The 144,179-nt window shown below is 38.7% G+C and overlaps 3 protein-coding genes across 10 annotated transcripts in view; 2 read left to right on the plus strand and 1 right to left on the minus strand.

Moving 5' to 3' along the window:
* The first annotated feature begins 20,652 nt into the window (after window positions 1–20,652).
* On the plus strand, window positions 20,653–77,089 carry NAA60 (N-alpha-acetyltransferase 60, NatF catalytic subunit). 7 transcript variants are annotated; one of them, XR_008913566.1, is made up of 8 exons: window positions 20,663–20,792; window positions 26,093–26,167; window positions 44,202–44,317; window positions 52,930–53,059; window positions 56,305–56,401; window positions 69,295–69,529; window positions 72,461–72,840; window positions 75,187–77,089. XR_008913566.1 is itself a non-coding variant. In XM_001370212.4 (7 exons), exons 2-6 carry the CDS (start codon window positions 44,208–44,210, stop codon window positions 72,615–72,617), a joined length of 729 nt encoding a protein of 242 aa, XP_001370249.1. In that variant the 5' UTR covers window positions 20,653–20,792; window positions 44,202–44,207; the 3' UTR covers window positions 72,618–72,652; window positions 75,187–77,089. The 7 variants fall into 7 exon arrangements, 1 of the variants encoding a protein (XP_001370249.1); XR_008913567.1 differs by having other exon boundaries at window positions 20,664–20,792; window positions 26,090–26,167; XR_001623565.2 differs by lacking the exon at window positions 26,093–26,167 and having other exon boundaries at window positions 20,653–20,792; window positions 72,461–72,877.
* Window positions 77,090–91,870: 14,781 nt separating this feature from the next.
* C7H16orf90 (chromosome 7 C16orf90 homolog) lies at window positions 91,871–94,987 on the minus strand. 2 transcript variants are annotated; one of them, XM_001363852.4, is made up of 3 exons: window positions 94,832–94,987; window positions 93,767–94,126; window positions 91,871–92,417 (listed from the first exon to the last, which is right to left on the minus strand). In XM_001363852.4, the coding sequence occupies exons 1-3, from the start codon at window positions 94,875–94,877 to the stop codon at window positions 92,260–92,262; spliced, it is 564 nt and encodes a 187-aa protein (XP_001363889.1). In that variant the 5' UTR covers window positions 94,878–94,987; the 3' UTR covers window positions 91,871–92,259. The 2 variants fall into 2 exon arrangements, with proteins under 2 accessions (XP_001363889.1, XP_056661788.1); XM_056805810.1 differs by having other exon boundaries at window positions 93,767–94,148; window positions 94,832–94,960.
* A 19,797-nt stretch (window positions 94,988–114,784) lies between these two features.
* Window positions 114,785–144,179, plus strand: part of CLUAP1 (clusterin associated protein 1) — a 48,351-nt gene continuing 18,956 nt past the window's right edge. The window contains exons 1-8 of the mRNA XM_001363761.4: window positions 114,785–114,981; window positions 123,070–123,181; window positions 123,955–124,039; window positions 125,856–126,035; window positions 127,813–127,908; window positions 134,792–134,875; window positions 137,736–137,869; window positions 140,575–140,716. Of these exons, the coding sequence (XP_001363798.1) occupies window positions 114,960–114,981; window positions 123,070–123,181; window positions 123,955–124,039; window positions 125,856–126,035; window positions 127,813–127,908; window positions 134,792–134,875; window positions 137,736–137,869; window positions 140,575–140,716 (855 nt within the window). The 5' untranslated portion in view covers window positions 114,785–114,959. The remainder of the gene's footprint in view (window positions 114,982–123,069; window positions 123,182–123,954; window positions 124,040–125,855; window positions 126,036–127,812; window positions 127,909–134,791; window positions 134,876–137,735; window positions 137,870–140,574; window positions 140,717–144,179) is intronic.

Consider the following 144,179-nt stretch of genomic DNA (forward strand, 5'->3'; position numbering starts at 1 on the left):
TTAAGCATAGGTCAAAGCCCTTTCCATTGTTCAGCAAAAGGTTTCTGTCCTAAGGTAATCTTAAGAAGGGAGGAGGAGGAACCTCCCATGCCAATGGGGTTCACATTCCAATAGAGTTCCCACTCTCAATAGGAAATTTTTCAAGTTGAAATTTCCCAATGGTGAAATTTCCAACGTTTATAAGTCTAAGAAATTTTAAGGTTTACAGCCTCCCTCTCTCTGTCTGAGGGAAAGATCTGAAGTTCAGTGTTTTCCTTTCCCAACTTGGGAAATACTATTGAATATCTATTGTGGTTTTTATAAATTGTTTAACTCTCAGAAGACCAAAGAAAAACCTGGTCTTTGGTTGAGACTCTGAGTCTTAACAGACTCACAGTTCTAACTGGATTCTTCTTGAGACTCAACCAGCTAGCCTTTACTGTTTTATAATTTGAAGGCAGTTAAGATTTATAAGCATAATAGCAGTAGTTTTTATTTAGCTTCTTATAAAATTTTCTCCTTAGCTTGGAAGCTCTTGAATTTGGCAATTATATTCCTGGGAGTTTTCTTTTGCGGATTTAGTGTATAGGGTCTTCTATGAACTCTTTCAATGTCTATTTTCCCCCCTTGTTCAAGAACATCAGGGTAGTTTTCTTGGATAATTTCTTGTAGTATGATGTTAATATTTCTGTCTCTTTCTGGGTTTTCAGGTAGACCAATGATTCTCAAATTGTCTCTTTGTGGTCTGTTTTCCTGATCTGTCATCTTGTCAGTGAGATATTTTATGTTTTCTTCTATTTTGTCAGTCTTTTGACTTTGCTTTATTAATTCTTGCTGTTTTTCAAGATTATTGGATTTCAATTGCCTAATTCTGGTCTTTAAGGACTGGTTTTCCTTTTCAGTTTGGTCTATCCTGCTTTTCATGGCTTCTAGCTGTTTCTCCAATTAGGAGTTTTTGTCCTTTAAACTATTATTTTCTTTTTGAACTATTTTCATTTTTCTTGCCAGAAAGCTTCCATTTTTTTTTTTGATAAGTTCCAATTTAAATTCTTCAAAAGCTTGTGGACAATTTCCATTTTTTGGAAGGTTTTAGTGCATTTATTTGTATTTCCTCTTCTATTTTCTCTGTAGCCTGGGGTTTTCCTTCATAAAAATTATCCAGGGTCAACCCCTTCTTCTTGTTTTTCTTGGTCTTGGGAAATTGTTGATCCTGGGCACTCTTTGCCATCACTGTGGTAGTTTTTCCTTCCCTTTCCAGTTAGAAATCTGAGTGAGATGGACAGGCTCTCTGTGTATAGAGCTAAGGAGCAGGGATTTTGGCTGAGACCAGCTCTTGAGTCTCTGCAGCTTCCACTATTTGGTGCCCCTCTCTGTGCTATCTCCCCACTGGTGCCCATGGTCTGGGCTCCTCAGCCTGCTGGGGCCTCAGATCTAGATGCTCTCAGGGGTAGGTCTTCGGTGGTCTCAGTCAGCTACCAAGGACCCAGAGGTGCCCCTCACTCACTCCAGAGGTGCCCCTCACTCACTCATTCTAGCATACTGGCTCTGACTCTGGCTCTGTAGGTGGGGTGGGGGAGGGTGGATCAACTCAAATTTTGGTGGAAACTTTTTCACCCCCTTATGTTGTGGAAATGCCCAAATCCCATGTACCTTCAATGCTGAACCCTACTGTAGAGTCTCTTCATTCATATGAATTTGGGGTTTTTTTTGGCTTTTTGAGGTTGTATCGGTAGGTGGTGAGGAGAGTCCTATGTCTAGACTGCTGCCATGTTTACCCAGAAGTCCTTTTGGTAGTTTTGATTTAAATAGTATAAATTTGGGTTAGTCAGATGAGGGAGGAGTAGTATAGCCTGTGAATCATAGGAGAAGCAATTGCTTGTGGAACCTGGGAATTTATTTGGGTTGATTTAGAATCCCTTAAAATTAGAAATCTTTCATTTATCCTTATATGTTTCAATAATACTTTATTTTTATAATAAGAGTCTCTTTAGCATCCTAGCTCTTGGCCCTGAAGGGAAGTTCACATTTGAGTTTCACTTCATCCCTGAGTATACTTTTGATTACTTCTATCAAAAGTATCTGAACAGTTTGAACCTGATTGGTGAGCTAAATAGTTTGGGAACAATTTTTCCATCTAAATATTTTAAAGCTCGCAAATTTATTTTACACAACACTGCTGGCAGAGTTGTGAATCGATTCAACCATTCTGGAAGGCAATTTGGAATTATGCGCAAAGGGCTTTAAAAGAATGCATCCCTTTGATCCAGCAATACCACTATTGGGTTTCTATCCCAAAGAGATAATAAAGAAAAATATCTGTATGAAAATATTCATAGTTGTGCTCTTTGTAGTGACAAAAAATTGGAAAATGAGAGGGTGTCCCTCAAGTGGGGAATTGCTGAACAAATTGTGGTATCTGATAGTGATGGAAGACTATTTTGCCATAAGGGATGATAAACTGCTTGATTTCCATAGGAGCTGGAAAGACAAATTGATGCAGAATGTGTTACAAGGGAATCACTTTAAAAGACTGATATATATTAATTTAAGGTCGCCAAGGAATCAGCTATGTAATTCCTAAATGAAAAACTCAAGTCAGCCGTCAGCCTTTTTTGGAGTTTAATTACAATAGGAGCAAGAAAGGAATTAGAGATATATAGAGAGAGAGAAAGGGGAGAGAAGGGAATAGGGCTTAAATACCCCTTCTGTTTAGGCTGGGCCAAAAGGCCCAAGCCCTTAGATAGCTGGGGCAAAGAAAAGAGATCAGTCCCTATTCACTCACGTGTCCAAAATGGAGAAACAGTCTCAGAGGCCCCCACCTTCAGCTTCCTTCAGAGCAAGCTTCCTCAGAGCCCAGGAACCACACCGACCAAAAACTCAATCCCTCCCCCCGAGTCTCCAGACCCTCCTATCTTTAAGGACACCATCCAAGTTGCCTCCCCTCAGTCCTCACATCTACCAATCACTCTTCATCAATTTCACTGTCAATGGAGGCTCTCGCTTAACCCAGGACCGCCCAGAGGTTTCTGGCTTTTGCACATGTCTGTTGAAGGTCATATTTTCAAATGATTAAATCTATACTCCTTTGCTACAGCCCTTTCTAAATCCTGTTAACTTGAGTATGGTAGAGATTGGAATAATTAAATTTTGATCTAGGCTGCAGCCCTTACTCAATCCTATTAGGACTGAATAGGGTGGAGATTTATTCCAAGTATCTCCATTGTATCAATTCTAAAATCAATCAAGACTCAAAGAAATTCCTGTTCTATGCTCAAGCATAGGTCAAAGTCCTTTCCATTGTTCAGCAAAAGGTTTTCTGTCCTAAAGTAATCTTAAGAAGGGAAGAGAAGGAACCTCCCATGCCAATGGAGTTCCCATTCCAATAGACTATCAGTAAGAAATTTTCCAAGTATGAAATATCCCAATGGTGAAATTTTCAACAATTATAAGTCTAAGGAAATTTGAGGTTTACAATCCCCCCTGATGATCATTGGGAGACTAGTCTCCCCATTGATCATTTAACATAATCATTTTGTAGTTCTAAATTCACTTCTAACTAAAGATATACACAATATTCAATTTTCTAAGAGAAATTAGAATAGTGAGAGAGGAAATAGAAAAGAAAAGAAAGCAAAACCAATGTTTGCTAGGCGCATTGACAGAAAGCCAAATTAGGGGCAGTCCCTTTTGGCATAAATGTTACAATAAATGTTCAATCAAAAGTTCAGTCCAATCAATCACATCCAAAGTTCATTCTTGATCTTCTTGATGAAGTGTAGGTTTTTGGCATCTTTCTGCAACAGTTCATTCTCTGGATATAAAAGTTTCAAGCTTCTTTCTTGAAGATCTTTTCTTGAACAAAATCAAAATCTTTGAATTTTTTATAAAAGTAAAATCTTAAACAAAAGTCTTGGATTTTTATAAAAATAAAATCTCAAACAAAAAAAATTCAAAAATTCTTAGATTTTAAATTAAAATACAATCCCCCCTGAAGTAAGTATTAAAAAAAAAATATCAAGTTTAGCTCAGAATGCAATGTTCAGTTATGGGGTTGTATGTGTCAATTATCAAAAGAATAGAAAAAATAATCAAAAACATAAGAAAAACTCAAAATAGACCTTGTATAGGTCCAGTTTAAAGTAATTTCTATCCCACAAGTATGTAGGACAGAATGCAGTAATATTTCACTTAGCCATTTGTAGCCAAGACTACAGGAAGTTGCCATAATATAAGAAGAAAAGAATTAGAATTCTATTTTGATGGGGAAATGTCATTCCCTTGTCTGATTTTTTTTCCTTCAGAGATATAGGGAGCCAGCATGATAGTCAAGCTTTTTACTTGTTTGAGTACTTCAAAAAGAGTGTAGATACAAGGAAGTCCTACGACTTAAACATAAGTTAAGCGTCGCAACCTCGAGTCTCACTTTAATATTTCTAGTGTGCTCTATTGGCACTATTCAGGTTTAGTCTGTGCTCCTTGTTTTTATCCCTTTTCCTGGAATCAGACACAAACATTAATCACAGTCCTATAATATTTTATCAATAAATGGCAGGTTCCCATAGTTTAAAGCTTTTAGGCATATGTTGATATTATAGCAAGAGTATATATATTAACTTGTATTACTGCAGGGAAAAAAATATTAATATTAATTATGTGTACCTTCAGTACAAAAATGAAAAAAAAATCAAATATTCTGATAAAAAAAATAAAGAAATAAGAAAAAATAAGGAAAAAAAAATCAGTAATTCAATATATTCTTGAAAAAAAAACATCCATTTGTCTATGGATTATTATCTCCAATTCATATGATAAGATAGAGTCACAATTCATATGATAGGATAGAGTCAATCAGTCTCAGCAGAAGATGCTTTCTTCACATGTGAGCAGTGAATCCAAGAGTCTCTTTCTCCAATCTTTATAGATGTTGGAGTAGTTAATAATATTTGGAATGGTCCTTCCCATGAAGGTTGAGTTGCTCCAGTTCGCTTGAAATTCTTGATATAAACTTTATCTCCTGGGTTCAGGTCATGCAGAGAAAAGTCTAATGGTCCAGCTTGTACTGCAGCTCCGGATTCATGAAGTTCACATAGTTTGTGCTGTAACTCCTGTATATAGGAAGCAATAGTAATATCTCCCCCTAATAGCGATGTATAAGCCGGGGAGAAAGGCTTAGCCTGTATAGGCGGATGTCCAAAAAGCATCTCAAATGGTGAAATATGTAAGTCTCCTCTAGGCCTGCTTCTAAGATAAAATAGGGCCAGAGGGAGAATTTCAGGCCATTTTAAATGGGTCTCAGTGCATAATTTGCCAATCATAGTCTTAAGTTCTTTATTCATCCTCTCCACTTGGCCTGAGCTCTGGGGGTGATATGGAACATGGAATTTTGGAGTTATCCCCAAGCAAGAATATATTTGATTTAAGACAGAATCGGTAAAATGACTCCCTCTATCGGAGTCAATACGTGCTGGTAGGCCAAAACGAGGAATAATTTCTTTTAAAAGTATCTTTGCAACAAAATCTGCTGTGGCTCGGGTCGTAGGAAATGTTTCTGGCCATCTGGTTAGTTGATCTACAATTACTAGACAAAATTTATAACGTCCAGCCTTTGGCATTGTTATGAAATCTATCTGTAGATGTTCAAAAGGTGTGTAAGCCAGAGGACGTCCCCCAAAGGCTTTTCCACGATATGCATGTTGGTTATATGCCTGGCAAATAGGGCAGGCTGAACATACTTTAGAGGCTACAGTAGTTATACCAGGGGCTATCCATACTCTCTTGACAGAGTCCACAATGCCCTGGGTGCCAAAATGACCATTTTTATGAATAGATTGGCAAATTTGGTTATAGAAACTTCTAGGGAGCAGGGGTTTTCCTTCAGGTGACACCCATACTCCATTAATTTGTTTTGCTTTAAATTTTTGTTTCCATTTTTCCACTTCCTTTTCATTATAGGAGAGTGATAAATTTAAATTATCAGTGGTTGTTAATGTTAAAATTAATCCAGGTCCTTCTATGGCTGCTAGTTTTGCAGCGGCATCTGCTCGGTCATTTCCTCTAGAGACAGGGTCAGAGCCACCTGTATGGGCAGAGCAATGAACTACAGCTAGGGCTTTAGGCAGTTTGAGAGCAGAAAGAACTTCATTAATAATTTCTGCATTAGCTATGGATTTTCCAGCTGAGGTTAAAAATCCTCTTTGGAGCCATAGCATCCCGACTGAGTGACAAATGCCAAAAGCATATCTAGAATCCGTATAAATTGTTGCCTTTTTATCCTTGGCAATTATACAGGCATGTTTCAGAGCTATGAGCTCTGCTCCTTGAGCGCTAATGTTAGAAGGTAGTGAAGCTGACCATTCAGTGGCAAATTCTGAGACTACGGCAGCTCCAGTGTAACGTATGCCATCCCTCATAAAAGAGGAACCATCGGTAAATAAAATCAGATCTGCATTGTCTAAGGGAGTGTCCAAGAGATTATCTCGAGGCTTTTCTGCCATGGACACTAATGTTTCACAGTTATGTAGTGGTTCTCCTGAAGTGGGTAAATCTGGAAGCAAGGTGGCAGGGTTAAGAGTTGAACAGCGTTTCAAGGTAATATTTTCACTATTTAATAAGGTTATTTCATACCTTGTAATTCTCTGATCCGAGAATGCCTGTGTTCTATGTTTTACCAATAATGCTTCAATCTCATGTGGGCACATTATTGTTAATGGACATCCCAATACTAAATCAACGGTTTTTGTTACTAGTAAGGCTGTAGCAGCTACTCCTCTAAGGCATGGTGGTGCTCCTGCTGCTACTGGGTCTAGTTGGGCAGAATAATAAGCAATTGGGCGCTGAGAAGGTCCCAAAGTCTGAGTTAACACACCAGAGGCTACTCCTCTTCGCTCATGCACATATAAAGTAAATGGCTTGTTGTAATCTGGGATGCCTAGAGCAGGGGCAGACATGATAGCCTTTTTCAGATCTGTTAGAGCTGACAAGTGTTCAGGCTCTAATTTGAGGGGTTCAGGAACCGAATCCTTTGTTAATGCTATAAGGGGTTTAGTGATTTCCCCATAGCATGGAATCCATTGTCTACAAAACCCTGTTGCTCCTAAAATTGCTCTCAGCTGTTTCTTAGTGGTAGGAGCACTCAATTTTTGAATGTTCTCAATTCGTTTTGGAGAAATATAACGAGCACCCGCAGTCAAGATGAATCCCAAATATTCTACTTTTTGGAGACACCATTGAACTTTATCCTTAGAGATTTTATGTCCTCTTTTGTGCAATTCCAAAAGAAGGTGTTTGCTATCTTCTTGACATGTTTCTGCATCTGTTGAAGCCAAGAGTAGATCATCTACATATTTGATTAATTTGCTATTTTTAAATGTTATATTGTCTGTGTCTTGGCTCAAAATTTGCTCAAATAAGCTCGGACTTTCGACATAACCCTGTGGCAGCCGACACCAGGTATATTGTGAGTCCTTCCAGGTGAAAGCAAAAATATGCCTGGAGTTTTCATGTATTGGTATGGAAAAGAAAGCTGAACACAAGTCTACTACTGTAAAGTATGTAGCTGTGCTAGGAATAGATGAAATAATAGTATGTATGTTAGAAACTACGGAGTGTCTCTTTATAACGTGATTATTCACTGCCCTTAGATCCTGTACGAATCTATAGATGTGTTTGCCATCGGGTCCTTTTTTTGGTTTTTTAATTGGCAGGATGGGCGTGTTGTATTCAGATTTGCAAGGGATTATTATTCCCTGTTCTATTAATGAGTTAATAACTGGTGTAATACCCTCAATTGCCTCCTTTGAGAGGGGATACTGAGGGATAGAAGGAGGTGGGCTAGATTTAGTTTTTATCTGCACAGGAACAGCAGATTTAAGTAAGCCTACATCAGAAGAAGATGTGGCCCAAAGAGACTCTGGTATATCTTTAGGTATTTCAAAAATGGAAGGTTCTTTTGCCTCCTGGTTTTCCGAGAGAAGTACAGGGAGTAAATTTAAAGATTCCTCTGGTACTTCTAATGATAATGAGCCATCTGGGGAGCAGGTTATTGTGGCTCTGAGTTTGCATAGAAGGTCCCTCCCCAGCAAATTTAAAGGGGAGTCAGGCATCAAAAGGAAGGAGTGTTGTACCTCTAGGGGTCCTACAGACACCATTCTAGGAGGAAGTCTTTTAACTCTTTGGGTTATTCCTGATACTCCCATTACATTCTCTGAGCCAATAGAATAACATTGTAAATCAGGTGTTCTCTTTAATACAGACCAGGAAGCTCCGGTGTCTAATAGACAATCATAATAGGTGTTACCCACTTTTAAGGTAACATGGGGTTCATTAGTATGGGGAGGGCAGTGGATAGGGACAACGGGTAGTAGGACATCAGGGTCTGGGAAATCAAAGGTTGTATCCTCTGATTCCTGTGCCCCAGCCCCCCCCGGGCACCATCATTGTGTTTGGGATATTCCTTGGGCACCCCCCTGAAGGGCACCTCTCTGAGGGTCATTAGTACCTCGAGTAATTTTTGGACGAGCGCCATTTCTCATATATTGTTGAGTATTATCATTAAAATTTTCTTCAATTTGAGCATTGTCATTAAATTCCCAATTCCTATTTCTATAATTCTGGTTTCTAAAGTTCTTATTTCTATATTCATTATAGTTATTTCCATAGTCATTATTATAATTTCTAGAATTCTGGTTTCTATAACCATTATCATAATTTCTATAGTTATTATTTCTAAAACCATTATTAAACTGTGTATTCCTTCCAAACATCTTAAGAAAGGTTCTACATTCCATCATTTTGTGGCCCTTCTTCTCACAGAAGTGGCAAGTAATGGATTGATAATTGGATTTCTGGAGAGGGGCAATTGTCGTTGGTTCATTATCATGCCCACTTTCTAATTTAGTTATCCTATCTATTACACATCTCATTTTTTTCTTCATTTCCTCCATGTCATCATTATTCTCTTTCTCCTTTTCTTCGTTTCCCTTAAAAACATATATAGCTGTTTTTCGCAATTCTTCAAGGTCCATATCTGACCATCTTGGGCATTGTGTTTTAAAATAATTTTTAATTACTTTGCAAGAATTGTTTACAAATATTCTTCTAACTTGTCTTAAACTATTCTCTTTATTTAAGTCCCAATCTAAGTATCTGTCCCCAAACTCGATAATTCTGTCCATAAATCTGGAGGGTGTTTCGTTTTCCTTTTGCTTAATTTTTTCCAGTTCCATCCACTTATCTGTACTGTCCGCACATTCCTTCATGGCCGTGAGGATGGCCTCTCTACAACGGTATAGTTGTAGATAGTCCTCAGGATTATTATAGTCCCATTCGGGATCCTGAGATGGCCAATGTGCTGCATTACGCCCCCGGGTTTTGTTGACATGAGCAATTATTTTATTTTTTTCACGTTCACTTAAAAAGGCCTGTAGTAAGCTCTCAACGTCCTTGTAAGACGGATTATATTGAAAAAATATGTCTCCCATCTTTTTTGTTACTAGAAAAGGATCTTGTTCATATGTGGGGATATTTCGTGTAAATTCATTTATTTCTTGGGGAGTAAACGGTATCCTATGTCTTAAAGTCACCACATCCCCATTTCGTCCTATTTCAGGTACTTCTCTTAGAGGAAACAGGCCTCTAGTTGAATTTTGCACCTGTGGGTCAGTTTGACAAGGACAGGTTTCTCTAGGAGGACAAGATCTCCCTTGCATTGGAATTTGGTTTTCTGTAGGAGAAGGAACATGAGAAGCTGGGATTGCAGGGGAAGGGTTTTGGGGATTAAATTCAGACAAAATTTGCACTGCACAAGAGAAGCAGTCTGTTAACTGGGCTATAGGGAAGGTGTTTTCCATCTCTATTTCAGGGAAGGAAATTTCCTCATTCAAAGGTTCAGAAACAGGTCTGTTTCTGGTAGAGTGGGTGTTTGCCCATTGATCCTGTAAGAAACATTTTAGATCTTCTAATTGGGCTTGCATTTTTTCCTCAATTTTTCCTATTTTATCTTCCATATCTCCCATTTTATCCTCAATATTTCCTATTTTATTCTCAATATTTCCTATTTTATCCTCAAGTTTTTCTATTTTATTCTCAATATTTCCTATTTTATCCTCAATTTTTTCTATTGTATCCTCAATTTTTTCTATTGTATCCTCAATATTTTCTATTTTTTCATCTCTAAATATAGTATTGAGGAGTACAAAAATGACAGTACCTATTAATATAAAAATTTGGAGGTATCCTTCATTCCTCAATGCCCCTACTTCTTCAGCTGCCATATAATTGTCAAAGAATGTAGTACTCATTTTTATATGTATATTTTGTAATTTCACAAAACACGTGGGGAGCAGGGCAAAGCAACAAACTTTTCACAGGGTTTTTTTTTTCCTAATCCAGGAAGTTGTTCCTTAAGGGAAAGGATATTTAGAAACAGTTCTTCCAGCCAGGACTTTAGAGTCCTGTTGCTGAGATTTAAAAACAGCTGTTTTCTGTCTATCAGAGTCACACAGCTGGGAAGTATCTGAGGTCCGATTTGAACCCAGGACCTTCTGCCTCTAGGGCTGGCTCTCAATCCGCTGAGCTACCCAGCTGTCCCTTAAAATTAAAGGGAAGAAAAAGAAAAAACTGCTGATTCCAATTTAACTTAAGGAGAAAAGAGAAAAAGTTTTTTATACTCACGTGTTCTAGCAGCTGTGTCTTTAAGCCAAGTTTTTTTGTTAAAAAAAAAAGAACTAAGTGGTGAAACAGTATAGTAAAAAGGCAAGGAAAAAGTTTTATTGAGAGGATTCTTTAGACTCCCGTGTGGTCAGCCACAATGTTACAAGGGAATCACTTTAAAAGACTGATATATATTAATTTAAGGTCGCCAAGGAATCAGCTATGTAATTCCTAAATGAAAAACTCAAGTCAGCCGTCAGCCTTTTTTGGAGTTTAATTACAATAGGAGCAAGAAAGGAATTAGAGATATATATAGAGAGAGAAAGGGGAGAGAAGGGAATAGGGCTTAAATACCCCTTCTGTTTAGGCTGGGCCAAAGGGCCCAAGCCCTTAGATAGCTGGGGCAAAGAAAAGAGATCAGTCCCTATTCACTCACGTGTCCAAAATGGAGAAACAGTCTCAGAGGCCCCCACCTTCAGCTTCCTTCAGAGCAAGCTTCCTCAGAGCCCAGGAACCACACCGACCAAAAACTCAATCCCTCCCCCCGAGTCTCCAGACCCTCCTATCTTTAAGGACACCATCCAAGTTGCCTCCCCTCAGTCCTCACATCTACCAATCACTCTTCATCAATTTCACTGTCAATGGAGGCTCTCGCTTAACCCAGGACCGCCCAGAGGTTTCTGGCTTTTGCACATGTCTGTTGAAGGTCATATTTTCAAATGATTAAATCTATACTCCTTTGCTACAGCCCTTTCTAAATCCTGTTAACTTGAGTATGGTAGAGATTGGAATAATTAAATTTTGATCTAGGCTGCAGCCCTTACTCAATCCTATTAGGACTGAATAGGGTGGAGATTTATTCCAAGTATCTCCATTGTATCAATTCTAAAATCAATCAAGACTCAAAGAAATTCCTGTCTATGCTCAAGCATAGGTCAAAGTCCTTTCCATTGTTCAGCAAAAGGTTTTCTGTCCTAAAGTAATCTTAAGAAGGGAAGAGAAGGAACCTCCCATGCCAATGGAGTTCCCATTCCAATAGACTATCAGTAAGAAATTTTCCAAGTATGAAATATCCCAATGGTGAAATTTTCAACAATTATAAGTCTAAGGAAATTTGAGGTTTACAAATGAAATGAGCAGAACCAGGACAACACTGTACCTAGAGACTGAAACAGTGTGATACGATCATATGTAATTGACTGCTACTAATAGCAGGGGTGTATGGGGTGTTCTGGGAGGGGTAGTATCTCTGGTATGGAAGGCTTGTCATGCCCTCCTAAAGCAGCTCTCCAGCCTCTGACCCCTCAACTGACACCCAGCTCTCACTTGTGGCTCCCAGTAGCTGCTGGCATGTGGCAGCGGCCACACCCCGGGCAACGGTTTCGACAGGCCAGCCAAACCTTGTGAGGGTAGCCATCGGGTCGTTGACCCCTGGTGAACCAGGGCCTTGCTCACCCAGCATGTGAAGACTTCTTCGGAGGAACAGGCTGAAGAAACCAATAAGAAGGTTCAACGGCTGAGATGGCGACGCAGCAAAGTACTGTGGAGTGCTTAGGGCGTGTTGGAGCACAAAAGACAACACGGCCATCCAATGCAGCTGAGGAAGTCTCCAGATGTAACGACTGTTCGTGCCACTGGACCCAGGCTTCCAACTCCGAGAGAGTGGGACTGTCTCTGTGCATCAACTTTTCCACTTCAATTTCCTTCACGCACAAGTATCTTTGTGCACACTCATCTATCCTAACCCCGTCCACCCTCTTCAAGACCTGCAGCGATGGGGGAGTGGTGACGCAACAGGTGGAGGTGACCACTGGCAGTTGTAGTCACGATCCTGCACATAGGTGGACCATGGATCAGTGGTCGCTCAGCCCTGTAGGGCAGCAGGGACATTCGGTAGCATCCTGGGTGACTTTGCAGCCCTCTCTAGGATAGCACTGCTCACCCTAATCAAGGGAGGGGACTAGAAAAGGTGTCCCAAACATTGCCTGCCCTACAAACACCCGGTCAGCACACCACGGCTGGCGGGTCATCCCTTTAAGTGGTCGAAATCAAAGAAAAAATACAAAGAAACTCTTACTAGGAGCATGGAACATTAGGACATTACTTGACAGAGAGACCTGAGAGAAGAACAGCTCTAATCGGTAAAGAACTGGCCCGATATAACATGGACATCGCAGCCCTAAGCGAAACACGCTTACCAGAAGAGGGATCACTCAGAGAACCCACCACTGGATACACCTTCTTCTGGAAAGGTAGAGCATCAAATGAAGACAGAATCCACGGTGTTGGCCTGGCTATCAAGACCAGTTTGCTCAAACAGCTGCCAGACTTGCCTGTGGGCATCAGCGAGAGGCTTATGAAGATCCATTTACCTCTCAGCAAAGACCGGTATGCCACAATCATCAGCGCATATGCCCCAACACTGACCAGCACAGAGGAGATCATCGAGCAGTTCTACTCTGACCTGAGTGCCGTCCTGCACTCAGTGTCCACAAATGACAAGCTGATACTACTGGGAGACTTCAACGCCCGCGTTGGACAGGACCATGAAAGATGGAAAGGAGTGCTCGGCAAACAAGGTGTGGGCAAAATGAACAACAACGGCCTACTGCTACTCAGCAAATGCTCAGAGTTCGAACTCACCATCACGAACACTGTGTTCAGAATGGCGAACAAATATAAAACAACGTGGATGCACCCACGATCAAAACAATGGCATCTCATTGACTACATCATTGTATGCTGGCGAGACATCCAGGATGTACAGATCACCAGAGCCATGAGAGGAGCTGAATGCTGGACAGACCACCGATTGATTAGAGCAACTCTACAAATGCGCATTGCACCTCGCCATCCAAAACGCACCCAGACAGTTTGCGCATTTTACAAGTGAGTCGTCTTAGAGATCCATTTTATTTGCAAACATTCCAGTCCTGCCTGGATGACAAGCTGTCTGTCAAGGGACCACTCACTGGAAGCTCAACCGAGAAATGGAACCAGTTCAGAGACGCAGTGAAGGAAACATCAAAGGCAGTCCTAGGCCCCAAACAACGCAACCACCAGGACTGGTTTGACGAGAACAACACTGCTATTGAAGACCCATTGAGCAAAAAGAACCAAAGCCTTTATGGAGTGGCAAAATAACCCAAATTCTGCTCCTAAAAAGGAGAGATTCAAGTCTCTCCAAGCCACGGCACAGTGTGAGATCAGGAAGATGCAAGACCGATGGTGGGAAAAAAAGGCAGAAGAAATCCAGCGCTTTGCTGATACGAAAAACTACAAACAATTTTTCAGTGCCCTCAAGACTGTCTATGGGCCATTAAAACCCACCACCACTCCCTTGCTATCTTCTGACGGTGACACTCTCATAAAAGATAAAAAAGGCATCAGCAACAGGTGGAAAGAACACTTCAGTCAGCTTCTCAACTGATCCTCTTCAGTCGACCAAAGCTCCCTTGACCAGATCCCCCAAAACCACACCATTGAACAACTTGATGTCCTCCTTCAATAGAGGAAGTCCAAAAAGCCATTAAACAAATGAGTGCAGGCAAGGCACCCGGTAAAGATGGGATCCCAACCGAGGTGAACAAGGCCTTAAATGGAAAGATGCTCCAGGCATTCCACATAGTGCTGACCAGCATATGGGAAGAGGAAGACATGCCCCCAGAACTCAGAGATGCCTCCATCGTAGCCCTATACAAGAACAAAGGCTCACGAGCAGCCTGTGACAACTACAGAGGCATCTCACTACTCTCCACTGCTGGAAAGATCCTCGCCCGTGTTATACTCAACAGACTCCTGCCATCTGTTTCAGAGGAGAACCTGCCTGAATCACAATGTGGCTTCTGACCAGATCGCAGCACCATCGACATGGTCTGGTGAGGCAAATGCAGGAAAAATGCCTTGAGCAGAACCTGAGTCTCTACATTGTCTTCATAGACCTGACAAAGGCGTTCGACACAGTGAACAGGGATGCATTGTGGGTGATCCTCAGCAAGCTCGGTTGCCCAGCAAAATTTGTCAAACTGATCCAGCTCTTTCATGTCGACATGACAGGGGAAGTCCTATCTGGTGGAGAGACTTCTGATCACTTCAACATCTCCAATGGCGTGAAACAAGGCTGTGTCCTCACTCCGGTACTATTCAACCTATTTTTCACCCAAGTATTATGACATGCTGTGATGGATCTAGACCTGGGCATCTACATCAAATACCAACTGGATGGCTCACTATTTGACCTTCACCGCCTGACTGCAAAAACAAAGACAACAGAGAGACTCATCCTGGAAGCTCTCTTCGCAGATGACTGTGCTCTCATGGCCCACCAAGAAAATCATCTCCAAACCATTGTGGACAGGTTCTCTACCACAACAAAACTGTTTGGCCTGACCATTAGCCTCAGCAAAACAGAGGTGCTGTTCCAACCTGCACCAGGGAGGCCAACAAACCAGCCGTGCATTACAATCGATGGCACGCAGCTTTCTAACATCAACACTTTCAAGTACCTGGGCAGCATCATCGCCAACGATGGGTCCCTAGACCACGAGATTAATGCCAGGATCCAAAAGGCTAGCCAGGCACTCGGGTGGCTGCGCTCCAAAGTCCTCCAACACAGAGGTGTAAGCACTGTGACGAAGCTCAAAGTGTATAACGCGGTGGTCCTCAGCTTGCTCCTGTACGGTTGTGAAACATGGACATTGTACCGGAAGCACATGAAACAGCTGGAGCAATTCCACCAATGCTCCCTCCGGTCAATCATGAGTATCCGATAGCAGGACCGAATCACCAACCAGGAAGTCCTCGACAGAGCCAACACCACCAGCATCGAAGTCATGGTCCTCAAAACCCAGCTACGATGGTCTGGACATGTCATCCGCATGGACCCACAGCGAATACCAAGACAGGTATTCTATGGTGAACTGTCAGCTGGACTCAGGAAACAAGGCCGACCAAAGAAAAGATTCAAGGATCAGCTAAAGTCAAACTTGAAGTGGGCTGGCATTACACCAAAGAAACTAGAACTCGCTGCCTCTGACAGAAGCAGCTGGAGAACCCACATTAACCATGCCGCCATCACCTTTGAAGATGAGCGACGTCGACATCTTGCCGCTGCGCGTGAACGCTGACACCAGGCCACAACCGCACTTCCCATAACAACTGGCGTCCCATGCCCCATGTGCCACAAAATTTGCACCTCAGCCTTTGGACTCCAAAGCCACATGAGGGTACACCGTAGATGAAACTGCACAAAGACAATAGTCATTCTCAATCACTGAGAGACTACTATACTATGGAATTGACATGATTATTATTCCCCCTAGTCTCAGAAGGAATAATGCAAGAGCAAAATATCTGTACCCTAATTCCCCCAAACATCACCAAAAGATCAGACCCTCAAAACCAACTCCAAAAGACTCAACTTTTACTTAGGTACATAATTCCCAGAAAAACAAACCAAGCCCAGAACTTTACCACTCACAGAAAGTTATTCGCATGAAGCCAGCACACAAATCAAAAATAAAGGCCCATACAAAATGTAGAGGTACACCAAGCTTCATCATGCCTCAGTGACTTGATTCTTCCCCTTAAGAAACTCGCTAGTAAACCCTGAAAAATGATCAGTCTAATATTAAATCTGAATTGTGTTCCCAGTACCTCTTAACCTCAATGATATGATTGTTGAATTGTTTTTGAGAATTTTTGATTGATTATTTCCTTTTATTAAAAGTAATAAGTAATTTTCCTTGATTGTTTGTAATTCAAAACTTCTCACAGGGTAATGAGAAAATTAAGCCACCTGTGACAAAATCATTTATCTTGTGTGAAACCTTTATGCTGTCAAGAATCTGTAATCACAATACAATATGGAATGTTAATCAAGTGATTTGTTAAAAGTTAATGTATCACTTTTCCAATTATCTCTACTTAGACATGTGTGTTAGGTAATGTATCTGTGTGCCAAGAAGATGGGTATAAAAATAAACATCAAGCCTGCAGATGGCAGAGCAGCTATCAGATGCAAAGCATGCCCATGGCTGTAAATATACAGCTGTCTTCCATTTGTTATTTTCTTGACTGATTATTCGCCACCTGTTGGCAGACCCCGCTGTCTTGTAAATTTCTGCTGGGATAGAATTAGTATCAGGTATTTTGCCACATAAGAGGAACCTAATGGCATCTAAAACCTTCCCTTCAACTGGAAGCTCTGATAGAGAGGGAATGACTTCAACTGAAGTATATGGTCAATAGCTTTAGCATTGATTGATGACTTCTGTTGAGAACACTATGAAGTGTTCAGCATATCTCTCAAGGATCTTATCATCAGTAAGTGTGTCTCCATCAGTGCTGAGTAGATGAGATAGGTCTTTGACCCATAAATGGCCTTTAGGGCAACTTAGAAGCACTTTAGGTTGTTACTGTCAGTATAAAATTAAATTTCATCTGCCTTGAAACTGAATCAGGAATCCTACATCTCTCTAAGTTTTGTTTGTACTTCCCTTTTGATGGAATTGGATGCCACCTTTTAAATTTTTTTTAATTTTAATAACAAATTTCCATATAAGTTTTCCAAAAGTCATATGATCCATATTATTTCCCCCCCTTCTTCCCTACCTTGCTCCCAGAACTGACAAGCAATTCAATCTGGGTTATATATTGTGATAGAGGCAAGCCAAAAAGAGAGAACTTCAGGCTTGCAAACCAAGCTGGGGACCTGATCTGCAAAATCAAGAAGGTTCCAAATGGAATGTTCCCAGGAGGAGGAGGCAGTTGAAGCTGGAGGGGACTTGGATTCTGTCTCTCTCTCTCTGGGGTGGACTGACCAAGAAAGGAGGCAAGCCTGGCTGAAGAGGGAAGAAGCTGAGAACTAATATTATTAGTTTCTGTCCCGTGCTGAAGGACCTTGAGGGGGCGCTTCTGAAATTAGGCTGTGAGACCTTGGTGGCTTTGTGAAGAAGAAAAGAATAACAGTTGTCCTCCATCTCTCTGACTGTCCCCCTGTCACAGTTGTGACTGGACTGATTTCCCAATCCCTCAAATTCTTCTTATAGTTTAGGGAAACCCTCATCCCTCTTCCCTCAGTTCTCTATCCTGTTGTTTCCAAATAAACCCCTTACCTGAGAAAGAAAACAAGAGTATCCTCATAGTCTACTCAGGGAGGAGGGGAGAAGCCACAAGCTTCAAGAAGAAACTGGGAGGGAGAAGCTGGGAGAAGGGGGGGGGGGTGAGGGAGTGTGTGGGATTTGGGAGTGAAGGGAGGAGGAGGTTAGGAAATAGATTGACCTATCAGCTATCAATAGAGATTATAGGCAAACCCCAGAGCATTCCCCTGTGGCAGCACCTATCTCTCAAGCAGTGTCTTTCATCTATCCCCATTATAATTAGGCAGCCCTCAAGTGTCCCTTTACCAGCAACTCTCTCTAGTCAAGCCAGAGTACACTCCAGTCACTGCAGCAACAAGAGATAGTTTCCACACAAATTATCATTTTTATTACAATATGTATTATCATGCAAAGCATATTTCTGTATTATAAGTGAATAATCTTATAAAACCAAAACCCCAAATCATATACCCAAATAAAAAAGTGATGAATCATGTGTTTTAATCTGCATTCCTCTTCCAACAGTTCTTTCTCTGGAGGTGGATAGCATTCTTTTTCATAAATCCTCAGAATTATCCTGGATCACTGTATTGCTCTCAGTAGCAAAGTCTATCACATTTGATCATTTCACAATATTGTGGTTATTGTGTTCTCCTAGTTGTACTTATTTTACTCTGCATCAGTTCACATAGGTCTTTCCAGTTCTTTCTGAAATCATCCTGTTCATCATTCCTCATAGCACAAAAGTATTCTATCTCCATCATATACCACAATTTGTCCAGTCATTCCTCAATTGAGAGACATCTGTTTGGTTTCTAATTCTTTGCCACCACAAAAAGTACAGCTATGAGCATTTTTGTACAAACAGGTCCTTTCCCATTTTTTCCCCATCTCTTTGGGATTCACATTCGGTAGTGGTATTACTAGATCAAAAGGCATACAATCTTTTATTAGCATATTGGGCATAATTCCAAATTGCCCTCCAGAATGGTTGGATCAGTTCACAACTCCCCCCGCAATTGAAATGCCACCTTAAGATACAGATGAACTACCCTGCTGGTAAACCCTGTGGAGTTCTCATTTTTCACTTGGTAGCTTCTGAATTTTCCCATAATTTTCATCAACCCAATCCTGATGTTTGTGAACATTCTAGTCCAGATGAATAAATGCAGCACTTTATACCAAATTTCTAAAAGCTGTTTTTTTTACTGATGCCAACCTTATGTTAATTCAGCTTTCCCCTCCAGGTCAGCAACAAACTGTTCTACAGGGGAAAGTACTTTAATCTGTTGACATTAAATCTTCTGGTACTCTAGCCCTTGGGGCTTCTGCTTTTGATGAATGTAAACATTTAGCCTGAAAGGATAAGTCTATGATTGATCCAGCACTCTGTGCCACAGATCAACTTTGCACCCTCACATCCAAACTGTCTCTTCTCCTTAGTTACATAGTCTTTACAATAACCATTAACAATAAGCATATATGTTATGAATAAAATTGATCTTAGAGACTTTATACAAAATTTATTAGTAAAGAGACAGAAAGATAGAAATAAGGTTTCCAGCCTAACTCAAAAAGTCCTCAGCAGAGACAGCAAATTTTAGTTCCTGGATTCAGGGCCTGCTCCTCCACTTGTCAGAGATGGCTTACATTGATAAGCGCCAGCTTGCCAGTGAGAAGAGATCCTTTCAGAAGTCCAAAAAATGGCACAGATAAAGTCCGCTTCACATGCTTGCTTTTTAAATCCAGTCTAAACCCACTCCTAAAATATTTTAATTGACCAGGGTTACATTTTAGACCCTTCATGTAATATTCCTTAACTACCAGGGGTTAGGAATCTCACCTACAGAACTGGCAAATTGAAACACATAACTATGACCCCTATAATGTCAGACTTGTGGGACCTAGTTGGCGTTTGGGGGTTCTCTCCCTTAACATTCAATCCACACATATGAAAGGACATCTTATTTATCTTTCATCTACAAATCAAGAATAATCATAATCTGGAATTTCACACATATAATGAATACTTTCAAAACCTCAGAAAAATGTTAGCTACCTCTTTTAGTCCACATAGCTTGGGATCTCTTCAAACCATTTCAGTGAATCCCCCTAACAAAGTCATTAAGGGGCAGGATGACACAGTTCCCCTTTCCATTATGCAAGTATCTTCCTATGTCATATAGGAAGCTTAGAGAACTTGGCATTCTCCAAGTTGGTAAGCAAATTAATCTGGGGATAGAAATGAAGTTGTTAGGAGAAACTATCAATCTTTATTTTCTGCCCATTTTTCTTAATTCCTGACTTTACTAAATATACCTACCAGCAACAAAATCATAGGTCTTTGCTTAGAATTCTACTCTCAAAAACCTTGGCCTAGTAACTGTTTCCGGTGGAGTAAAACGAGAACTTAAGAAACATCAGCAAACTAAAAATGTCCAGATCCTTAAGGAATAATCACTATAATAAAACAGTGTCATCTCACTACCCCCAAGCCTGAAGGTGCTCATGAATTCAAAATAGTCATCAGCCTCCTGTGGTTACTCAACCAATACAGAGTGAAGCAGGGTTTGAACATACTACGTAAAAAGAGCTTGCCTAATAAGCAGAACAGCCAACGTAAGAGAAATTAGAGGGACACGGACCACTTATCCCATCGGTAATGGAGGGGCCAGGCTGATCAATTACGAGGATTCCCCCTCCCAGACCATCCCCCACCGCCATCGGGTTTCCAATCTTGCTCACACTTGGCCCTAACAAGAGGTCAATTTCTCTGGAGGTCTTTCCCACTTCCAAAATGGCGGCGGTGGTGACTGGGGGGCGGGATCTGGGCGGGACCGAGGCCACATCACGCGCGCCTGCTCAGTAGCCTATGGGCTTTGTCCGCTGCGCCGTCGGGCGCGGGAGGCGGAAGTGTTAATTGCTCGCCGGCTTCGTCGGCTGAAGCTCCTGCCGGTTATATAACAACGCACGCACCGGCTGTAGCTGCTTTCTCTGAGACGCTCGGACGCCCCCAGGATGCTCTAGAAGAACCCCCTTCCCGGCCACCGGCTCCTCAACTAGGTGAGATCCGCCAATATAACGCAGACGGCGGGGGAGGGGGCCCGGAATGGGGTGTTGGGGAGAGGAGGGCCGGAAGCCACTTCGGCTGGGGTGGGGGTTGGGATTGGGGATGGAGGACTGCCTGGGGGAGGCGACGAGGAGGAAGAGGGTTGGGGGAGGCTGTAGGGAAGAAGGAAAAGGGGGACTCTTGAAGAATTTGCAGGAAGTGGAAGCGGACTTCAAAGAAGGGCCGGAGGGAGGGGACATCGTCGTGGGGCGGGGGTGGCCGGGGAGTCCGAGTTGTGAAATGGGGGATGGAGGCTGGGAGCCTGGCTTAAAGGGGAGCCAGCTATCACTTGAGAGGAGTAAGGATCATCTTACCAGCAGGTCTATGATAACCTTTCACCTCTCTCACCTCATAAAGCACTTTGCACCTTTTTGCGTTTATCCCATGGGATTTCATGTTATAGTTATTTGTGTGCTAGACATGAACTCATTTAGAGAATATAATTGCCTTAATCTAAAATGGTATTTTCTCTAGTGCCTAGCTCAGGGTTCTGCATACAGTAGGAACTTAATAAACATCTGTTGAATAGAACTGATTAAATGATATGATTATTTGGTTTGGGGTCGGGCGCCGGAAGGATAAGGAGAGAAGTATGTGAAAGAATTGTAAATGGATAGAAGTAATTTGGAGAGCCTCAGAGCCACGAGATCCTATCTCTAGTTAAATCCCTGGGCTCAAAGGGCTAAAGGTGGAAAGTTTGAAGTGCAAAGCAAAGGTGATAACAAGCTAGGGAGAGTTTTTGTTTCTGTTATGAAAGTTGGGGTCTCTTTTGGAGAAAGTAAATTGTTAGAATGAATTTAGGAGGAGCCAGTTTACTACCATTGCAGTTTAATGCCAGTCCAGAATCTTGTTTTATGGTCTTTCTAATGAATAGAGACTGTACTTCTGTAATTGGGATGTTACAGGAGGATAGGATACTGTACAAGTAAATGAAAAATTTAACTTTTTTGTCTAGGTGAGATTATGTTATGAAAAGAAAGATTCCTTACTAAAACTACGGTTTTAAGAACCCAATATAGAAGCAGTAGAATTGTTTGTGAAATTTAAAACTAGATAGAACTCAAAACCCTCTAGATTAAAGTCCTGCTGTAGTCTTCTATCTGACATGGGTCTGTTTCACTAGGTAATTTGTAAGCATTGCAAAATGAAGTCTATTTTCTGGTGAGGACAAACCATGGTCAGAGGGTGTGCAAAGAACAAGAAAATGCTATCTTTTTAGCTCAGTATATATTTCTGCCTTTGGAAACGGAATTGATGTCTTTTGTTTTTTGCATAATAGTAGTTTCTCAAAATACTCACCCTTTTACACCCGGTTCAGATTGAACTTTTAACATGTAGCAAGAAAAAAATTACACAAAAGCATTCTACTAGAGTGAACAAGATTTCTCAGCATTCTACCCTACTAACTTGTCTTATGCCCTTTTCCCCTTCACTTAATGTTTCTTTATTCTCTCAGACTTTTTTTTTTAGTAAACTCAGTTTGTCTTTTCAGTAATCTTTTAAATTAATATTGTTATAGTTATTATATACATTATTTTTGCCTAAATTTGTGATTTTCTGGAAGGGCTTGACCAATTCCCAGAGTTCTAGGTCCTTCCTGGTAGAGACTGTTAAAACTATTTCTAAGGGAATAGAGAGAAGCTTGAAATTCATCAGAAGTTTTCTTTGCCAGCACTTGTAAAAAGATCTCAAGGAGAGGCATCTGGTAGAAAGCAAAGGAGGGTTGAAATTTATATCTCAAATGAAAGTATCATGGAAAAAATATGGGAGTCAATCCACTGTTCTAGGTCTAGTCCTAACAAGATATTTGCTGTTGGGTAAATATTTTATCTGTGTGAATCTCTGAGTTTCCTCCCCTGAAAAAACAAGGGGATAGAACTAGACTGTATTTGGAGAGACCCATGTTTTCAGGCACATAATTTACTTGCCTTTTAGATAACTTTTCCCCACCATAAATGGACTGTCATATTAGACTTGTTTCCTCTGCCAGGTTCTTAGGCAATATTATTTCATGAATTTTTTGTTCTTTTGGCTTATACGAGATATAAAAGAGTAGGTTCATTCATTGTAATGGTATTTAATCTGATATTTGCAGAGAAACTGGAGTGTCAGATGATACTGCAAATCGAAAATATATCTATTAAGAACGGTTCGTTTATTCAAAGTAGTAGAGACAGAAAGCCTCTCTGCTTTGATTCTTAATAGAATGTGCAAGAGAAACAAATGTGACTCCAAAAGATAGTCTGTAGAAATAGTGCAACTAATGGGACATTGTTTCTAATAGAGGCATATGAGTACTAGAAGTATTGAGTCTTTTGAGTAGCATCAATCTAAAAGGAATTTGAAAGGAAACAGTACATAAAGGAAAAATAAAAATGTTTTAATAACATTGAACTCATTTTGAAAATACAGAGCCAACAATGGTAACTGACATTTGTGTGGCACCTCATATATATTATGTTTACCCACATAGCTAGTGTTAACTGGGAAAAAAACCAGAACTCTTAAATAGTTAGAAAAACCACTCTTTAATTAAGAAAAAGGGTTGGTTCAGTGCTGTTAACATGGAATCTAGAAACCCCAACCTTGTAGCCTGTAAAATCTGATGAATCCCAAGTTTTAGGACTAGTTAATAAGCTGGAGACTCCAAAGCTTGTGCTGGTTCCCTGTTCCCATGAGAATCCACCCTGAAGGGAATCTCAGACTAGCAGTTTCAGACTGAATAATGGACCCTAAGGTAAATGACAATCCCAGTTAGGTGGGGATAAGCAAAGTGCCTCTTTTTGCTTCTAGAAACTTTTCCCATTGTACCACAGCCTCAGGATCCTCAGTTTAGGAGACTGAAATTATAGAATTCTGGAAACTATTTGCAATTCTAATTATTATGAACTGTGAAACCGATATATGCACTTCCCTTTCTGTAACCCTTCACAAAAGAATTCTTTATAATAACCCTATGAGATAACTATTGTGAACATGATATTGTTCTTTATTATAATTCAGGAAATTAAACCTCAGAGAAGCCAAGTGAAATGTCCAGGGTCACTTAGAGTTATAGTAAGTATCAGAGTTGGCAATCAAACCAGGGCTTCTGTTTCAGACAGAATCCAGGGACTTTTTCCCATCATACCAAACTAAATCTGTCTATTCTATCAAATGAGGGATATTAAACTCAATAATCCTTATAAATAAACAGGTCTGTTCCCAATAAAATAGAATTCAGAGCTGGAAGGAAATTTAATACGTCTGTTTTATCCCCCTTCATTTACAAACATACAAATTGAGGCACAGGGAAGTTAAGAGAATTGTCTGAAGTTATTACTGGTAGTAGTAACTAAGCTAAGATTTGAACTCAGACTCTGAATTCAAATCTAATACTTTTCCCACTGCGTTATTCTGCTGAAAAGTTACTCCTCTCTATTACTCTCTTCTCAGTATGTTTGTTGTACCCTGCCCTGGGATTTTGTATTAGCTGCAGTTAAAGCAAAGATATATTCCCTAAGAAAAGTAGTCCAACCTTGAAATATCTCATCAAGGGTCTCAAACAAACTGACTAGCATCATTTTTCAATAACATAATTAATATATGATGACCAAATCCAACTGATTTGAAATTTTGCAATAGCATCATTTAGCCAGTTGCCAAGATGCAAGTCAGATTCAGTTTGAGGGAGTGCTTGAGCCCCAGTAGTGTGAGCATCCGTCTGTTAAAAGTTTCCTATATGTGTACTCTTATCTCCATTGTTGTCCAGTGTTGTTTTACCAAACATCATGTTTTTATGAAGCCAATTTAAAAGTTTGCTTTTGAACCTTTATAGGCAGGTAACAAGGTTAGATGATAATCTAGTTTTAATATCCCTTCTACCTTGTCTTAATTCTGAGGCCAGGGATTTACATCTTAATTGTTTTTGCTAGATATTGGGAGAAATACACAGTGGTCTGCAAATAGAAGGTGCTTAATAAAGGGCTTACTGAGTGTTTTTTCAGAATTTGTCCTTTTTTAAAAAAAATCCAGATTAAAGATTTTTGGTCTGTGCCAACTATTACTTGACATGAATTTGGCGCAGCATTTATTTTTGATACAGCTCCTATGCAGAAGATAGTAAATAGCGGTTCATGGTGGCATCTTTGGCTATGAAAAATAAAAGCTGCTTAGCAACAGTATGTTTATGACTAGATGTGAAAAATTCTCAAATGTGTAATGAGAACTTATGGCAAAATATATTCATGCTTAAATTAGAATTTGACTAAACTACAAAGGATTAATCTGTTCTTGTTGAGTATCTAATTGATCTGCATTAATGATATTAACTTTACTGCATCTTTATATATCTCAGGATAAATCTGTGCATGTAATAGTCAAAACAATTTATGTGACATTTCCCACAAAATTTCTCATATAATTTGGTGATCTCTGATATCTGTTTTCAGTCCGTTGTTCTTTCTGTGCTATCTGTGTGCAAAAGGAAATATGCAATCAATAATTATGTTTGTATTATGAAAATTTTGTCTTGGATTCTTGAGCTGTAATAGAGCAAGTTGTTGGGCTTTTAGGAGACAGAATCTTGAGCATTTGGAAGGAGGAAAACCACATTTTTGGAAAACAAAAGGAAGCTCCAAATAGTGGCCTGAGATTTGGAGTGGGAGGCTACAAAGAATATATAAAGGATGGTAAATAATAAGTTTCTTAGACTTTATTAGAGTATATGAGTAAGGAGTGTGGTATGCCACTAAAGGGCAGGTAAAGTAATGGCAGGGATTAGTGGGGAGCCATTGAAGGTTTTTAGCATGTTAGAGCTGAAGCTGATCTTAAATGTCATCTAATCCAGTCCTCTCATGTTCCAGGTAAAAAGACTAGAAACCCAGAGAAATCATTTGCTCATCATCACATAGCTAGGAAGTACAAGACTGGTATAGAGCAGGTTTTGTGACCCAAAGTTCAGTATTCTTTTCACTAAGACACTCTTCCAGTGACACGCAATTCTTGTGAAATGTGGTGTTGATGTGAAATCTAGAAACCCCCAAACTTGTAGCCTAGTAAGATCTGACTAACCCCCAGTTTAATCAGCTTGAAAGATGGAGACCCCAAAGCTTGTCCCTGTTCCTGGGAGAATCCACCCTCAAGGGAGTCTAGTAGATTGCTAGTAGACTAGCAGTTTCAGACTGAACTATAGTCCTTAAGATATTTAATGGATTTAGCTAGGTAGAGTTAACAGATTTTAATCAAATTCTAAAATATCCTTTTGTCCCAGTAGTTTCTTCCATTGTATCAGAGACCCTTTCCCAAGAAGATACACACCTGGGCAGGGACCATCCTTTTAGGATCCATTGTAAGTAGCCCTTTCTCTTACACCCTAGCCTCTAGCTGTAATGCCTTTCCCAAGCTTGATTGTATCCTGTCTGTGTAGTTTGAACCCTCCCATTTCCTTGTAGCTATAGTAATGTGAATCTCAATCATCTTTCCCTGTCCCTGTATCTCCCAAATAGTATATAGGTCCCCCAAATTATTTTGTGTCTTGGAGCTGTCATCTAGTAGGGTGGCATTCCCGGGAGTACTGTGCTGAACTCCTATCCATGATTAAAGAGTGGTTTTCTTGACTAATAGTTCTGTATTTTTTCCAGTTTAACAGTGGTATATTAATCATCGTGGTAGTAGTACATTTACAAGGATTATATACGTGGCAATTTGATTCAGAGATAGGAGAAACTGGAACAAGAAAACCACTTAAGAGGCTCTTACTAATATAGTTTAGCTAAAAAATGAGGGCCTGAACTCGTGCTTAACACAGTGCCTAACACAGTGCCAGACACGTAAGCATAAGAGAAAAATGCAAGAGATGTTTCAGATGTAGAATACAATTGTTTGGGAGTGGATGTTAAAAACAGTTATAACCCTAAGAGTTTTCTTTTCTAGAAAAATGGATAAGTTAAGGGAAAGGGGGGAGGCAGAGAGAGAGAGACAAGAGACAGACAGAGGAGCAGATATGGGAGGGGAGAGATGGTATCAAGAAAAAAAGGAATTACTAGTGCAAACATCAACAACGTGGAAATGGGTTCAAGGACACAAGTGGAATTGCGCCTCAACTACAGGAAGGGGAGGGGAGGGAGGGAAAGAATATGATTCTTGCAACCAAGGAATAATGTTCTAAATTGACTAAATAAAATTTAAAAAAGAAAGAAAAAAGGGATTAAAAAAAGAGGAAGGGACAGGTTCATACTTCTAAGAGTTCAGAATAAAAACCATTGAAACCTTGGAAAGGATACTTTTAGTAGTACATGCCAAGTCAGGGCACTGACTGGAAAAACATCTAACCACGCTACTCATTTTGCAGTTGAGGGTACTGGGGAACGTGACCTGCCCAAAGTTAGTAATTTGCAAAACAGATTTAAATGCAGGTTTTCTGACTTCCAATTCAGCATTCTTTCTGGCACACTTAAGATTTCTATTAAAAAAAAATTAATCTCTTTCACTTATTCTGTTCTATATGTATAGTTCTAGTCACTAAAAATCAAATATCATCCCTTTGCTTTGTATTCTATAGCTTAGGTTGTTTGGGAAAGCATTGAGATGGAGAACATGAATTATCATGACCACACTTGTCAGAAATACAATTTTCACCTTGTAAAAGGTTTAGCATGTACCCTGTTGTCCTGAAAAGAATTCGTTTCACTGAGAATCTAAATAGCACACAATCACTATTTCATGCCAGTGACATTTAACTTTAATTGGTCAGTGGCTACTTTCTTTAAATTACCTTGTTAGTCCAAATAGAATCCATACTTAGTCTATTTTGTAGCCTATAATCTAATTTGCTTTTCAGTGGCTTTTGAGAGCTTGTTTTAGGGAGATAGCCTTTATTTAGTGGTGGCCTATATATACTCTGATTGGTATGATAATTTCAGTTTTTAGAAAAATCCTTCTCTTCTGTCTTAGAATCAATACAGAGTGGTATGGACTAGGCAGTTAGGGTTAGATAACTTGCCCAGAGTCCCACAGCCTCTAAGGTCAAATTTGAACTCAGGACGAAGTTTGAACCAAGACCAGGCTCTTTTATCCACTGAGCCACCTAAGCTGCTCAATGGTAATTTCATTTTGAGAAAGAAACTTAATAGCTTAACCTAGCAAATCACTTATGACAAGTAAAATGCTGTGTTAATTTGTCAGGAATATAAAGATGGAAAACAACAGTGTTGTGTTTATACATTTACATTTCTTTTCTAATGTGATCAGAATATTTATAGCCAAATGTATGTTTGATTGAAGGGTGCATTTGGGCCAGGTCTTAGGACCTCAGTTTTCTCATTTCATAAAATGAAAGGTTTGAACTAGATACTATCTCTAAAGTTTCCTCTTTAAATATGAAATCTAAAAATTTTATGTCTAAAGTTTATTTGCATTCTGCCCCTAAACGTTACTTTTTAATAGTTAAGCAAAGAACCACTGAATGTGTCACAAGACTCACCTTTTGGGGAATTTAGCTTTTGAATATGGAGCGCGTGTTTAGCTTTTGATCATATAGTATCATGTTCAATTAGATAACAGTGGACATTAATTTAGGGGTGCTGTTTGTTTCCTGGGGAAAATCTTTAAGCATAGTCTACCCCAAATTGCCTTGACCATTATTGTTCTGTACTTTTAACTGTTGTTTAGTCAAGTCTGACTTTTTGTGACCCACTAGTACTGCCCAGGGGGATTTTCTTTGTCAAGAAGCAGTTTGCTATTTTCTTCTGGCAAACAGCAGTTAAGTGACTTATCAAGGTCACTCAGCTAAGTCTGAGACTTAATTCAAATTCAGGACTTCTTGACTCTAGGCCTGGATCTCTGGACTGAGCCAACTAACTGCCACCATATCTTTAATACATTATAACTAACCCATGTTGATGGTCAGGTGATCCTTGCAGCCTCTCTGGCTCTCTTCAGGCCAACCCTGGTACTTTGTTTCCTTTTCAGGTTTTCAGGTCTCTGAAGGGATTCATTTAAAAGTTTCATGGTACTCCCAGAAATGTATCTACCACTTTTAACACTGTTTTGAGCTGTCCTCCTGTAACATTGTTTTTGCCAACTTTGTGTTTTGGTGAAACCAGCTGGTGGAAACATTGGAGCGCAGTGCCTGTGAAAGCCCCTGTGTGGGTCTGAAAGTAGAATAATAGATGGTCCTTTTATGATACATATTTATACTTAAGGTCTCTAATGTGATTTCTTCCCTGAAGTTCTGAGAGGACAGTAGGGCAGATACTGGGGACCAACAAAATAAAGTGATATGACCAGGATCACAAAGCTGTGATTTGAACCCAGATCCTCTAGCTCTAAGCCTAGCAGCTATTCCTGCCATAACACATCTCCTCATGACTTGCTTTGAAAGTAATAAAGACAAACAGGTATATTTTGAAATGTAATACTGATATTAGGCCATTTTTGAGGGGAAGTTTGGCCTATACTTGGTCCAATGTGGTCATTCTGCTTATAATTTGAGAAATAACATCTAGTCTATGAAGAATTTTAAAAAGACATTTGTACAGGGGCAGCTGGGTGGCTCATTAGATAGAGAGCCAAGCCTGGAGATAGAAGGGTTCAAATATGGCCTCAGAAACTTTCTAGCTCTATGGGCTAGTCACTTATCTATCCCACAGTTTCCTAGCTCTTACTGTTCTTACTGTTCTTCTACCTTGGAACCTTATACTTAGTATTGATTCTAAGGTAGAATGTAAGGGTTTAAGGGGGGTGGGCATTTGTACAAATACATACTCCTGGACTGATTGTTGTTATTATTTTTAAAATCCTTAACCTTTGGTCTCAGAATCAATACTTTGTATTTGTATTGTTCCAAGGCAGAAGGGGGAATGGGGTAAGGGCTAGGCAATGGGGTCAAGTGACTTGCCCAGGGTCACACAGCTAGGAAGTGTCTGGGGTCAGATTTGAACCCAGGACCTCCCATCTCTAGGCCTGGCTCTCAATCTATTGAGCCATCTAGCTGCCCTCTTGTTATTTTTTTAAAAGAACACTTTTGATCTTAATGTTTACCTAAAGATAAGTGTAATTTGTAGTACATATTCCTACTAAATATTTATGTAGCTCTTAGGGAGCATATACTATAACCAAAAGTTACCTTAGATAAACACAGATGAACATGGCCAAGTAAGTTTGAGGAGGAAGAAAGAGGAAGACCCTACTCTGCTATTTCTTTGACTCTTAAGTGTATGCCGGGGTTGGGGGTGGGAGTTAGAAAGGATTTTCAGAAGCATGAGTCTACTGTTGCCAGACTTCTTCCGTTCAAATCAGCAACTAGCTGTAGGTTTAATTTCACTCTATATAATGGCCAGGCTCACAACCAGTAGCAGTAGGATGCCTAAAATTATTTAAACAATTGGTCCAAGATGGAAGAGGTCTTAGATAATTTTTAGATGACATTATAATTCCTGCAAACTTTTTCCATAAGGGAAAGTATTATCATTTCCATTTTATGGATATGAAGATTCCAACTCCAAATCTCCATGGTTTGTTTTCTTCATTATTAACCTTGCAGAAAACTACTTGTCCTGGAACCAAGAATATGGGTGACATTTTTATTTTTCTACTTTTAGGCATTTAATGGAGGGAGGAGAATTTATGGTCTGTGCTTTAAAAACATTTTTTTTTAAATAAGAGAACTTTGAACCACTCATTCTTGATTAAGATCCTTTTTGAAAGTCTTGTATTGTGGGATCTGCGGTGGTAGAACATTCCTTCAGAGACCCCTTACCTAACTGCCAAGTGTTACATATTCTTTACTATAAGGGTATTATTATGTCAGAAATTTGTGTATGTGGCCCACTTAAATCAATTTGCCAATTTTCTGTGGGTCTTTGCATTATTTTGACTTGATCCAAAGAACTCTCACCCTTGCTTTTTTCTTCCTACCCCTCACTTGCTGCAGCCCAGAGAGGGAAGCCAGGCCAACCCAGTGCTCCAGTTCTCTTCAGGAAGGTGCTATCTCATTGAGATGGTGTATGAGTAACTTCTTCCCTGAGAATTAAGAGGATATTAATGGCTGATTGCTTTCATGGTATATGTTTTGAGGGCTATTGAGACACATCCCCATTCTCCACCTAGAAGTATCTGAGGTACTGGATGGTACAGGAGAACTTGCTTTTAACTTTACTCCTTTCTTTGAGGTAGCATGGTATAGTAGAAAAAGTTCTGGGAATGGCTTATAATCTGGATTCTTGTCTTGTCACTTGCTATCTGGGTCAGTGGGAAGCACTGTGGAATCAGCCCAAGAGTAAGACTTGGGGTGGGGTATGGTCAAGGACAGAATGGAGAAATGATCCGTTCATTTTACAATGAAGGAAACTAAGGTCTAATTCATATTTGACCCTGGCACAAACTCTATTCTGACTTAAAACTGGACTGCTTGTGGCATGCCCTTTGAGCATTTACCCAAGCTTTCCTACTTCTGGGAGTTCTCTTATGCTTTTTCTTATGCCTGATAGTCCTTCCTTTCTTTTTGTTGAATTCCTACTTATCCTTTGTAGGTGTATTCATGCCATTTTCCCACCCTTGAAGTCTTCCCTGATCTAATGCATCTATCAGGTGTTTTGTGTTATCATTATTTGTGTAAATAAATTTCCTGAGGCTGTGACTTAATTTCTTATTTAAACTCTTCTTTAAATTTTATTATTTTTTAATTACATGTAGAAACAATTTTTGACAGTTATTTTCTGACATTTTAAAATTCAGATTCTCTCCCTTACTCCTATTACATAAAGACAGGAAATATATGATACAGGTTATAGCAGTGCTTTCATGGAATACATATTTCTGTATTCCCCATGTCGTGACCAAAGACATATTACACATACAATAAAAAATGCATAAAGTGAAAGATCGTGTGCTTTGATATTCAATTCCAATAGTTCCTTCTTTGACTGTGGATAGCATTTTTTATCATGAGTACTTTAGTGTTATCTTGAGACCTTGTTTTGCAGATAATAGTTTAGTCCTTTGCAGTTGATCATTGTACAATATTTGTTACTGTATATGCTATTTTCCTGCTCACTTTCCTTTGTATCAGTTCATATAAGTCTTTCCAAATTTTCTGAACTCATCCTGTTCATTATTTCTTATAGTGCAATAATATTCCATTACAAAACATTTAGTGTTCTTTATAAAATGGATGTTATTTAAATGTTTGAACTGAATGACTGGGAGGATTTTAGTAGGTGTTAAAGGCAGTGAGGATTTCAGGCAAATGTGAGCAAGAGCAGGAAAGCGTGACGGTGTTAAGGAAATTTGTCCAAATCTTAAGTTTGTGTAGGGGTGCTTTTGTCAGCCACCTTCATGGCCATTGAAATGAATTGTTCTCATCTGCTCATTCTGCTGAGGCCTGGGTCTGGGTTTTCATCATCCTTAAGTAGATATCCCTTCTAACTGACTGATGGGTTTGAGACCTGTCATTTACTTGGTTTAGTCTATTTGCCAAGGTGGTGTTACCGGTGTGTGCCAGCTGCTCATGCTTCAGCTTCTTGGAGCCACAGGTGAGAATTGGGTAAAAAGTGGACACGAGAGGTAGATGAGCAGCCCTGAAAAGGGCTCAGCAAGCCTCCACACCAGATGTGCTAGTCTTCTCTGAGCTTTGGGTAGAGTTCAGAAAGAGAGTGAGTTAAAAAATAGGTTGGGGCTTGTCCTTAGCCATGCCTGATATATTCAAGAGTTCTATTAAAGACATTAAGTCAACAAGTCAAGGTAACAAGTATTTATTAAGCATTTACTTTTGTGCCAAGGCCTGTGCTAAGTGCTAGGAAAAAAATAGAAGCAAAAAGAAAGTTAGTCTCTGCCCTCCAAGAGCTTATATTTTAAGGAGGGAAGACATTATATAAAAGAGAACTGAAAAGGGAAGGAAAGAAGATATTTGTGAGGGATATGGAGATCTGGAGAGTTAAGAGCAGAGCTGGGAGAAGTAAAGAAGTGAGCCTGGCTCACCTGGGGACTTCCTCAAGTCACCTTTCTCCTTCCCTGTATGTTGACACCTATTCAGCATATAGCTATCTTAGGACTGAATATTTCTAGTCCTTCAAAATAGTTTCTCATGAAAATCTCCGGAGCCTTACCCCCCAAACTAGCTCTCTCTCCCATTCCTGGGTACATCTCATAGAATATACTGACATATTGCCTTCTGAAAGACATAGTGCCTGTTTATTTCTCTTCCCCTTGTAATGGAATCTTTTCCAGACTTCTGAACCTTGAAACTGATCATTTATCTAAACCCTTAGGTTAGAGCTGATTTTTAAAAATCCCAGCTCCCTTCTAAGACCCATCTTTGCTCAGTGGGATTTTGAGCTCGATTTTCTGAATTGTCTGCTAGTGGGATATTAGAATCATAAATGGCTAAATCCTGACTATTTTGTGGAGATCATAAAGATAAGGACAAGTGAGCCAAGAGAGCTTAACTTGCCTAAAGCCCTACGCTGGGTATATTAACAGAGCTGGAATTAGAACCCTGCTCTTCCTATTCCTAATTCAGTACTCTGTGTACTAGACCCTCTGGCTCTCTTTCCTCACATCTCATTCTGTCAATCTTTCCCATACTCTTAATTTTCAGTAAGTAATAACTAGTCATCAGAAGTTCATGAGCATTTTTTTTTACCAAGTTTGGAATTGTTAACAGACTGGGCACTTCAAACCTACTGCTTTTTTTGTCATCTTGACTAGCCCTTGGTAAAATGTAGCATTTTTCTATTTTTAAATGTTCAAAGACAGGTGTCTAAATAAAGAATTGGTCTCTGAAAATGTAATCTTTTAATAGGGATAAGAAAGATGATCCACAAATAACTTTTTATTTTTTTAAGCCCATGGCTTTTCTTGCATATTGAACTTGGAACAGTTACTATTCCTTTAGGTCAAGAGAGCTTGTCCCGAAGGATGCAGTAAATGTTTTTATTTAGAAAGGCTAGAAAATAGGACATGCTGACCTATTACCAAGTGATAGTGAACATTACCACTGCAACTCTTTAAGACTTTATTTACATAGAATGTGCTCTCCTGAAACAATCTGCTTGGAGCCTGCTTACCCATTTTGTGAATATTCTAAGATGCTGATTATCTTTTTTGACTGCTGCCTGACATTAGACTGTTTGCCTATTTGCTTTTATCTTCGCCCAAGAATAGATGCAGGGTCATAGCATGCACTGTTTTTTTTTAAGTTTTGGAAATTTTTATTTAATTAATTTAGAATATTTTTTCCATGGGGGGGGGCAGCTGGGTAGCTCAGTGGATTGAGAGCCAGGCCTAGAGATGGGAGGTCCTAGGTTCAAATATGACCTTAGACACTTCCCAGCTGTGTGACCCTGGGCAAGTCACTTAACCCTCATTGCCTAGCCCTTGCCACTCTTCTGCCTTGGAGCCAAAACACAGTATTGACTTCAAGATGGAAGGTGAGGGTTTAAAAAAAAAAGAATATTTTTCCATGGTTACAAGATTCTTGTTCTTTCCCTCCCCTACCCTCACCTCCCTCCCATAGCTGATGCACAATTCCCCTGGGTTTTACATGTGTCATTGATCAAGACCTATTTCCATATTATTGATATTTATACTAACGTGATCATTTAGAGCCTATATCCCCCAATCCTATCTCCATCAATCCATGTGATCAAGGAGTTGTTTTTCTTCTGTGTTTCTATTCCCACAATTCTTCCTCTGGATGTGGATAGTGCTCTTTTTCATAAGTCCCTCAGAATTGTCCTGGATCATTGCATTACTGCTAGTAGACAAGTTCATTGCATTTGATTGTACCACAGTGTATCAGTCTCTGTGTACAATGTTCTGGTTCTGCTCCTTTTACTCTGCATCACTTCCTGGAGGTTGTTCCAGTCTCCATGGAATTCCTCCAGTTTATTATTCCTTTGAGCACAATAGTATTCCATCACCAACATGTACCATAATTTGTTCAGCCATTCCCCAATTGAAGGGCATCCCATCATTTTCCAATTTTTTGCCATCACAGCACAGCTATGAATATTTTGGTACAAGTCTTTTTCCTTATGATCTTTTTGGGGTACAAGCCCAGCAACATAGCATGCACTGTTAATTCTGTGAAGGTCATCAATGTCCTTCCAGGTACCTAGGTTCTCAGGCTCCAAGGCATCCTCAGCCATTCACTCTTCCTCACTCCACATTTCCTCAGTTTGACCATATCTTATCATTTTGCTTTCACATTATCTCATTCATCTTCTCTCTATTCACAATTGTCACCCTAGTTCAAGCTCTTATCACCTCTTACCTGAATTATAGCAGTGATGTAATTGGTCTCCATGCTTTGAGATTCTTGCTTTAGTCCTTCTACCCAACAGCTGAAGTGATTTCCCTAACATGCTTTTCCAACATGTCACTAACAATGCTCCTCCCTTTTGCCATGTCATTAGGATCAAATATAAACTTTAACCTGACCCTAGCCAACTTTTCCAGCCTTATACTATATTACATGTTTTTAGACTGACCTCCTGGCTGTTCTTTATATGGAGTGCTTCTCCATTCCTTTGCATTGGGCTCCTCTCATATGTGGTTTGCAGTTCTTCCTCAAGTCTTCCTTTTAGAATTGTCTTTGTATTTCCATTTCCTAACACAGTGCTTGGCATATAGAAAAGCACTTCTAACAGAGAGTTATGAGGAAGCCTAGGAGTCATCTGAACAGAATTCTACCCAGATTATAAATCTGCAGACTATATCTGTAGATTTGGGTTGAATGCTAAACATCAATGACTAGCCCAGGCACTCTGTAGTAGTAGGATGTGTTCTTTTCTTTCTTTCATTTTTTTTAACCCTTACCTTTTATCTAAGAATCAATACTAGGTATTGATTCTAAGGCAGAAATAAGGGCTAGGCAATGGGGGTTGAGTGACTTGTCCAGGGTTACCCAACTGGGAAGTATGAGGCCAGATTTGAACCTGGGATCTTCCCTCTCTTGGCCTGACTCTCAATCCACCTAGCTGCCCCTGAAAATGTGCTTTTAAATAGTAATAGCTTTAAGGTTTGCAAATTGACTTTTTATGTTATCTCATTTGATCATTATGACACCTCTGTGAAGTAGGTGCTATTATATTAAAGCAATTTGAAAGAGTGAAAACAAGTTTAGGGAGATTGATAACTTTGTCTAGGGTCATGCAGAGTGAGTCAGGAAGCCTTAGGTTAGGTAAGCATGAATATACATTCTGGTATCAGAGAAGTTATTGTAGGGAAGATATATATGGAAAGCATACATATCCAGGAATGAGAAAGAGGGATGGTCTTTGGGCTTAAATTCAAACAGCATTCATGACTGAGACAACTTTGAAAGACTAGAGATGCTTAATCCTAAATTAGATGCCTTGAAGACCTTTTCTGCTTGGCTCCAAAAGGCAGAATGAGAACTAAGTTCTGTAATGAATATAGAATTATAACTGATATTGAGGTGGATATTGAATGACTCCTTTTCAGGAATGAAGCCAAAGGGCTGTATCCATTGACACCCCCCCCCCCCCCCCAAGCCCTTGCAACTCTCAAATTCTATGATTACTTCACAACCTGAAAAAGTGTAACTATTAGTAGTAGGAAAAGATAATCTATTAGGATTTACTCTGAGCTAGATAGAAGTATTCCTTGAGCCCCATAACTACTCCTAGTCAAAGAAAATTTGTTTTTAACAAGATCGTTCAACATGGGAAGAGAGGGCCCCAGTCAGATGACATTTATATTAAACCTTAGGTATAACCATCCCTCTAGAGAAATTACATTATTTTTTTTAACTGGCATTCTTGTTTACAAATCAGTCTCCCAGGAACTGGCTGACCAGTTGGCAAGACTTGATCATTCTTGTTGTAATGAATAAAAAATTGTTTCTTTAACCTTTAATATTCATTAAGCCCCTATTTTGTGGATAACATGTACATACATAAGAGGAGTATAACATAACACTCAAGTCTGATTAGGAAAATACTTATTTTTAGTTTGGGTTCATGGTGGGGAGAGTCAAGGAAGACTTTCTGAAAGATGACATTTAAACTGGCTTGTACTAATTTATTAAAGTTTGAGAAGGTTGTTAAGAGTTGGAGGTAATGGGCCTGAGAGGAAAAGAGCAATTCTAGGTGTAGGGAATAGCATGAAAAAGTCTTGGTGGCAGCAAGAAAGTTCAGGACACTGTTAAAGAGAAGAGCAACTAAGCCAACAGAACTGAGTGAGCAGACCCTGTTACAGAGTGGGGCCATCCCACTTCTTATTGCAGAGTGTGCAGTTGAACCATATCAAGACCAGAGATTTGAAATGTGCCCCTTTCTCCTGCTAGGCACAAATCTCTGGGTTTCAGTTTCAACTAAGTTGATGACTAAAGAAATATATCACCAGTGAAGGATAAAGTTCCTGGAGTTAATGTGAACAGCCTGCTGAGAGAGCTAGGCCTGGAGAATAGTGCACTGGGCTGTGGTTAGAATTGGAAAGTACTGGAACATTATGAATTTAAGAAGGCCTCTAGCTCAGCACATCTTTGACCTTCTTGTGTTACTTTTTCAAGATAAAAAATAAGCTCAGGTTTTGATCTCTTTTTCCTTCTTTCCCAATTTCTTTCCTTGGATATTTTCCTCTTGAGTTGTTCTTTCAGAAAACTAGACTACATCTTACCTCCTTTCCCCTCCCCTCAAGTAATTCCATTTTTTATTTAAGTATGTCAGGGTAGTATGATACATAATGGAGCAAAGGATTTGAAGTCAAAAGATCTGCCTAGGTTGAGCCAATGTCTGGAGCAAAATACTTAGTGTGTTAGATTAGATATCTTACTCTATCCTCTTTCACATTTCCTTTACTTTCACTCTCTCTCCTTTTGTAAATAACTACCATAAAAAGTCATTCTGACTAGAGTAATTAATTTTGGCGGCTACATTTCTCATGTAGTTTAGTCCAAACTTTAATTTTTAACCCTTACAATGGAAGTGGTAATTTGGGCCCAGAATATGGAGGGCTTTGAATGCCAAGATAAGGCATTTATTTATACTTTATAGAAATAGGAACTGACTGCAAGTTTTTTTCCTAAAAAAGTAATGTCATCAGAATAGAAACAGAAAACGCTTGCAGCTTGGGGTGGGGAAATGGATGGATAGAGAGAAAATGAAAGGCAAGGAGACTAGAGACAAGGCCCTATTCATAGTCTGGGCAAGAATAGATGAGAGCCCAAATGAAAGAAGGTGACTGCAATGAAAGGAGGAGAGATTCAAGGGAAATTATGAGAGGTATAATTATAAAAATAACTAACATTTATGTAGTACTTTAAGATATGCATTTGATTCTTCACATGACTTGAAGTCATACAGGATTTTTTATGATCCCTGCTTTAAAGACTAGGAAACTGAGGGCTGTCAGTGTTTAAGGATTTGCCCATGGGTCAGATGATAGGTTGGCAATCAGACCATAAACAAAACATTTATTTAGCAACTACTATGTGCCATGCCCTGTGTTAAACTCTGGGGATACAAATATGGAAAGAAAAAGTCTCTGCCCTTAAGGAAATGAAAATTTAATGGGGGAAGACAACACAAAAAAAGAGAGAAAGTATCTGGTAGGAGGGCATGATGCAGATGGGTGAGAAGTGAAGAGATGGCAGGCCTGGATGTGCTCTCACCATAAACTAAGGTCTGGGAGTTCTTTGCCCTGCCCTTCAGAGAGGCAGAGGGTACTGATGAAATATGAATACCTAAGCTGGTGAGTTCTTGCAGGATGATAAGGTTCCTGTGGGTATGTTAGAATTCCAAGGAGAACAGCTAGGTGGGTAAAGAAGGGTTAGAAGATCCTAAGTCTCTCCAGCCTTTCCTTTCTCTTCCTGGTATGGGTTATGCAACCTTTTGGAATAAATAGGATTAGATAACAGATATGTGGTGAAAGATAAGATTCTGAGGTTATGAGCCTAGCAGTTATGCAATCAGATCTTATTCTGCTTTATGAAGCATAGATTGGGCTGGGAGAGGGGCAGGAGGTGATCCTGGAAGCAAGGAGATGTTAGGAGGTTATAGCTTGAGTTAATAATATTATAGGACAGGACCTACCTCCTTTGGTTATAGTTATACTCACATGTTGGTCTTGAGGAGGAGGCCAGCACCTTAGCTAAATTTTATAACAAGATGAATGTTTTAATCATATAATGGGAGGAGGACTGGATTTGGAATTATAGTACCAGAGTATAGACCTTCCTACTTCACAGGGGGTATTAAATAATCAAGTGAGAGGGAATGCTTGGTAAGCACTAGAACCACGGCACTGGAGGGAGATTTGAGTCTATAATATCAAATGAGATCAAAGAAAAAATAATTGTAAAGCACCTAACACAATAGCTGGCATATAGTGTTATAGAAATGTTAGCAGTTATTATTATTATTATGCTCAAGGAAGTCTTGCCCTTTCTTCTGAAGGCAGCCCAAGTTGTTGTCAAAAAGCTTTCCCTTCTATTGAGGCTAAATTTGCCCCTTTTTCCTATTACATTTTCATATGATGTGACAGTAAACTTTTTCATCCTTATTGTCCTCCCTTGGACACTGTCTAACTTGTCAATATCCCTCTAAAATGTGTGGTCCACAACTAACTATGGTATTCCAGATGTACTGTGGACAATGGAATTATTGCCTTCTGGCCAGTGGAGTGGTGTGCCCCAGGAATAGATCCTGCATTGTTCTGTTTCACTACTATCAGTATTTTGGACAAAAGCATAAGTGGCATATTTAGGAGAGGTAGCTAGCATGGCAGATGACAGAGTCAGGATTGAAACCATTCTCAACATGTTAAAATGGTGAGCTGACTACAATAAAATTAAATTTAATAGGGATACAATAAAATTTAAAAGTCTGCTATTTTGGGTTCAAAAGATCAACTGCCCAAATAGAAGATTTGATGTGTGGCTAGATGGTGAGGGAAATTTGAGGATTTTTAGTAGATTAAAAGACCAGTATGAATCAACAGTGGCTGTGGCAGCCAAAGAAACCCTGCTTTAAGAGAAGCATAGTGTACAGGATTAGGGACTTAAGCCAGCTGGGGTCCAGTTTTGTTTGTTTGTTTTTAACTGACCTAGTAGACCACTTGTGAGCTTTGAGAACCAAAACAAGGCCAAAGGATTTATGGTGAGGCTCACTGGTGGCTGAATGGTACTAAAGAATAACTGTTGGCTTCTATAAATCAGGCTTGCAGAAACAGCTTTCTGAAAACTTAGCCTTAATTAACTTTAGAATCTTTTTGTGGCCTTTTAGACTGTGATAACTCCAAGTCATAATAACATGAGCAGCTTCTAGAGGGAATTCATTTGAATGATGGCAGTTACTTTTCATCTTCATAAAACTTTGTAAATTACCAAATCAATTATTGAAAGGCCTGTGGTCTTTAAACATAGCAATTATGGGAACCTGAAAGGGTTTTAGGCTTTACACTAAATGTATCTGAGCTAATGGAATATCTTGATTAGAGGCAGTGAAATTAATAGAGGGAAAAGATGAAACCTTATGATGTTGGCATATGAGGGTGGGCCAGCTGTTAAGGATGAGGGATTTATTGGTCATCTTTTGAATGATGATGATGATGATGATGATGATGTAAAGTGAGAGAAAAGAAAAGTCACAAAAAGGGTTTTCCAGGATGGTAGTGGAGATAGAGTCCCAGCATCAATGTAGTACTTTGATTTGCAAAGCATTTCACATGTTTTATCTTTGAGTGCAGGTGGTATTATTGTCATTTTATGGATAAGGAAATGGAGACTCAGCAACTGAGTAGTCTTTCATCTGTCCAAGGTCACATAACTTGAAAGTAGCAGAACCTGAATTCAAACCTCAGTCTTTCACACATATTCCCTCCCCAGATCTAGATAGTTTCCCACCTCCAGCAAGTGAAGGAGAAGCCTTGATTTACCCCCTGGGGTTAAGTACAGAGCTGAAAGAGTCAAACACAGTTGCCCATTTTAGTTCCCAAATGTTTCCTATTATGAAGCTTGTTAGATACTTTGCTATCCATTCAGCAAACATTGAAGAAAAGTTCATGGAATGAAAATATTTTACTCACGTTGGGCTCCACGACTCTTTCCTTTGTGCCTTTGCAGCTTAACTCTGTTTTTTAAACCCTTACCTTCTGTCTTAGGATCAACACTGTGTATTGGTTCCAAGGCAGAAGAGTGTTAAAGACTAGGCAATGGAAGTATCTGAGGCCACATTTGAATTCAGGACCTTCTGTCTCTAAGCCTGGCTCTCAATCCATTGAGCCTCCTAACTGCTCCTCATCTTAGCACTTTGTAGGGAAATGGAAGAATTGGTGGGGTTGGATTGATGGCATTATGAAACAGTGGGTCATTTCTCCCTTGCTACTTATTCTAGTTTTATTTTGTTCACATATTCAGTATTGTAGTGACATTGGCCTTTTGCTGTTCCCCACACAAAACATTCAGTCTCTCCTCGTCTGTATTTCCTATCTTCTGCAAAACTTTCCAGTCCCCCTTAATGTTTGTGCCATCCTCTGAGATTATCTCTAATTCATTTTGCACATATCTTATTTGTACCTAGGTGTTTGTGTGTTGTCTCACCCCATTAAACAGTAAATTCCTTTAGAGCACTAATTTGTTTTATCATTTTTATATCCCCATTGCTTATCACGGTGCCTGGCACATAGTAGGAGCTTAATGAATGCTTGTTGACTTGATTTGTTTGTTGGTGGTAATGGCTCTTCTCTTAATTGGAGTGACATTCCTGGCAGTGAGATTGAGTACATATGTCAAATGGCTTGTCTATTTTGGTACGTATCATAATTTCTGAAGTGGTGTGGCTTGGTGGAAAGATCATTGGACTTGAAGTCAGAAGACCCGACTTCAAGTCTTGCTCCTGTTGTTGTTCAGTCATGTCCAATTCTTCCTTAAACCCTAAGACCATGGCTATATTGGTGAGGATATGAGATTGGTTTCCCATTTCCTTCTCCAAATGTACCTCGTGCAGCAATGGGGAACCTTTAGAGATCAAGTACTGTGCCCTGCTCCTTTGCCCCCCCCCCTTTTACCCCACACAGGGGAGGGAGGAAGAGCTTCCATTGGGCTGCTGGGGGGAGGGAAGCAGCTCTGCTCTTCCTTTCTAGTTACAAACTGGGGGGGGGGTGCCCACAGAGAGTGCTCCGTATGCCCTCTGGCACCTGTGCCATAGGTTCACCATCACTGATCTGTCAGTTCTAACAGAGGTTAAGTGACTTGCTGAAGATCACACAGCTAAGGAGTGTCTGAAACTGGATTTGAGTTTAGGTGTTCCTGACTCCAAGCTCAGTACTCTCTCCACTGAAACACTATCCCAAGGCTACACCTCTAGATTTGAACTCATGTCTCCCTGACTACAGGCTCCAGTCTGTGCTCCCTTCCTCATCCCTCATCTCTGCCCTCTAACATGCTGCATCCCAATCTGTTCCTCACAACTCTCATGGGGTTGGAGGTACAAGAATTTGCCTCCCTATTATACAGAGGAAATGGAGGCTCAGAAATAAGTGACTTGCCTGGAGTTAAACAGCTAGTAACTGTTAGAAATCTTTACTGTTAGGGGCCACTGTGGCTCAGTGGTTGAGAGCACTGAGCCTGAAATCAGGAAGACCTGAGGTGAAATCCAGTCTCAGACACTTCCTAGCTATGTGACCTTCAGTGAGTCACTTAACCTTTGTATACTGAGGAGGCAGGTAGGTGGCTGAGTGGATTGAGTGCTTGCATTGAGGGGTGTGGTTTAATGGGAAATACTGCCTGAGTTGAAATTCCTGGCTCTCTCATTTATTAGCTTTATGGCTTTGGGCACAAGTATCCCACCCTACCCTTTCCCTGGGATAGCACTGGATGAGAATGGGGAATAGAAAGTTAGCCAAGTTGGTTGAAATGGACCTTCTTTGAAGCAGAAGTCATCTGAGAGAAGATTGGACAGGCAGATTGAAAGCAGGTTGAGGAGGGCCTTGAATGACAGTCAAGAATTTTAATTTTATTTCATATGTAATGGGGAGTCAAAAAGGGTTTCTGTGAGAGAATGTTTTCTGTAAATTTACTGTCTTTAGCGTCCTTCACTACTTTCTTACCTTGTCTCATCTCTTAAAAAGGAAGCAGGACCCCTATTCTAACTTCGATTAGAATGACACTGTATTCTGCTTTATGTAAGGAAATGGGGAGAGGGGGGCGCTACATGCCTGACCTAGATGATGTGAACTTCACTGATTGAAAACATATGGTGTTAATTTGGGAAAGTGGTCTAGTGTTTATTTCCCTGGAAAATTTTAATCAGGGGTCCTCACCTCCTAGTTGTCCAGTTGAGATCTTGGGACCTAAAAAACAAACAAACAAAAAGAAAACTCTGACTTCCTGGATAGAAATCAGTCTTTTCAAATATAAACTTAGCTCAAATTCACTTGGAGATCCAGCAAGTCCTGTCCCTCTTTCCTGCCCTGGGGTTGTTCTGGCTTTGAAGTTGCTGTTTGCCTGAGCCTGAGAACTGCCTGGTTCTCTTCCCAGCAATCACTGTTCTCAGGGGCTTGGAAAAGATTCCATGTTCTTCAGAACCTGGCAGGCTTCTGGGCTTGCGTGGTTACTTCTTCTTGTTGTTTTTTTACCTTTTTGTAAAATAGAACTAGATTAGAGGTGAAGCTAGAGGTGACTAAACTCATCTGTCCTTATGTATTCTACAACAGAAGAAACTACAGGCACACCATGTGGATGTTGGTGACTAAAAGCCACACCCTCAAAGGGAGAGCCCTGTGAAAGGGAAAAAATATTTAGGCAAATCCTTAAAAGTGTATTCTTTGGATTTGGAATTTAAAAACCTGGTTTTGAATCCAGGGTTTGCCATATTGGAGTGTATGTGTATGTCCACATGTGTGTACAATAGTCCATAGTCAGTAAACATTTATTAAGTGCCTACTACGTGCCAGGCATTGTGTATGTGTGTGTGTGTACAAATTCTAGGGCACACTCGGGTTTTAAAAACCAGTGGGGGGGGGGGTGAGATATAACCTTTATTTACACTAGTATGCCATCTAAAAATATGAGCTAAAGCTAACCAAGGTGCTTTTGTTTAGGATAAAGAAAGTTACTAGAAAAAATGAGATGATTGTATTGTGACCATTGTTCCCCAACCCCCAACACAGAGCCAGGCCCTAGGAGGCAGGAGACATGGATTCTAATTTGAACACTATCACCAACTGGCTTTGTGACTCTGGGCAGTTTTACTGTCCAAAGCCTCAGACACAATATGTAGCCTTTCTCAGGGTAATTGAAAGAAGTAAGTAGATATGAAGCTATTTAGAAAGTCTAAAGAAAAGAGGTGGGGAAGAGTCAAATAGTGGTAATATGGACTAGATTCTCCCCTTCCTAATGCATTGCCCTTTAATTCCAGGCGTGAATGACAGAGGAAGTGCCCTCCAGTGCACTTAGTGAGGTCAACCTACGTCTTCTTTGCCACGATGACATAGACACAGTGAAGCAGCTCTGTGGTGACTGGTTCCCAATTGAGTAAGTAAAATCTGAATTTAAAAACCCTGTTCTTTGGGTCTACAAATTAGAAGGCATTTAGGGGACACACAGAAACTAGAATGGACCTTAGACTCTAAAGCTCTAATGTCAGGGCCAAAAGGGACCTTAGAGAACATCTAGTCCAGAAATTCTTAGCCTTTTGGGAGGCCTGGGCTACTTGGCAGTCTAGTGGACAGAAACCTATGGACTCTTTTTCAGAATGATGTTTTAAAATGAAAAAAAAAAAGTGAAATTACAAAGGAAACCTATCTAGTTGTCAGGATATTTTTTTAAGAAGCAAAAACAAGTTCACAGACTCCAGGTTAAGAACTCCTGGTCTAATCTAACCCTTCTTAGAGAAAACAGTTCTGGAGAATTGATTTATTCCTAGTCCCATGACTAGTTAGTGACAGAGCTGATACTTAAACTCACTTTCCTAACTCCCAGGCCACTCTTTTGAAATAATATTTGTAAAGCACTTTTAGCACAGTGCTGGCACATAGGTGCTTCATGAATGTTTATCTTCTCCTTTGTTCCCCTTTTTACTGCTCTCTCTCTATCCCTTTAAAAGACTCTTTAAGATAGATACTTCCTCCCCAGATTATACTGCCAAGATCCCTGACTAAAGCCAGATAGTGCCGGTTCTTCAGGAATTGGGAAAGGAAGGCTTTGTGGAGGAGGAAGAGAAGGTCCAGTGAACTGAGTCTTGGGGGTATGGAAGATTCACAAGCTAAGATTGGGGTATGTGGTTGGGGAAGCAAGGACATTCCAGGTGTAGGAAATGGTATACACAAAGGGCTGGAGGTGGAAGAGTTCAAGGTGCACTGAATGAGTATGTCACATAAGTTAGTTTGTAGCGTAGTTGTGTAATGCCAAGTGTAAGTAGCATTTGAATCATCTCTTTCCATTTACTTTTCTTATTTCTTTGACTCACTCTCTATGGGGTGCCCCACCTGTACTCCCCTCTGCCTAAAGATGACATATAACAACCCAGTGCCAGCTAAACTCTCCATTTTGCTGCTTAACTTCTTCAATTCTGGGCTGTCTTGATATGGCCCTTTTACAGTGTCCTCTAAAGATGCAGTAAGCCTTTAAAGCTCTCATAACTCATTAGCTGAAGGAAAAGCTGCTTTTTGCTTCTCATACCCACTTCCCCCATCCCTACCTGGTGGTGTTGCTGCTGCTGTCCTAGGATGTAACTTCCTGAAGCAAGGTGATACAACTGAGTGGGACATGAACCCATGTCCTCTGAGTCAAGATCTGAGACTTCTCCCTGTGCAGTGTTGCCTACAAGTAAATTAGACCCTATTATTAGGGAAGATTCAGAGACTAATGGTTGTAGTCAGATATCTGGCCTTTAATTTATGTCTGTTTATTCAGCAGTAAATTTATCCAACAAAATTGAGCATTTGTTAAGTACCTGTCACCTGTTTTGTAAGAGGGCATATTCTTTGGGGAAGGAAAAAAAAATATCTAAGCTTGCATTTTTTTAATCTGAGTTCTCCTATACCTTTGGTACAAGGGCAGATTCTTTAGAGATAATTGTAGTAGTATAACTTCGGTGTGGAGGGCGTGACCAAGCACAGTAGCAGTCTAATTAAACAGGACCTGATATAGCAGTAAAGGCCGGCGGTGATAGAATGGCATGTTCCCTATTAAATCTAAGAACAGCCATTTATTAAGTGCCCGCTGTAGAGAAAGCACCATATTAGTACCTGGGGAAATAGGAAGCATAGATGACATACTATTCCTGGCCTCATGGAGTTTATATTTTGATAAAGGAGATTGGACACAAATATATGATTATGAGATAGACTAATAGAAGATGTGAGTAAAGTGGTAAGATTTGACTGTTTGAATTGGAACTTGAACAATGAATAGACTTTCAGTAGACAAAGTTAGGGGAGGGAGGGTGTTCTAGGTATTAGGAATTGAGAGACAAGAAAGTGTGTTTGTGTACAGGTGGATGACAGTAAAGAAACTACAGTTTGGAAGTTCAAAGTATTGTGAGATATACTGGAAAGGCAGTGTGCCAGCACTTTAGGGGGGACCATGAATACCTGGCTAAGGAGTTTGGGTTGTGTCAGTAGGCGAGAAGGCTAAAAAGTTCTGATCAATGAGGTGACATTCACAGCCATGCCAGATTAATCTGGCACCTTTATGAAGGATAGTTTGGAGAGTAATGGATATCCCAGACATACCTGAACTGTTGCATTAAAGAACACCTTAAGGGACTGATAGGTGACTCAGTGGATTGAAAGCCAGACCTAGGGACAGAAGGTCCTGGGTTCAAATATGATCTCAGATTCTTCCTTATTGTGTGATCCTTGGCCAGTCACTTAATCCCCATTGCCTATTAAAAAAAAATACCACCACTGCCTATGAACCAAAATCTGCTCTTACACAGTTGACTTTGAGAATACAAGATTCTATCATGCTGATTTCTTCTTATTAATGTTCTCCCCCTTCCCGCCATGTGCTTCTTTGTGTTAAGGGTAAATTTTTGGGTTGAGACTAAATATATTATTTAGTGGTCACAAGGGATTTAAATTCTAAATCCCAATGAAATACTCAAGTCAGAATGGAATTTTATGGTGGTTTATTTACAATAGAATGAAGAAATTGAGAAGGAGAAAGAGGGATGTAACCATGAAAATATGGTTTGCCAAGACTGTGAATTGCCAAAACTGTAAAGGTTTTGGCCAAACTGTAAAGATAATTTTTAGTGTCTTGATTTATATTAAAAATAAGTGGTCACCATGGGAAAATTCCCAAATATGAAAATACCCAAGTCAACTGGGTTTTATGGAGATTTTAATTAATACAAATGAAGGAATTAGGGAGGGAGATAGGGGGAGGGGGGGACAGAGAGATAGAGACAGAGAGAGAGGGAGAAAGACACAGAGAGAGAGGGACAGAGAGAGAGAGAGAGATATCAGTATCAATCACCACAAGATCCAAGCAAGCGCTAGTCCTTCACTGAAATCCTCATCTCCTGAATTAAGTTCAGAGACTCTCCTCTGAACCCCTGAACTGAGTTTCGAGCTCCAATTCAACTTCCAAACTGAACTCATATTTTAGCTGAATTCAATTGCCTTAATTTGTTCCTTCGCTTCCTTTTAAAGATATTTGTTCTCATCTTTGGTTCTCACCTTCTATGGTTAGGAAAAAAACCTCTTGAGTATTTCACACCTCTTGTTAAGCTTGCCGTTTGTAAGTTGCTTGACCTTTTAGTGACTAATTTAGCCTTTATAGGTACTTAGCACCCTTTTGTATTAGATCTAAAAATAAACCACCTAGCTTAAGATTTTTGCTTTACTATAAGTATGTTAGGGACTTTCATTGTTCAATCAGGAGTTTACAACTTTTATCTTCCCCTAAGGCACTGTCTGAACAGGGTGGAGTAATTTTAAAAGTTCTCAATACATTCCTGATCAAATACCTCCATTGTTAAAAATGGGGAATAGCTAGACAAAATCTTCTAAGGTACAGTCTGAGTAGTTTTAAGATTCACAGAGAAAGGGGTAAAGATCTATACCAGCCTGGCCTGAGCCAGGGGGAGTTCAGAGGCCTCTCAGCCAAGGGGCCTTCCCAGAAGATTAAATCTAGTTCAGCTTCCAGGTAGGAGGCCTCCTTCAAGATGAGGGACTTCTTGAAGGCTGGAACCTTCAGAAGAGTCAAGGGAAAGGGAAGTCAGCCTTAACACACATGTTACCATGTAGTCGCCTAAGGGAAGCACCCACACTTCAGAGCTCACCCAAGGTCTTTACATCACTTCCTGTGTCTCACATGTAGCCAGGGGGTCAGTCAGCCATCTCTGATTTGTCACTTGCTAGCACATGCCAGTCATAGGCCTTCCTCTTCCACACTCAATCCTTAAGTGGGGGTGTATACATTCCTGGTTGCTAGAATTCTAAAGACTAATAAGCAGGGTGGGGTAAAACCATTTGTGACATGAATTTACTCCATTTTGTTTCTTTTCCCATTTCTCTTAGTATTAACCTCTTTTTTTATCTCCAGTTTTATATATATGTATATATATTTATGCATACATATATCTATATACTTATTTGTGTCTTGGCATTTCATCCTATACAGTTTGTCACTGTTCCCTCTAAGTATAATTCTTCTAGCTACCCAGGTGATAATAACAATTTTTAAGAGTTGCCAATATCCTCTTTTCTTGTAGGGATATATATCATTTTAACTTATTGGGTCCCTTAAAAAAAAAGTTTTGTTGTTGTTTTTTTCCCCTTAATTACCTTTTGGTGATTCTTTTGAGTTCTGTGTTTGGGCATCAAATTTTCTGTTCCAGTTTGGTCTTTTCTTTACAAATGCTTGGAAGTCTTCTATTTTATTAAATGACTATACTTTTCCCCCTGCAAGAATATAGTCAGTTTTGCTGGGTAGTTGATTCTTGGTTGTAGACCTAATTGCCCTGCTTTCTGGAATATCATATTCCATCCCTTTCGGTCCTTCAGTGTAGATGCAGCCAAATTTTTTCATTCTTTTGATTTTGTTTTATAGTTTTGTGCTGCCTTGTGAAGTTGCTTGCTTCTAATTGTTGTATTCTGTTTTTTAAAGACTGAATTTCATCCCTAGCTTTTTGGTCATCCTCTTTCTGGTCTGATTTTCTTTGGAAGTCATTTTTCATCTCCTTTGTCTCATTTTCAAGCTGATTAATTTTGTCTTTCAAGACACTATTTTCTCATTTTAGTTCAAGTGCCTCTGTTTCCAGATAACTTATCTTGCTTTTTAAGTTCTTTTCCCAGTTGTCTTCAGCCTCTCCTAATTGTGTTTTGAATTGTATTTTGAGTTCTTCCAAAGACTCTGTCCAATTCACTGGAGTTTCTGTTTTTTTGTTTGTTTGTTTGTTTGTGGTTTTTTTTTGCTTGCTGTTCCTTCATCCTTCTTTGTTCCATTTGCTCTTTGTTCATTGCCTGGATAGAAGCTGTCAATTGTAATTTCTTTTTTCTTTTTCTGTTGTTTGCTCATATTTGCCCATTCTTTTACCCCTGTAGTTGCCCATAGTCTTGCTCCTCTCATTATGTCCTGGATCTGTGGGGTTGGGCTTTTCTGTCAGCCTTCACCCTTGGAGTTTAGTCAGCAAAGCTCTCAGAGCAGTCTGTGGGGGAGGGGTGTTGGAGCTTGAGCTTCCCTGCCCTCTGAAGGCTTGGTAAGATTAAGCTGTGGATCTTGCAGAGCTGGATGTGCCCTGAGGCCAAAACCTTGGGAAGGGGGGGCAATATGGAGTGTACCAGCTGCTATTAGGCTGCCTCCTCTATGATTCTCCTCCAGCTGCCTCCCAGCCACCTGTGTTCAAAGCCCTGAGCCTGGCATAGCTCTGCCCTCAAGGTACTCCCTCCAGACTAGCGCCCTTGCCCACCCAGGGATTCTAGCCACTGCTGGAGGCTCGGTACTGTAGGTGGGGGAGGGGTCCTGGGACCTTCCTTCTTCCTTCCCCTTAAACCCAACTGTTCTCAAATTCAGGCTTTTGGGAGGGGGTGTCCCTTTTAAGTTGAGTCCAGAAGGAGGGTTCCTTAGCTCTGTCCTGTTGTTAGATTTGGTTTTCAGTCCCCTAGGGGCATTTTGTTTTTAATTGGCAAGGAAGGGTTTTCAGAGGCCTGAACTTTCGCTGCCTATACACTGCCTCTACACCTCCATCCTGACTCCTCCTACTGTTTATTATTATTATTATTTTTTTAAACCCTTACCTTCTGTCTTGGAGTCAATACTGTGTATTGGCTCCAAGGCAGAAGAGTGGTAAGGGTTAGGCAATGGGGGTCAAGTGACTTGCCCAGGGTCACACAGCTGGGAAGTGTCTAAGGTCATATTTGAACCTAGGACCTCCCATCTCTAGGCCTGGCTCTCAATCCACTGAGCCACCCAGCTGCCCCCTCTACTGTTTATTATTTAAAAAGCATTTGATTTAATAAAGTAACATGCCACTTTAAAGGCTTTCCAACTAGATGTATTCTGTGCTTATATCAAAATTATTCAAGACTATGTGAAGGCTATAGTAAGAGAGAACCCCTCTGATCCTGAAAATCAGGGGGGCCAAAGGTGTCCTCTGCTATTAGTCATGGAGGAGACATAGCTCAGAGTCCAAGTGGATGAGAGATTCCTTATGGATGGTGAGGACTTCCAGATGCTTCTGTTTGTAGATATTGTGCTAGTTGCACCAGGCCCTAAAACACATTATGATCAAGATATACAGTTGGATAGACAGCCTATAGAGCTTGTACATTGGGATTGGAGTTGGAGGGGTAGCAGAGGTGTTCCATGTAGGTGTTGGATATACGTTGTTTGTGTTTTCTGTTATGTGTGGGTATACCTTGAACAGACAGTGCCAATGGGCAATGAATTAGGTCCATATTTAAATAAGAGGAGGAAATAGGTTAGATTGCTTTTAGGAAGTTGCAAAAATTCTTTAATGATAATAAATTACTCCAAGAAATAAAGTCCTACTTTTTAAAAAATGTTTTATTATATATTTACTAATATAATCCATCCTAACTCTACTCTCTGTAGAGTCATCCCTTACTATAAAGAATTAAAAAGAAGGGAAAAAGGCAGCTCAGCAAAACTAACCAACATATCATCTGAGTCTGATAATCTATGCACCCCTACATCCCTACTTCTTCAAAGAGGTATATTTTCTCATCTCTTCTTCAGGACTAAGCTCAATCAGTTTAGCTTTCAGTTTTGTTGTTCTTGTTCTGTCATTTATACTATGGTCATCATGTATATTGTTTTCCTGGTATTTTTTTCATTCTGTATCAGTTCCATAGAACTCTTCCTATGTTTCTCTGAATCTTTCATGGACAAAGTTTCTTGCAGCTCAGTAATATTCCATTATATTCATGTAACACTGGTGGTATATGGGTGCCAGTCATGTTATAGAATCCAAAGAAGAAAAATGAGTCTCACTCACAGAATGCAGTAGAGAAGCACACCGTAGAGTGAGCAAGCTGTGATATATATAACAAATAAGAAACTTCAGAGAAAAACTGGAGTAAGAATGTCACTCAAAAAAATGTGATGAAAAAAATGGGCTGGGCATATGCTTTTGAAAGTGAGGAATAATGGTGAATTTAAAAAATGGATAAAAATTAATCTCAGAGACTTTATACTAAATGTATAAGTATTTATTAGTAAAGATAAAGATAGTGAGAAATAAGGTTTCCAGCCTTTCTAACCTAAAGTCTCTAGCCTAGTTAATTTTGCCCCATCAGGTCCTACATTCTCTATGTGTCCTGGTTTGTTTCATAAGTGGGGGGCCAGTACCCACATGGTCCAGCCAGACAAATTAAGGATCCTTCATTTGACCTAAGATTTCACCTCAGTCGCCATATGTCATTCCCTGACTTCTGCCAATCAGGAATCTTGCCTGCCACTCTGGCAAATTAAGTCATATGACTCTATGACTCCTATAGCTACTTAATTATGATGAGTCTCCTGGGATTGGACTAGGTTGCAGGTCCCTCGGATATTTGACTCACATAGTGGATAGTCCCAGAGCTCCACTGGTGGCCTCATTACATGAGTAGAGTTATAGAAGATTATGGACAAAAGTCACACATGATGAATAGGTGTGGATGAGTGTTGGCGGGAGTAGCCAAATCAGTGGGATCACAAATCCATTCAAATATTTGAGTATGGGGCCTGGTAACACCAGGAGTTGAAAGGAAGGATTTCAGTAGATATTGAACTAATATTCAGAGAGCTTTAAGAGCTAGATTATTGACTAGGCAACTGATGTGGGATGTCTTAAGTACAGAGTAAGTGAAAGGCACAGAAAAATATTTAATCATCTAATTGAACAAGACCAAATAAATCAGTATAACCCCTTAAAAGTAGAAAGGAGAAGTTAGTATGTTTTCTTAATGAAACTAGTGTATATTATCTTAAAATACATATACTAGTCACCATTTATTAAGCATCTGCTATGTGCCAGGCACTGTGCTAAACCCTGGGAATATGAAGAGAAGCAAAAAATAGTCCTTGTCCTCAAGAAGCTCACAGTCTGATGGGGGGAGGAAGCATGCAAACTGTATAAATATAATCTTTGAGATAAATTGGAAATAATCTGACGAAAAGCACGAGCATTAAGGGGGATTAGGAAGGACTTCATTTAGAAGATGGGTTTTGACTGAGATTTGAAGGAAACTAGGGAAACCAAAAATCAGATTAAGGAGGGAAAAAATTCCAGGCATGAGAGAGAATGTGTGAAAATGCCTGAAGCAGAGTGATGGCATGTCTTGTGTGATGAATAGCAAGGAGGCCACTATCACTACATTACAGAGAAGATGAATGTAAAGTGTAAGAAGACTGGAAAAAGAAGGGGAGAGAGACAAGATACAAAGGACTCTGAAAGTCTAACGGGATTTCATATTGATTCTGGAGCTTATCAGGAGCCCTGGAGTTTATTGACTGGGACAGGGGGGAACCTGTATTTTAGGAAGATCACTTTAGCAGCTAAGTGAGGATGGACTGGAGTGGGGAGACAATTGTGGCAGGCAGATCCACCAGCAAGTTCTTAGTAGTAGTCCAGGCGGGAGGTGCCACCCTGTACACACACCACTGATCTCTTTGTTTGTTTCTCTTTGTAGGTACCCTGACTCATGGTATCGTGACATCACTTCCAATAAGAAATTTTTTTCTCTTGCTGCAACTTACAGAGGAGCCATTGTGGGTATGATAGTTGCTGAAATAAAAAGTAGGACAAAGGTACATAAAGAGGTAAGTAGAAGAGTACCTTTGATCCTTCAGAAAATCCATATATTTTGTTTTGTCCAGCAGTAGGGGAGAGCGGAGTTGGGAGGGAAGAACATCTCTTCCATTCTCTCAATAAAAGTAATTCATCGTGAGCTGCTATGGTAAGCAATACTTCAATCTTGGCACTTACGTGACTTGACCCTTAGATAACAGATATACCATCAGCCCATATGTGAAACCTTTCCAGTTTGATAGGTCCTACTAGCTTTAGGACTTTTGTTTCAGAAGATTAGAGTACTGAGCTCACCTTCACACACATTGAGGCATAGAAAAAAAGACTTTAGTTAAAGACAGATATGTCAGAAGGAAAAATAATGATTTTTCCCTATGTCAGAAGGAAAAATAATGATTTTTCCCTTTCTTCTTTTCTATAGTCAGGGTCAGTAGAGATTCCAGCAGAATTGTTATTTGCATCTTTGATTGTTTGCATTTGACTTTTTGTGGTCAGAGAATCAGATTAGAACTTGTAGAATTTGTTATGACATTTTTCCCTTTTTTAGATTGAGTAGATGTTATTGATCCTTTTGGGGAAGGGGGTTTTTCTTGATGCCAGGGTGTTGAGGAATCAGGATGTGCTAGAAACAATAGGTAGTATTAACATTTTCAAGACATGAAATTTTGGGAGATCTTGCCTCTTGCATTAAATTCTCTTCTCCTATCTACCATATTAACCCATCTCTGTTCTCTGATAACATCAAATATCAAAGCCTAGGTCCTCCAGGAAGATTTCCTTTATTGTTCTTATTTCTTTTTAAATTTTTTTCATTTTAAAATTACATTTCATTCTGACTTGAAACAAACACTAAATAATATTTTCCTATTTATTTCATGTCCCAATAGTAAGGGCTCTCATACAGTTAAAAAGCATCTGAGGTCATATTTGAACCCAAGATCTCCTGTCTCTAGGCCTGCCTTTCAATCCACTGAACTATCTAGTTTCTCCCCTCAATATTTACTTTTGTAATTATTGTATTTCTATGTTGGTTATTTGTTTATTTCATTTCTTTTTTTAAATAATTCAGATCTTTAAGACAAAAACCATAATTTTGTCTTTACTATAGAAAATAGTTGGCTCAAAGACATACTATTAATATCTTTTGGCTTTTGTATAGTGCTTTATGGTATATAAAGTATTTCCTTATGATAATCTTGTTATAAGGAATCATACCTTGCCAGTATCATTATTTCCATTGTATATGTGGGAAATTGAGACTTGGTGTGGTTAGGTGAAAGGGGTGGAACTGGAAGTCTTCCTATTACAGATCCAAGATCTCTCACCTTCTAACCTCTGTAATTCCTATAGGCACCCAAGCGATACTCATGCATTGTGACTCAAACCTTTATAATTTACAAGTGTAAGACACTGAAGAAATATGAATATCAATGGAGCATTCTGTTCCCTCCAGATGGTCTCCTTATAGGTTTGAATGCAGAATAGTTTTGAATTACAAGATGGATTCATAAACAAAACCAATATCTATCTAAATTATTTGCAACCTAAAGCAACTAGCTGGTGGTTTGTTTTTTTTTTCTGTCCACTTTTTTTCTATTTACAAAGAAAGAGGAAAGGTAGCTAGGTGGCTGAGTGGATTAAGAACCAGACCTGGGGATGGAAGGTCCTGTTTTCAAATGTGACCTCAGACACTTACTAGCTGTGTGACCCTGGGCAAGTCATTTAACCCCAGTTGTATAGCCCTTTACTACGTGTCTGCCTTGGAACCAATACTTAGTATCAATTCTAATACAAAAAGTAGGAGGTTTTTAAAAAATAAATTTTTAATTAAAAAAAGGAAGAGGAAAAGTCTTTTTTTTCCCCTAGAAAACCCAAGGATTGCTCTAGTGGGTTATCATCTTGGTTGGCCCAACCTGATGTCTGATTTCTAAACTGTGGCCTCAAGAGACCTCTTGTGTAAGAGCATAGTTAGTTCTTCTTGAAATTATAGCATGGTGAAAGGTAGTGTGATATAGTGGTGGGAACACTGGGTATGGAGTCAGGAGAGAGAACTGGGTTCATATCCTGCCACTGGTATTTACTAGTACTTCCTAGGCCTGCCAGAGTTCCTTACTAGAAAGCCAGAGGTACTTGGTTTAGAGCTGTTGCCCTCCCCATCTCCATGTGTCTGAGGCATTCCTCACTTCCTCTGTCCAGCAGCCAGTGGCAGCGCTTCCTCCCCTGTCTGGGGTAAGGCTTGGGTGGGATGGGAAGGAATCACATGCTACATGAGGGAGCTGTGAGGAAGCTGTGCAGATGGCAGTCTGTGAAGTCTGTGGTAAAGGTGATTCTTGTGATGGGGTTGGGTTGAACTGGATGTGTGGGGAGAATCGCTCACAGAATGGTGCAGAGCTGGAGGGGAGGGGAGTGCTGGGGCTGCTCTCCTCCCCTTCACATGTTCCTCTCATCATCTACCCTTCTGCCCAGGAACCCAGTGGGAGCTCATCCTCCCTCTTATCTGGAGTAAGGGGGGGGGTGCATCACAGGCTGAGGGGCGAGGCTTGGCACTTAGTCTGGGGATTTGGGGGGACAGGGTCTGGTACTCCGTCTCTAATAGGTTCACCATCACTGGCCTAGGAACTCCAGAAGTCACTATACTCTTGGAGGTGAAGTTTCCCATTGTAAAAAGAGGACGATACTGTGTGTATTACCTATTTCATAGACTTATTGTAAAGACAAGACTTTATTTATCTATTTATTTATTCATTCATTTATTTATTTTTTGAATAACCTGTAACTTCTGTCTTAGAATCAATACTATGTATTGGTTCTAAGGCAGAAGAGTGGTAAGGGCTAGGCAAAGGAGGTCAAGTGACTTGCCCAGGGTCAAATAACAGGGAAGTGTCTGAGGCCAAATTTGAACCCAGGATCTCCTGTCTCTTGGCCTGGCTCTCAATCCACTGAGCCACCCAGCTGCCACCAAAACCTTAAGGCACCAAAGAAATGTGAATCAGAACTGTCATAGTAGAGCTCTTTACAATTTAAAAGGCACTATCTTCCAAACACACCTTTAAGGTAGGTAGTGCAAATATCAATATTCATTTTATAGATGAGAAAACTGAAGTCTAAAAAGTGAAATGCTTTACCCAGAGTTTCCTAGATAGTATCAGAACCAGGATCTGAATCCAGATCTTTTCTTATTCAGTGTGCAGTTCCCATTATATGAATGTCTGCCTCCAATATTAACCTAACTGTTTTTTCTTTAAATTCTCTACAGGATGGAGATATTCTAGCCTCAAACTTCTCTGTTGATACACAAGTCGCATACATCTTAAGTCTAGGAGTGGTAAAAGAGTTCAGAAAGCATGGAATAGGTAAGACTGGTCAGAGTGCCCTCTCTGGGTGAGTGGGCAATATGCTGAGATTCCTTGTTTGGATTTTTCTCTTGCTTTGAGTTTCATGAATGTGGAAATGACAGATTTAGAAATTGAATGTTAGCACTAGGAAACAAATGTGGATCTAATTGCTCATATTTCTCTTGTGCTTTAAAGTTTACAAAATATTGACAATAATCTCATACAGTGGGTAGTGTAAATATTCTCATTTCACAAATGAAGGAAATGAAGCACCTGCTATTGTGACTAAGGGCTTTTAACCAAGGTTCTTCTGACTCCAATCTAATTGTCTTTCCATTCTGTCCCATTGGATCTCCCTGAGGAAATGGAATAAAGTATGGGAGTTGTTCTATTACACTGCACTTCTTTGTTACATAGAATGTGAAGAACAAAAAGGGACTTTTGGGATTGGTGAAGATATCACAGAATCCTAGAGCTAGAGGTGGAAGGCACCTTGGAGACTGAGTTTTACCCCTTTTGTTTTACAAATGAGGAAACTGAGGCGCCCAGGGAGGCGAAGTAACTTGCTAATGGTTATAGGTAGTGTTAGAGATAGCATTTGAACCCATGTCTTCTGGCTTCAAAGCCAGTATACTCTTTCCATCATACCATATTGCTGTTAGAAAGTGACCTGTTTAAATGTCTTTTTTTTTCTTTTTTAATCCTTCCTTCTGTTGTTAGAATCAGTACTGTGTATCTGTTCAAAGGCAGAAGAGTGGTAAGGACTAGTCAGTGGGACTTAAGTGACTTGCCCAGGGTCATTAAAATCTTTTTAAAAGGCTTACTGATACCTTTTGTTTTTCCATCCCAGTAATTTCAGAATATTTTCCCTCCACCCCATCCCACCAATCATCAAGTGGCCTCTTTTTTTTTTAATAGCAAAGATAAAGAAAAAGAAACTAGAGGTTAGCAAAACCAGCCAATGTATTAACCAGATCTGACAGCAGGTACCACATTCCACACCTCTCAGAAGAAAAATGGTTGTGCTTAGGAGCTTAGCCTTAGACATTACAATTCTATAGCAGCCATTTAAATTTTATTATTCCTTCCATTTACACTGTGCAGTCACTTTACTCTTCATCATTATTTGTCTTCCCAGGTTTCTCTGAATTCTTCAGCTTCAGTATTTCCTCAATCTATGAAGACTTTTATTCTAATTATTACCATAAAAAGTTGCTGCTCTGCATTTTGGGATATACTTGCACCTTTCTTTCTGTCTCTGATTTTCTTGGGGTGTGTGTGTGTGTATATATATGAAAAAAAAAATATATATATATATATATATATGCGCGCCTATTAGGAAACTAGTTCAAAGTGTATGAACATTTTAGCATAAAATATAAATTGCTTTCCAAAATACTTGAACCATTCATGGCTCCACCGACAATGCATTAACATGTCTACGTTCTTCAATACCATTTCACCAAACTACTATATGGTTATGAGCTTGATGAAACCTCTAAATTAATATACTGTAATAAAATTGTTACAACTTACAGTAGGATATGCTATTTTGTTTTATTGTTTCCAGAAAGCCAGTATTTTGTGCATGCTATATTTGTAGTCAACAATATAGTATTCATAGAAGAGGATTTTTGAGAGATTTAAAAGCAATAATAGTACTTATTGTGGGAGGACATTTATTGTTATGGTTTTTTCTTCTGCTATTTGAGTGCTATATAATATGCTATGTAATGGTTACAATGGGTTTGACTAAATTATAAGAGTAAAACAAATGTTGTGGTTACCATTTATGGAAATTAACCCTTAAGTCACAAGACTATTACTAGTTCTAATAGCCTTATTATAGTAAGATAAAGATAACAAGAGAGGGAAATATAGAAAAGAAGTAAGGAATTACCTAGCCTATCAACCTAAAGCCTAACAATCCAGAGTTTGCTCAGAATTTCAGCTTCAGAAATACCCCTCCCACCTCTTCCTTCAGGGTCTCACCTTATATGCTATTCCCTTCACCCATTAGCTCTCCTACATCACACACACACACACACACACACACACACACACACACACACACACACCCAACCAATCACAATTTCTCAATTAGCCTGGCACCACCCAGGGGGACAGTGCCTATAGGTTCAATTATCTGGTTGCTGATTGACCCAAATTTAAAACAAATGGAAGGGAAGTCTAAATCTCTGATCAAATTAAAATACAAATTTCCTTCTCACAATCCCTACCTGTGATTCTAGTGGGAGATGAGCATGTTGAAATCTTCTCAATTGAGGGTCTTGGGAGATTAATATGCCTAGTCTCCCCAATGAATAATTTCAAATAACCAACATATATCTCTAAGGATTCTCCCACTAAAAATGTACAAAACATTTCCCTTTCTAAGAGGAAATTACAGCAACCTGGGAACAAGAGGGAAATAAAAAAGAAAGAAAACTAAACAATAGACACTTTGACAAAAAAGCCAATTAGGGGGCCTTCCCCTTTGACATGAGAATTTACATTTAGAATAAATGTGTTCAACCCCTTTCAGTTCAGTTCATTCTGGATCTCTTGATGCAGTGTGTGGTTTCTGCAGGCATCTCTGTGACACCCTCTTCAAAAAAATTCACCTTCCCAATTTAAGGTGCTGGCAAGTCTTTAATCCTAAAATTCTTCCAAAAGATTTTCAAACTCTGAATTTTAGGACAACTATACAATTAAGACAGTTAAGGGTAAAATTAGGGTTGTTGACTGAATAGATTATATTAGTGGTCACCAGGGATTAAAATTCAATCCCAATAAAATACTTGTCAGTTTGGGATTTTTATGGTAGTTTAATTACAATAGAAGGAAGAAATTAAGAAGAAGAGAGGAAAGGGTATAAGATTTCTCCAGCCTAGCCTAAGCCAAGGGTAAGTTCAGAGGCCTCAGCCAAGGGGCCTTCTCAGAAGATTCAGTCTAGCTGGGCTTCCAGCCATGAGGTCTCCTCTAAGATGAGGGGCTTCCTCAGAGGATAGTGCCTTTTCAGGAGGTCAAGGAAAGGAGGAATCAGCCTAACCACTCACCAGGGTTGCTCAGGGAAGACACCTCACCTAAACCACGCTACAGAACCAAAACCCACAAATATGCCAAAACACTGCCCAGAGCTCCCAACGCTGCCAAGCAAGCTCCCAACACCTCCAAGAGAGCCCAACCTCACTGAGAGAGAGCGAGCAAGAGAGAGGAAGTGACACAAAATAAATAGGCAGTTCTTTATATCACTTCCTGCGTCTCATGTACCAATGGTAGCTTAAGCTTGGCTTAGGACAACCCAGGGGGTCTATCAGTTGTTTGTTTTGTCATTTGCTAGCACATTTGGTCATAGGCCATCCTCCTTACAGTTAATCCTTAAGGTAGGGGTGTATACATTCCTGGTTGCTAGAATTCTAAAGACTAAGCAGGGTGGAGTAAAACAAAAATTCACAAAACCATACATGTATGAATAAAGATTGAAGTTAAAAAATATTATTTGAAACCATCATGTTTTGATCTCATTAAATCTCTGAAGAATTTTATTTCAAAGAAAGAAAATGAAGGAAAGCCTCTAAAATAAGACTGACCAGAATGTAGAGCCCTTCTGGTAGATTTCCTTCCTCTACATTTTCCTAGGTTCTTGCAAACCTGGTTTTAGTAAGCATGATTCTGATTTAATTTTAAAGTCCCAGATGAGAATTTTAATGACACCCCTCCCCCCCAAGTAGCAGTGTTAGGAATAAACTCCACATGCTTAAAAAGTTACCTTTTGAAAAAAGAAATTGTCAGGTAGAAAAGCTGCCACATAGGTTTGCTTCCCCCAAAAAGGAATTGGTCATCTACCTAAAAAAGTTTAGCATTGTTTACAATTGAAAAAATGAAATCTTTTAGCTATATAGCAAGTTTCACATGACTTCAACCTTTTATACAGTTTGTATGTTTCCTATCTTCTATATATAAATATATAAGGAGGGGAGATAGCTAGGTGGCACAGTGAATAGAGCATTAGGCCTGGAGTAGGACGGACTTGGTTTCAAATCTGCTGTCAGACATTGTGTGACCCAGGGCAAGTTAACCATGATTGCCTAGTCCTTGCCCTTCTTTCTTAGAGGATCATATACATACATATATAGAACATCATATTGAACCATTATCTTTAAATGTTCAATTTTTTTGTGGTTGCTAAGTAATTAAATTTTACCCTTATGGTTCCAAAAAAGTTACCTCAAGGTATAAAAATGGTAGGCTTTTTTCTGGACTTTACATGAGGTCATTTTTCTAACATGAGTCTTTTCAAAGCAAGATAGCTCCTTATGATTTTTCATAACCATATGCTGAAGCACTGTTCATCTCTGTTCATCCAAGCTTGCCTAGAAGTAGCTTAGATGATTTTGAAAGTACTTTTCTATTTTAAAGTTCTTTGATTCTCAGAGTATGGCAGAGATGTTGGTCCTCAAACATTTAAACACCTGCTACTATTATGCTTGTTGTGGGAGATGCCAAGAGCTCTGACATACCGCTTCCCCTGTTCTCCTAGTGGGCCTCAGTTGAGGAGATGAGACTTTTTTTAAAGTGTGGCTTGGAAAAGCAGTCTTGTTTCTTGGGAGGAGTCCCCCTTCATAAACTGAAAAGAAAGCTAACAATTCAGGCAAGAAAACAAGTGTCAAGTAAGTCCAAATGTGAAGTGTAATTGGATTATCAATCCATTCAGCTAATAAATATTTATTTAGTGCTTGCTGTGTGCCAGGCATTGTACCAGCACTAGAGATAACAAAGAAGGACAGTAGTTAGCCCCTGCTCTCAAGAAGCTACCAGTCTAAGGGGAGAGGAGATAGCATGTAAACAATTATGTCCAAACAAGCTACATTCAGGATAAATGAGAGATTATTAACAATGGGAAGGCATTAAGGGGAATTGAGAAAGGCCTTTCTTTTTTTTTCTTTTTTTACATTTATTTATTTATTTGTTCATTTATTTATTTATTGTTGCTTTTTATTTTTATTTTATTTTTTTAACATTATTTTATTTGGTCATTTCCAAATATTATTCATTGGAAACAAAGATCATTTTCTTTTCTTCTCCCCCCCCCCTCCAGGCGACATGCGATTACACTGGGTATCACATGTGTTCTTGATTCGAACCCATTTCCATGTTATTGGTATTTGCATTAGAGTGTTCATGGAGTCTCTCCTCAGTCATAGCCCCTCCACCCCTGTAGTCAAGCAGTTGCTTTTCCTCAGTGTTTTTACTCCCACAGTTTATCCTCTGCTTGTGGATAGTGTTTTTTAGATCCCTGCAGATTGTTCAGGGACATTGCATTGACACTAATGGAGAAGTCCATTACCTTCGATTGTACCACAGTGTATCAGTCTCTGTGTACAATGTTTTCCTGGTTCTGCTCCTTTCGCTCTGCATCACTTCCTGGAGGTTATTCCAGTCTCCATGGAATTCCTCCACTTTATTATTCCTTTGAGCACAATAGTATTCCATCACCAACATATACCACAATTTGTTCAGCCATTCCCCAATTGATGGGCATCCCCATATTTTCCAATTTTTGGCCACCACAAAGAGCGCTGCTATGAATATTCTTGTACAAGTCTTTTTCCTTATCTCTTTGGGGTAGAAACCCAGCAGTGCTATGGCTGGATCAAAGGGCAGACAGTCTTTTATCACCCTTTGGGCATAGTTCCAAATTGCCCTCCAGAATGGTTGGATCAATTCACAACTCCACCAGCAATGAATTAGTGTCCCTACTTTGCCACATCCCCTCCAGCATTCATTACTTTCCATAACTGTCATGTTAGCCAATCTGCTAGGTGTGAGGTGATACCTCAGAGTTGTTTTGATTTGCATCTCTGATTATAAGAGATGTAGAACACTTTTTCATGTGCTTATTAATAGTTTTTATTTCCTTGGCTGAGAACTGCCTGTTCATGTCCCTTGCCCATTTATCAATTGGAGAATGACTTGATTTTTTGTACAATTGATTTGGCTCTTTATAAATTTGAGTAATTAAACCTTTGTCAGAGGTTTTTATGAAGATTTTTTCCCAATTTGTTGCTTCCCTTCTGATTTTAGTTACATTGGTTTTGTTTGTACAAACCTTTTTAATTTGATGTAGTCAAAATTATTTATTTTACATTTTGTGACTCTTTCTATGTCTTGCTTGGTTTTAAAATCTTTCCCTTCCCAAAGGTCTGACATGTATACTATTCCGTGTTCACCAAATTTGCTTATAGTTTCCTTCTTCATGTTCAAATCATTCACCCATTCTGAATTTATCTTGGTGTAGGGTGTGAGGTGTTGATCCAAACCTAATCTCTCCCACACTGTCTTCCAATTTTCCCAGCAGTTTTTATCAAATAGTGGATTTTTGTTCCAAAATCTGGGATCTTTGGGTTTGTCATAAACTGTCTTGCTGAGATCGTTTACACCAAGTCTATTCTACTGATCCTCCTTTCTGTCTCTTAGCCAGTATCAAATTGTTTTGATAACTACTGCTTTATAGTATAATTTGAGATCTGGGACTGCAAGTCCTCCTTCCTTTGCATTTTTTTTTTCATTATTTCCCTGGATATCCTTGATCTTTTGTTCTTTCAAATGAACTTTGTTATGGTTTTCTCTAATTCAGTAAAGAAGTTTTTTGGTAGTTCAATGGGTATGGCACTAAATAAGTAAATTTGGGTAGGATTGTCATTTTTATTATGTTAGCTCGTCCCACCCATGAGCAATCAATGTTTTTCTAATTGTTTAGATCTAGTCTTAACTGTGTGGAGAGTGTTTTGTAGTTGTGTTCATATAGTTCCTGTGTTTGTCTCGGCAGATAGATTCCTAAGTATTTTATATTGTCTAGGATGATTTTAAATGGTATTTCTCTTTCTAATTCTTGCTGCTGAAATGGGTTAGAGATATATAAAAATGCTGATGACTTATGTGGGTTTATTTTGTATCCTACAACTTTGCTAAAGTTATTGATTATTTTGAGTAACTTTTTGGTTGATTCTCTAGGATTCCTTAAGTAAACCATCATATCATCTGCAAAAGAGTGATAGCTTGGTCTCCTCATTGCCAATTTTAATACCTTCAATTTCCTTTCCTTCTCTAATTGCTACTGCTAGTGTTTCTAGTACAATGTTAAATAATAGAGGTGATAATGGGCATCCTTGTTTTACTCCTGATCTTATTGGGAAGGCTTCTAGTTTATCCCCATTGCAGATGAGAAAGGCCTTTCTTGTAGGAGATGAGATTTTAGAAAGAGAAAATTCTAGGTGTGGGGATTAGTCATTGAAAATACTTGGAGTTGTAGAGAAGAGAGACTGTGAGCCAAGCACTGAACTCATTAAAGAAAAAAGTTGGAATTTCTTAGGTCAGGATGGGGATTAGTAAAAACTTTATAGAGGAGGTAAGATTTGAGCTGAACCTCAAAGGATGGATAAGATTTTGCTAAGTGGAGCAGGAAACTAGAAGGAAACTTCATAGTCATCAATTATATTCTCTGATTCAATTAGACATGTATTTCCTGAACATAACTAAATCACAGACCTTGAAAAACCAAACCAAGGCGTATCAACTCAGAAATAGTCAGTCTGACTTAGAAGAAAGGAGAGGTAATTTCTAGACTCAGTCAGTCAACCAATGGCATTTGTTAAGCACCTCTGATATGCCATAACATGTGCTAGGCACTGGGGATACAAAGACAGAACAGTCCCTGCCCTTAAGAAAATTAGATTCTATTGAGATGGCAACACGTGCATATTTACAAGACACCTTCAAAGCAAGCACAAGAAAGATAGCTAAAGCCTGTATTAAGCACCTTCTCTGTGCCAGGCAGTGTTAAAAAATGAAAATACAATCAAAAAAGTCTTTGCCCTCAAGGAGCTGACATTCTAGTGGAGGAAGACAACACATTGTGGAGAGCTGAAAAGTTAGAGTGAGTGGGGAGAGAAGAGTCAAAAGTGATCTAAAGGGAATTGGTCTGCTCCTGATTTGAAGCATGTGGCTGGTATGAGCACTTCCTTAATGGAAGTTTAGGGAGCAGCTTTGCCAGCATGGTGGCTGTGGTCCAGGGAGTCGTAGGCTTGTCTGGGTGTCAAGAGGTAACCTTAAGTAGGAAGACAATACCATACTGTGAGGACTGGGAAAGGCAACCTTGAAGGAAACCAGAGACTTTCAAGAGTCAGAGGTCAGCAGGGAGGGCGCGTACTGGCTTGGAGATTAAAGTGATATTGAAGGAACAGCAAGGAGAACAGTATGGCTAGATTCTATGTAGAACCCTTCCCACTGGTCTTGAAGAACTTTGAATGCCAAATAATCCAGTTCAGGTTTAAAGTCTAGAGTAGGGAATAATAATAATAGTCAACCTTGGCAAGTAGGTACTACTATTATCCTTTTTTTCACAGAGGAGAAAAGTGAGATAAACCATTTTAAGTGATTCATACAGTTAGCTTACACAAATATCTGAGGTCAGATTTTAACTCCGGTCTTCCTGGCTTCAGTTGTATTACCCTATCACTGAGACCACCTAGCTGCCTTTAAGCTTCCCTCAGGAAAAAGCTGATTTAAGTGTGACCAGAGTCATTTATTAGCCATGTTACCCTGCACAAATCACCTAATCTGTCTACCTCTTGTTTTCTCATCTCTAACATGGGGATATTAATAGTACCCTCTTACCAAGGTGGTTGTGAAAATAAGATGAAGTAATATTTATAAAGTATGTCGGAAACCTTAAAGTGCTATATAAATGTTATCTATTATTTTAGAGGCTTAGGGAGTGCCTTGAGGTTATCAAGTATTAGTGGAGCTGACAGGGTCACATCTAGACTTTAGAGATCAGTTAGAAATCTACTGTAGTTGTCCAGGAGAGAGTCCCTGCAGGCCTGAACTAGGGTGGTGGCTTAGGGAATTGTGAAGTGAGGTCATAGACAAGGGATGTTATGGAGATAAAAACTGAGATTTGGCAACTAATTGGATGTAGAAGATGGGGGAGATTGAGGAGTTGAGGATGACTTCTATTTTTGAATTCTAGATCTTTGCTATAAATATGGCATTTCCTCCCCAGATGGTTTCAGTAATCTGCTGGGAATAACATAATAGTTATTATTTATATTGTACTTTGCAGTTTGCAGAGCTTTTTCTTTATAACCATTTAAAAGGGAAGGAGTGTATGTGATTTTTTTTTTCTAGTTCTACAGATTAGAAAACAGACAGAGAGAGGGACATGGTATGACCAAGACCAGTTAGTCTGAAAGTGACAGCGCCTCTATTAAACAAATCTCTTCCCTCCTCTTAGCCTCATCTTGTTCTCCCCTTTCAATTACAGCTCAAGACTTTCTCAAGGAAGTCTTTACATATTGAGCCCACTGATTTTCCATTCCTTCAATAAAACTACCCTTCACCATCCCACTCACTAAATCAACAAGTTTATTTGGTGATGGCCCCACCATCACCTCTCCCTTTTATAATCAATAGATTTATCTGTATTTTAGTCACGATGGGTATGTATCAGTATCTTCTCTTTCTATGCTAAATTGTAAGCTTAGGATGAGGACTACCTCATCTTTACCACTATGCCCTCTGTGCACACACAAAATACTTTTTGTGATGTTGGTCTCCATTATTGTAGCTCAGTTGACACATTCAGCAGGCCATCTCAGCCCCAGATAGAGCTAGGATGATGTAACCTTAAAAATTATTTTAAAGTTTATAAATGTAAATGAGCAAAAATATCTCAAAACTTGAGATTTTCACATTCTTTCCCCTCCACACATGGAACTGGAAACAGGAAGGATATTCAATTATTTTCACATCTGTGAATTTCCACAGCTAAAGTGCAGCCACCAAGATAATTGTTTCTGCAGAGACCAAAATAGAGAATGAGCAACCCGATTAAGAACTATATCACTGTTTTGTTTTTAGTAGCAGTGGATAGAGAATTGGCCTTGGAAATTATTGTTTAGTTATGATAATGGGCATCTAGGTTGGGCAGGGGATAGAGTGCTGACCTGAAGTCAGAAAGACTCAACTTCCCAAGTTCAAATTCAGCCTCAGACACTTACTAGCTGTGTGACCCTGAGCAAGTCACTTAATCCTATTTGCTTCAGTTTTCTCACTTGTAAAAAGAGCTGGAGAAAAAAATAGCAAACCACTCCAGTATCTTTGCCAAGAAAACTCCAGATTGGGACATAGAGAGTTGGCCACAACTGAAATAACTGAACAAGTTATAATACGAATACATATAAAGTAATCAGCAAACAGTTAAGTCCTGAAATGTGTAATACTATCTGTAGTAAGAATTCGGAAGAGGGAGAGTTGAGTTGTAGATGGGGGAAGGTGATCACCGAAGTACTCCCATCATGTAGGACAGTTTCTGGCACATCTTTGTAATTTAATAAATGCTTTTTGATTGATCAGTCACATTGACAGTGAGCTCAGATTCATATTTAGGCCTTTGTTTCTTGTGACAGTGGGCAAATCATTTGCCTCTCACTGAGTCTCCCCTGTGAAGTGAGCAGGTTGGATTAGGGTCCATAAGCAATAATGTATTATGAGTCTGGGTCTAGGAGAAACTTTAAGTTGACTTTGAAGGATATGTAGGATTTGGAAAGACAGGAGAAAAAGATAATGTGTTTCAGGCAAGGGCAACATCATTAGTAAGGACTCTGAAGTGGGAATGAGCTCAATATGTATAAAGAATGGTGAAAAGACTGGTCTGCAATGGAGAACTTTTGTTTTCTTTCTTTGGTTGTTTCAATGGGCGAGTAGTAAGAGGGATAGATTATTGATGCATATACAAATTAATAAATATTTCAAAGGGGGAAAAAAAAAGCCTAGCTTGGCCAGAGTGACATGTGCAATTTGAGGTAATAATGATAGATGGCTAGATTAGGGCCACATTATAGAGCATTGTAAAGAGGAATGAGAGGAATTCAGACACATGGGAGGCAGCCCTAATAAATTTGTTTGAACTGAGGAGTCTTTGTTTCTTTTATAACTGCCATTAACATGATAGGTATTGCATATTTTCTGAATTAATTATGGCTTATTTTTAATTAGGTTCTTGAATTTCACAAGTAGATATCAATTTTTAATTCTTTTTCTTCAAGTAGGGCCTGATCTTAGTATGTTATGTAACAGATGGTTCTGCTTTTCAGTGCAGGGTCCATCTAACCCTAGTAAATGATTATTGATAATTACATTTTCCAAATATAGTCTGTCTTTAGCCAGTAGTCATTATTTATTTAAACTCATTTGATATTGACCAAAGTTGGTTTGTATCTGTAAGGAACATAATATATTTAGAAAGTCTTATTATCTATACTAATTTTAGAGAATTTTAAATTCAGCCAAGTTCATGCTTCTGGAATAGTTGGGTTGTTAGTTATAGAAACAAACTTCAGACTTAAAGAATTTTAGTGCCTGGGATGTTGTGATGCTAATAGTTTATGCCAAAGTCCACAGAGGGTTCCAACTAAGGGATCTATTTTTATTCAGCAAACATTCTTTAAATACTACGTGCCACACATTGAGGATACAAAGACAAGCCCTCCTGGAGCTTACATTCTTCTGTAGGCAACAACATGCCTGCAATGCCCTTCTTCCTCAGTCTTGGCTTCCCTGATTTCCTTTAACTCTCAGCTCAAATCCCATCTTCTGCAAGAGGCTTTTCCTCCTTTTTTCCTTATTCTCCTCACTAGGAGTATTTTCATCCCTTCAGATTATCTTCCATTCACACTGTATATCACTTGTTTATATGGAGTTGTTTGCATAGATTGTGAACCCCTGGAGGGCAGAGCCCAGAGACTGAGTTTTGGACTTTCTTTGTAACCCTAGCACTTAACACAGTGCCTGGCACATAGTAGACACTTAATAAATACTTGAAAATGATGACAAAGATGAAGTACCTATTTTATACAGAGAGAACATGGTGATAGATAGCTTCCAGAGGTAATTTACAAAGGTGATTAAGATATGGTCCCTCCCTGCAAGAGAGCTTAGAATTTAGCAGGAATGAGACTTGACATGTTTATAGAGTGTGTTATTACTATCTCACATTTATTATATGTAATTTCAAGATGCTTTTCTCCCAGGCACCCTCCAAGGTAGGTAGCCTTCATTTTCAGATGGGGAAATTAACCCTAAGAGTCATAGCATGATTATCTAATCATATGACTAAAAGTAGTGAGGGTGCCATTTGAACCCAGCTTCTTTGATTGTAATTGCTTTTTCCCTGTACTCATGACTTTTCTAGAATATTACAACAATATTAGAGAAGATTATAAGTACATGAGAAGTGGCTGGATAGAACCAGGCTTGGAGACTGAAGGTCCTGGGTTCAAATCTGGATTCAGACACTTCCTAGCTGTGTGACCCTGGGCAAGTCACTTGCATAGCCTTTACCACTTTTTGGCCTTTGAACTGCTACTTAGTAATGATTTCTTCTTCTCTTCCCCCCCCCCCCCCCCCCCCGCCCTTTACCGTCTTAGAATCAGTACTGTGTATTGGGTCCAACACAGAAGAGTGGTAAGGTATAAGCAGTGGGGACTAAGGGTCACAAAATGAAGTATCTTTAGTCAGATGTGAACTCAGAGTCTACTGTCTTTCGACCTGGCTTTCAATATACTGAGCCACCTAGCTGCCTCTACTTAGTACTGATTTTAAGACAGAAGGTAAGGATTTTTTTAAAAGCACATGAGAGGAGTAGAATGTGCTATGATATCAGATGAGTGAGATTACTTGAGAAGGGCTTCAAGGAAGAGTTAACTGACTTCTGAGCTGGATTTTTGAAGAATAGGGAGGATGACGTACTTTGTATTGTCACTCTTATTCCAATTGTATGTAACCTCTTCTCCCTTTTCTTTCTCCCTCTCCCTCTCCCTCTCCCTCTCCCTCTCCCTCTCCCCTAGGTTCCCTTTTACTTGAAAGCCTAAAGGATCACATATCTACGACGGCTCAAGACCACTGCAAAGCCATCTACCTGCATGTCCTCACCACTAACAATACAGCAATAAACTTCTATGAAAACAGAGACTTTAAGCAACACCACTATCTACCCTATTATTACTCCATAAGAGGAGTCCTCAAAGATGGCTTCACCTATGTACTCTACATCAATGGGGGGCATCCTCCTTGGACAATTTTATATCCTTCGCATTTGTTCGCAAAGGCTTTGTTTATTATCTCTTATAGTGCAAATTGAAAACTAGAGGCTAAAGTGAAAGGGTAGGCTCTCTCAGATCACCATCAGCAAGCCAGCAGTGGGATGACTATGATACATTTGTCCCAAAGCATTTGATGTTCCAAGTGAATCTTGGGGCATCTTGATTTGGAACTGTAAAGATTAAAATTTAGGGGAGACTGAGGCAGGTAGAAATTAGTTTCTCTCTTCAAGGAGTATTATATTTTTAGAGGTTTATTGAAGATTAAGGATTAAAGAAAATACAGGATAAGGAAGACGTGCCTAGGCCAGAGAGGCCTAGACAAGACCTCACCTACATTATGGAAAGAGCCACGTCTGCCCCAAAATGGAAGTCCAAAAGACCGCAAAAGCTTTTGCAATCAGGTTAAATACCTTCTCCATCTCGGCCCAAGTGAGATTACAAAGCATTCTGGGGAAGTGGAGCCAAGGCTTGTGGGGATTGAAGTCCTGGATTCCAGTCCTTTTTTACATTCCCCCCGTTTGATCATTGTTGGGGGGGCAAGGTTTCCCCAAAAAGGATCATGAGAACATAATCAACTTAAACATTACAGTAATTCGAGGATAAGAGGAAAAAAAAAACAAATAATTGCTGGACACATTGACAGAAAGCCAGTTAGGGGGCAGTCCCCTTTGACATGAAAGTATACATACAAATAAATGTTCAATCAACCACACCCAAAGTTCAATTTTTGTGCAGCTTGTGGTTTGGTGGCTTCTTCATGGTGGCTTCTCCAACAGTTCAGTTCTGGATTCAGAGAGGTAGCATCTTTACCTGAAATTCTTCTCAAAAAGAATTTAAACTTTGTAATTAAAATAATATTTTTTTACAGAACCTAGAAAGTTCAGTGACTCCAGTGACTGAGTTCAAATCTTACCTCTGACATTGCCTTTGGGGTCTTTGGCAAGTTCATTAACTTCCCTGGGCTTCATTTGCCTGATCTGTAACATGAGGGGTTGGTCTGGATTGGCTTACAGCCCTGGATCTGTGATCTTTGCACTAATTACACATACCAGAGAGGTACCAGAGTATAAGATCATACTGGGCTTGAAGTTAAAAACAAGCTTGTATTCAAATCCTGTGTCTATCATTTCTAACTATGTGACACACTGAAGCTTAGTTTCCTCACCCCAAAAATAAGGATAATAATAGTTGCTCTACCTACTTCACAAGTTTGTTAGTAAAATTAGATGAGAATATCTGTGAACTCCCTTTCTAACCCTAAACAACTATATATAAATGTGATCTATTAAAAAAGACCCTAAAAAACAAAAGCTAGACTCTTTACTGAGTCCTTCCTATCGCCCAACATTCCCAAGATTCCTTTTGAGATTTAATGATAGATTTTAATCCCCTGGGTCCCAAATAGGAATAATTGTGATACAAATACAAATGAATTCTCCTTTATGGATAGGACATGAATTGAAAGGATTATCTCTTCTCTGACTCTTTCCAGGTCCCTTTCATAGAAAGCTGGTAGAGATGCTTCCCAGTAGTAATAATATTTAGTATGTGTTGACTGAGGGTCAGATAAATGACCCAGAGGATAGTTGCCCATACTCATCAGTCAACAAGTATTAAGTGTTATCTATATGCCAGGTACTGTCCTAGGCTCTGGGGATATAAATACAAAAATGTAATAATCCCTTCTCTCAAGGAATGTACATTTACTAAAAGGATGAGAGCTTACCAATCTGTTCCAAGGAAATTACCCAAAAGATTGATTCTCTACAGTTTATGCTAGGAATAGACATCTTCATGACATGACCCCCTCTGTCTTAGAATCAGTCAACAAACATTAAGGGCCTGTTGTGTGCCACTTATTGTGCTAGACACCAAAGTTTCAGAGACAAAAATGTAGCAGTCCCAGCCTTCCAAGAGCTTACCATCTACTTAAAGAATGAGTTTACCAAGTCTTACTAACCAAAAAGCTGATTGCTTACCGCCTTTTCTAGAAATGGACTTCTTTGTGACTAGTAGTAACATTCTTTGAAATGGAGCTATGTACACATGTACATTCGAATTAATCAGAAAGCATTTGTGTCTCCTGTATGCAGGTCTTGTGCTGGATACTGGGGATACAAAGATGAAAGTGAGGTAGGTCCTGTCCTTAATCAAGCTTATATTATAATGGACATTTGAAAAATCTTTTTGGAATGTAATAGAAGTGGGATAACCAAGTGACTCAGTGGATTGAGAGTTAGGCCTAGAGATGTGATGTCCTGGGTTCAAATTTGGCCTCAGACACTCTTAGCTATATGACCCTGGGCAAGTCAGTTAACCCCCATTGCCTAGCCCTTACTGCACTTGCCTTAGAATCAATACACAACATTATTACAAGGTGGAAGGTAGGTTAAAAAAAAAAGTAGTAGAAAGACCTGAATTTCCACACCACAAATACCCCAGGCCTTCTTTTCCATATCTGTGAAATGAGGGCATTGGACTTGATAGGCCCTTCCAACTCTAAAACCTAGTGAACCCTTGTCTTTGGGTTTCCTAATTTTTGTGTAATTCCTGGGATCTTTGTCCCTCTCCTAAGGCCCTGCCCCTGCCCCTCAGTCCATGCCCCACCAGCTGTCTGTTGGCATATTTATAACATAAACTATAAATTGGTACAAAGACCCTACAGTGCCCAAGCACTGGCCCTTTTGTGCCTATATGACTGCAGAGGCTTTTGGATGTATTCAAGTTAAATGGGGAATGCTTAGTCTTCCAGGGAGGATTTTTTGCCATCTGTAATCCTCTGCATTGGCATATGTGATGGTGCTACAATGACTTGAAGGTGAATATCTTTATTAGAGAGTGGGGGTGAAGATGGGGGAATTTGTTTTGTTTTGAAGGTCACTGGAAAGGTTATTCCTTAACTGAATCTCACTGACTACCTTCAGCACATTGGGTCTGCATTAGCAAACCTGAGCCCATGTTCAATTCCACAGCGGATTTATCGCCAGGCCCAGAGTCTTCTTTGCAGCCTTCTGCCGTGGTCAAGCATTTCAGCCAAGAGTGGCATCGAGTACAGCAGAGCCATGTGATTGGTCAGAAGGCCCTCCCCAGAAGCCACCAAGAGGTGCCTGAGTATCCAGTTATCTTCACCTGAGAGCCTCGCCTCTACACCACAATAAACCAGTCCAGTAGGACTGGCTCACAAGGTGGAGGTGCCACCTGCTAGGCTGCCAACCCAAGCTGCTGCTCAGTGAGCCTTGGGGAGCCCAGGGTCAGCAGACCAGGGGATGACGATGGAGAGGCACATGGAGAGTTAGTTGACTTTGTGTTATTGTCTTTGTCTTTAAGGGTATGTTGGAAATCAAAGGTTTGTTGGGGAGGTTGAGAGGTGAGATAGAAAACCAATCGGGAACAATTCACTGAAAGACTACAGGGATCATGACTTCCTCTGTGGGTGCTCTCTCCAGTGCTGTAAAAGGATACAGTGCCTTGCCTGGTGATGAACTTCTCTAAATTTAGTTAGGGTGGGCCTCAGACAACAGGTACAGTCTGTTGCCAAGTCCTCAAGTCTTTCCATCTAAGTAAGAACTGCCGTAGCTTGAACTCCACTGGCATAACTTTTGAAGAACTAAGGTTACCTCTATGCAACATCTGAGTGGGATGTTAGTGGATGCCGAACTTGAAAGTAGTTTTTTAAGTACCTAATTGGTAAGAGAGGCAGTCCAGTGTAGATGATAAAGGGCTGGCCTTTGTAGACAGAAAACTTGACCTGCCTGTGACACATACTGACTGGTCAAGTCATTTGCCCTTCAGAGAATAAGTTACAGACAAGTGCTGCTCTATGTTGATATAGGGAATTTTCATGCCAGGAGTTCCCGTGCATGGTTGAAATCACAGGGCCAGGTAAAAAGGTCACACACACAAAAACCTCTTTAATAAAACAATTGGAACCTTGTTAAATTGAATTATGATGGTGGAAGAAACCTGATCCATTAAGCTCTTATTATTGCTTATTAAACATTCCCCAAACTCTCCTCCTGTTTCCTGAGCATGTTTCCTCCTTTGTAAAATAGGGATAGTGATGAATATACTATGTACATTCCAGTTGTGAGGGAAGCATTTTGTAAACTATAAAATGCCATAGAAATGTAAGCTATTGTTAATGTTGTTAAATGCGGGACATTAACAATAATCAGTATGATAAGGATGATAGATTAGCCAGGAGATTTTGTTGGCTCCCTGAAGGAGATGCTCAATCTGGTAGGCAGAAAGAAGACATTAAAAAAAAAATTATAAAAGAACCTCTAATATAAATTTATATAAGAAAAACACAGAATGAAATAGAATCAAATGGGAGAAAAATCTATCCAGAGGATATCAGGGAAAACCTTCATGGGAAAACTGGCATTTGAGCTGAGGTAAAAGAGAGAAGCTAGTAAATAATGGTAATTGATAAGTCACTATACTCCTGAAAACTACCTTTAAAAATCTGGTATGATATGACTGGAAGTTGTACTTTCTTCCCTGATTATACTTCTTAAAAAATCCGAGTGTAGTGTGTTCTCTGGCATTTTCCACTGTGAATATGAAGACCACAGTGACTAGATGGAGATGACTAAAACATCTGACATCTCTTGTAGCTCGAGCTCTATGTTCTTACAATATTTATTTGGATTGGAAGAAATAATGAAAGGGAAAAAAAACCCTTTTCATTCCAGCAAGTATTCTTTATGTACTGAATTTTGGCCAATTTTTCTAGTGTGGGTATGCTGATTGTTTTCACTTTAGAGTTCTCATTTTAGGGGTGCAACCTCTAATTGGGGGATAGGTGCTGTATTTTGGATAGATCACGTATTTTATATATTCAGTCATTTTCCCATTGATTTATATTTTTCTTAAACCTTGAATAGTCAGGGTTTGCTTTGGTTCTTTTTTTAGGTAGCTGGTTAGGGTAATTACTATTTCTCTGTTGCACTAGCATTGAAGACTTGAATAGAATAGAATGGTTGTTTGAATACACATCACTTTTTGCTGACAGCAAGCCCGAGAAAAAATGAATTTGGATCATTGGAAAGTTTTGTCTGAAAAACAGTTAAGACACACTTATTATACCACAGCCCTTTATTAGGTGTACAGGAGAGCCAAAAATATTTTAAATGGCAGCAACTGGAGATGTGGCCGTATGCTTGTTTATCCCAAAGGCATCCTTCTTACTATACTAGGGAGTCTGAGGGAAGTACCTTTGTAGCCTAATGTGCAGAAAAACCAAGGCTTAAACTCACTAAGTATTTTCTTCACAATAGCCTCATAAGAGACAGTGTCTTGTATTATCCCTAATCCCTATTTTATACATGAGGAGACAGGTTCATAGAGCTGGAGGAAGTCCTAGACACCATCATGGACCCACTCAGAATCACATCCATCATAAGGGGTAGAGTAGCTCTCCCGCCACTCCCCTCCCCCCGTTTCTGTCTGTCTCTCTGTCTCTCCCCCTCCCTCTCCCCTAAATCCCTGGGTAAGTTGATATTCATTTGGGGGGTGGGTCCAGTGCCCTCCTTGCTACTGTATGTTGCATTACTTGGTACTGGGGCTGGCAAATGGGGGGATGGTACTGCTTGCACCTTCTTCACCATCATCTTTCTCTTTGGTTTTGTACAGGCTTCTGCTCCCAAAGCCATTTATTTCTGCACTGATGCTGCTAACCCTGGCTTCCATGAACTCTCCCCATCTGTTCTAGCAAGTCTGCCCTCTGTGGACCAGATGGAGATTTGGCCTGACTTATTGTGGTGTCCCCTTCTCCCCTCTCCTGGGAATAGGAGGATGTGAGTGGATTTTCTCCCTCCCTACCCAGCTTCTTTGCCGGGAACCGCAGAACCTGACAGCTGAAGAGGAGCGCTCCACCCCACCTGTACCCCCCCCCCCCCCTTCACTCCCCCACTGGCGGGCATGAGCTGCCCACATGACCTCGGCTCCTTCCTGCTGAATCAACAAGGCTGGCCTTGAGGAGAGTGTGGCTTCAGAGCAATAGAGCAAGTGATTGCGGGAGGTCAGAGACCCTCCCACGGCAGAATATAGGCCAGGCCAGCTCAGAGCTGAGGCTCAGCCCAGGAAGGTAGCGCAGAAGCTACTCCTGCCTCGCCTGTCAGGACCATGAAGATATCTAGGCACAGAGCCTTTGCCGTCGTCCCCCAGAACAAATCACCGTGTCCGATGGTCCGACTTCTCCAGCACAGTGGACTCTTGATGACCTTGAGTAGGGTGGCTTGATAGCTAGGGCTCATTCCTCCCTGGTTCCCACCTTAAGGACGTACTCTCTGTTCCCGTCTGCCTTGGACTTTGCACTGAAGAGAGAGATCACAATTCCTATTTCATAGTGAAATACATTGTCTGCCTCCGCTGAACTGGTCCTCAGGTGGGAAGGATGAGAGCTCTGCAGTACTCCCGAGACCAGGCCTAGGATTTCCCATCTAGAGCATCACCTTACCTGAACCTCCTCAGCCATTACTCCAACCAGAGCCAACACGAATCCTCTTTGTACAGGAAGTTATGAACATGGGTCCCAACCTCTGGTTCCTCTGGTGTAGTCCCTGTCAGAGGCTCTGATCCGAGAGGCTCAGAGCCACGTGCCTTGTAGCTTTCAGCCCCTATGGAGAGGATTTTTTTCTTCTTCTGGATTCACTGAGGGGAGGACACCATGGCAGTCACTCAGCTGTTTCAGTTCTGTGAAATGTACTCGCAGCATGAGATCTGTCATTACCATTACATTCAGTTGTCTCCGACGCCCCAGGAGCCCCTATGTTTTCTAGGTACAGTTTAGTTCCAGCTTGCAGGAGTACCCACTGTCCGGTGTTACAAGCAGCCATTCTTCCACATCTCTAAACCTGAGTTGGGGAGGGGAGAAAAACACAAACCTCATCCTTCCCTGCCCCATATAAATCAAATTCTCCTTTCAAAATTCTGTTTCCCTTTTAGACTCTTATAGCTCTCAGGACCTTACCATCACCCTAGGGTAAGCAGTTACCATCTTCTCATCCTAACAATGGGCCTGCCCGCCCTGGTGGTGACCTCCTGCGGAGGCACAACGGTTATTGAAACCTTGAAATTAAGGGGGATCCCTTGGGCAGGACAACCATTCACCATTTTGTGTGTCCATCACTCAATGGAGGTTTGTGTTCCTCCTCCCTCTTGTCCTGAGGGTGGGCAGACACTTTAAAGTACTTGATTTTAAGAGAAATTAGGGGCACTGGTGACACCAGTGGCACAAGTGAGGTTAGTTTCTACTAAATCGGTTTTGGTAGTTTGGATGCTGGCCAGTGCTGAGACCCCATATTTAATGATAAAATAAAGATGTTCATCTGATTTTGTTTTCTGTGCTGAGGGGTGGGGAGAAGTCTTCCAGATCTGAAACCTTTTGACATCTAGTATTCAAGCTAAGTTGCCATGGCCCCTCAGCATTCCCTTTCTCCCATAATCACTGTAGTGTCCAACTTGGTGTTGAATGGATTGTAGTGTTTTGTCTTATTAGGAAAAAACAACAGAATAAAACCTTAATCAAATTTAATCTCTCTGACATGCATCTTGTGCCCTCTGTAAATCTTATGATTTTGCCTCTTGCTGCCTTGTTAACCTTAGAAATATGCACTAAAGTGTTAGGGGTAGGATAAAGTCATCTTGTAGGATCTAGAGCTGGAAGGGGCCCTAAGCATCATGTAGCCCAACTCAGCCATTTTGCAGATTTGGAAACCAAGGCCCGAGGAGGTGAATTTCCCAAGGTTATGGATAGCAAGGAGCAAAGTCAGTGTTTGAACTCGGACCCTCTAAGCCCAACTCCAGCTCTTTCCAGGATATTATTGCTACCTCTCTACACCAAAATCTCATGATCAAGACCATTCCCTTCATTTTATGGATGATGAAACTGAAGTCATAGAGACCTACTTATTTAAGTCAAGTTGCTAATTAGTGACAATTCTAGAACTTGAACCCAGGTCTTGTGGATTCCTAAATTACACTGCTCCCTACTGGGCCATATAAATGAGGATCATTACTGACTAAAATCACCAAGGCAATGATATTCCATTTAGCTAAAAAGGGGGAAAGCCTGGAATTAGGTGAGATCAAAAAGTTTATATCCAGTTTGTCCTGCTCATTTAATAGTCGAGAAGGCTCAAGGCTCAGACCCTGTAGAGTTGAGGCAGCTTCCCCAAAGACACAATAAACTGCAGAGTTGGAACTTGAACCTAAATCCAGTGCTTTTTCCAATGTGCCATGAAGAGAGAGACAATGGAAGCACCATTTGATTCAGAGAGTCTCTTTTTAAAAGTTTCCCCTTCTTCCTCAGAGGCAGTGTGGCTGAGTGATTGACTCTCTAGGCCAAGCGCTCTTAACTCGGACTTCAGGAACTGTTTTTTAAAAACCTATTTAACTCTTTATATAATTGGTTTCTTTTGCAATCCTATGTCTATAAAAACATTCAGACAAGGGGTCCATGACTCACAAAAACAGGTGAAAACCATTGCTGTAGTCAAGTTTCTCTTGGAAAGTTCAGAATCATTGCTGAGCTGTGGCAAAAGTGGTTCTGCTTTCTCAGGAGTGCACTGCTCTAGGAATATTTTCTCTAATCTGTGTCTCATTGCAGAAGCCAACAAATTTCTTCCAACAAGTAATATACATATGCACATGACTGTATATATAAAACCATTTATATTTGTATTGCACTTCATCCTCTGCAGAGCCTTTTCATGTATATTATATTAACCTGAATATAAAGAATCTTAAAGTACACATCTAAAATGATGGGGCAGCTAGGTGGCACAGTGGATAGAATGCCAGGCCTGGAGTGTGTAAGACTCATCTTCCTGAGTTCAATTCTGACCTCAGACACTTACTAGCTATATGACCTTGGGCAAGTCACTTACCTGTTGGTTTCAGCTTCCTCATCCGTAAAATGAGCTGGAGAAGGAAATAGCAAACCACTCCATCGTCGTTGCCAAGAAAACCCCAAATGGGATCATGAGGTAGGCATAACTAGAATAACTGAACAACAACCACCTAAAATGATTTTTAGGGGTTTTTTTGTTAACATATAGAAATGCTTTTTGACATTTTAAAATTCAGATTTTCTCCCTTCTTACCCTACCCCTGAGGTAATGAATAGGTTATACCCATACTTTGATGTAATATATATTTCCATATTGCTCATGTCATGATAAAAGACACAAAACATACACTAAATCTCATGAAGGATATGTAGTCCAGATGGCATGTTTTGATCTGTGCTCAGATTCCAAGAGTTCCTTCTTTGGCTATGGAGAGCATTTTCTTCTTGAGTCCCTTGTGGTTATCTCGGAGCCTCACTTGGCTAATAATGGTTTAGTCCTTCACAATTGGTCATTGTAAAATATTTCTGATAACTGTATACATTGTTCTCTTGGTTCTGTTCACTTCACTTCGCATCAGTTCATTTAAGTCTTTCCAGATTTTCCTGAACTCATTCTGTTCAGCATTCTTCATGGTGCAATAGTATTGCATTACAACCATGTGCTGCATGTCCATCTAATCCCCAAGTGATGGACAATTCTTCAATTTCCAATTCTTTGCCACTACAAAAAGCTACTAAGAATATTTTGGTCAGGTAGGTCTTTTTCCCTTATCTCTGATCTCTAGGATACAGACCCAGTAGTGGTATTGCTAGGTCAAAGGGTATGTGTAGTTTTGTGATCCTTTGACCCTGGTTCATTGTTGTCCAGAATAGTTGTATCAGTTCCCAGTTCCACCAACAGTGTATTAGTGTTTCAATTTTCCCATATCACCTCAAACATTTATCATTTTCCTTTTTGGTCATGTTAGCCAGTCTGGTAGGTGTGAGGTGATATCTCAAGAGTTGCTTTAATTTGCATTTCTTGTATCAATAGTGATTTGGAACATTTATTTCATATGGATAGTTTTAATCTCTTCCTCTGAGAACTGCCTATTCATATCCTTTGACCATTTCTCATCTGGAGAACATTTTGTATTCTTAAAATTTGGCTCAGTTCTCTTTATAAGAATTGAGACTTTTGCAGGCATTCTTGCTATAAAATTTCCCCCAAATTTTGTTGTTTCCTTTGTAATCTTGGTTGCCTTAGTTTTATTTGTACAAAAACTTTTAAAATATAATGTAATCAAATTTATCTATTTCATTTTTTGTAATGTTCTCTATACCTTGTTCAGTCATAAATTTTTTCCTTATCCATAAATCTGAAACTTTTCCACATTCATCTAATTTGTTTATGGTGTCACCCTTTATTTATAGATTAAGTATCCATTTTGAATATATCTTTGTGTATGGTGTGAGATGTTGGTCTGTGCCTAATCTCTGCCATACAACTTTTCACTTTTCCCAGCAGTTTTTGTCAGATAGTGAGTTCTTCTCCCCAGAACTTGGATCTTTGGGTTTATGAAACACTAAGTTGCCATGAACATTAATTGCCATGTGTTGATCACTAAATCTATTCCATTGATCCACCACTCTATTTCTTAGCCAGTACTAGATTGTTTTGATAATTACTGCTTTATAGTATAGTTTGCTATCTGGTATAGCTGGATGCTTTCATTTCTAAAAAAAATTAATTCCCTTGATATTCTTGGCCTTTTGTTCTTCCAGATGAACTTTGCTATTTTTTCTAGTTCTATGAAATGATTTTTGGGTAGTTTGATTTGTATGGCCCTGAATAGATATATTAATTTAGGTAGGACTGTCATTTTCACTATATTGGCTCAGCCTATCTATGAACAATGTTTTTCCAATTGTTTACATCTGACTTTATTTGTGTGAAGAATGTTTTGCAATTGTGTTCATGTAGTGGCTGGGTTTGTTTTGCTAGGTATACTCCTAGGTATTTTATATTGTCTAGAGACATTTTGAATAGAATTTCCTTTTCTAGCTCTTGTTGGATTTTGTTTCTAGAATATAGAAACGCTGATGATTTATGTGAGTTCATTTTGTGTCTCGCAGCTTTGCTGAAGTTAATTCTGTTAGTTTTCAGGTTGATTCTCTAGGGTTCTCTAGATATACCATCATATTATCTCTGTAAAGTGTTTGTTTTTTTTTTTGAAAAGGAAAAGGAAAACAATATGTATCATGTAAGATAACATCACCTTACTCAAGTCTGATATGTTAATTTATGAGAAAATATGGCCTCTCAGACCTGGTAGTCTCTTGATTACTCTGTGATGCAATTAAGTATATGACAAGTACTAGCATCATTTCCATTTTGGATATAAGAACACAAAGGTTTCCCCAAGGGTTTTCAATAAATGAATGATTGTAGTCTTTTGGCTCCCAATCCCAGTGTTATTCCGCATGTCCATGCTATAGTAGGCAGTGTCTTCAGCTGCATCCTGGCTGAAACATTCATCTGGGATGATTATCATTGAAAAAAAAAAAGCTCAAGTAGATTGGGGAGAAATAGACATAATGTCTTTGGGTTTTGATATATTGCAGGAAATTAAGAATTTAGATGATTTTTAGGAGACTACCTACATTGGTGAGCCTAGAATGATGATTGCAGGATAATAAAGCAGGATAGTAAGAATACCCAAATCTCTAGCAGGATGCAATAGAATGTGCTACTTTAAAAGCCCTGTGTTCAAATCCAACTAGTTTTGTGACCTTGGACAAGTCAGCTTCATCTTTAAGATATACTGCCTATATCACAAAACTACTGTGAAGATTAAGAGAATCGTTTGTAACCATAAAGTACAAACAATTGTGAATTGGCATGAGTTCCTCTTTCCTTCAGAAATATCCATCCAAGAAAAACAGGACGTGAGTGAGAGAATCCCTACAAGTTGCTTTTGATGAATTTTTTTTAATTACTTCCTTCCCAGGATAATGATAGTTAGAGAGGCAAAACAGACAAAGCATTTATGAAGTGTCTATTATGTATCAGGTTCGCTAAAGTGCTGGGGATGTAAACCCAAGCAAGCAAGACAGTTGCTACCCTAAAGGAGTTAATGAGAAAAGACAACAGAGAGGTACTAGAAGGGGCAGGGGCAGGGTGGGGAGGGGGATGTCAAGAAAAGGGAAGGAGAAGGAGGTGGAGTCCAGAGAGATTCCAGGCAAGAGAGAGGTGAAACATGACTGGAGTCCTTCCCAAAATGGGAAGGGAGTGACTAATGGAAAGTAGGGCTCCTGGGCATAGATTTTCCAGGGTGGTGATGCAGCAGGCAAAGAGGAAGGTGAACAAAAGAACTAGGGGATGTAATTGATGAGCCACTAATAGTGATCTTGGAAAGGCCATGGGTACAAGTGCCATAAGATTAAAGGAAGGAAAATGTACAGTTTAAAAAAAATACTGGAAAACTTAAGGCCAGTCAGTGAACCTGATTTTTAATATGGCAGGATTCTCAAATACATTATTAAAGAGATGGTTATTCGACATCTAGAAAGGAAGCCAGACTCACCAACAGCCATGGTATTGCCAGAATTTCAACTGGCATTGTTTTGTGGGTCATGTCAGAGTAACCTCATTCTTTATAAGGTTATTAGACTTAATTTACAAGGTTATTATTACACAGTACCTAGGTTATTTGACTTGATTTACAAGATTATTAGATTAGATTTACAAGGTTATTATTCACTCAGGGAAGTGAATAATAAAGTACTTACTAAATGCTCTTTATATGCCAGACACAGCAGTAAGTGCTAGACACACAAATACAAAAGTGAGATAGTCCCTGACCTTAAGAAGCTCACATTCTAATGGGAGAGATAATACATGCAGGAGACTGGTGGCCCAGAAAGGGAATTTTGGTCTGGAGAATCACAGGGTCCGGTAAGATGATAAATGGTATGGCCAAATAATAATGTAGATTCAGCATACTTAGATTTGTTTAAATTACTGATTATATCAAACTCATTTCCCAAAACTATTCCTCATTTCCTCTTCTCAGTAAGCCTTGTGACAAATATTTTTAAAAAGAAAGGGGGGAAAAGCAGTTCAGAAAAATCAAATAATAAACTGACCAGATGTGATAGCATGTACAACATTCTATACAGTAAAAGGAGGGAAATGCATTTTCTTATTTTTTACTTCTCTAGGGCTCAGCTTGGTCATTATAATTATTGAGCTTTCAGTTTTGTTTTATTCTTTCCACTTATGTTGTCTCATGTATTTTTCCTTGTTCTTTCTTCATAACAGTCCATATAAGCCTTCCTGTGTTTCTCTAGATTCTTCATACTCATTATGAACAGCAAGTGTGCTTTTGTTCTTAGGATGCACATACTGACAGATGTTGTTCCTAAATGCTGGACTGAACAAGCATATTCAGTGTGATACATCATGAAATGATATCCTTTCCCTTTTTTAGTTCGGGATACTTCCTTTTAGTTTTTCTGTTCCACTCCCAGCTTGTGCAATCCTGGACAAAAACTGATGGAAAGTTCCACTTTGTTACAAAAACTAAAAACTTCCTAAAGATTAGAACTAGCCAGAAGGCTGCCTCCAAAGATTGTAGGTTCTCCCTCATTAGAGAAATCTTTAAGCAAGTACTGAATAACTTCCTAGTCATACCTGTTCCCTATTGCAACAATGTTGCAACATTGACTTTTAATTTTTTTTCTTGTTATTTACATTATGATAGTCACTGGGTAGATTATTTTCTTGGCTCACCTCACTTAACTCTGTAACACTTCATGTAGCTCTGTTTTTGTTGCATTCATCATTTCTTGAATTGATTACCACCCCACTTGGGGGTAGTATTAATTTTTTCAAGGGGTCACCAGTTGTGAATATCTAGCAAAATGGTGGCTGTACCAGTGCTTTGAAAGATAAGGAGCTATATGTTAAGCTATTTATAATGTCTCATTTTCTAGAGCTTCTCATTGGTTTTAGGCTTATGTTCTTGTTAAGTCTTAGTACAAGGCTTCTTTGTGCTGTGAATACTTATTTGGTATCATCTGAGTAGAGCATCATACTAAAAGAGCCAAAATCCTAGGTTCCATCCTTGTTACAGTGAGGTAGCATTACCCAGAGAAACTTTTATCAAAAAGAAAAATTATTTCACAGATAGATTGAGCCTTCTGGGAAATAGTTAAGTCACAAAAACAACCATATGAGAATATGGCAATGGCCCAGCAAAACTCATCCCCACAATTGGAGAGAAAATTCAAAAAGCCCTTTGCTGGAGGGCAGTAGTGCATGCAATTGTGTTTAGTCTTACCCAACTGTATTGGTCCTAAGAATCAGAACAAGGTTTGGAACTTTTATTTAATTCTGTAGTGATAATACTGTTGTAGATCTAAGTATTTTGGAAGCAAATTAAAGCCCCTCAATGATCCCAATTTGAGTTTTGATAGAGCCCTGTGGGAGTTCCATACAGTGAAAGTTGGACTAGATGATGATCTCCGAGGATTCCGTCCAGCTCTACCCCATTCTACCCCATAAGGTTCTTTACAACTCTGATGTCTCATTATTCTATGCTGATGAATAATTCACGCTGGTGTGAGACAGGTGTAATCAGATTATCAGGCTTGCTCAGGGTATCATCACAGTCATCAGGGCCCAGGTGCCAGAGGGCAATTATTTGGCAAGTGCTAACTTGTCCAACATGGAGTTTAGGATGCGCTGAAGCAAATAGACCTTGTCTTCAGAGAGGCAGGTTAACACTGCTCTACCGGCTGGGTCACATTTAGGGACTGCTGGGAGCTAAATTCATTTTTTCCCATGTAGGTATAACTCAGCTTAGCTTCCATTATCCTCACTGTTCTAACCAAAGGAATTGTGTGTCAAGAGTTGGACCAGAATCTCCAGGTATTCTGATGCCAGCTGCAGCAATGTTTCTATATACCACATTACTTCTAATTATCCTATTCCTGTCTGTGTCTGAATAGGAGAAAATTGTCTCTGCTTAGGGGTAAGGAGGCTTTACAGTAGATTTCATGGGAATTGAGGCCAGGCAGAAGTATGGCTTCTATACAACAGTCTCTGCAGGGTTTAGGAACTGTGAAGTCTGCTTTGGACCTGACATGGGGATATAGTTGTGGCCTGTCACACTACGGTAATCAGCCTGGGGATCCTCGCTCATTAAAGGAATTTTAGTGTCATTAATTACTAGTAGATTTGGTAGTTTATACCGAACATAATCTGCATCTTATAACCACTTCAACTAAATCTTTGAAACTTGCAAAAGGTACTCCTTTACTGATAATCAATGCTTATTGGACACTTGGGTTCATTACTCCTATTACTCTGATTTGTGTGGGGAAAAGGGGAAGGGAAATGAAAAGGGAGCCAGAGAAACAATTTTGCTAGCTTTCCTTTTGTCGTCACTAAATGAATCAATGGAAAGTTGACTTCAGAGACAGGAAGATTGAATTTAACTTCCCTCTGACATAAACTCCTTGTTTGGCTCTGGGCAAGTCCCTTAACCCTTCAGTGAGTTGAGCAACTCCCCAAGTTACTGGGATACTGGGGCATTGCCCTATCTGCAAGTGCCAGGAATTTCCACTTCAGGGAATTCCCCACACCAATGAAATCACAATTCTGAAACACTTTTATTTTTTCAACTTAATTTTTTTTCAATTATTTCAATACTTTCCAATTAGACAAAATTTGATTTCCCCCCCTCCCACTTCTGCCTCTCTCCTCTTTGAAAAAGAAAAGGGGAGGGGGAAGCCCTGTATACTCAAGCAAAACAAATGCCCACGTTGGCTATATCCATCCACATTTGTGTGTATTTGTATGTGCATGTACATACAAGAAAACGGGTTCTCCAGCAGCCACTACTACACCATCCACACATGAAATCATTAGAGCAAATGGAGAAATTTTGAAAGCTGTGGATATGTTCACTTCCTTTGGTGGTATACTTTGCAGGTATATACACATATGGTTGATGCACATATTGCCAGAGCTAGCTCAGTGTTTGGGAAACCACAAAGAAAATGGGAAAGAGAAGAGATCTCGGTCTATCTACCAAACTGAAGGTCTACAGAGCCGAGCCATGCTTGTGCTACCCAGACAGACTACCAGCACCTGCCAGAAAATCGAGCTGCTTCCATTTGAATTGTCTCAAGGAGATTCTGAAGGTCACTTGGCAAGAAAGGGGAACCAGACACCGGGGTCCTTTCTTGAACAGAACTACCACATGTTCAAACTCTTCTGCAGACGTGCAGCTATGATGGGCTGGTCATGTTCAAATGCCAAACACACATTTGCTTAAAAGACTTATAGAGAACTCACACAAAGCAAGTGCTTGCAGGAAGCTCAGAAGTGAAACAAAGACATTGACGATTCCTCTAAAGAACTTTGGTATCAATTGTGAGACATGAAAGAGACTAGTGTAGTGTGCCCGCATCAAAGAAGGTCCGTTAGCTCAAAAGGAATGGGAGATGTATACATTTAGAGACATCTCCATTCTTAGTGTTCATATATTTGTGCCCAACTTAAGGGAGAGCCATCTGAGCTTGTCCTGGTCTGATTAGCTCCAGTTGGAGGCAACCATACATTGACCCTGACATTATGATGGTATTTTGGTTTTCTTCAAGTATGAAGGACAACAAACACACATACGTATACATCATTTACCTACACATATGTGTGAACATACACTCATGTGTATGTCTCAATTTTCATTGTCCTTTGCTTCTTGGGAGGTGGGTAATATATTTCATTATGAGTCCTCTGGAATCAGGATTGTGAACTGTCACTTTAAATACCATCCAAGTATCCTGCATTGCCTTACCACTGAGGTTGTTTATTTTGTGGTATACAAGAGACTAGGTTTAATATTTTTACTCCTGGAAGTTATTTTTATTTTTGAAAATTGGCATTCTCCCAGTACAAGCTTTTGCTCAAAAATGTTTCCATCAAATGACCTAATTATAAACTATATTGATAGAAATGTAATGATCAGATTGAGGGAAAATCATAGTTCTTTGTCCTATTATATAGACCAGATCTATAGTACTGGGTCCAAGCTGCAGCATATACAGAAGAGGACTACCAGAACAATATGAAGACTCAATAACATGGGTATAGATTTGAAGTATGTTTTTATGCTCCATCACCTGTGCCTTGAAAGCTCTCAAATTGACCCTCCAACTGCTCGGACAGGGTATTTTCTGGTAAAGAAGCTCTGCTGCTAGATACCATGGCCAGTGGAGAGAAGGGAGAGAAAATCCCCTTCTTCCTCTACCTATCAAGAAATAAACAACTGGATTCTTTAACAGCTGGCACCTTCCTTAACTGTGCCTCTCTCAAATACAGGTCCATTTATGAAAAGTCTTATCTGGTGTCTATATTCCTATTTGTCTCATTTTGTAAAGGGACAACAGGGTGTTTACATTTTATTAACATTAACTCATTATATGGTCATATTCAGGGATTGCCTCAACTAAGGTGAGACAGTGAAGGACTTGGGTATGATTGACATGGAGAAGACTTAGAAGAATGTGGTTTTCAAATATCTGTTATGTGGGATGAGGAGTTTGATTTGATCCTTTTGACTCGGCAAAACTAGAGTCAGTAGATGGAATTTACAGGGAGGTATACATATAATATGTTATATATATTTTTATATATATTTATTTATATATATTTATATTTTATATATATATTTTAAATTTAGTCAATTGAGAACAGTATTCTTTGGTTACAAGAATCATACTCTTTCCCTCCCTCCCCTACTTCCACCCTTCCCATAGCCAACACGCAATTCCACTGGGTATTACATGTGTCCTTGATCAGAACCTATTTCCATATTGTTGTTTGCATTAGGATGATCACTTAGAGTCTACATCCCAATCATATCCCTTCAACCCATGTATTCAAGCAGTTGTTTTCCTTCAGTGTTTCTACTCCCAGAGTTTTTCCTCTGAATGTGGATAGCATTCTTTCTCATAGATCTCTCAGGGAGGTATATTTTTGGTTTAACATTGTTTGAGGATAATGAAGAATGGAGGAGAGCAAAGAAGGGAAAATCTTAATTTTTTAAGAGACAGTAACATGTAAATTAATGACTAGTATCCTAGAGCTTTGAAGTTCATTGATTTTTTGATTCCTGGAAAAATTATAGAATAGTCATTCATGAACATCTAGAGAAGGATCCAGTGACCACATAGTTTCATCTACAATATAGGTCATTCCAGTTGCTGATAAAACTAGCATTATTTCTGTGATAGTACTTTTTTTTTTAGTGGCTTTGGAGTCTGTTAAAAGCTTTAGAGGCACACTCCTATGCTGAGCAGAAGTTTTCTGTTTTGAAGGGTATTTTTATTTTTCTGAACAAATTAAAAAAAACAACTTTTCTACTAAAAACAAAAAAATACTCAGAAGGGAATGCCAAGCCATTTCCCTTCTTGACACATTGACTTGACTGGTAGATCATGGGGCTGCTGTATATAAAATTTACCTAGCTTCTATCAAAATATTTGATAGTCTCTGATGCAATTCTTATGGACAAGCTGAAAATACATAGGCTGGGCATTTAAGACTGGTTGAATGGCCAGACCTAAATAGTCATTGATATCAACTAAAAAAAAGGTTTTGGGGGGCAACTGGGTAGTTCAGTGGATTGAGAGCCAGAGCTAGAGACAGGAGATCCTAGGTTCAAATCTGCCCTCAGACACTTCCCAGCTGTGTGACCCTGGGCAAGTCACTTAACCCCCATTTCCTAGCCCTTGCCACTCTTCTGCCTTGGAACCAATACACAGTATTGATTCCAAGACAGAAGGTAGGGGTTTGTTTGTTTAAATTAAAAAAGGTTTTGAATAGAATACCCCAGGGATCTGCCCTTGATTAGCACTTAACATGGTGCCTGACATGGAGTAGGTGCTTACTAAATGCTGGTCGAATAACCCTTTACTTAAAAATTACTTGGATAAAGGAATAGATAGCAGACTGATCATTTACAGATGACAGAGATTTACAGATGACACAAAACTGGAAGGATAGGGAGTGCAATTTATGATAGTCAACCAAAAAGATCTGAAAGTTGGCTCAAATTAAACATGATGAAATAATATGCTCAGTATTACATATGGGTTTTAAAAAAAATAAAACTTTCCAAGTACAAGTTGTATATGTATATGTGTTGGGGTGTGGGTGGTGGGGGTAGAGGGAGAAGGAATGTGACTAGGAATGTTCATCTGAAAAAAAGATCCCAGAGTTTTAATAGGCTGCAAATTGAGTGTGAATCAACATTGCCTTATGACATCCAAAAAAACCTAATTTCAATCTTAAACTTCACCGGAAGGGGTATAATGTCCAGCACTAGCAAAGTGACAATCTACTGTACTCTGTCCTGGTCAGACCACATCTGAAGTTTAGGCTCTACATGTTAGGACTTTACATGTATTCTCAAAATAAATGTAAGCTCCTTGAGGGCAGGGGTTTTTACTTTGTACCATCTTTGAAAAAAAATTATTAAAAGGATCAAAAGCATATCCATGGGACACTCCATCCCAAACCTTTTATGTTAGCATAAAACTTGAAAAATCTAAAGATCATGACTTATGAAAATCATTTGAGGGAATGTGAGGCACTATCGTGAAGACTTAGGGGGATGTGATAGCTGTTTTCAAGCATTTGCCTGGCAGATGATAGAGAGTTGAAACTTGTTCACCTTGACCCACAAGGGCAGAATTAGCAGCAGTGAATAGAAGCTGTGAAGAAGCTGATTTTGGCTTGATAAAAGAAAAAGCTTACTAAAAATAGGAGTAACCTAAAAGTGGAATGGGTTGCTCAGGTGGTGGTGTGTTCCCCTTCACTAGATGTCATCAAACAAAGGCTAGATTGCCATGTGTAGGATATGTTGCCAATTAGATTCTTGTCCACACCTGAGGATCTGTGATAAGAACTTTCTAAGACCTAACAGTGAAACAGGCTGTCTTATGAGGTTATTGGGTTCACCAGCACTGGAGATAATGCCTATAGCATCTAGTTCACAGGATTAATTGTGAGGTTCATATGAACTCATTTCTGTAAAGCCTTTACAAACTTTAATGTTCTTTTAAATGGCTATAGCCAAACCTAATAGCAACAATAGCACTTATATAAGACTTTAAAGTTTGCAGAGCACTTGTAAATTTTATTTTCACAACCACCATGAAGTGCTATATCCCTATTTTACAAATGAGGATACTGAGGCAACTAGAGAGTGACTTTCTAGTTCTAGGTCCAGCACTTTATTCACTGTAATGTCTAGCTGCCTTGATTTCTTGAGATTTGGTAACTGGGGTTCCTGAAGCTTAAGGATGAATCTTGTACCAGACCTTGGAATTCCCTATTTCTTCAAAAATTCTATGAGTCTAAAGTACCCAAGGATGCCACAGACTTTAGTCTGCATCTGCAATATAAGGATTGTTCTTGGCTGTGCAGGAATGAATCTTCAGAAGCTGCTATTTTTTAAGAGTCAGGCCAGTGTGTTGGAAATACTCCAAATCCTCCTCCCCACCCTGGCACATCACCTGTGTTGCTTTGTGTTTCTCAGGCCCTAATTTTTTTTAATGTTTTATTGATGGTTTGAAAAAAAGGTACTTCCACATCCCAATGACCTCCCCCCCCCCACCCCCAGAACTCTTCCCCTTTTAACAGCTAAGTAGTTAAGCAAAACAAATCAACACATTGGCTTTGCCTCACAATGGATCACAGACTCAACCACTTCTGTGCCAAGATCAGCCTCTAGTTTCCTTTTCTGGAAGGTCCATTTCTGGATCCCTGCCAAAACTTCTTTGGGGGAGTGGTCAGAGGCAAGGATTTTAACTCCTTGAGAGCAGGGATTTTTTATTTTGTCATCTTTATATCTACATCACTTAGAATGGTGCTTAGCACATAGGAGGCACTGAAATGCTGCTTTATCACATTTTTCTAAATATATTTCAGCACCATGGAGAGGCAACATGGTGTGATGGGTAGAGCAATCCCTGGACTAAATTCGAACCTGGGTTTTCCTACTGACAAGTCGCTTTTTCTAGGGGTCCCTCGCCTTTCTATTCTATACAATTAGTATGGATTCATTTATCTACAAGTTCCCTTCCAGCTTTGACATTCTATGATGACTTCCTCCCAGCCTTGCTTCAAAGTATTTCAGCTTTCCCTCTGCCCTGATCTTCATCAATGTGTTCTCTCAGGGCAACAGAGCCTATCAAAAAAGTGTCAGGTACCTAGAACCAACAAATTCTTGCTCCTTCCCTTTTCCCTAAAACTTGGCAAGAATGACTTTGGACTTGGGTGGTGGAGGCAGGATGTCCCATCTGTGTTCCTGTGCTACCACCCCATCCCAACCATGATTTCTATTAACTGGAGAACGTTTCTACCATGTTGGGAAATCTGAGTGGAGGCTTAGGGAAATGAGAAGAGCTAAAGTAATGGCTATGGTGATCGAATATAAGATACTTTAGTAGGCATATGGGGAAGATATTTGGAGACAGGAACCCCATACCACATGGATTGCTACAAATTTCCACCTAATTCAAGTGTCCCTGGCAAGATGACTAACTTCCCAGGACACATCAAGTACTACTACTATTATCCCACCTCATTCAAATAGCTCTTAAGAGTCTGGTGCCCAGTAGGGTAGAGTTGGAGATATGAAGGTACCCCATATCCTTGTTCACAGAAGCTGTTGAATACCCCTAATTAAGGTAGCTAGAATTCCAGATGGGAATAATCTTCTAGTCCTTTTAACTTGACTTTTTTCCTTGGGTAGATGTGAGTGTTGGCATGACACCTGAATACAAGGATGCCACATACCCAAGCTTGAACTCCTCAGAGTAGGCAATCCCTACCTTCCCTCAGTCTTTGGCTTTTCTGTCCTCCCAATCCTCCCTCTCTCTGGCTTTACTCAGCTTTCCTGCTGCTAAGCCAGGGGGCTAATGAGGTTTTAATAGAGTTTCCTTTTCCCCATACAAAGCAGCTTCTTCCTGTTAGGGACCAATGGAAGCCTGAGCGCCCAGCATCGCCTGACCAACTGGTCTGAGAGTGAGAACTCAGGATCACAGATTTAGAGCTGGAAGGGAATTGAAGGCCATTTAGTTCAACCTCCTCATTTTATATTTAAGCGAGACCCAGAAAAGTTAAGGAAGGTCACACAGTGTCAGAGACAGGATTTAAACCAAGGTCTTCCTAATTCCACATCTAGTACTCTATCCTCTATGAGATGCTGTCTCTTTAAGGGATTAGTATACAGAAGTAGGAATTGGAGACCTGCAGAAAGGCTTAACGCTAGGGACCAGTAGAGAAGAAAGGGGTGACCCTGACCCCATTCCCAAGGCCCTGATATTCATAGCTCATCTCCCTGGGCTTTCTGGGAACGTCCTTGTGTGTAAACCTGGGCAGGAGGCAGGGGCCTAGAGGCAGACTTGAGGATGGACAGACCTCTCCCTTTATTCAGATGTAGGACCTGCTGGTTCCCAGGCCTGCTCGACTGGGATTATCTGCCTTTGACACCATCTCCGAGGCAATAGAGTATGTAGTGCATGCCCGGGCTGCTTGGACCACCGACCCTGCTTCTCCTTTCTCCGACCCTCAGGCGGGAACCTCTTCCCTCTCCTCTCACTTCCCTGAGACCCCAGTCGGATTCCCCTCCGAGGGAACTTCCTCAGCTGTCTTGGCATCCTGGAGGGTTGCTTGCCAGGGGTAACTTGGAGAGTCTGGAGGGAGGCTGTTCTCCCAGGGACCTGTAGCCTCAGGCCATTCCCTCCACCTGCCCCCAGAGCTGGGGGAACCAGCCCTGCTGCTTGGGACCGCCCTATGGCCTCTCCTGGGCCCCGGGCCGGGTCCTCTTGCACATAGGACATGTTGACTCCTCTAAGGCTCCCCAAGACCTCTTGGGCCTGGAGCCTGAGCCCTCGGGTGGCCGGGGCTGGGAGAGGGCACCCTTGGTTGGGTCGGTGCTGGAGCTGGAAGCTGAGGAAAGGGGAAAGAAACAAGTCAATAATGAGAATGTGAGGTGTAGACAGGTAGAGATGGGGGCACACGACCCAGCCTGTAACTCTTTGTTCCATACAACCATAAGTGTCTGTGCTCTCCTCTAGAAGGCCTTTAGAGGATGGGTTAATGCCTTGAGCACTTGCACACACACACAGACACAGACAGACACACACTCCCTACGCAGAGATGCTAAACGAGCCTGGTTCTTCTTGCTCTCAAGCCAAGGCTTTCCCTCTTTGCTAGTGTTTCCTGGTCCTCTTCCACTTCTTCCTGAATTAGGAAGGGACACGGTGCTCTTTGCTTGGCATCTAAGGGAAACAATTCTGGGGCTCAGGAGGCCACAGATGAGAGGCCAAAAGGAGATGGTCCTGGGGGAAAAGCCTGGGGCCCTGTTAGGAGTCTAGGAGGACAGACAGGGCAAGGAAGGCTAAAAAAAGCCTCCAGAAGGGAATTGCATAGATAACAAAAATATACTCCACTACAGCAAGTCGCTCCAATACAAAACCAGCATCTATACACACAGCCCTGGCTTTCCATCCACAGAAATAAACTGCCAGCATCCCTGCATATTGACACGCTCCCAGCAATGCATGCTACACACACACAGGTAATTAATTACAAATTGTATATATAATATGCATGTTCATGAATCCGTAGTGCACACAAACCCACCTGTCATTTTCCACATTCATGGCTAACCAATGCCTCAGAGAATGGCTATCTCTCCCATTCTCCACACAGATCCCTAGCTAGCAGCTCTCACCTTCACAGGCACCTTCCTCCAGGCACCCCCCAAGTCCAAACGCCTTATATCCAGTCATCCTCATCCTCCCGCTGTCCTATGCAGTCGGCTGCTACTCTGCAATGCCCGTGCACCCCGCAGCACCCCTGCCCACAGGTTCAGCCACCCCCCTGGCACCCGCTGCCCCACACACAACGACAATATTTCGGCCTCCTCTCTGTCCTGCTCTAATCCGTGACCCGAGGCACACGAGAGGATTTTTCTGCTCCCCATCTGACTGTCTGGCCCAGAGAAAGTATGAGAGTGGGGAAGAGGGATGGGCGGTCCTTGGACTTACCGATATTGGAGCTGCACGGACCTCAGGGAATCCTTGCCAATTCTTGCCATGTGAGATTCTACCCCAAACACTGCCTGCTCTCCAGGCTGCGCCACTGGAAATGGCTTTGGGTAGAGATGGTGCCCACCCTTCCTAAACCCATCCTTTAGCACCCTGTTCCCTGGGACAGCCCCTAGCTGAGCTGGGCTGGGCTGCCCTTCCTACCTTCCCTGAGTCCTGTTCCCGGCCAGTCATGGGCATCCTCACCTGTACTCCCTAGGTTCTCCCTGGGTGGTTGGGGACCTGGTGAATCCAGGGGGTGATTGGTGGAGCTCAAAGGGCCAGGAAGTTCGAGGGCCCATGCCCCGCCCTTGGGCAAGGGCCCCACCCGTGGGAGGCAGCCCCCTGCCATTAGCCTCCCCAGCCAGTGGCTCTCGCACTGGCCGGCAGGTTGCATGCTGCTGGGCAGATAGAGTGCCAGGCTCCGAAGGTGACGAAGGCGGAAGTTCTTGGGCTTGCTGCCTGGTGGGCTGGGGCACTGCTGCCTCCGGGCCCCCAGACCCCCCTCGTAGATGTTGGGGGGGGTGTCGGCGCTGCCTGGGCAGCCCAAAGTCAGGCTCACTGCATCTATGACGAAAACACAGACACCCTTGAGAGGGGGAGGGGGGACGCTCTGGGGGAGATACCCAGGGGAACCAGCCAACTTCCTCTTCCAGCTAACACCCCGGGTCCTCTTCCTTTCCTTCCAGTTAGGGCTCAGTCTAGGTAAACCTGAATTTATTACTGTCCTGCTTGCCCTCAGGTTTCCTTCTGTCAAGTGGAGTCATTCATCTCTATATGGCTAGGTAAGTCCCCCATTTTCAGAGAGCTGTGAGGACAAAAAGAATAAAGGCCTTTGGTGAATAGGATAGCTGGAGCCGGTCAGAAGCCAAGGGGTTCAAGTCTGCTCACCACTTAGAGGTCCATTCAAACTGGAAAGAGTTCTCTTTGGAACTACTGGGACAGCGGCTAGGAACAAACTTCCTAGTGGATAGTCTTCTTGAGGCTTTAAATGCTTTCTGTTTCTGTCTTCACTTTCCATCTTAGAGATGGATGTGGCTTAGGGAGTATGATTGTTTGGGTACCAGTTTAGAAGTAATGAAACTGGTTCCGAAAGAAGTAATTTGACCAAGATCACACAAGCCTCTAGCCACCAGAATCCCTAGACAAGTGGCCTACTCCTCCAGCACTTAGCATGTTGATGGTCCTGCAGGATGGGAGAAACTTCTCTTTTCTGCCTCTTTTGTTCATGTCCCCCTTTCCCAACCTTCTATATGCTCCCCAGTACAATACCTTCTCTTATTCGCAGCTCAGAGAAAGCACAGACCAAAGCCTCCATTGAGGTCCAGTGTGGCTAGCTGGAGAAGCTGCCAGGGCTCCAACACCTTGGGTCCTCTCAAAATATCCTGGCCTAAAGTCTGGGGCTGCATGGCAACCCTGCTGTACAGCTTTGTGATGTCATAACTGGGAATACCATCCTTTCTTCCCCTGGCTATCAGGGAGGGCCAGAGAGAGGACCAGCTGAAAGAAATGTTTATTGAATACCTCTTACTGCCACACTTTCCCTCACTGATCCAACATTGGACTTGATCTAGATGCAGCTGAGTGTGTCTAGTGCCAAGGACAAAAATGCCTCCAGAGTAGTCAGGGGTCCTAGTTTGTAATTGTGAGATTTAAAATGGTTGAGGTCTTAAACTGTAGTGATTAAAATAGTGGAAGATATAAATTGTGATAGATATAAAAGAGGGTGAGTAAATTTTACCGCAGAAATATGTTTCACTACAGTGTCTTGGGTTTTAAAATCAAATATAAGGTGGTCGCCAGGGAAATATTCCCAATTATTCAAATACCCAAGTCAATTGGGTTTTATAGAGATTTTAATTAACAATACAATGAGTAATCAAAGAAAGAGAGAGAGAGTAAGAAAGGAATAAGTATGAAGGGCCTCAAGCCAATATGGCCTAGACCTGAGTCTTAAAAGAGAAATCAGTCAGTTTTTTAACACTCACCACAAGGTCTGACTAAACAAGGATACTAGTGACACCAGGCCAGCGTCCTTCCTCAAAGAGTCTTCCAGCCAGAGATTGTTTCAAAGGGCCTCTCTCAAGAGCCTCCAGAGCTCCTACCCCAGAGGGACAGAGCCCCTCAGAGGAGCACCTCAAGGAGCTCTCCTTCAGAATGAGATTTCCTCCAAGAGCACTTCTCCTCAAAGAGATCTATCTCCAAGGAAAGAGCCCTCAAGCATCAGTCCTCAAGGAAATGAGTCTCTCAGAATGAGATCCTCCAGAATGAGAATCAGAAATCAAGATCCTGAATGAGATCCAAGCTCTTATTTTTAAGGGCAAAAATTTCCTCTGTCACCTCCCCTAAGTCCTTACATCTACCAATCACTGTAGATGTTTCTAAAGGACCGCCCATTTGAATTCATAGCTGAGTAGTTTTAATCTCTTTAGTAAGTCAGAAAAAAATGCTGCTGTGTCGACAAATTTCATTAAGAAAAAACCTCTGAATAAGTTATCACACTTTTAGGTTTAAGTAGTTTACAAGTTGCCCCACCTATATGGGTACCTAGCATCCCATTGTATCAATTTTAAAAACAGGCATGACTCAAAGAACTTCCTGTACTTTCCATAAGCATGGGTCAAAGCACTTTCATTGTTCAGCAAGGAGTTTTTCTGTCCTAAAGCAGTCTTAAGTAGGGTGGAGTAGAGATATTCCCAAGGCATGGAGTTTTCACATTCAAGTAGAATTCTCACTATCTGCTAGGGAATTTTTTTAAGTATTTTTCCCCAATGGGGAAATTTCCAACATTCATAAGTCTGAGAAATTTTAAGGTTTACATAATTCTAGCTCTGACTGTAAATCACAGAGATCGTGAGATTTAGAGCTGGTAGGGATCTTAAAGATCATCTAGTCTAACCCCCTCATTTACAAACTGATCTTAAGTGACATTCTCAATAGTCACATAGGTAGTAAAAGGTTCAGAACCTGGTTCCAAAGCCACTAATTTTTCTACTGTATTATGCCAACTAGCTAGGTGTCATGCTTTACCTCTTCAGCCTCAGTTTTCTTCTCAAAAAATGGGGATAATAAACTTAATCTCTCTCTACATAGCATTCTTTCAACTGTAAAGACAATTGCTTCAGTGAGCCCTTCCGATTTAATACCCCCCCTCCCACCCCAGCTATTTACTGGCTGTGTGACTTTGGAAAAACCACTTAATCCTTCTGGGCTTCTGTTTTCTTATCTGAACTAGCCCTAAATCTGGGATCAACCCTGCCTACCATGATTGGAATCATCTTTTAGTCCAACTTACCCTAATTTCTTAAGAGAAATTTTAGAATTCTAGCTTTTACAGCTACAGTGGATTTTATAGATCCTCTAGTCTAAGACTTAAATTTTATAGGTATGAGAAGCCAACTGAAGGCCAGATACATTAGGCAAACATGCCCCAACTCACACAATCAATAGGAAGTAGAGCCAAGATTTGAATCTGGGTCAACTCAGGTAAAAGGCAATGTTTATTCCATTACAATGTGTTGGCGTCCCTACTAAGTCTTCTCTTGTCGGTGTTAAATATTCCTGCTACCTTCAACTGATCCACACATGGCATAGTTTCAAACCCTTTCATTTTCTGGGTTGCTTTCCTCTGAATGAGTTTCAGACTGTTAATGTCTTTCTAGAAAAGGATCCAAGGAAGTGAAATGAGTGGAAACGAAAACAAGGGCTCAGCCACACAATGTTTCTTCTTGGTTGCCAAAGGGAGCCACCAAGAAGTCCTTAGCCTTCTTAGCTAGATTGCCACCTTTCTCAGAAGAGTGAGGGTGGCAACCAGTGATCAAATAGCTGTTCTAGTGAAGCCCCTTCCATACCCTATGACCCCCCAGGTGGCCTTGTATTGCATGCATGTAGATTTAGACCTGAATGTTGTCAGCCACCTAAGGGAAATATTAACTCATTGATGAGCTACCTGGCAGAGACTTTTGTCTATGGTTTTGTATTTTTAGCATCTAAACTACCTAAAATATAGTAATGATAAATAATTCATTGAATGCTGCAAACAGTGAGCCCCCACTTAAAAAAAAATCCAAGATGAAAAATCCCACAGTATATAGAGATATTAAGTTAAGGGAAAGAAAGGGTAGGATCATTGTAAGATCTCTGAATAGATTCCCTTGTACTTCTGTTCATTGTTTTCTTCTTGGAATGTCCTCTTCGTTCCTGCTCACTTATTCAAGTATTCTTCTCTCTTCCAACACTCACCTCAAAATGACATGACTCTTTCCCCACACTACTCCCAGAAATGATCTCTTCCTCATTTATCAGTTCTAATTTTTAACTTGTTTATCTGTACACAAGCTCAATCTCCCCTTAATAAAATGAGTTCCTCAAAGTCAGCCAGCAACCATATCTAATTTCTGGATCCTCCCTATGTCCAACATAGAATATACTTTTTTTAAAATAAAAAAAATTGTTTAATTAATTTAGGATATTTTTCCATGGTTACATGATTCATGTTCTTTCCCTCCCCTCTTTCCACCCCCCCCATAGCCAGTGTGCAATTCCACTGGGTTTTACATGTGTTCAAGACCTATTTCCCTATTATTAATGTTTGCACTGGGGTGATCATTTAGAGTCTACATCCCCAGTCATATCTCAATCAAGCCATGTGATCAAGCAGTTGTTTTTCTCAACATAAAATACACTTAATAAATAATTTAAGTGAATGAATGAATGTTAGAAAGCACTTCAGAGGACTTGTGGTCAAGATGGCAGCTTAGAGAAAGCTAAAGTTCAGAGCTCCAGAAACCCTTCCTTACCGATCTCAAACTGAATGCTCCTAGGGCACCAAAATTCAAAACAAACAACCAGAATAGACCCCGGGAATACTCCTCCTGGACCTGGATCAAAAGGTACGGCCCCCCAAAAGTCAGAACCCGAGATCACTCAGATCTAAGGGATAGGCAAAAGGAAGGTCCCAGGACCCATCCCCCCCAACCCAGAGCAATGAATCCGAGCCAGCAGCAGGAACCTCAGGGCAGGCAAAAGGGCCTCAGGAGCCAGCTATTCTGAAGGCCGCACCCTGAAAACAACCTGCGCCAGTCGCAGGGGCACCCAGACAGCAGGGAAACAGAGAGAGACGGGGGGAGCCTGTAGCCCCCTGACCAGATCCTTCCATCTGAGTCTCACTGAAGGTCCCTGCCTCAGGGCATACTCAGTCTGAGGTTAATCCTATCACCAGTCCTTGGAGCTCCAGGAAGCCACGGCCTCTCCCCCTCAGAGTGCAGGCTCCTCTGGCCAGAAAAGGCATTGAAATACATCTGAGAGTGTCAAGCCAGGCGCAGAGCATAGAAGTAAGGCAACAGAGAAGCATCGGGAGGGAACTGAGGAGGGTAGTAACACCGAAAAACCAGCAATTCTGGGCTTCCTGGGGAAGACAGACAATTTGCCTGGGGCTAAAGCCACTGAACACCAGACAGATAACAGAAGAGCCAGCCCCCTCACTCAGATAGAGATGGCAAGCAGCACAGAAGCAAAAAAGCCTCAAAACAACAAGAAAAACAAGAAGGGGGCAACATTGGACACATTTTATGGAGCAAAAATACAAAATACAGAGGATATAGAAGAGGAAACACAAGCAAATGCGCCAAAACCTTCCAAAGGAAATGGAAACTCTCCACAAACTTCTGAAGAATTTGAATAGAAAATGCTCAAAAAGATGGAAGCCTTCTGGCAGGAAAAGTGGGAATTAATGCAAAAGAATTTCACGCAACTACAAAACCGGTTTGACCAAACTGAAAAGGAAAACCAGGCTTTAAAGGTCAGAATTAGGCAACTGGAAGACAATGAGCAGGCAAAAGAGCAAGAATCAATAAAGCAAAGCCAAAAGATCAAGAAATTAGAAGAGAACATAAAATATCTCACTGACAAGGTGACAGACTTGGAAAATAGAGGAATAAGAGATAATTTAAGAATAATTGGACTACCAGAAAATCCAGAAATAAACAGCAAACTTGACATCATAATACAAGATATAATCAAAGAAAATTGCCCAGAGATTCTAGAACAAGGGGGCAATACAGCCACTGAAAGATCTCACAGAACACCCTCTACACTAAATCCCCAAAAGACAACTCCCAGGAATGTAATTGCCAAATTCCAAAGCTTTCAAGCAAAAGAAAAAATCCTACAAGAAGCCAGAAAAAGACAGTTTAGATATAAAGGAATGCCAGTCAGGGTCACACAAAACCTTGCAAGTTCCACTCTGAATGATCGTAAGGCATGGAACATGATTTTCAGAAAGGGAAGAGAGCTGGGTCTTCAACCAAGAATCAGCTATCCAGCAAAACTGACTATATACTTCCAAGGGAAAGTATGGGCATTCAACAAAATAGAAGATTTCCAACTTTTTGCAAAGAAAAGACCAGAGCTCTGTGGAAAGTTCGATATCGAAAAACAAAGAACATGGAATACCTGAAAAGGTAAATATGATGGAAAGGGAAAAAGGAGAAAATTGTTATCTTTTCATTTATTCAAACTCTCTTCTATAAGGACTACATTTATATCAATCTATATATATATATATATATATATATATTAATATATGGAAAATGTAATGTGTAAATAGGGGGAAAAGAAAAATCAAATAGAATAATCTTTCTCACACAAAGATTCACACAGGAAGGGAGGGGAAGAAAACTCCTATAAGAAGGAGAGGAAGAGAGTTTTTACTTAAACCTTACTCTCAGGGAAATCAACTCTGAGAGGGGGAAACATCCAGATCCATTGGGATCTTGAATTCTATCTTACCCAACAAGGGTAGGAAGAAGGGAAAACCAAGGGGGGAGGGGGAAATGGAAAACAAAAGGGGAGGGAAGGAGAGGGGGGAGGGAACAAAAAGGGAGGGGCTAGAAAGGGAAACATATCAAGGGAGGGGACAAGGGGGACTGATTTAAAGTAAATCACTGGATTAAAAGGTTAGAGCTAAAGAATGAAGGTTACAATTAGGGAAGGATACCAAAATGCCAGAGAATTCACAAGTCACAATCATAACTTTGAACGTGAATGGGATGAATTCACCCATAAAACGTAGACGAATTGCAGAATGGGTTAGAATCCAAAACCCTACCATATGTTGTCTTCAAGAAACACACATGAGGCGGGTAGACACCCACAAGGTCAGAATTAAAGGATGGAGTAAGACCATCTGGACCTCAACTGATAGAAAGAAGGCAGGAGTTGCAATCATGATATCTGATAAAGCCAAAGCAAAAATAGACCTGATTAAATGGGATAGGGAAGGTAATTATATTTTTTTTAAAAGAGACTTTAGATAATGCGGAAATATCACTAATCAACATGTATGCACCAAATAATATAGCACCCAAATTTCTAATGGAGAAACTAGGAGAATTGAAGGAAGAAATAGACAGTAAAACAATATTAGTGGGAGATTTGAACCAACCATTATCATATTTAGATAAATCAAATCAAAAAATAAATAAGAAAGAGGTAAAAGAAGTGAATGAAATCTTAGAAAAATTAGAGTTAATAGACATATGGAGAAAAATAAATAGGGACAAAAAGGAATACACCTTCTTCTCAGCACCACATGGCACATTCACAAAGATTGACCATACACTAGGGCACAGAAACATGGCATACAAATGCAGAAAAGCAGAAATAATAAATGCAGCCTTTTCAGATCACAAGGCAATAAAAATAATGATCAGTAATGGTACATGGAAAACCAAATCAAAAATTAATTGGAAATTAAACAATACGATACTCCAAAATCGTTTAGTTAGAGAAGAAATCACAGAAACAATTAATAATTTCATCAAGGAAAATGACAACTGCAAGACATCCTTTCAAACCTTTTGGGATACAGCCAAAGCAGTAATCAGAGGTAAATTCATATCCCTGAGTGCATATATTAACAAACAAGGGAGAGCAGAGATCAATCAATTGGAAATGCAAATAAAAAACTCGAAAGCGATCAAATTAAAACCCCCCAGCAGAAAACCAAACTAGAAATCCTAAAAATTAAGGGAGAAATTAATAAAATCGAAAGTGATAGAACTATTGATTTAATAAATAAGACTAGAAGCCGGTACTTTGAAAAAAACAAACAAAATAGACAAAGTACTGGTCAATCTAATTAAAAAAAGGAAGGAAGAAAAGCAAATTAACAGCATTAAAGATGAAAAGGGGAACAGCACCTCCGATGAAGAGGAAATTAAGGCAATCATTAGAAATTACTTTGCCCAATTATATGGCAATAAATACACTAATTTAGGGGATATGGATGAATATATACAAAAATACAAACTGCCTAGACTAACAGAAGAGGAAATAGAATTCTTAAATAATCCCATATCAGAAAATGAAATCCAACAAGCCATCAAAGAACTTCCTAAGAAAAAATCCCCAGGGCCTAATGGATTCACCAGTGAATTCTATCAAACATTCAGAGAACAGTTAATCCCAATACTATACAAACTATTTGACATAATAAGCAAAGAGGGAGTTCTACCAAACTCCTTTTACGACACAAACATGGTACTGATTCCAAAACCAGACAGATCAAAAACAGAGAAAGAAAATTATAGACCAATCTCCCTAATGAATATAGATGCAAAAATCTTAAATAGGATACTAGCAAAAAGACTCCAGCAAGCAATCAGAAGGGTCATCCACCATGATCAAGTAGGATTTATAACAGGGATGCAGGGCTGGTTCAATATTAGGAAAACCATCCACATAATCGACCATATCAACAAGCAAACCAACAAAAATGACCATGATTATTTCAATAGATGCAGAAAAAGCCTTTGATAAAATACAACATTCATTCCTATTGAAAACACTAAAAAGCATAGGAATAGGAGGGTCGTTCCTAAAAATAATAAACAGTATATATCTAAAACCATCAGCCAATATCATCTGCCATGGGGATAAACTAAATGCATTCCCAATAAGATCAGGAGTGAAACAAGGATGCCCATTATCACCTCTACTATTTGACATTGTACTAGAAACACTAGCAGTAGCAATTAGAGAAGAAAAAGGAATTGAAGGCTTCAAAATAGGCAAGGAGGAGACTAAGCGATCGCTCTTTGCAGATGACATGATGGTCTACTTAAAGAATCCTAGAGATTCAAACAAAAAGCTAATTGAAATAATCAACAACTTTAGCAAAGTTGCAGGATACAAAATAAACCCACATAAGTCATCAGCATTTCTATACATATCCAACATAGTTCAGCAGCAAAAACCAGAAAGAGAAATCCCATTCAAAATCACCTTAGACAAAATAAAATACCTAGGAATCTACCTCCCAAGACAAACACAGGAACTATATGAACACAACTACAAAACACTCTCTACGCAACTAAAACTAGACTTGAGCAATTGGAAAAACATTAACTGATCATGGGTAGGACGAGCCAATATAGTAAAAATGACCATCCTACCCAACTTTTCTATCTATTTAGTGCCATACCCATAGAACTTCCAAAAAATTTCTTTACTGATTTAGAAAAAACCATAACAAAGTTCATTTGGAATAACAAAGGATCAAGGATATCCAGGGAAATAATGAAAAAAAATACAAAGGAAGGGGGCCTTTCAGTTCCAGATCTCAAACTATATTACAAAGCAGCAGTCATCAAAACCTTTTGGAATTGGCTAAGAGACAGAAAGGAGGATCAGTGGAATAGACTTGGGGCAAGTGACCTGAGCAAGACAATATATGATAAACCCAAAGATCCCAGATTTTGGGTCAAAAATCCACTATGCGATAAAAACTGCTGAGAAAACTGGAAGATAGTGTGGGAGAGATTAGGATTAGATCAACACCTCACATCCTACACCAAGATCAATTCAAAATGGGTGACTGACATGAACATAAAGAAGGAAACTATAAGTAAATTAGGTAAACACAGAATAGTATACATGTGAGACCTATGGGAAGGGAAAGACTTTAAAACCAAGCAAGACATAGAAAAAATCACAAAATGTAAAATAAATAATTTTGGCTACATCAAATTAAAAAGCTTTTGTACAAACAAAACCAATATAACTAAAATCAGAAGGAAATCAACAAATTGGGAAGCAATCTTCATAAAAACCTCTGACAAAGGTTTAATTACTCAAATTTACAAAGAGCTAAATCAATTGTACAAAAAATCAAGCCATTCTCCAATTGATAAATGGGCAAGGGACATGGATAGGCAGTTCTCCACCAAAGAAATCAAAACTATTAATAAGCACATGAAAAAGTGCTCTAAATCTCTTATAATCAGAGAGATGCAAATCAAAACAACTCTGAGGTATCACCTCACACCTAGCAGATTGGCTAACATGACAGCTATGGAAAGTAATGAATGCTGGAGGAGATGCGGCAAAGTAGGGACATTAATTCATTGCTGGTGGAGTTGTGAATTGATCCAACCATTCTGGAGGGCAATTTGGAACTATGCCCAAAGGGTGATAAAAGACTGTCTGCCCTTTGATCCAGCCATAGCACTGCTGGGTTTGTACCCCAAAGAGATAATAAGGAAAAAGACATGTACAAGAATATTCATAGCTGTGCTCTTTGTGGTGGCAAAAAATTGGAAAATGAGGGGATGCCCTTCAATTGGGGAATGACTGAACAAATTGTGGAATATGTTGGTGATGGGATACTATTGTGCTTAAAGGAATAATAAGTGGAGGAATTCCACGGAGACTGGAACAACCTCCAGGAAGTGATGCAGAGCGAGAGGAGGAGAACCAGGAGAACATTGTACACAGAGACTGATACACTGTGGTACAATCGAAGGTAATGGACTTCTCCATTAGTGTCAATGCAATGTCTCTGAACAATCTGCAGGGATCTAAAAAACACTATCCACAAGCAGAGGATAAACTGTGGGAGTAAAAACACTGAGGAAAAGCAACTGCTTGACTACAGGGGTTGAGGGGATATGACTGAGGAAGAGGAGAGACTCTAAATGAACACTCTAGTACAAATACCAACAACATGGAAATGGGTTCGAACCAAGAACACATGTGAAACCCAGTGGAATTGTGCGCCGGCTATGGGATAAATGGTGGGAGGGGGCTGGGGGGAGGAAAAGATAATGATCATTGCTTCCAATGAATAATGTTTGTAAATAACCAAATAAAATAATGTTTAAAAAGAAAAAAAAAGAAAGCACTTCATAAAGGACAAAAGCCTTTATGAATGCTACTTCAGAAACCCGTGCCTTCATTTTAGCAATCACAAGCAAATAATTCTATAGATCATCTAATATTAGTGGGGTGTAAAGGACATATTTTTTCCATTGTAAATTTTCTTTCTTTTTGTAGTACCTTTTCTCCTTTATATGCTCTGCTTGACCTTACCCAGAACAGCTTTATAAACTCTTGCTACTCTCTCTCTGGGTCATTTTAGCACAGGAAGAGAAAATATATACCTATACACACACACACATCCACAGAGCTGTTAGACATACATGTAACTTCACCAATATGGGGATGTCTAGAGAAGAGGAAGTGGGAGATCCAATAGAGTAGCAGTTGCTCAGCACCTTTGTGCTCTAAATTGAGAAAACTATAGAGACAGGATAGTGTTTCATGGTTCCCCACTGTTTCACTTGTGAAAACATCATGCTTCAATAGGAGAGCCTCTTCTTTTTCTAGGTGAATAACCAGGTAGGACTAAGATCTTTTCTAAACCCACTACCCCTTCACTTTATTTTCCACAACCAAATAAGAGACTTATCTGAATGTCAGTCTTGTCATTTGTTTTTATTGTCTTGAACATCCTTTCTAAATTTTCTGTTCAGTTTTCAAGATAAAGTAATACTCAAAATGTTAGCAGCATTCCTATCACTAATGGTATAAAACTGATGATGTAAGCCTCAATTCCAATTTCAGAAGTCTGTCTGTATTAGCAGCCACTCTATTTTCCCTTGCTAAATAATAGCATATTTCTGACATCCAAATAATGACATAAGTGGTCATTATAGGATAAATTGTCAGTGGTCATTATGGGATCTAATCTATTCCAGAACAAAACCCTGTTGGATTCTTTTGGCAAACTGGAAAAAAATCCTAGTAAGGGCTAATATATGTCTGTACTTGTGTTCTTTCCTTCTAAATGGCCAACAGTTTTGACCTCTAACTGATACCTTTTACAAATTCTAAATAGTAAAGAGAGAACCAATTCTAGTGCTAAACTCCCCTTCCCACTAAACAGGGACTTCTCTTGACCCTTTGATCAAACTTTCAGGAGAAGACTAATTTTAAGAAGAGGCAGGAAAAAGAGAAGGAATTTTTGTTGTTGGAAATTACAAAGCTATGAGCTCCTCCATTAGATTGTAGACTTCCTCAAGGCAGGAACTGCCTTCTGTCTCTTTTTTGTATTCCCTGTGCTAATCTCTTTGCTTGACACATATGTTAGATACTTAATAAATGTTGTTCTGGACAAGTTGAGATTACAAAGGAAATACTTTTATAAATAGTGAAATATCCTAGAGAGTTTTTGAGGTTATAGCTACCTAGGATCATTTAACTTTGTGAAACTTTCATACAAACAACACATTCCTATCATTTCCCCCCTGGAGAATGACATGAAATACTCAATTATTACACAGAGCTAGAGCAAATGTGGAAGTTTTATCTTCTAAACAGGGCAAGTGATTTTTCAGTTTGAGGTTTTGAAGCCCACTATCTATTTAATGCAACCATTAACTCTTTTCTCCAGCTTGGAAAGAAAGAAGCTTGTTTAAATCAGAAAGAGAATGTTTTCTCTTATTACTGTGTTTCTGCTGTGAATGATTTAGAACTAAATGTCAAGGTGAATTAGAAGCTAAGTCACCTACAGGATTTGGAATAGCTGATGAATTTGCAATCTTTTAAAAATCAAATTAGTAATGATAAAGATTTACCTGTTGAGGTGAGAAAATGCCTGTTCATTTTGAAAGTTTTAGTTTTGACCAAGGAAAGAATAAACTTATTGCAGTGTATTTCAGTTAATATTGGGGGAAAAAAACCTACTTTTGAAGATGGGAAATAAAGATATGAGGAACTGAAAAGACAGAGATGAAGAATTATGGTTTTGAATCAGTGCAGAGAAATATGCAACTTGGAGGTTTATGGGTCTCTAATCAAAGTCAATAGGAAGAAGTTGGGTGAAAGTTAAAAGGAAGTTGGAAACTATTTAAACTGACAGGTAGCACAGGAATAGAGCACTGGACTTGAAGATAGGAAGACCTGAGTTCAAATCCATCCTTAGATACTTATTAACTGTGTAACCCTGGGAAAGCCAATGTCTACTTCAGTTTCCTCATCTGTAAAGTAGGGATAATAACAGCACCTAACTCTCAGAGTGGAGGTACAAGGAGAAATTTGTGTTTTGCAAACAGAGCTATACCCATTATATAGAAATGTGAATTGTTATTATTACTTTCGCTCCACAGATATTCTTATCCAGCGTTTTTGTTCTATCAGCATTTTTCTCTTCCTAAGTCCATTAAATCTTTTTTCAGGTGAATAGCAAGAGACTTCCTGGAATGATTTACCTAGATCTTAATTTCCTAGAGAAGCAATTCAGTTAATTAAAGGGGAGAATTCTTTTGAGGTGAAACAAGTGACAAATGATATGTGGTTTGTATATATGTGTGTGTTTTAGAAACTATGAGCACCCACGACTGGCTCCTCTTTCTTTTACAATCTACAGAGAAGCAATCCACCATTTAATTTATTAATTAGTAGTCCACCTATCCAGGAACTACATCAGAGAGTGTTTCATGTTTATACCTGATTTTCCCACCGGCTCATTATCCCTTTTTTTTCACCATACATTCCTTAGCTTTCTAACTCTTTAGCAAGTAGTACTTTCCTCCCACCACCCTCAAGTCCTCTAGGACTCTTATACTAGCTTTGGGGTTCAAAATTATCTGAATTTTTTTAACTTGTGATTTCATGGGAGTGGGAAGCCCCTCCTAGTGAGAGGAGTTTCCTCAGCCAGTGCAAATCAGCACTTTCTCTGCAATTTGCGGTCTTGGAAATTTGCCTAGAACCCTAAGAGGGTAAATTTCTTGCCCAGAGTCACACAGCCAAGATGTCTCAGGGGCAAGGTCTAAATCCCTGTCTTCCATATTCTGAGGCGAGTTCTCTATCCAATACATGGAGCTGCATCTCTAAGAATGTAATCTGGAATGTGTTCCAAAATTACTAAAATGAGAAAATCTCTCATCTCTAATGTGTAATTAGAAGTTGTCTCCCCAGAACTCTTTTCCCAGCTTCCCAGCTTCCTTCTCACGTTATGTGCTAATATAGGGAGGATATATTTTGAGTGTATCTCCACCCTCTTGCTCTTTTTTTCGCCCCCTGGGAACATGGCTGGGGAGGCTGGGGGGAGAGCTTGGCAGGAAAATTTTACTCACATGGCTTTACTCAGGTTTTTATTTTTGTTCTTTTACTTCTTCTACTTGCAAGTAATTATTAATAAACTTTATAAAATATAATACTTAGAGTTATTGGATAATAATCCTAATTTTACACTGCCCTAATCTCCCATGCTCTAGCCTAGGAAATCTATTCTTGACCAACCTCATTCCTAAAACTTACATTACTTATTTTTGTTTGTTGGGTTTGATAATATTTAACATATATGCAGTTCATTAATCATCTCTTTTTTCAATTTTGCTAACGTATATCTATAGGGATATATTTTTTCCTTTGAGGACAGAATTTAACTGAGCACTAGAAATTTGGATATATTGTCATGTTATTACCATTATTTTTTACATAATTATTGTTGCTATGGGGTGTATGGAGTGCTCAGGGAGGGGTAGTATCTCTGGTATGGAGGGCTTGTTGTGCCCTCCTAGGGCAGCTCTCCAGCCTCTGACCCCCACCTGACACCCAGCTCTCACTTGTGGCTCTTAGTAGCTGCTAACATGGGGCAGTGGCCACACCCTGGGCAATGGCTTGGACAGGCCGGCCAAACCGTGTGAGGGTAGCCATCGGGTCGTCGTCGACCCCTGGTGAACCAGGGCTTTGTTCACCCAGCATGTGAAGACTGCTTTGGCGGAACAGGCGGAAGAAACCAACAAGAAGGTTCAACGGCTGAGATGGCGATGCAGCAAGGCACTGTGGAGTGCTTAGGGCATGTTGGAGCACAAAGGACAACACGGCCATCCAATGGAACTGAGGAAGTCTCCAGGTGTAATGACTTTTCGTGCCACTGGACCCAGGCTTCCAACGCCGAGAGAGTGGGACTGTCTCTGTGCATAGGCTTTTCCACTTAAATCTTCATGCACAGGTGTCTTTGTGCACAAAAACGCACAAAGACAATCGTCATCTTCGGTTCGAGAGACAACCAACCATTGTTGCTATGATTTGTTTTTAGACACATTTGTTATTTAGAATTTCATTATTAAGTTTACATTTAGGCTTGTGTCTTTTGTTTTTACTCTCTTAATTGTTGGTTATTTTTATTACATCATAGTTTGTAAAAAACTTTTTTGGTATTTATGTCTTTTTACAATTATTTACAGTTTCCTTGCTCCTGGTAACAACTTTGAGTTTTGTTCCCAAGGTCACCTTTTGTGAAAGTTCCATATTGTGCTGAGAAATGTTATATATTCTTTAGCTGTCCCATTCAGAAGGTGCCATCAATCTTTTAGTTCTAATTTCTCCCATAAATAAGTTATTTAGCTCAGCACTTAGGACCTCCTTCTCTTAGAACTACCTTATAATTTTCACACCCTGGAATAAAATTTTAAAAACCAAAACACTGTCCTTACTACAAATGAGTTGCTTTTGGGACCTCCATTTTATGGAGGGTCCCTGTTCAGTCAACCTTCATTTCCCTCCTGACTCTGTTCCTGATTTCTATACTTTAAGCACCAGATATCTTCATTTCCTATACTCCAGTTTCCCACTTTTCATTTTGTGCACTGTCCTTCATTAAAATGCAACTTTTTCAAGGGCAGAGATTATATTTTTGCTTGTATTTACATCCCCAAAATTAAGTACAGTTCCTGGCACATGTTAATTGCCTAAATGCTTGTTAACTCACCTTTTTCCATTGAATTCTATATTTTCCCTTTTGTTTATCTTTCTGCTAAATTTGTCCAACTCTGAAAAAAGAACATTAAAGTCTTCCACTATGATTTGCTATTATCAATGTCTTCTTGAATTTCAGTTCATTTTTATTTTAGGATTTCATATACTATGCCATTTGAAGCAAATACATTTAATACTATACTGATATTGGCTTGTTGTCTAAGACACTTTTTACTTTTTTTTAATGGTACATGATATATTGAAACACAATAAAGTAACTAACTCTAAGAACTTAAGAAAGCCCCTTCAATTCAAAACAACATATATTTATTTATTTATAATATCTTTATTTATTAAAAAATTTTTTTTTAAATTTAATCAATTTAGAACATTATTCCTTGGTTACAAGAATCATGTTCTATCCCTCCCTCCCTCCCCTCACCCTTCCTGTAGCTCACGCACAATTCCACTGGGTATTACATGTGTCCTTGATCAGAACCTATTTCCATCAAATCAACATATATTTAGTCTAAGACACTTTTTGGCTTTTAATGGACTACATGATATATTGAAACACAATGACGTAACTAAGGACTCAATAACAAAGACTCTATAATTCAAATCAACATATTCAGTTACCTGATGTCTTTGATACAAGAGTGGGAAAATGGTGAGTATGTGAAGAAATAAATAAGAAAGTATGGTTTAGGAGAAATAAATGAGAAAAGTCAAAGAATTGTAGATTATACAAGAGCCACATGCCTTGATATCATGAATATTTTCCGCAAAAAAAAAAAAAGTAGTAGGCTCTTGGCATGGCAAACACCAACTAGAATAAAACCTACATATGACAAACAAGAAAAGATTTATTATGGACGTATGAGCTATCCCTAAGTCAGCTGTCTATGCCCAGACCTGTGGCATAGTAATGAAAGAAAGACATGTTATACAATTAATATTTAACCCAAAATTATTTAAACTATTGAAAATAAAAAATGAAAATAGACAACAGAAATGACATAGACCGTTCCTACAGTAACTTCACCCAGAAGGTAAATCAGTGTAAATTATTGTTAAAAGGAGATCCAAAAGATGACAAAGTGCCTTAGCCCATAGTTGATATACGTGCCAAATAGATGTTTGCTAAGAGCAATTCCAGAGTTAGGTGGCTTAGCGGATTGAGAGTCAGGTTTAGAGATGGGAGGTTCTGGTTTCAAATTTGACCTTAGATACTTCCTAGCTTTGGGCAAGTCACTTAACCTCTATTGCCTAGCCCTTACTGCTCCTCTGTCTTAAATCAATAAGGGTTAAAAAAAAAGGGGCAATTCCATGTTAGACTATAAACTTATTTATTCACTCTTAAGAAAAGAAAGATGAGAGATGATTATAAACTGCTGATTAAGATAAAGTAAACTTCTTGTTAAATGTTCTGTGACCTTTGAGGGCTTCATTTTTGTCCCAGAATTAAACCTGAACTTTAGAAGGTTTAGAAGAAGCATTAGAGCTGTCTCTGCCAATTTGGCCAGTGTGCCTATGGCTCTACACTTGTGGCAAAGTTACCTTGTTTTGTGTTTGTGGACCACACTCAAGAAGAGAATGCACCAACCACATGGAGGATACATCTCTCAGCACAGGTAAGTGTTGACTTCCATGTTAGCCCAGAAGAGATGATATTGAACAGATAAGAATTAGGTATCGTACTTCTTCATACTTGCCATATACTGAATAGATCTGCCTTCTCAGACTCCACTGCATCTCTCCACTTCACTCTCTGTAGGCATTGTTCTCCTGAGTATACAATCATCACAATTTTTTTATGCAGAACAATAACAGTGATACAGTTAAAATATACCTTTTCCAATGTTTTGAATTCACAAATTTTGCAAACAACTCTGCCAAGTGACTCCAGGCTATATTGCCATAAATCTATATACTACAACAGAAGCTGTCCCTTTGAGAGCCTTTGTCAGTTTTATCATCTTTTCTGACTGAGATGTATTCCACTGCCATCATTCCACTGCAGTCTTCCCAATCCAGGCCTCCCAGGGCTATTCTCTTGAGTGATAGGGTTCTTGTTCAGAGAATAGGTCAAATTTAGCCTATAATAGTTATCTACCACCAGTGTTATGGTCTCAGATGGAGTGGCACTTCTATAATTGAGACATTAAATTTCTTTTTTTCTTTTTTTTTTGGCATTTTATTTTTTCATTTTGAAAAAAATTAATTAAATAATTTAGAATATTTTTCTATGGTTACAAGATTCATGTTCTTTCCCTCCCCTTTCCCCATCCCCTCTCCTGTAGCCAGACATGCAATTCCACTGGGTTTTACATGTGAGATATTAAATTTCTTGACAAGAAAGTGTTAGAGAGAGAGAGAGAGAGAGAGAGAGAGAGAGACAGAGAGAGAGAGAGAGAGAGAGAGAGACAGAGAGAGAGTAATACTATATAACTACCAGTCTTTTAAGAAGTTCTTCAACTCCCCAGTATTAGTTCCTACTATCAATTCTTCAGGAAAGTATTCATGTTCAAATACCTCAAAAACTACCAGAAAAACTTCTTAAGTTATTTTACTTGTTTAACTACAACTTTCTAAACCTCTCACATTACAATGCAATTTTTAAATATCTTTAAGATCTAATATTTATTTATTAGGATCTAATATTAGGAGACCTCTATGATTTATAGCCACTAATGTGATGATACAACTTAACTGCTTGCACTTTTAAAAGACTGTGCCACATGTGACATCATTAATATCTCCAAAATATTAATTTAAGCTATAAAAGCATGTGCAAGAAACAAAGTTCTGTGCAATGAATATGCTGTGCATAATCAATACAATTTCAAAGCACCAAACATGAATTCCAAATCATAAAAACAACTTTTTTCTTGTATTACAATATATAACAAATAATGATGCATAAAGTAGGCATTTAAAACTTATTTATAAAAACATAACACATCAACATATTTCAGTAGGAGGCATATGACATAACAATTTTTTTTTTAATTTAGAAGATTATTCCATGGTTATATGATTCATGATTCCCCTCCCCTTCATTCTTTCCTTCCCTGAAGCTGACGAGCAGTTCAACTGGGTTATACATGAATTATTGTTCAAAACCCATTTCCATGTTATTCACATTTGCAGTAGAGTGATCTTTTAACATCAAAACCTTAATTATATCCCTATCAAACTATGTGATCGATCACAAGTTTTTCTTCTGCATTTGTTTCCACAGTTCTTTCTTTGGATTTGGATAGCATTCTTTCTCATAAATTTCTCTGGATTGTCCAGTCACTGCATTGCTATTAGTAGAAAAGTCTATTGCATCCGATTGTGCCCTAATGTATCAGTCTTTGTGTACAATGTTCTTCTGGTTCTTCTCCTTTTGCTCTGCATTAATTCCTGGAGGTTGTTCCAGTTCACATGGAATTCCTCCAGTTCATTGTTCCTTTCAGCACAATAACATTCTATCACCATCAGATAACACAATTTATTCAGCCCTTCCCCAGTCGATGCATAACAATATTTTTGTGCTAGCAACCGACATGGTATGAAAAACTTAATCTGGAAAACTTATAGATATACCTAGTTTAAGAAAAAGTTTTAAATAATAAGAATAAATAGGGCTTTCTTAGAATATTACCTGAGAAAATAATTATAGTATATAACTTAGAAACAAAACAAAACTATCTGTGCATTGAAATAATCTGCTTGCTGGAGGCAGCGGGGTGACTCAGTGGATTGAGAGCCAGGCTTAGATATAGGAGGTCCTGGGTTCAAATTTGACCTCAGGCATTCCCTAGCTGTGTGACCCTGGGCAAGTCACTTAACCCTCATTGCCTAACCCTTACCACTCTTCTGCTTTGGAACCAATACCCAATATTGATTCTAAGATGGAAGGTAAGGGTTTAAAAAAAATAGTGCTTGCTTTGGGAAAAAGATTAAAAACGAAAGACAAAAACTTAGTTGAGCTCCAGGATTGGTAGATAAAATAAGCAAAGTAAAATACATGAAATTCCCCAACAGGATTCACAAACTGTTCTGCTGGGAAAAACAAAAACAAAAAATTGAAGCAACACCAACGTGTTATCACTACAATAATACATTCTTTCCCTAGTAGGGTTCACAAACTATTCCGCTTGTTTTTGAGGGGGGATAATTAAAATTATACCAATATGTAATCATTGCAATAATATAGTCACTAAGAGGAGGGGGTAATAAAAGGAACCAGATGCAAAATTTCCACTAAAACACCTTAGGCTTAGAAAAGTAAAAAATTTTGAGCAGGAGAAACAACCAGAGAAAGGGGTGGGAATAAGTACTAAAGAACTGTCTCCAGAGACAGAAACTCAAAGAGATGAAGACATAGAGGGGTAGTGATAGAGGAAGAGAATGGGCAGCAAGGATTGAGACCCATTTGTCCACTAAACTTTCAAATCACTGCTTCCCAACCCCCAGCCCCACAATCCCATTCTTTCTTCTTCCCGTATGTTTCTTCTAACTAATCCTAGTCAAGCACAACCTGAGTTTCCTACAAAACTTCCGGTGTCGTGCATTCTGGGAATCCGTGTTTCTTGCCACCCTCAACCCATATGCATACATACAGGCACGCATGCATGTATGAGCGCATATGTAGTACACATGCAGATAAAAGCAAAAATGTGTACGTAGACATGTACACAAATGTATGTGCATGTGCATATACATATATAGATACCTATACACATTTGTCTCTATATAGATATTCGAACATATTTATACACATTCAGTTATATGTATAGACACATATTTATTAATATATTATATTTTACAATATTGTAAATCTATTATGCATTTATGTTATATTAAAATAATATATATTTCTATCGGTGCGTGTATACATATATAAATAAAATTATATATATGTGTGTATATGATATGCATATATATGGAGGGGGTGGGAAGTTGTGACACTTTTTTGCTGGATTAACTGAAAAAGGTCCCTCGTCCCCCCCCCGCACTCCCCACCCCCCGGCTTCTTCTAAAGGCATCCTTTCAGTTCTAACCAAAGCCCCTGGCGCCTAGTTTTGGGGAGACGCGTAATTTAAATCCAGAAACTGACAAATTCCAGCCTCCGGGTTTTACATTCCGAGAACTAATTTAACCTTTTGCGCAGGCGCAGACCCTCAGGCCTTATTCTAGGTTTGTCCCCAATCTCGCGCCGTCGCGGGCTTCCGTTGGTGATTGCCATAGCGACCACCTAAGTTACGCCTCCTTTTTCTCAACTGCAGGGATGGCGGCTAAAGATTGAGGTTCAGGGGCTCGCCAGTGTAGAGGTCGACTGAGGCCACTAAAGAAATCACCAATCATGTCTTTCCGCGACCTGAGGAGTAAGACAACCCCCAGCCCCCGTTCTGGGCCCTGCTCTGTTCCCTGGGGGTGGGGGCGGAAAAGGGAGCCGTGAATCTTGGCTGCTCGAGGCTGAGAAGGCTGCTTCTGGATCCTTCAGCTTTCGTCTTGGCTTCTCCGCCGCCCAAAACTGACCAAAGAGGAGGAGGAAGCGAGTGAGCAGCGGCCATGCCTAGGTTGACCCTTACTGAAAGGGCGTTGTTATTGGTGATGGCCTTCATGCTTCAGTCCTGCACATGCCATGCCTCTTTGCCAAGTGCTGGGTGATGCTAGGGCCTTATAGGCAATGTGAGCAGAACATAGGCTCTGGAAGGACCTTCTTACCATTTTCATGCCTTTAAACCTTAATTATTAAATAACTAAACTTAATTAGTGCAGTCGGTGGGCAGAATACTGCAGGAAAGGATTCTAGTAAGGCTTGGCTCCAAAGACCAGCCCAGATTAGACCGGCTCGCATCGGAAAGTGGCCACCCCGTTTTTGAGCTCATCAATATTTGTTAAGGCAGAAGAGATTGTAATTTTTGTGGGAAGAAAAAGTATCCAATCCTGTGAAATTATTGGCCTTTGAAATAATCCAGGATTTCAAAAAAAACTTAGACCTCTTTAGTGGAAGTATTACCGATGCAGTTTGCCATCCCCTCCCCCCCCCCCCCTTCCTCACACCCCTAAGAAGGTGTTATTTTAGCCTTAGTCACTAAAATTCATCTGGTGGCCATCCTTCTGGTAATGAGTGAAGGAAAAATAAAATATAATGAGTGATACAAGGAGAAAGTAGATTATCTCATCCAGTATTTTTGAGTCCTACCTCTATTAATGTTTCTTTTAGTTACTTCTTTCACTTCTTCCCCAGCCCATCTCCTCCCTAACTCCCATCACTACGAACTCTCCATCCACTTTTGTGGAAAATGTCTTTGGACAAGATGCGTGTAGCTTTCTACTGTTATAGGTTAAATAGATTTCTTAACATTTGTAAACTATTTGATCACTTCTTTTCTCTCCCTGTTCAGAAAGTGTTTTCTTGTTCTGATAACAAATCCTGCTAGTTGAATGTCAAATATTTCCCCAGAAATCCCTCCCAACCTTTTCACTCTGTTCGATTTTTCTTTTCTCTACCTTTCTCACTTTTGTGAAAAGTATTTTTTTTTATCCCAAATTGCTGCATAGTGCTACTTATTGGTTGTGTAACTTATACAGCCTAGATACGAAGCACTCCTACTTAAAGTAAAATTAATTCTTTGTTCTAAGAGTCAGTTTTACAGCATGTTGCTTCCTAAGCTTCCCTAGCATTTTCTTTTCAATCATGGTCACAAGTTATTTGACCTCCAGTCTTGGGATTCACTAAGGGGCCTTCAGGAGATCAGGCTAAGAAATTCAGGAGTCTCTTCAGTCTTAAGCTGGTATCTCCCAATCTTCTTTCCACATTATATCCCCTCCCAAACTCCCACAAAACTACAGTTTGATGGGATCTTATGTTTATATCTTATGACTGAACTTATGTTTCACTAACTTAGCACGTCTCCAAATGACAATAGGATTTTAGTTTAGAAGGATGATAATCATAATAAAAACTGTCAGTATCCTTATGATAATGCCCACTTATTTTACAGTGGAGGAAACTAAGATTTAGATAGGAGAAGTTCCTTGTCTAAAATCTCACAGTTTTTAAAGACACAGTTGGGTGTAAAGGTTTGGGACAGGGTTTGCTTCATTGTAGTACAGTGACCCCTGATTATTTGATATGCCTTCAGGGAATAGTGTCCTCACTAAATTTATCACCCAGGGACCATTACCTGAAATTCTTCCCTAGAGATTCACTTTATTGATTGAATTAAGCAATATGATTTTCCTTCATTCACTTTTTAAAAAATTAATATTTTTTTTCTATTATCAAGCATTTTTAAATACCTCTCATTGCTCCTTCCCTCACAGAAAATAAAATACAAAACCCTTATAACAAATAAACCTAGTCTGTCAAAAACAAATATCCATATTGACCATATCAAAAAATGTGTGTCTTACTGCATATTGGAGAGGTGATCTCACTCTCATGAGGTGGATAGCATTCATTTTGCCCTCTGGAGTCATGATTGATTGCTATATCGAACACCATCCTTAAGTCTTTCAGATTTGTTCTTTTTTACAATATTGATGTTATAATATAAATTGTTCTCCTACATCTATTCATTTATACATTTTCCTGTTTGTTTTTTTCTGAATTTTTTTACCTCTACATTTTTATCTCTACATTTCTTGTGGCACAATATATTACTATATCGTGTAATTTGTTCCAGCCATTCCTCAATTGATGGGTACCTCCTTGTTTTCCAATTCTTTGCTCCCACAAGAAGAAAGTTTATATAAACACGTTTATATCAACCATTTCTCTTTGATCTCTTTTGAGTATGACTAGTAGTAGTACCACTAGGTTAAGGGGCATGCATAGCTTAGTAACTTTTCTAGGATAATTCAAAATTACTTTCCTGAATGGCTATATTCACAACTCCATTGACAAGAGCACCATTGTTTGTTTTCTCACAGTCCTTCCAACATTTGTCATTTTCCTTTTCCATCAACTTTCCCAGTCTGATGAATATGAGATAGATCCTCAGAGTTGCTTTAATGTACATTTTTTAATTGGTGATTTGGAGCACTCTTTTTCATATACCTATAGAGAACTTGGGTGGCTTTCCTTGAGAATTGCACATTTGTATCCTTAGACCATTTTTCTTTATTCACTTTTACGATGTAAATGTAATTGGAAAGGACATTATCATCAGTCAGGATCACCTTTTCTATATTCCTTCCTCCAAACTGTCTTGGAGATGACACACATATTGGACTCAGAAGCTTAAAGCAAAGTGGGACACAGGATAAATCTCTCTACAGTTTTACCAAGGGCCAACCTTTTAAGGCAGCATTACAGAGAGAAGAGGTAGAGATACTTGAGAGAGCATTGTTGGAAGATTACGAGCATTGCTATGCATTTGTGGGACACTGTGGTTGACAAGACTTGTTTTGGAGTTAGGAAGATCTTAATTTGATTCATGATTCATGACTGTTTTGGTTGCCCAACTTTGGAAAGTTACTGGACTTTTCTGGGTATCTTATTTTATAGGCATAACAATGTCTGCCCTGATTACTTCACCAGTGTTTGTGAAGCTCAAAGGAGACAAACTGATGTAGAAGAAAGAGCATTTTGAGTCTGGAGACCTGAGTTGAAATCCCACTTCTGAGTTCTGCTAGCTATATGACTATAGAGAAGTCATTTTCTCTTTAGCTGAAAGAGTTTTATCTAAAGCACTTCGTGAATATAAATCACTATATAAGCTATTATTTTTAAGTGAGATAGAGTACTGTGTAAACTGTTCAGTGCTATACACTGACATTTATTATGGATTTAATGTAAGAATACTAAGATGAAAATAGTAAGCAAAATCATAGTTAAATTAGTAGACTTTTAGAATAAACTTTATAATTCTTGACCATCATCTTACATTTTTCCAATGTTTTATGTATATGGGGAAGACTTTATTCCTCCCTTAAAAGTTGTCTTTTTGGTATAAGAGATTCCAAGAAGTATGTGAAGGTAGGATCTTTTTTTTTTTAATTAATTAATTTAAAATATTTTTCCATGTTTCCATGATTCATTTTATTTCTCTTCCCTCTTCCATCCCCCCTCCCAGAACTGACAAGCAATTCCACTGAGTTGTGCAAATATTGTCATGACATCTATTTCTATGTTATTCATTTTTGCTATAAAGTGATTTTTAAAAAGCCTAAACCCCAAATCACATACACATATATACATGTGATAAGTGATGTCTATGTGATAAGTGATGTCATATGTTTTGCTTTGCATTTCTACTCCCATAGTTCTTTCTCTCAATGTGGATAGCATTCTTTTATATAAGCCCTCTAGGAGTGGCCTGGCTTGTTTTATTGCTACTAGTAGCAAGGTCCATTACATTGGATTTTTCCACAATGTTTTACTTTCTGTGTACAGTGTTCTTCTGGTTCTGCTCATTTCATTTTCCCTCAGTTTATTGAGGTTCTCCCAGTTCATATGTAAATCTTCCATATCATTAATCCTTACAGCATAATAGTATTCCATCACCATCATATACCACAATTTATTCAGCCATTCCCCAATCAAGGGACACCCCCTCGTTTTCCAATTTTTTGCCACCACAAAGAGTGCAGCTATGAATGTTTTTGTGCAAGTATTGTTCCTTATTATTGCACTGAGGCACAAACCCAGCAGTGGCATTACTTGATCAAAGGGTATGCATTCTTTTAAAACCCTTTGTGCATAATTCCAAATTGCCTTCCAGAATGGCTGGATTAATTCACAACTCCACCAGCAATGCATTAGTGTCCCAATTTTGCCACTTCCCCTCCAACATTTATTATTTTTCTTTACTGTCATATTGGCCAATCTGTTAGGTATGAGGTGGTACCTCAGAGTTGTTTTAATTTTCATTACTCCATTTTTGAGAGATTTAGAATACTTTTTCATGTGCTTATTGATAGTTTTGATTTCTTTATCTAAAAACTGCCTATTTGTGTTCCTTGACCATTTGTCAATTGAGGAATGGCTTGATTATTGACTCAACTCCTTATAAATTTTAGAAATGAGACCTTTGTCAGAGTTTTTTGTTATAAAGTTTTTTAAAATTTTGGTTGTACTAGTTTTGTTTGTACAGAAGCTTTTTAATTTAACATAATAAGAATTATTCATTTTATATTTTGTAGTGTTTTCTACCTCCTGCTTGGTCTTAAATTCCTTCCCTTCCCCTAGATTTGACAGATATACTATTTTATGTTCACCTAATTGGTTTGATTTCTGTCTTTATATTTAAGTCATTTACCCACTCTGAGTTGATTTTGGTATAGGGTGTAAGATGATGATCTAAACCAAATTTCTCCCATACTGGTTTCTAATTCTCCCAGCAGTTTTTGTCAAATAGTGGGTTCTTGTCCCCAAAGCTGGGATCTTTGGGTTTATCAAACACTATCTTGCTACTGTCATTTACCCCGTCTATTCCATTGATCCACCCTTCTGTCTCTAAGCCAATACCATATAGTTTTGATGATGACTGCTTTATAGTATAGTTTGAGATCTGGTAAAACTAGGCCTCCATCCTTCACATTTTTTTCATTATTTCCCTTGATATTCTTGATCTTTTGTTCATCCAGATGAACTTTTGTAATAATTTTTTCTAATTATATAAAAAAGTGTTTTGGTAGTTTGATAAGTATAGCATTGAATAAGTAAATTAATTTAGGTAGGATTGTCATTTTTATTATATTAGCTCAACCTACCTATGAGCAACTGATGTTTTCCCAATTGTTTAGATCTAGTTTTATTTGTGTGAAGAGTGTTTTGTAGTTAAGTTCATATAATTCCTGAATTTGTCTTGGCAAGTAGATTCTCAGGTATTTTATCTTGTCTAGAGTAATTTTAAATGGAGTTTCAATTTCTAACTCTTACTGCTGGGTTTTTATGGAAACACATAGGAATGCTGATGATTTATGTGGGTTTATTTTGTACCCTGCAACTTTGCTAAAGTTATCAATTGTTTCTACCAGTTTTTCAGTTGATTTTCAGTTGATTTCAGATAATTTCCTGTTCTCTAGGTATACCATTATGTCATCTGCAAAGAGTGATAGTTTAGTTTCCTCATTGCCTACTTCAATTTCTTTTTTCTTTTCTAATTACTATTGCTAGCATTTCTATTACAATATTAAGTAATAGTGGTGATAATGGGCATATCTGCTTCATTTCTGATCTTATTGGGAAGACATCTAACTTATCTCCATTGCAGATGATACTAGCTGATGGTTTATAGTAAACACTATTTAATATTTTGAGTAAAGGCCCTTCGATTCCTATATTTGCTAGTGTTTTGTTTTTTTAAACCCTTACCTTCCACCTTGGAATCAATACTGTGTATTAGTTCTAATGCAGAAGGAGTGGTAAGGGCTAGGCAATGGGGGTCAAGTGACTTGCCCCGGGTCACACAGCTGGGAAGTATCTGAGACCAGATTTGAACATAGGATCTCTAGACCTGGTTCTCAATCCACTGAGCCACCCAGCTACACCCATTTGCTAGTGTTTTCAATAGGAATGGGTGTTGTATTTTGTCAAAGGTGTTTTCCTCATCTATTGGGATAATCAAATGATTTCTATTTGTTTGGTTATTGATATGGTCAATTATGTGGGTGGTTTTCCTAATACTAAATCATCCTTGAATTCCTGGTATAAATCCCACCTGGTCAGTGAATAATCCTAGTGATAACTTGTTGTAGCCTTTTAGCTAGTATTTTATTTAATATTTTTGCATCTATGTTCATTAAGGAGATTGGTCTGTAGTTTTCCTTCTCTGTTTTTGGCCTTCCTGGCTTGGGAATCAGTACCATGTTTGTATCATAAAAAGAATTTGGTAAGACTCCTTCGCTTATTTTGTCAAATAGTTTGTAGAGTATTGAGATTAATTGATCTTTAAATATTTGATAGAATTCATTTGTAAATCCATCTGGTCCTGATGATTTTTTTCTTAGAGTTCTTTGATGACTTATTCAATTTCTTTTTCTAATATGGGATTATTTAAGTGTTCTATTTCCTCCTCTGTTAAGCTAGGCAATTTATGTTATTGTAAATATTAATTCATTCCACCTAGATTGCCATATTTTTGCCATATCATTGGGCAAAATAGTTCTGAATAATTATTTTAATTTCCCCTTCATTAGTGGTGAGATCATCATTTTCATTCATGATACTGTTAATTTGATTCTTTTCTTTCTTTCTCTTAATTAGATTAACCAATACTTTATTTTTTCAAAATATTAGCTGCTAGTTTTATTTATTAGTTCAATAGTTATTTTACTTTAAATTTTATTAATTTCTCCTTTGATTTTAGGATTTCTAATTTAGTCTTTATCTGAGGGTTTTTAATGTGTTCTTTTTCTAGTTTTTTTTAATTGCATGCCCAATTCATTAATCTCTTTTTCTTTTTTGTTACTATGGGTACTGAGGGATATAAATTCTTCCCTGAGTACTGCTTTTGCAGTATCTCCAAAATTTTGATATGTGGTTTCTTCATTGTCATTCTCTTCAATGAAATCATTAATTATTTCTATGATTTGTTCTTTAACCAACCAATTTTGGAGAATTAGATTATTTAATTTCTAATCAATTTTTTTATTTGCCTCTCCATGTACCTTTATTTTTATTGTATTATGATCTGAAAAAGTTTCATTTATTATTTCTGCTTTTCGGCATTTATTTGCAATGTTTTTTATGCCCTAGTACATGGTCAATCTTTGTGAATGTACCATGTGCTGCTGAAAAGAAAGTGTATTCCTTTTTATCCCTATTTACTTTTCTCCATATATCTATTAACTTTGATTTTTCTAAGATTACATTCACATTTCTTACTTCTTTATTATTTCTTTTTTGGTTTGATTTATCTTGATCTAATGGATCTAGTCTCCTACTAGCATAGTTTTATTCTATATTTCCTTCTTATGCTCCAATAGTTTCTCCTTTAAAAAATCTGGATGGCATACACCATTTGGGGAATACATGTTGAGTACTGATGTTTCTTTATTGTCTTATACTGAGGACCTTTCTTAATCTGATTAATAAAAAATCTAAATATTATCCTGAGAATTCAACTAATTCCCTCTGTTAACAAAAGTTGAGTTAAAAAGAAAGGACAATTTCTCCTTGGCCTTTTAGCTAAGATCAAGTGTAAAAAGAAAAGACAACTAGTTACCATTATTAATGGTAAAAGGGGACAGTGATTATAGTAGTAAATAAAGTTCATAGTTAATCCTTCAAGCTCCATTTTAATAAATTGGCAATCTCATAAAAAATTTATAAGATTTAAAACAGTAAGTAGAGTTATTAGAGTTTTATCTCTTTCTTTCCAACTGAGAATCTTATCAACCATAGCAGTGAAATAACCTAAAGGTTCAAAGAATGGAATGTTAGGATCCTAGATAACTCATAGATTAGATAAACTTCTGAAAATATAGTTAATTAGATCATATTTTATGGTGAATAGATTTTACAGAAATGATGAGAGCCCTGGGATACCCACGACACATCTCTATGGAGAATTTTCGTACACCAAACTTTGGACTTGTATCTGAAGTGCTCCTCTGGCTTGTTAAGAGGTTAGTACTTTGTTAATGGTTAAATTTGATTTCTAGATTTTATTATCATTGCTTTTACTATTTGTTGCTTTCACAGATACTGTCTTGGGGCATACAGACCAGTTTAATGAAATTAGAGTTTAGTGGGATCGTTAGCTAAAAATTAAGAAAGGTGTATGAGAGAGAATACATTAGCCCAAAGGAAGACATTTCTTAGTAGGTAATAGGTGTCTCAGTCTGGTCATCCAACCACACAAAGACTACACTTGGCAGAAGTCTATCTTGAAACTATAATTCTTATGTTACTGTTATAGTAATAATTTGTATTTTCCCTTATTTTAAATATCTGTGAAGATACATCAAGACTGAAAAAGTTAACACCAACAAATTCTGTCATTGTTTTCATGAATATATTATTTTTAGTTTAATGTATTTCTAGTCCAAGAACTGACTACTTACTTAGTGATTACCTACTTAATGACATTTGGAAGACTTAAGCCTAAATTTGAGTTATGAACAAAATATCAGTTTTGCTTTGCACACTCAGCCAAAACTTTCATTTCTGAATTTCACTTAAGTTATTTCTTTGTCTGTTCACATAGGTGGTTAGCCAATAATATTTTTGTATTAATATTGAAGCTTTGGTATTGAATATGTTCTTTACTTTGCTCATTTAGCCAGGAATGTATAGATATGTGCATTGTTCATTTTCTGCTTTCCAAATGTGTCAGCTTCACATGTTCTACTTAGTAGACCTTCTACCTGTTTGATTTGTGTTTTTCTCCTGTCTGTAGGTATGAGCCTCAGACTGATATCCCTTCTGATGTTGACACAGAGCAAGATCGAGTTTTTTTCATTAAGGCAATTGCACAATTTATGGTTAGTTCATAGTTTCCATTGTAAAATCAAGGAAATTAGATATAGATGACTCCTAACTAAAGCTTATTTCAGGTTCTTGTCTACAATGTTTAATTATTTAAAAAATTATTATTTTTTGTTTTCATATCACCTATATATCCCCTTGTATCTCTTCATTCTAACTCCCTTCCAGAAAGTCATGCTAGTATTACAAAGTGTTAAAAAGAGGAAGAAGAGAAAACAAATTTAGCAAAACCAATCAACGTATTTAAAAAGTCTAACATTTGTAATATTCTATTCCTGTGGGCCCCAACCCTCTGAAAAAGATCAGGGGAGGATGGTACAGGATGGAGGTGGCTTAGGGGGGAGTATCTTCTCATAGCTCTTCTTTAGGGATAAGTTTGTTGTGTAATTTTGCAGTACTGTTTCTGTTCTTTCCATTTACATTGTTATAGTCATTGTATCTATGTTTTCCCAGCTTTTCTTCAGTTAACATAAGACTTTCTGTGCTTCTCTGTATTTATCCGGCTCATTGTTTCTTACAACAGTAATATTTCATATTTATGTACCTTAGTCATACCTAGTGATATTGGTAAATGCTCAACAGTTGCCTAACTAGAAAAAAAAGATGTTTGACATACTTTTAAGTTTAATCTATATTATTAACATCATCACTTTCTTAAATCTAGACAGTCGACCAAACAGTAAACCAAGCCCTGATTTGTAGAATTTGTCTATTTCCAAAGTTAAAATGCTCACACTGAAAACTTAACTATTGACTTTCATAAGCCAATTTGAGCTGGTTCAAGCATACCCCTTGCCATTCTCCAATCCATAGACATCTATTTTGTTTAAAGTTTTTTTGCTACCATAAAGAAGACTTGCTAGAAATATTTTAGTATATATGGATCTTTTCATTTTGCCACTGACCATCTTGGGGTATATGCCTAACAACAGAAACAGTAGATCAAAGAGTATAGACCTTTTCATCACTTTATTTGCATAATTCCAAATTATTTGCCAGAATGGTTATACCACCAATGGTTATAGCTCCACCAACCATTCATTAATGTACATGTTTTTCCACAATTCCTCCAGCATCGACTATTCCCATATTTTGACATTACAGTTTTGCTGGATATGAGGTGAAACCTCAGGGTTATTTAGATTTTTCATAGCATTTTCTAGTCCTGTTTTTCAATACTTTTTTTTGTTTACATTGGAATTCCAAGCATATTCTTTCCCTCCCTACCCAATACATGAGAAGGTCAACATAGGAATAGTTGAATCAACTACAAAGGACTAATGATGGAAGATGATATCCACCTTCAGAAAAAGAACTGATATGTGGAACTATGCATTGTATAATTTCACATATACATGTGTCAAATTACTCAAAATAACTCACATGTACTCTCTGAACAATATTGTCATTACCTTATGCAACATTCTTTTGGTTCTCATATCTCTCTTATTTCATGCAAATCTTTTCATGTTTTTCTAAACAGAACCTCCTGATTATTTCTTATAGCATATTAGTATCCCATCACAATCATATGCCACAACTTATTTAGCCATTCCTCAATTGATGGGCATTTTCTCAATTTCTATTTCTTTGCTACCACAAAAAGAGCTGCTATAAATAGATTCTTTCCCTTTTCCCCTGATCAGCTTTTATTTTATTTTACTTAATGTGATTATTAATATAGTATAATAATTAATATAGTATTAATCTGCTCTTGGAGGTTTTCCTTTTAATTTAGACATGTTTCGAGTTGTCCATACAAGATTTTTATGAAATGGAAGAGACCTGATTTTTTTTCCTTTCTAAAAATAGGCTACCAAAGCTCATATAAAACTTAACACAAAGAAACTATATCAAGCAGATGGATATGCAGTAAAGGAACTATTGAAAATCACATCCGTCCTCTATAATGCTATGAAGACCAAAGGAATGGAAGGCTCTGAAATAGGAGAGGAAGATATCAGCAAATTCAAATTCGATCTTGGCTCAAAGGTAAAGCAAAATATATTCCTGTAGTTGTGAAATAAAATTATTTGTTTCATTCACTTGTTCATTGAAGAACTAATTAAGTACCTCTAGCAGTGATGGCGAACCTTTTCGAGATGGACTGCTGGGCCCTGCCCCAACCCCAATCCCCAGACTGAGTGTTGTGCCCATGCCCCCAGACTGAGTGCTGTGCCCCCTCCCCACCACATGCTGGGTATACCTCGCTTCCCCCCAACCTTACCCCACACAGGGGAGGGAGAAAGAACTCCCATTGGGTTGCTAGGTAGAGGGGCGGGTGATGTGAAAAAAAAATGTCAGACATGGTGGAGAGGGAGAAGGGAGCAGCTCTGCGTAAGTCCCTCTGTCTTTCTAGTATTGAACTCTGGAGGTGGGGAGGGAGGGTGGCAGTGTGCCCACAGAGAGTGCTTTGTGTGCCCATCTTTGGTACCCCTGTCATAGATTCGCCCTCACTGACCTATAGTGTTCAGTAGAAGGAAACCCTGGATTTGGATTCTGAAAACTTGGGTTTGAATTTCAACTTCACTTATTAAAGATAATATTTGAAAAGTATTTGATAACTTTAAAGTATCATAGAAATGTTATCATTATTTATCATCATGGCAAAATTTTCCACTCTAAGCTTTAGTTTTCTCATTTATAAATAAGAATAAATAATAATTGTTTTAACTATCTTACAAAGATTGAGTTTTAAAGACAGAAAGATGATGGAGCAGATATTCAGGGAGAAGGAGAAAGATAAAGTTCGTCTCAACCTTAGAAATTCATTTTTATGGAACAAACTTCTATCCATGTACACTTTCACATTAGTGGGAAGGGCAGTTATTTTAGAGAAAGGAGATGTAGATATGAGTTTCATATCTGCCACTTGATAACTTTGTTATTAAGGGCAAATTATTTCACCATTCTAAACCTTGGTTACCCTAGGTAGAAAATGTGGATAATAATGAATGATCTATTTGCTTCAATGTTTTGGTGAAGAGGATGCTAAAATTCTTTCTAAATGTAATAGGACTCTTAGTTGCTTTCCTGAGGAAATGTTTACCTAGGACAAACTCTAACTCCAATGACAATTTTCCCTCTCCTAATCTTGATTTTCTTAATAGTCTTCCCTTGTCTTATTAATTGCCTTTCTGCCTAGCATAGAAAAGGTCCAAGTAAAAAAAAAAAGAAACTGCTCCTCTAATTCTTAGGTCTGTATCCCTCAAATCTTTAAACCTATTCTAGATTTTCTCATCTCCTTCCCCATCTTCTAGCCGCGTGAAGTCAAGTGGATATTTGGGAAAGGACATGCAAAAGACAGAAAGGGACAGACCTTTGTAATTAACCTTTCAGTGCTTTCCAAAGCAATTTCTCCAGAAGAGACTGGGGTAAGGGTGGGCTTCAGAAGTGATGCAATTTCAGGACAAGACAAGAAGGAAGACCTCCATAATTACCTGACAAAGGTTTTTTACTCAGAGGCTTGGGCAAGTAAGGATACTGGAAAGTCATTAAACATTCCTGTTACTTCTGAATACTATTAAATTCTAGCACTGTGCTCCTCAGGTTGTCATGGAGAGAGATGTGGGAAGTGTCTGGTTTTCCTCCTGCTACTGACTCCTAAGTGCTTTGATCCAGAAGGCAGAGTGTGGTCAGCTATGGGAAACTATGGGAATTAAGCTAACAAAAAGTCAGGGTTACTGTTAACATTCTAATTATATGCATCTTAAATTTTCAAATCACCTAACATAGGACATCACTAAAGCTTTCCATTTTTTTATTCCAGATTGCAGATTTGAAAGCAGCTAGACAGCTTGCTTCTGAAATTACATCAAAAGGGGCATCTCTCTATGATTTACTTGGCAAAGAAGTAGAGCTTCGGGTAAGCAATATTCAGAAAGAATAATTTGTTGCTTAGTTTCTGTAATAGATAAAATATAAAATTCACTAAGGAAAACAATGTCCAATGAAAATCACAATGTCAAAATATTCTAGATTTGTTACTACTAGTAGTATTATCAGTTAGAAAAGGACCCAAAAAATGATTGCTGCACTTTTTCTTATGTTCAGTTAAATTCAGCAAACTTCTTTCCCCACACTGGACAAATCTTTTAGTCACTCCTGTAGCTTCTTTCCCCCTTCCTTGGAAAGGATAGCTGCAAATTGGCCTTTTTTTCCCCCTTATTATGAAGTTGACAAACATCCACAAACACGACCATTTCCTTATATAAAGAACAACAACAAAAAGGATTATATATAACACTCTGTTACACACAGCTTCTTCTTAAAAGATTATTTTAAATTTAACTTGGTAGTTCTAATATTGCTCTGCTTTTGAAATTCCTTCTGCTCTCTTCTGTACCTTTTTAGAGTTTTACTCATGTTTTCTTTATTTTCTTCTTTTTACAGTCACTACTTCCCTCTGTGAGAAAGGACCTTAATTAAACAAAATAAATATAAACATTAGCTATGTTTATAAATGTATAAATCACTGTACTTCAAGTTCATAACTAGAGTTGGGGAAGCATGATTAATTATTAGTCTTTTGGAATTGTGATCATCATTCAGATTTCTCTGAAGTTCTCTTATTCTTAAAACATCATACCATTCCATTAATATACCATAATTTGTTTAGCCATTTCCCAGGTAGTGATGGTCACTATCTTTGTTTCCAGTTCTTTGCTACAACAAAAAGTGTTGTTATAAATGCTTTTGTGCATGTGGATTCTTTCCTTTTTCTTTGATTTCTTTGAAATATAAGCTTAGGAATCATATTTTTGACTCAAAGGATATATAGAGTTTGGTGATTTTGGAGGCATAGCTCTCCAGAATAGCTGAACTAATTCATAATTCCACCAGTATTAAATTGGTATGCCTAGCCTATGACAGCTCCTCCAGTGATTGTTATTTTCCTTTTTTTTTCATCCTTTTTGCCCATCTGATGAGTATCAAATGGAACCTCAGAGTTGCTTCAATTTGCATTTTTTAATTTTTATTGACAGCATTTTTTTCATGTAGTTGGTGGATCATTTTTCGTTTGAGAACAGACTGATTGTATCCTTTGATTTTTTTATTTGTTGGGGAATAGCTCTTGTTATGTTTTTTTTTTTAATTTTCTACATAATTTGGATGTCGGATCTTTATCAGAAAAATTTAGTGCAAAGATTTCCCAAGGATATTGTTTCCCCTTAAATTCTAACAGCATTGATTTTGTTTATACAAAACCTTTTCAATGTTGTATAATCAAAACTGTCTGTTTGTCTCTTTTTGGATCTTCTCAATCCCTTGTTTGATTGAGAGTATTTCCCTTATCTATAGTTGAGAAAAATATCTCTTTCTCTCGGTGTTTAGTTGGGTGATAACACTGACATTAGAAAAGGCACTAAGGCAGGATTTGGACTCCAAAATCTCTCTGATTCTGATTTCATCTTCCTTGTTCCAGTGGTACCTCAATTCAATTTATTTAAAACAGAACTGATAATCTTCTTTTTGAAGTTCATTCCTCCTTCTATTTCTCTTTTTCTGTTGATGACATCCTTATTCTCCCAGTTGCTAGGGATTACTATTACCAGTGAGTCTTCCTTTTCTTCCTGAAACTGTAGTCACCTTGACCCTTTTTTCCTCCTTTGCCCCTTATATCTAATTAGTAGCAAGTCCTTATGATTCAAACTGCAGTTTTTGTACAGTTTGTCCTTTCCTTATCACATCCATTGGTCTAATTCAAGTCTGTATTTCTCCTCACCCAGATTATCAGTGTAGGCCAGACAAATTCTGGCAGATTTTATTAAAACTTTCTGATTTCTGTTAACCTTTCCTGCCTTATTTCACAGTATTCCCCTTCACAAATTCTACATTTGAACCAAAGTGGACTACCAGCTCTTTTAGATTTGGTACTCTATTTCTTTCTCCTTTGCACATTCATACAAGAATTTCCCATGCCAGAATACATTCTTTCTTCATCTCTACTTATATAATTCTTGTTTTCAAGGCTTTGACCCCTTGTCTAGTTCCCCTTCCCTAAACTATGTTCTCTCCTTCAACGGTCTTGTATTGTGTTTATTTATATAGATGTTATATTCTCTCAGGTAAAGTTAAGCTCTTTGTAAATGGAGGCTGCTTTATTTTTGTCTTGATTTCCCAATGGCTTGCAATATTCAGATAACCAAATGGATTTATCTTATATATATATATATATATATATATATATGCCCTTCAATGAGGCAGATTGCAACCCATCCATACCTGCCCATCCTTTTGAACTCTTACCCAGTGAAATATTATGCTGAAATTATATGTATATAAACTAAAATAATAGTTTATTTTAAGATAAGGGAAAGGGAAAGGAAGGGAATTGGGATGATCTCTCTAAAAACTATAAATAAATCCCCCCCCAATCAAGTTGATAACCTGCACTATTTAATACTTCTCTACCTACAAACCTAATTCCTACAACTAACTAAATTAACTCCCCTTAGTTAATATAAAAAGTGGTAAGGAATTGAAGGTAGTAGGAACAAGGCTCAAAGGAAAGATCTCACTGACAGATGGCTTAGGTATCTCAAACAGCTCTTGAAATAGAATAAGTAAACTGAGGAAATTATTTCTTGTTGCTGCAAATGATTATGCTCTGGCTGGTTTGTGACTAGAGAGAGCTGCTAAGGGAACCTGAAACTGCTTGGTTGTAATGGAGGTAGGAATGAGAGATGCTGGTACACAGGGATGCTACCACACAGGGGAATTGCTACACAAAGGAACTGCTTTGGGGTTTGCCTACTAATCCCTATTGATGGCTGATGAATCAGTATATCTTTCTAACCTCCTCCCCCTTCACTCCCTCCCTTCTCCAACCCTCTCCTTTCTGCATCCCTCACCTCCCAGTTCTTCTTGAAGCCTTTGGCTTCTTCCCTCCCCCCTTGAGTAAACTATAAAGATACTCTTTTCTTTTCCTTTTTCAAGTCAAGGGGTTTATTGGGATAACAGGATAGGAAACTGAGGTAAGAGGGATGAGGATGTCCCTAATCTAAAATGAAGGAGAATTTTAGGGTTTGAGAAAGTAGTCCAGTTACAAACTGTAACTCTGTAAGACAGAGAGATGGAGGACAACAGCTGTTTAAAATCTTCCTTCTTCTTCACAAAGCCAGCGAGGTCTCTCAGCTTAAACCCAGAGAGAAACATAGTTCAAAATCTCTCCTTCAGCCAGGCTTGTCTCCTTTCTCAGCTTCAACCCCAGAGAGAAACAAAGTCCAAAGTCTCTCAGTTTCTCCTGGCCAGCTTAACTCTCAAAGAGAGACAACCAACTCAAAAGCCAAGTTTTTGCTTTTTCTCCTCTCTCTGTAGCCAGAAAACCCCAACTGCCACTCCTGGGAACATTCCGTTTGGAATCTTCCTCTTGATTGACAGGTAGGTTAGGTCCCCAGCTTGTTTCTTGCATCTTGGCTTACAAGTCCTCTCTCTCTCTCTCCATGCCTCTACCACACTCTGCAGGAATATCTCAGACAATCCACAGGATTCACAGACACAGGTTGGGTCACAAGGAAAGCCACAGGAGAGAAAATATCTAGCTCACTAGGCCCACCTTAGAAGACTAGACAGAAACTCAACCTCCTGGCTGCTCAACTGTCTCTCTCAGAAGAAAACCAGCCCTATCACTTCTCCATAGTTCTAGAACCTTTCTGCTTCTTCCTTGCAGCACTGTTCTTGCTCCTGCTAATTTCCCTATAACACCAGGTCCTCCTACAAATTTGCTTGAGAGACCACTTAATGTGCAGGAGGACTTCTTCATTTCCTTTGGCGTCATAAGGACACCAGGAAGACATTTGTGGTATCTTGACAGTTATCCCTTGCTTTCACTATATCACTAGTCCATCTTTTTCTTTTATTTTTGTCTTAAATTTTTATATTTTGCCTTTTTTCCAATTACATGTAAAAACAAATTTTAACATTTGTTGTTAAAAATTTGAGTTCCAAATTCTCTCCTTCCCCTTATTCTTCCTGGAGAAGTTTAACAATTTGATATAGATTATCCATGTGTAGTCATGTAAAACATTTCTATATTAGCCATGTTTTAAAAGAAAACACAACCAAAAAACACAAGAAAAATAAAATTTTAAGTAAGTATGCTTTGCTCCTCCATCAGTTGTTTTCTCTGAAGGTTGTTGCCCCCAGTAGTGAGAGCAAACCCCAGCAAAAAAAAAAAAGCCATAGCCTAGCTAGAATCAGTCATGTAGTCCCATGATCTCATTCAAGGTTACTAACCCCTCCTTGCCGTATTTGGTAGAAACTGCATGTCCTTCCAACTACTGATGCAGGGTTTGTATGAGAATCTAGGTTAGATAGTTACACATTGACATATTGGTTAATTATCCTATAGAAAATCTCAGACCCACAGTGGCTTTTACAGGAGGTGGATAGCATTTTCCATCATAAGTCCTTCAGAATTGTCTTAGATCATTATATACTGAGAATACATTCTAAGCCATTCAAAGTTGTTCATCATACAATATTGCTGGTACTGTATACAGTGTTTTCCTGGTTCTACTCTTGTCATCATTCTTTACAACTGATCTTTACATCAGTTCATATACATCTTTCCGGTTTTTTCTGAAACCATCTTGTTCATCATTTCTTATAGCACAATACTTCCACTGCAATAATATACCCCAACTTGTTCAGCTATTTCCCAATTGGCAGGCAGTCCCTTAGTTTCCAATTCTTTCCCACCACAATAAAGAACTTCTAGAAATGTTTTTGTACCTATAGGTTCTTTTCCTTTATTTGCATTTCCAATTGATTGATCTCTGCTCTCCCTTGTTTGTTAATATAAGCATTCAGGGATATGAATTTACCTCTGATTACCACTTTGGCTGCATCCCAAAAGGTTTGAAAGGATGTCTCGCCATTGTCATTTTCCTCAATGAAATTATTAATTGTTTCTATGATTTCTTCTTTAACTAAACGGTTTTGGAGTATCATATTGTTTAATTTCCAATTGGTTTTAGATTTGGTTTTCCATGTACCATTACTAATCATTATTTTTATTGCCTTGTGATCTGAGAAGGCTGCATTCATTATTTCTGCTTTTCTGGGTTCTTTTCCTTTAAAAAAAAATCTCTTTGGATGTAGAACCAGTAATGGTGTTGCTGAGTCAAAGAGTATGTAGTTTTATAGCTTTTTAACCCATCATTTTCATTCATATATTTCTTTGATGACATCCTTTACTTTGGTATTTCTTGTTAGTTTTTAAGTGTTCCAGCCTGCTTATAGCCATCATATTCCTTTCCATTGCCTTCCAAGTAATACTCAGTTCTTATTCTTCAGAGATTGTACTTGTACTCCATAACTAGTAGATTTTTTTTTGTATAAAAAGATAGGACTTCATTTTAGTTTGGAGTAACTAAAGAAATTTTGCAATTTCTCTTTGGCAGTTCATTCCACTCTGTCCTCTTCTTTAATTCGGGACCTAACTAATTGTCCATGTGTAGTGTTTCTCTGAGGTATATAAATTGATTGATAACTTATATAAGTTGTTCATCTAATTAAATATCCTAGTCTGCACAGTAGGAATTCTTTATCCACTTGGTTTCTCCAAGCACAGTGTCTTTTGAGTAGCCTTTCATCTAGAAAGCTTGATAGTGATCTGGAACTTGATGAAACTAGTATAATGGCATCTACAAAAGGAAGCATTTGGAGAATCTCACCATCTGTTGAGAATCCCTCTTTAACTTGTAATCTATGCTATATCTCAAACAAGACTGTGACAGATACCTCTGCTGATCATACCTCTCTGTTTCATTCCTTGACCTATTTTACTGCTCAGAGGGTCATAAAATAAGATTATCTCATGTCTTTCAAGGAATTTTTCACACTTTGCTATTTGAATGAGAGACGCCTTTTTGGAAAAGAGTCTTTGAGGTTTCACTCTATTAAATTAAAAACCTTTTTATAATTAATAATAATCACAGTAGAGTTTTTTAAAGTTTCCTACATCTTTCATTCAATTATGTGATGGTAAAAATATGGTCTACTGTGAAATACCACTTGTAGAAACTTGCTTATTCTCTTCTAATACCCTCATCAATGGCACAATACAGTGGTATAGTATATATGTTATGCTGCCCCACACCAACAAGCAAGCATGTACATATGGGTAAGTCTACTGAATCTCCTATAACATTCCATGACTCCTCACAGGGAAAAAAAATTATAAAGCTGGTGGTATAATTTATGCATAGTATGTACTTAATTAAATATTTGTGTAGTTGAATGAATGAATGGATAAAAGAGGCTGGCCTTCACAAAGTAAATATTACACACCTTGTATATAAACATAGATAAAATAGTAACCAAAAGGAGACTATTTGGTAAAATTCATAACCCAATTGCAGAGTATTTTCAAATAATGTTACAAAAAGATGCATATATGTGTTTAGATGAATGCCACATGGGTAAGTCATAATCAAATGTCTTGACTACTGAAGGCTTATGTAGGTTTGCATGAATCTCTCCTTGGCCAGGAAGATATGTTTGTATCAGCATCTGTCAAGTTTTTATAAATAGAATATTTATTCATCTGGTAATATATATTAATAATGTATAAATATTATAAATGGAAAACCAATTCATACATTTTGTAAGATAATTTAATGGACTATGCTTATGTATCATTTAAATGAATACATTAGCCATATTCAGGTCTAGGATATTCTAGGAGTATTAGTTTTGATAATTGTTTTTTTAGGACCCATTTATTTGTTTTTTGCTCATAGGAACTGAGAACAGAAGCAATTGCCAGACCACTAGAGATAAACGAGACAGAAAAAGTGATGAGGATTGCAGTCAAAGATATTTTGGTAAAGTTGTTTTGATATTAATTAACATTTTCATACCCAGTATCCACAGTAATTGTCACCTTGATCACACACAACCATGTACCTTTATCTATAAAGTGGCTTTGACAATACATGTTAATGATAATATAAACAGCTTAGGACACTCCAGAATTCTAAGATTGCTCTTTTTAATTATTAACATTATACCACAAAATCTTGTATGATTCCTCAACATTAATATAGATGTTGGAAAGAAAATTTATTAGCTCAGGCTCCCCTTAAGAGATGAACAGGAAAATTTAAAAATTTACATGTAAAATTTATGTGTTTCATTCATCTCATTATTTGACAAACATTTCTTGAGTAATTGCTATGTAAAAAACACTAGAAAGTGCTGAGAAAGATGCAGATAGACAAGGCGTGGCTTTTACCCTCAGCAATAAAGGGAATCAAGAATACATCCTGTGTTCTAAAAACCCTAGGGATGATAGTTATATTATTACTAAGTAATAATGAAACTATTAGAAAAAAGTTAGAAATAGCACCAATGCCAATAACAAAGGTGAAGCAGCATTGTCAGCAGATATTTCCTAACTTCTTCTCTTTGCCTCCCTACTTCCACTTTTTCTCCAGTGGAACTTTCTTTGTATGTTCAGATACTCCATAAGTTAGATATTTGTAAGGAGTGAAAGAGCCTCTGCATTGATGAAATCGGAGATCTTTTGAAGTACCAACATGTATGCCAATATATGTCTATATGTCCATATATATTTGTTTACTTCTGATTCAGCTGCATTTGCACAGAACTTTAGATATGCATTATTTTAAAAGCACATCTTTAGGACTGAAGTTAACTCCCTAATGTAGGCGTACCTATTTCTTCACCTTTCCCTAGCCTCAGAAGTCCATTATGAACTTCTAACAACACCCACTCCTACAACTTTGTGTGAAGAAGCTTAATTATTGCCTAGTAGAATAGCAATAGTTAAGACTAAGAGGAAGGAGTGAGATTTCAAGTTGAGTAGAATTAGCAGTGGGAGAGTTAGTTCTGCAGCCTCGCTCAGATAGTAAGAGGGGCAACAGGGTAGAAGAGAAATTAAAAAAGAGAGAGCCAAAGGAGGACTGAGATGTGGGAGAGGAAACATCAAGGCAGGCCACAGGCCCTATGCAGTCATCTTGGAGCAGAAAATTTGTATTGAAGCCATCTGTTGTACTCATCCCTTCCTTCAAGGACTGAGAGAAGTCCACATTTACACCATAGAGAAAAAGAACTAGCCCTTCTAAAATCTGCAATAAAGAAAATTCACAAACTTCTCTTGTCAGCTTAGTCTTTTTTCTTTCTTCCCCTTTTTTACCTTACCTTCCATCTTGGAATCAAAACTATGTATTGGTTTCAAGGCTAAGCAATGGGGGTTAAGTGACTTGCCCAGGGTCACACAGCTAGGAAGTGTCTGAGGTCAAATTTGAACTCAGGACCTCCTGTCTTTGTAAGTGGACTACTCATTAATAAACATATAAACATATATAAGGAATATATCTTTGTGAACAATTTGCAAAATATAACTTGCAAACCCATTTTAAATATTAAAAAAAATACAGTTTCTGACTCTGTACACTGAGCCACCTAGCTGCCCCAGGCTCCTTAGCCTTAATTCCTAGCTATTCCCAAACCATGCCACCTAGGCTTCAGCCATCATCCTTGTCCTTTTATCCTTCTCTATTGCTGGGACAATGGTCTCTGATTAGTGAGCTCTTGCTTTTTTTTTGTCTGAAATCAGGATTCCATGTCATTTCCTGGCCATTTTTATTACTTCTACTTCTTCCCTCTTCTAGCTCCCTTTATGTGTCATCTTCCTCTATTAGAATGTAAGCTCCTTGAGGGCAAGTCCTGCCTTGCTAGTTTTTGTATCCCTAGTACCTGGCATAACAAGTGCTAATAAATGCTTTATTATTCATTCATAAATTCTGGACCTCAATTTCTGCATTTGTAAAATGAGTGATCTGGATTAGATTACTTCTGAGATTCCTTCTTTATAGATCACAGAACTATGATCCTCTTAAGTGTTAATGCTAAAATATTTGTGGTTTTGGACAACACTAGACAGATTTTAATTTCCTTTTGTTTATGAGATTAAAGGGAATGATTATTTATAATAATACAAGGTAGTAGGTGTTAAGTACCAAATGAATCTTCATCATTGGGAAGCTGCTGCTTCTCTTAGGAAACCTAATTGATTTACTCTGTGATTATTGATATTGGTTTACTTGAACCTCAGTTTTCTTATCTGAAAATGGTGCTACTTTCTGTTCAGCTTCTCTGAATAGGCATCATGATTTAATAAAAGGATTAATAGATTAGAGTCAGAAGACTTGATTCTCAGCTCAATATTAACTAATTTTATAACCTTGAACAAATAATTTCATCTCACTGGGCAGCCTCAGTTTTGTCATTTCCAAAATGAAAGGGAAATGATCCTTCAGGTTATTTCTAGATCAAAAAATCTAAAGAAGGAAGGCCTCCTTCTGATAAAGGATAGATAAACAGATTTCTGAATTTAGATGAGTTCTGAATTTGGAGTCAGAGAATATGGGGTTTAGATCTTGCCACTTACTACCTTTGTGACCTTGGGCCAATTCCTTACATTTTCTCTGCCTCAGTACCCTCATTTGGGAAATGAGGGGATAGGATTAGATGGCTTTTGAGGACCTCTTCCACTTCTAGATCCATAAGCTCTGAGACTGCTTGAAAGTAGGCAGTTTTACAAGGTGACCTCAAAGTTTCTTTTAACTTCATGAATATATTTCAATAGCTTAGAAATGTCTTATGAAATATTTGAATGACAGTTGATGTTAATACACTGACTTATCTTGTTGTTCTCAGGCACAAGTTCAGAAAACTAAGGACTTGCTCAACAATGTGGCCTCTGATGAAGCAAACTTAGAAGCCAAAATCGAAAAAAGAAAATTAGAGCTTGAAAGAAACCGAAAGCGCCTGCAGACTCTACAGAGTGTCAGGTACCTATAGGAGAGGGCATGTCTTTGAAAAGTTAAAGAAGCAAAAGTCTAAGAGAATAAAATATAATGGGGAGATACTAACTGCTCAAGAAGTAGTTCAAGCTCTAAGTTTACAAACTAGACTTCAGTTACCTTCTGAAGCTATCCATTGAAGCAGACAGTTAAATTCAACTTTCTTTGCTGGTTTCAAGATTTTTAGAACATTACTCAATTCTTGAACTCTGGAGTTTGAGCTTTTGAAAATGTTTGGAATGCAAAGTAAGTAAATCCAGATGGTAGTGGTTTCACAAAACTTGATTACATCAGACCAGACCCTTACAGCAAATCACATGGAAGTATGTTTTGAATTGATTTCTCCCATTTCAGACCAGTAGTTAATCTCCTTCCTGGTTTTCCTATTTGAAAAATAACCTTCAAAGTCACATTGATGAATGCAACATTGCTTATGAATTGCTAAGTATGTCTGTGTTCTTTCAAACCTATGGATTCTTAAAATAGGTTCTTCATAAGGTTTTGTAATTTTTTCCTTCTGCTTTTTAAAAATTATTTTGTTCTCTTCCTCCTCACCCTCTCCCTTTCTCTTTCTTCCCCCCATTTTTGTTCCATTCTCTACATAGCTACATTCTCTTTCCCTTCCTTGCTTTCTTCCCCTTCTCATCACCTTTCCTTTCTTGTCAGTTTAACTTCCTTAATATGGTTTATTCATCTGAAATTTTACCTAGTGTCATAATGTATCTTCTGTGAAATTGTAGGGAAAATTAAATTATAATTATATATAACAATGAAAGTCTATCCTTGGATGAAGGATCACAGCCCCATTCCTTCCCCTTTTAGAAAAGAAGACCCTAAATATTATTCTCTTTGAAAATCTTTCTGGGAGAAAAAATCATTCTATATATATATTTTTTTTAAGTCAACCTTTTTGGTGGGAAGAGAGTAAAAATCTATCTCCTAGTTTGGCTAGAAAGTGATAAATTACTTATATTCATATATATCAAACCCTTACCTTCTGTCTTGGAATCAATACTACGTATTGATTCTGTCTTGATTGATACATAGTATTGATTCCAAGACAGAAGAGTGGTAAGGGCTAGGCAATGGGGGTTAAGTGACTTGCCCAGGGTCATACAACTGGGAAGTGTCTGAGGTCAGATTTGAACCTAGAACCTCCTGTTTCTAAGCCTGGCTCTCAATCCTCTGAGCTACCCAGCTGCCCCCTTTGTCAAATGTTTTGCTAAAAAAATCACGGTAAATTAGCTACAACATTCCCCAGATCTACAGGTCTAGTTTCTGTATTTTTGAAAACTAGTTTTATTCATTGCTTTTCTTATTCTTTCCACAAGAGGGAAGGTAAGGGTAATAAACATTTATATAATATCTATTTTGTTCCAGGAACTGTGTTAAGCAGTTTTACAATTATTATCTCATTTGATCCTCCCAACAGCCCTATGGGTTATTATGCTGTTATTGCCATTTTAAAAATGAGGAAACAGAAGCAAACAGAGGTTAAGTGGTGTGCCCCAAGTCCTGATGTAGGATTGGGACTAATGTTTTGCTGACCCCTCCAGGACCAGTTATGGATTCAATGTACCACCAAGTGCTTCCAAGAAGAAAACCATGGAGAAAAGTCTAATCCTCAGTGCACTTAGAGAAATCAGCATTTCAGATTTGGAAGGGACTTCAAAACAGTTACTGCAACCTCTGTTCAAATAATGAATCTTATCTATCTAAGTAATATTTGTAGTCTTCTAGAGATAAGAAGTTTAGTGCCTTCCTGTAAAGCTTTTACTACTTGGTCAGTTCAGATTTTTCAGAGGTTTTTCCCTATGCTGAATCAAAATTGGCTCCACTATAAGTTCTACCTTCTAGGATGAGTTTTTTAAAAAATAGACTTGCCTCTATGTGACTGTTCTCAGTATATTTGAGGGAACATTATGACCTCACTAAGTCTTCTGTTCTTCAGGTTAACTCTTATTTCCATATAACTTGATTTCAAATTTGTTGCCCTTCCAAATGTACCCTAGTTTGTCAGTGTTTTTCCTAAACATGGTGCCAAGAACTACACACAATCCTAGAGTGGTCATTGCACCAGGTTTTTGGGCAACTGTATTACTCTGTTGAATTATATTATGTTTGCAGTCTACTATATACCCACATTCTTTGCACAGGTTCTAACTGTACTACCCTGTCATATATGTGGCAAGTTTTTTTTTTAACCCAAGTTCAGGATATTAAGTTTATTGGGGCAACATAGTACAGCAAAAGGGGGCTGAATCTAGGATCAAAGAACCTGATTCATATTTCAGGTTTGCTACTTGGAAAAGTGCAGAACCTCTAGGGTCCTTGGCTTCCTCCTCCATAAAAGGAGGGGAGTGAATAGATGAACTCTGAAGTCCTGTCCAGCTCCAAATCTCTGCTTGCTGTTAAATTTCATTTTATTGGATTGAATCTATAGAAGCTATAGAGCTTTTTGGGGGGATCTTAGTTTTAATATGACAGGATGGCAGCCTCTTCATCTATCACCAGCAATTAAAATTTTCTTGCCATCTCTTCTATGTATCAGAGTGAGCTATTATTAATATAGTATGTTATTAAATACATATATTTATCTAATATAGTGTACTTATTCTAATTTTTTTACTGATAAAAAGTTTGGCAGAAGAGAACCAAGAATCTTTCACTTTTATTTTCCTTGGCCTCTATAGACCAGCCTTTATGGATGAATATGAAAAGATTGAGGAGGAATTGCAGAAGCAGTATGACATTTACCTGGAAAAATTTCGGAATCTGGCCTATCTAGAACAGCAACTTGAGGATCATCATAGAATGGAGCAAGAGAGGTTTGAGGTAAATGCTTATCATTTTTATGTAATATATTCTATTTTTTTAGTACATGATTTTTCACTTACAGACATACCACTTTGTAATTGGTCTTAGGTATTTCATATGTAAGTCTTTTTTTCTGCCTAGTTAGGGAAAGGACCATATTTTTCTAATTTTTTAGTTTCTCCTCTTTAGAAATATGATGATGATAATGTAGACCAGGTTTCCAGGTTTGCTTTACAATGAACTTCAAGTCTAAGGTCTTGCCACTTACACTATACTATATGTTGCTATATAAAAATGTTGACATTTTTTGTGGATTTATTTTGTTTCTTGCAACTTTACTAAAGGTAATTAATCTCATTTAATTTCTTTGCTGATTCTCTATGGTTTTCCAAGTAAATTTATGTTTTCTGCAAGTAGAGATAAGTATATCTCCTTTTTGACAAAGTTTATAGCTTTAATTTTTTTTCTTGCCTTATTATTATCACTAGTATTTCTAGAACTATGCCAAATAAAATTTTAGAAAAAGGCCATTCCTTAATTTCTTATGCTTATCCTGGAGTCCAGCCTAATTGAGACCTGCAGTGGTCATAATTCTCAGCAGGATTTTTCTCTCTGTAGTTTATCATTGTTATATCCTTTGACCTTTGGCCTACCTTGGTGTCATAAATTAGTTGGGAATAGCCATTTTTACTTAAATAATGATTTAATCAGGAGAAAACTGAGAGGTGACTAACCCATACACAATAATAATCACAGTAACTCCCTTTCTATAAAGTTTGCAAAAATGCCCCATATATATTACCTCATTTGATTTGCATAACATCCTGGGAGGCAGATGCTCCTATCCTCATTTTATAGATGAGAAAACTGAAGTTCAGAGAGGCTAAGTGATGTGGCCAGGGATGTTAACATACTGTATGCTGGAGGGAGGATTAGAGCCCAAGACTTTTTGGCTTCAAGTCCAATGCATCATCCTCTCTCCATGCTACCTGTTTTCAGTCTTTTCTGAGAGCTAAGCAAGACATGTTTAACCTTTAGCAACAAATTTAGACTGGTTGCCTGGAAACTTCTTTATAGTATAGACTTTTTTTTAACATTATCAATAATACCATCCTACATCTGTATGGCACTGTAATTTTCAAAGAGGTTCTACAAAAATTCATCTTCTCATTTGACTTTAATAACAACTCAATGGAAAAACTTAATTTTATTCATTTTACAAATGGGAAAAAATTCCTATTGGGATAGAATTTATCCTCAATTGAGTTAATTAATTGAAATTCAGTGAAAAGATCATTATTTATTTGAGAGTTTCTTTCCTCAGGCTGGAATCAACAGAGGAGAAAATAATAGTATTTCACTTTATTGCTTTTCATCCAATTGAATATCAAGACCCTCAAATATCAGAATGAGTGATTTGTTGTTTTCTTTTTCTTTCTTTTTTATTTTACTTCAGCTTGCCTTTTGTTCTAGAAAATAAATCTTAACAATCTCTTGCTGAATGCCAAGTATTATTTTTGTGTCTCATTATGATTGTGTGGCACAATTTAATCAGCCTGGAGAAATGAATATCTGCAATGGATTAGACTAAATAGAAATCCTAGGCCTGACTCTTTCCTCCCTGCCTTGATCAAAGCCTAAGGACCACTAGAAAGATTAAGCAGTGCTTTTGGGGAGGTCACTGGCAGACCTAAGGCATGAGATATAAAAGGAAGGAAGTTAATGAAGAATGTGAGGAATTGGAAATTAAGAGAAAAACTGATTCTGTGAAAATATGCTTTTCTCTATTAGTGACTTGCTCAGTCAATTTTTATCTTTTTATTTAGTAAATTATTTTGCTCTCACTGTTTAATAACAAAAAAAACACAACAAAAATAAACAAAAAGACAAAAGAGGGGGAAAAGGGGCAGTGAATAATAAGGCATCACCAGTTGCCTCTGGTACTATATAGCATTGCCCAAGCTCCTGATTGTCTCTTTTGCCTAGACCAGACATTTTATTTAATCTAGATAAATTATTAAGTTTTGATAATCTTTAATGCCTTAAAGCTCTTTATTATTGGTATGCATTAAACCTTATGCCTCTTAACACATCTATGCAACCTTAGACTATATCTTGTTTATCTTTATATCCCCTGCAGTATATATCATAATCATGCATAATAGGTATCAATAAATGATTGTTTATGTTCCACAGTTGTGCTTTATGTCTTAGGGAATCAGTATTCCAAAGTACCTTTGAAAAATATCCTGCAATTAACTAGATCTTTGGTTTCTCCCCCAAATTTTTCCTCCTCAGAGCCTTATCACTCTCTTTCTGGCCCTGCTCTAATGCCTAATTCCTCAAAAGTTTCCCACTTTTTAAAAATTAAATAGAGAATATAAAATTCTATCTTTTATACTCCCTTGAATTCTCCATTTTTCAATTAATCTATAATTTAGTTGATAGAACTATTCCCTCCATGCTATATCACATTGTTCCCTTAGTGGTATCCCTTATACCATTTCTTGCCTCTAGGTCATCATTGGTAATATGGTGCAACTTAACTTATGATTACCATGTATCTTTCTATTTACTATTACTATTTCTATTTGCATGCAACTTGGATTTTAATGAGTTAGTAATATTCCAAGATTCATAATCATATAGCATTACCAGGATAACATTTTTGTCGAAAAGAGATGTTTCTGTGATGGAGAACATCAACAATTGTGTAGTTTCTAAAATGTAATCCAACCTATTTTCTTCCTCTTTGCCAATTCTGAGCGCAATTCATTGCCTGTCTGCATTGCTTGCTCCAAATATATGTACTGTTCAGTTAACCTATTGGATTGGGCTTCTACTTGTATAACCTGGAAAGTAGATATTTTTAATAATTTATTTTTTTGGTTTATACCATAAGCTGATTTCTTTTGAGTAATCATGGATCCTCTTTGGGAGCCTTTTTAATGCTCTGGGATTTGATGCAATCAGCATTAATATCATCTACAAGCAGAAGCATATGGAAAATTTCATCTTCCTTAAAGAATCTCTTTTCCAGTTGGACTTAAGACATGCTTCATAACAATGGTATACACCTCTGGCAGGCATACATCTCCTTGTTTTTTTCTCTAGCTTTTGATGTTCTATTCTCTAACACAATGTGCATGTTAGGGAAATTTATTTGCCAGCTACGTGAAGAATAGATCAGTAATCAGAGGTCCAATAAACAATGAACAGAGGGTTACCTCTGTTTGCATTTATCCAGGAACCTTTTCTTAATATTCACAAAAATCCCCCTTTTGGAACAGTCTTTTTTAAAGCTACATTTTCCTTTATTGAGTCAAATGCTTTTTTGCTATCAGCAGACAAAAGTACAGTGAGATTTTATATGATATGTTCCTTTCAGTCAATTGTGTTACTCTAAAGATGTGGTCTGCTTCAAAAAAAGTAATTTACAAAAGTCCATGTATTTCCTTCTCATACTTTTTTACCCAGGATA

Source organism: Monodelphis domestica, chromosome 7 (assembly GCF_027887165.1).
Source record: "Monodelphis domestica isolate mMonDom1 chromosome 7, mMonDom1.pri, whole genome shotgun sequence".
Classification (NCBI taxonomy): Eukaryota; Metazoa; Chordata; class Mammalia; order Didelphimorphia; family Didelphidae; genus Monodelphis; species Monodelphis domestica.

What these genes read in the sequence shown, in the direction of transcription:
- NAA60 (XM_001370212.4), top strand. Translation starts at nt 44,208, where the DNA reads ATGACAGAGGAAGTGCCCTCCAGTGCACTTAGTGAGGTCAACCTACGT. An exon ending in GGTGACTGGTTCCCAATTGA is followed by an intron (nt 44,318 to 52,929) that starts GTAAGTAAAATC and finishes TTCTCTTTGTAG; the next exon opens with GTACCCTGACTCATGGTATC. An exon ending in GTTCAGAAAGCATGGAATAG is followed by an intron (nt 56,402 to 69,294) that starts GTAAGACTGGTC and finishes CCTCTCCCCTAG; the next exon opens with GTTCCCTTTTACTTGAAAGC.
- C7H16orf90 (XM_001363852.4), bottom strand. Translation starts at nt 94,877, where the DNA reads ATGGAGGCTTTGGTCTGTGCTTTCTCTGAGCTGCGAATAAGAGAAG. An exon ending in TGAGCTGCGAATAAGAGAAG is followed by an intron (nt 94,127 to 94,831) that starts GTATTGTACTGG and finishes TTTTCGTCATAG; the next exon opens with ATGCAGTGAGCCTGACTTTG. An exon ending in GGAGAACCTAGGGAGTACAG is followed by an intron (nt 92,418 to 93,766) that starts GTGAGGATGCCC and finishes CCCTTTCCTCAG; the next exon opens with CTTCCAGCTCCAGCACCGAC.